The 121,529-nt window shown below is 43.8% G+C and overlaps 1 protein-coding gene and 1 long non-coding RNA gene across 3 annotated transcripts; one reads left to right on the forward strand and one right to left on the reverse strand.

Moving 5' to 3' along the window:
• Nucleotides 1-2,486: 2,486 nt before the first annotated feature.
• On the reverse strand, nucleotides 2,487-67,624 carry LOC141117614 (uncharacterized). Of its 2 annotated transcripts, none has more exons than XR_012237184.1 (5): nucleotides 67,158-67,624; nucleotides 28,479-28,550; nucleotides 16,331-16,648; nucleotides 7,962-8,339; nucleotides 2,487-2,587 (listed from the first exon to the last, which is right to left on the reverse strand). It is a non-coding gene; the product is annotated as an uncharacterized lncRNA (long non-coding RNA). The 2 variants fall into 2 exon arrangements; XR_012237185.1 differs by lacking the exon at nucleotides 67,158-67,624 and adding an exon at nucleotides 34,401-34,826.
• A 30,411-nt stretch (nucleotides 67,625-98,035) lies between these two features.
• Nucleotides 98,036-114,309, forward strand: LOC141117092 (uncharacterized). Its single transcript, XM_073609700.1, has 4 exons — nucleotides 98,036-98,216; nucleotides 100,664-100,981; nucleotides 104,305-104,625; nucleotides 113,987-114,309. The coding sequence occupies exons 1-4, from the start codon at nucleotides 98,168-98,170 to the stop codon at nucleotides 114,160-114,162; spliced, it is 864 nt and encodes a 287-aa protein (XP_073465801.1). The 5' UTR covers nucleotides 98,036-98,167; the 3' UTR covers nucleotides 114,163-114,309.
• Nucleotides 114,310-121,529: the final 7,220 nt, after the last annotated feature.

The following is a 121,529-nucleotide window of genomic DNA, read 5'->3' on the forward strand; positions in this document are numbered from 1 at the left end:
AAATAATGGTGGTCACACAAAATATTGACACTTTTGGCCCAATTTGGACATTTTCACTTAGGGGTGTACTCACTTTTGTTTCCAGCGGTTTAGACATTAATGGCTGTGTGTTGAGTTATTTTGAGGGGACAGCAAATTTACACTGTTATACAAGCTGTACACTCACTACTTTACATTGTAGACAAGTGTCATTTCTTCAGTGTTGTCACATGAAAAGATAGAATAAAATATTTACAAAAATGTGAGGGGTGTACCCACTTTTGTGAGATACTGTTTATATATATATATATATATATATATATATATATATATATATATATATATATATATATATATATATACACATATACATACATACATACACACACACACACACACACAAATACACATATACATATACACACACACACTGTTTGTTTATTTGTTATGTTTTTTACTTTATTTCAGAGCAGATATATATATATATATAAATTCTGCTTTGAATTAAAAAAAATTAACAAGTGTATATGCTGACATCTCACCAAAGCCCCCCCCCCCCCAAAAAAAAGTATAAAAAAAAAAAAATTGTAAAAAAATTTAAAATAAAATTTAAAAAGTGTAAAAAAAATAAAATAAAAAACTACTGACACCACTTTCCCCTGCCCTACCAACACTGTCCACTGCCCCAACCCCCTCCCCCAAAAAGCATTGTGAAAAAAAAATGAATTTAGTTAATTTTAATTAAAATTAAAATTAATTATAAAAAAAAACAAAAACTACTGACACCGTTCACTGCCACACCCTCTTCTTCAGAAGCACTGTGGAAAACTATTAAAAAGGTGATTTAAAAAATATTTTGCCGCGGGGGGGGGGGGGAGAGGGGGTTGGTGGTGATGGTGGTGGGGGGGGGGCTGGGGGGGATGTGGGCGCAAAGCGCCACCTCCCTGAAATGAGTTTTTGCAGATTGGGATGTCTGTACTTGCTTACTTCTTCTGAAAATGCTATCTGCCAGGCCTTTATATTGACACACTGACTTTAATGCTCTTTGAGTTGACAAATTACTATTCCAGTAAGGACTTTTGCCCAGCAATGGCAGCCCCCCTATTTCAAACATGAAAACATTACTTTAAGTCCAGGTAGAACCATTCAGAAACCTGATATTTGTGGGATCACAATCATATAGAAGTTGTAAGACAATACTGGCAAGACAGATAACAAATAATGTATCTCCGTATTGATAATTACTACACTCACTGGCCAATTTATTAGGTACACCTTGCCAGTACCGGGTTGGACCCCCCTTTTGCCTTCAGAACTGCCTTCATTCTTTGTGACATAGATTCAACAAGGAGATTTTGGTCCATAGTGACATGATAGCATCACGCAGTTGCTGCAGATTTGTCGGCTGCACATCCATGATGCCAATCTCCCGTTCCACCACATCCCAAAGGTGCTCTATTGGATTGAGATCTGGTGAGTGTGGAGGCCATTGGAGTACAGGGACCTCATTGTCCAGTGGTGAGATGATTGGAGCTTTGTGACATGGTGCATTATCCTGCTGGAAGGAGCCTTCAGAAGATGGGGACACTGTAGTCATAAAGGGATGGACATGGTCAGCAACAATACTCAGGTAGGCCGTGGTGTGTAAACGATGCTCAGTTGGTACTAAGGGGCCCAAAGTGTGCCAAGAAAGTATCCCCCACACCATTACACCACCACCACCAGCCTGAACCGTCAATACAAGGCGGGATGGATCCATACTTTCATGTTGTTTATGCCAAATTCTGACCCGACCATCTAAATGTCGCAGCTGAAATCGAGACTCATCAGACCAGGCAACATTTTTCCAATCTTCTATTGTTCAATTTTGGTGAGCCTGTGTGAATTGTAGCCTCAGTTTCCTGTTCTTAGCTGACAGGAGTGGTACCCGGTGTGGTCTTCTGCTGCTGTAGCCCATCTGCTTCAAGGTTCGATGTGTTGTGTGTTTAGAGATGGTATTCTGCATACCTTGGTTGTAACAAGTGGTTATTTGAGTCACTGTTGCCTTTCTATCATCTGGAGCCAGTCTGCCCATTCTCCTCTGACCTCTGACATCAACAAGGCATTTTCCTCCACACAACGTCCGCTCACTGGATATTTTCTCTTTTTCGGACCATTCTCTGTAAACGAGAGATGGTTGTGTGCGAAAATCTCAGTAGATCAGCAGTTTTTTTTAAATACTCAGACCAGCCCGTCTGGCACCAACAACCATGTCACATTCAAAGTCACTAAAATCCCCTTTCTTCCCCAACCTAATGCTCGGTTTGAACTTCAGCAAGTCATCTTTGCCACGTCTACATGCCTAAATGCATTGAGTTGTTGCCATGTGATTGGCTGATTAGCAATTTGTGTTACCAAGAAATTGAACAGGTGTACCTAATAAAGTGGCCGGTGAGTGTATGTTCATGGCTGAATCAGATATCCAGAAAATAAAAACATAACTGTGATTAGAAATAAAAAAAAAAACTTACTTTGCAGGTTAGAAAGTAGATTATCATCAGTATGACAATGACTAGGACTAAGGTTATGAAGAAAATAGCAATACCGTTGATGGTAACTAAAATGTAACCTATCATATAACAAAAAAAAACAGAATTAATATTTTTTAAAACACTCAAAAAATGTATATAGAAATTATTAAAAAAAATAAATAAATGAAATAATTTGCAGTTTTATTTCTAGATATACTTTTTTGGAACAAGTATGCAGAGCTGGAGTTCTTACATTACAAAGGCTTAGCTGGCTGCATTCTTGTGGCCTCCAATGTATTGAAGTCAGAGGGTCAGCTGCAGGCTTCAGTGAATACGTATGGTGCAATAATTAAAGACAAGTCAATCATTTTAGGCAATCTCATTATGACAATGTTTAAATTGTCTACAATGATTGTATTGCCTAATTATAGTTGAATGTAAGGTAAAGAGCAAAATACACATTTGAAATGCATAAATGGGGATCTAATATACCTGCCAATGGATTTATATGTCTGTTCTGCCACTTTGTCTGCAGTGGTTAAGTAATGCTTACAGGTCTTATCCCACCTCCAGCCTGTGACTGGACAGTGAAAGGAGAAGCAGTAGACCGATGAGCTCATCTCTCTGTCACATTACGCTCTCCTCCTATCAGCATGTTCTTGTTAGCACATGAACATTGCAATACACCATATTTGCAAAATGTCCATTTTTACATAGTTACGTTGATCCAGGTTTGACCAGTGTTAAGCCTCGTACACACGATCGGATTGTTCGCCAACAAAACCGTGGAATTTTGTCCGAAGGGCGTTGTCCCAAACTTGTCTTGAATACACACGGCCACACAATTGTTGGCCAACAATTACGAACGTAGTGACGTACTACGTGGTTTTTCAGCTCCTTAGCGCCACCCTTTGGGCTCCTTCTGATAATTTTGTGTTAGTAGAAGTTTGGTGAGTGTTGATTCGTGCTTTTCATTTCGCGCTTTTCATGTCGCACTCTTCAGTTATTTTGTGAACGGCCGTTCGTCGACCAGCCATGTTGCGGAATCGGAGGAGATAACGTGTTATTTATTATTGGCCTTGGAGTTTTTGCTTTTACATTATTTTTTAGGTTGAGTAATGATATGATTTGGTATATTTTCTATATTTTTGGATGCATAGAATGCACCTTTTGGTTAAGTTCTATTGGCAGATAGCATGTCTTTGTGTGTAATTGTTTTCTTTTTTTAATGCACAATAATAAAATTGTGGAGAATAATACTTGGCTATGTGTTTTACTTCAAATGATATTTTGGGAGTTGGCAGTTACATTTTAAAAAATACAATGTAAAATTGACAAGGGACACCAACATAGTTGTATCTTTGATATAAAAAACTACTGATAATGGTGTTGTGGTAACTTGACCAAAAAAAATTTATAAACATAATATTCTTGAAATCACTAGAAAAAAAAAAGCCTTTTTAAATGTGTTTGCAATAACTCCATCAGTATCACCAGCAAAGCAGCTTCATTATTATCCCATTAAAGAAGATAATTGTGCGCTGCATTTGGAGATTTCATAATGTGCCACGTCACGAATGTAAATTCACCATTACGAACGCTAGTTTACAAGACTGACCGCTTCCGGCTCGTCCTTGCTTCGGAAAATCCGACAACACACATTTGTCCGCGGAAAACTTGAAAACCTGCTAGCCAACATTTGTCCGCAGAAAATCCGACAACAATTGTCCGACAACAGCCTGTCATCGAACATTTCCCGTTGGAAAGTCCGATCGTGTGTACGAGGCTTAAGTATGTATGTGCAGAGATGCACTGGATGCCTTCAGCTGCCATTATGCTTTTGCTGGGTGTTCAGTTTGTCCCTATACCTTTAACTACTTGCTTATTGGGCACCTAAATCCCCCTCCTGCCCAGGCCAATTTTCAGCTTTCAGCACTGTCACACTTTGAATGACAATTGCTCGGTCATACAACACTGTACATTTTTTTCACACAAATAGAGCTTTCTTTTGGTGGTATTTAATCACCACTGGGGTTTTTTTTTTTTTTTGCTAAACAAAAAAAGATGGAAAATTTTGAAAAAAAAAATTCATATTTCATATGAATTTCATTGTTTGTTATAAAATTTTGCAAACAGGTAATTTTTCTCCTTCATTGATATGCACTGATGAGGCTGCACTGATGGGCACTGATAAGGCGGCAATGATAGGCACAGATAAGACAGCACTGATGGGCCCTGATAGGTGTAACTGATGGGTGGCACTGATAGGTGTCACTGACTGGTAGCACTGATAGATGGCGCTGATGGGCAATGGTAGGTGGCACTAAAAAGGGAGCACTGGTGATGAGGCACTGATCGATGACATTAATAGGTGGCACTGTGGGCACTGATAGGTGGCACTGTGGGCACTGATAGGTGGCGCTGTGGGCATTGGTAGGTGGCGCTGGTGGGCACTAGTAGGCAGCACTGTTGTGCACTGGTAGGTGGCACTGGTGGGCACAGATAGATGACTCCACGCTGCTCTCCTTGATCGGGACCAATTTCCCTCTGACAGATTATTAAGGGGTTGGGATCGACACCTTACTCCGATCTGTGATCAGCCGAGTCTCATAGACTCGCTGATCACAGAGCGCTCCGCTTGCACCCTGCAGGGGGCACGCAGGCCGCTCGAGCGCGAGAGGATGTCTATTGATGCCCTCCTGGCAAAGTAGACCTGCGCTGTAGCCGTCATTCAGCTATAACACGGACAGGAAGGGGTTAAGAAGGGATGGGCTCTCTCCAGGCATGCCTGCCCTTAATCTATCCATTTATATACACCAAAAGTACCAAAAGTATTGGGACACCTACCTTTACACGCACATGAACTTTAATTGCATCCCAGTCATATAGGGCGTACACACGGTCGGACTTTGTTCGGACATTCCGACAACAAAATCCTAGGATTTTTTCCGACGTATGTTGGCTCAAACTTGTCTTGCATACACACGGTCACACAAAGTTGTCGGAAAATCCGATCGTTCTGAACGCGGTGACGTAAAACACGTACGTCGGGGCAGTGGCCAATAGCTTTCATCTCTTTATTTATTCTGAGCATGCGTGGCACTTTGTCCGTCGGATTTGTGTACACACGATCGGAATTTCCGACAACGGATTTTGTTGTCGGAAAATTTTATCTCCTGCTCTCCAACTTTGTGTGTCGGAAAATCCGATGGAAAATGTCCGATGGAGCCCACACACGGTCGGAATTTCCGACAACACGCTCCGATCGGACATTTTCCATCGGAAAATCCGACCGTGTGTACGGGGCATTAGTCCGTAGGGTTCAATATTGAGTTGGCCCACCCTTTGCAGCTATAACAGCTTCAATTCTTCTGGGAAGGCTGTCCACAAGGTATAGGAGCGTGTCTATGGGAATGTTTGATCATTCTTTCAGAAGCGCATTTGTGAGGTCAGGCACTGTTGTTGGATGAGAAGGCCTGGCTTGCAGTCTACCCACTAATTCATCCCAAAGGTGTTCTATCGGGTTGAGGTCAGGACTCTGGGCAGGCCAGTCAAGTTCCTCCACCCCAAACTCGCTCATCCATGTCTTTATGGACCTTGTTTTCTGCACTGGTCCAAATCATTTGGTGGATGGGGGGATTATGGTGTGGGGGCTGTTTTTCAGGGGTCGGGCTTGGCCCCTTAGTTGCAGTGAAGGGAACTCTTAAGGCGTCAGCATACCAAGGTAATTTGGACAATATTATGCTTCCAGCTTTGTGGGAACAGTTTGGGGATGGCCCCTTCCTGACATGGCAGTACACCATGTCCATAGAGACATGGATGAGTGGGTTTGGGGTGGAGGAACTTGACTGACCTGCAAAGAGTCCTTACCTCAACCCGATAGAACACCTTTGGGGTGAGAGACTGTGGGCCAATCCTTCTTGTCTAACATCAGTGCCTTATAACACAAATGCGCTTCTGGAAGAATGGTCAAACATTCCCATAGACACACTCCTAAACCTTGTGGACAGCCTTCCCAGAAGAGTTGAAGCTGTTATAGCTGCAAAGGGTGGGCCAACTCAATATTGAACCCTACGGACTAAGACTGGGATGCCATTAAAGTTCATGAGCGTGTAAAGGCAGGCGTCCTAATACTGTTGGTAATATAGTGTATGCAGTATGTGCTCCAATTTGGGAGACTCTCAGAAATATAGAGTTAGGACTGCGGTACACTGGGGTGCCATGATGTGGCCACTGCGGCTTACAAATATGCTTGCAATTGTGTGCAACCAAACCCCTTGTTTTTTAACGTGAACTGTTAGACAGGACAATTTGGTTTGTTGCAGGCTAGTAAGTAAGCGTTTTTGTTTGTTTTTGACAAGTGTCACTCTTCCATGTGCTCCTTGCTGCAAAGGCCAGTTATAGGTTGGGATGGTGCCATTCGTTTGTAAGTATGTACAGTATGTGCCATACCTGTGAGATTCCCCCCTGGAAACTGGAAATCACTGTAGTATTTACCACTTCCCCAGTGATCTTCACTAGCATCTGGGTCCACTGTCTCATGGTAGTAGGCCACCAGCCCAACAAGCTGTGGGTGTGGAATTCCCTACCCTACAGCCTCACCTAACAAAAATTCTAGTGACATCATTGACCTACTATGGGCCCATTTTCTCAAATGTATTGTCCAAATATGATCATATGTGTGGCCATATTAGGTCAATGATGTCACCAGCATTTCTGCCCTTTTACCTCCTTAACTGTCACATGATGAGCAGGTCACGAGCCTAATAAGCAGTGGATGTAGAACGCCATTAATGTGGGCATATTAGGTCAATGATGTCAGCATATTCCACACCCCTTGGTTTTGTGTGGCTGTGGGAATCCCACTTCCATGGCTTAAATAGGTTGAGGCCTGCTATCGTGACAGCTAAGGGGGCACAGGGGAGGGGATGCTAGTGACATCACTGACCCAATATGGCCACATGGCCATATCTGGACAATGTCATTGACCAAATGTGGAGGTAGTAGGTCAAAGATGTCACCAGTATTCCGGACCTTCTTTATGTGTGACTGCGGATCTGGGATTCTGATGACATAATTGACCTAATATAGCTTCATTTGGCCAATGAAATTGTACAAATATGGCCATGTGGTCATATTAGGTCAATTATGTCACCATCATCCCTTTGCTCCCCCTTAGCTCATCCCAATTACACAGTTTTGGTAAATCTAAAAAGGTTTGTATTGATATTATACAATTGGATTGTAATGTGCATTCCAGCTTAAAAAATAAAAAATGTCTTGGCTGGAGATAGCCTCCCAGCTATGAACTCTCACCCCAAGCATAATGTGAGCATCTCCATGGGTCTCAGAAATAAAAAAAAATGCAAAGCCATCAAATGTGTTCATGTGGCTATTGGGGGAGGACAAAGATTTTTTTTTAACAGTCAGATTATTACATTTGTATTCAAGAGATTCCAAAAACATACTTACTGGAAGTTGTAACGATACAAGTATGATTACACTCTGGTGTACCCCATCGCTCTATCATCACAGTGTAATTTCCCTGGTCTTCCTTTGTTAAATGAGCTATTAATAGTGAACCATTATGAGACATGTTTAATTTGATGCCTGCGGAGTCTCTGTACCTAATTGAAGCAGAATCAGTTCTCTTGACACTTGTAGGCCCTTTTATATGTAAAAGCAAAGGTTGTCCTTCTGTTCCTTTAACATATGTTGTTTCCCCACAGAAACCTTCAGAGATGTTTAGTTGTATGTCCGAAGAGTTATCGTATGTGATTACCGCAATCTCAGTTCTGTTGTCTTTGCTCCACCCAATTTTTAAACCTTCTAAAATCACTGGTTCTTCTTCTGTTTTAGTATTTTCATTTTAGACATGAAAAAAATAAAAAAATAAATTAGTTTTGAAAGGGTAAGGGCAAACACTTCTAAAAAAATCGAGAAAATTTCTGCCATTTGTCTCTCTGCAGAGGGCCTAAACACCCCCTACTGAGTCAGAGCTAGAGTTCTCCAATTCACGAAGCTCATTCTCCCCGATGAAACGATTTACTAACAACAAAATCCAATGGACACTACTCTGTACTCCTACTTCTGGACCTTTCAGCTGCCTTTGATACGGTTGACCACCCTCCCTTTCCTCAAAACACCCCACTCCTTTGATCACCGTGGCTGTGCTCTTCATTGGCTCTTACCCTACCTATCCCACCACACCTTCAGTGTCACTCACAATTCTAATTCCTCCTCCCTGTCATGATCACTTATAGCCCCTGTTCCTTATTCCAGCATCCGGGTGTTGGCTGTTGCTTTTCCCCTGTCTGTGTTCACCTGCAAGATGATTGATCTGATCAGTCACCTGATATAAGCAAACCAAAACACTCTATCCCTCACTTGTGATAGAGACAGAGTACCCTACATTGTTCTGATCAAGCGTCCTGTTTCTTTGGCCTGCTTTGCTGTTAGACTTCCCTGTGTACGACTCGGATTGGATATTGGACTTTCCCCTGAACTCAGCCTGCCTTATTACTGGACCATCTTAGAACCACGCTATCTGTCTGCTAAACTGCAAGTAGTCTGTTGTTGGCTCTGTTCGCGTCTGCCCTAGTGTGGTGGCCAGGCACTATAGCATTGTGTATAAGTCCTGGGGGCAACCAAGTACCGGTAGGCCTGCTTACCTTAAGGGAAAGAGGGCTGCTATAGGTGAAGCACACAGTAGCCAGCTATAGTGTCTGACCACCTGCATTGTGGTAGACGTGACATTTCTGACACTCTCCTCTTCCTTTCTCCGTCAGGGTCCCCCAAGGTTCTGTTCTTGGACCTCTCCTATTCTCGATCTACACTACCTCCCTGGGTCAGCTGATAGCCTCCCTTGGCTTACAATATCATTTCTATGCTGACGACACCCAAATCTATCTCTCTACCCCTCAGCTCACAACATCACTCTCCTCACGCATCACTAATTTACTAACTGACAAATCAATCTGGATGTCACACCACTTCCTCAATCTCAATCTATCCAAAACTGAGCTCATAATATTTCCTCCCCATTGTGGCTCTTACCCTGACTTCTCTGTCAAGATCAAGGACACAACCATCAACCCATCCCTGCATGCCAGGGTCCTAGGTATAGTCCTGGACTCTGAACTCTCTTTTCAGCCCTACATTTAATCACTTTCCAAAGCTTGCCACCTCAATCTCCGCAGCATCACCAATATATGCCCCTTCCTAACCAATGATACCACAAAACTCCTAATCCACTCCCTGGTTATCTCTTGCCTCAACTACTGCAACTCCCTTCTCATTGGCTTACCTTTACATAGGTTATCCCCCCTTCAGTCCATCATGAATGCTGCTGCCGGACCCATCACCTTACAAACTGTTCAGTGTCTTCTACCCCTCTCTGTCAATCCCTCCATTGGCTCCCGATCACCCAAATAATTTGATTCAAAATACTAACAACAACTTACAAAGCCATCCACAGCCCTGCCCCCAACTACATCACTAACCTAGTCTCAAAATACCAACCTAATCGTTCTCTTCATTCCTCCCAAGACCTCCTGCTCTTTGGTTCCCTTGTCACCTCCTCCCATGCTCGCCTCCAGGACTTCTCCCGAGTCTCTCTCATCCTTTGGAATTCCATACCTCTATCCGACTATCTCCAACTCTATCCACTTTTAGGCGATTCCTGATAGACATGTGCAGGATGAAAAAATTTGTTTCGTTTCGTTTCGATTCGTTATTTAACTAAATTTGTTTAGTTAAATTTGTTGCATTCGTTACATTCGTTTTCGGAATTCGTTTCGTTTCGTATTCGAATTCAAAAAAATTGGACCGCATTCGAAAAAATTGGACTGCATTCGAACAAATTTGACCATATTCGAAAAAAACTATCAAATTCGAAAAAATTCTACCACATTCGAAAAAAACTGTCAAATTCGAAAAAAAAATTCTACCACATTCGAAAAAAACTATCAAATTTGAAAAAATTCTACCACATTCGAAAAAACTGTCAAATTCGAAAAAATTCTACCGCATTCGAAAAAAACTAACTGAATTTGAAAAAGTAAACTGTATATATAACCATTTTGCGAAATTTGAAATTCGTATAGAATGAAATCGAATTCCAATAGAAAAGATTAGGATAGAATAGAAAAAAATATAAAAGAATAGCATAGAAAAACAATAGAACAGAATAGAAAAAAAATATAATATATTCTATTCTAATCTATTCGCATTCATTCCGTACCAAATTCGGAAGATGGTTATATATATATATTATATTTTTTTTCTATTCTGTTCCATTGTTTTTCTATGCTATTCTTTTCTATTCTATTCTAAACTTTTCTATTCGAATTTGAATTAATTCTATGCGAAATTCGAATTTTGGAAGATGGCTTCTAAAATTAGAATTTCGTATAGAATGAATTCGAATTTGAATAGAAAAGATAAGAATAGAAAATAATAGAAATAGAATAGACTAGAAAAACAATAGAACAGAAGAGAATAAAATATAATATATATATTATATTTTTTTCTATTCTGTTTCATTGTTTTTCTAGGCTATTCTTTTTTTATTCTATTCTAAACTTTTCTATTCGAATTTGAATTCATTCTATACAAAATTCGAATTTCGGAAGATGGCTTCTGAAATTCGAATTTCGTATAGAATGAATTTGAATAGAAAATTATAGAAAAGAATAGACTAGAAAAACAATAGAACAGAATATAATATAATATATATATTATATATTATTCTATTCTGTTCTATTGTTTTTCTATTATATTCTAATCTTTTCTATTTGAATTCAAATTCATTCTATACAAAATTCGAATTTCGGAAAAAGGTTATATAGAAATAGAATGAAATCAAATTCTGATAGAAAAGAATATAATAGAAAAACAATAGAACAGTAGAACAGAATAGAAATAGAAAGAAGAAATATTATATACCGTATTTATCGGCGTATAACACGCACTTTTTTCCCCTTAAAATCAGGGGAAAGTCGTGGGTGCGTGTTATACGCCGATCCCCGCTAATTGTGAGCTATCAGCAGCGATCGCCGCCGACATTCACATAGCGAGTAGTTTTAAATATGGCGCCGCGGAGTTCGGAGGGACTCGGCGGAGCTGAACGACCGCCGCCGAAATTACAGAGCCGAGATACACATAGTCAAGTGTATTCGGCTCTTTCCGGCGCCGCTCACAGTCACGCCCAGTCCCGCCATTGGACCTGTGTTATGTCCATCATAGGGCGGGACTGGGCGGGACTGTGAGCGGCGCCGGAAAGAGCTGAATACACTCGACTATGTGTATCTTGGCACCGTTCGTTCAGTTCCGCCGGCGTCTAGTCCCTTCGAACTCCGCGGCGCCATATTTAAAACTACATGCATGTGTATGTTGGCGGCAGGCAGTAGGCATGGACACCGGGGACAAGGCTGCACTGGGGACAAGGCTGCACTGGGGACAAGGCTGCACTGGGGACAAGGCTGCACTGAGGCAAGGCTGCACTGGGGCAAAGCTGCACTGACAAGACTGCACTGACAAGGCTGCACTGACAAGGCTGCACTGGGGCAAGGCTGCACTGACAAGACTGCACTGGGGCAAAGCTGCACTAACAAGACTGCACTGACAAGGCTGCACTGGGGCAAAGCTGCACTGACAAGACTGCACTGACAAGGCTGCACTGGGGCAAGGCTGCACTGACAAGGCTGCACTGGGGCAAAGCTGCACTGACAAGGCTGCACTGGGGCAAAGCTGCACTGACAAGGCTGCACTGACAAGGCTGCACTGGGGGACAGCTGCACTGACAAGGCTGCACTGACACTGAAAAGGCTGCAATGACACTAACAAGGCTGCAGATGAACACTGATGAGGCTGCATTGATGGGCATTTTAATGTAAGTTTCTTTTCCTTAAACTTCCCTCCTAAAAGTTTTTTCCCTTAAAATTCTCTCCTAAACTTGGGGTGCGTGTTATACGCCGATAAATACGCTTTATTATTTTATATTCTATCTAATTGTTTTTTTTAGAAAAACGTTTTCTATTTTTTTCGAATTTGATTTGAATTTGTCTTCGAATTCGATTCGAATATGTTTTCAAATTCGTTTGTTTTTTTTCGGATTCGTTTAAATTCTTTACTTTTCTAATTCGGAAATTCGGATGCATCCGAATTTCCGAATAATGAAAAATTCGTCCGAATTTCGATTCGGAACGAAACGGAATGCACATGTCTAATCCCTAAAAACTTTTCTCTTTCGAGAAGCCTATCCTGCCTCCACCCAACAACTGTGCTTCTATTTTCTCCATCAGCTCACTCCCCACAGTTATTACCTTTTGTATCACTTGACCCTCCCTCCAAGATCCTAAGCTCTACCGAGCAGGGCCCTCTTATTCCTCTTGTATCGAATTGTATTGTAATTGTATTGTCTGCCCTCATGTTGTAAAGCGTTGTGCAAACTGTCAGCTCTATATAAATCCTGTATTACAATAATAATAATGATTGGAGCGTCCTGCTCTGACTCCGCGGGAGGCGTGTCAGAATTCTACAGAGCTACCACTGCTACCATACAGAGATCACAGGTCCTTCTATGCAGCATGTTGGATGGGGGCAAGTCCTTCTTTTCAGGCTATTACTTTCCAAAGAATAGGAAAAAAAAATCAGCTGCACTCGATAGTTGCTCTTCTTGCAGTGTTTTTAATAATCAGAGCGTTGACTGCATACAGTAATGTCTCAAACCCAAAACACCCTTCTTTGACGCATTTCACCACTCCTGGCTTGCTTACAAGAATAGGAGAAAGCAAGCTAGGAGTGGTGAAACGTGTTAAGGATTGGAGACATTACTGTATGCAATCAGCGCACTGATTATTAAAAGCAACGTAGGAAGAGCTAATTGGAGTGCGTCTGATTTTTTCCAATTTTCAATGAAAAGTGGAGACGGACTTTGATGGCCGACACCCAGGTTGTCCATGTACAGGAGAAACCAGTCTTGAGCAGAGCTATGAATCTGCCTGTGTCTGTGCTTTCTAAAGAAAACAAGCCACCATTTTGAATACCATTTCACAAACACAAGCCAGCGCTTCAGTATAGATCCTTGATATCCTTTATTACAGCAAATGGCTGAAATACAGCTCAACAGGTACTGATGCATTTCAGCCACTCCGGGCCTTACACATGGCTACAAGTAAGGCCTGAAGTGGCTGAAACATTTCAGAAAAGAACCTATTAAGCTGCATTTAGCCATTTGATGTACAGTGCCATGAATAAGTATTCACACCCCTTCAAAAATGTCCATATTTTGGCATTTTACAACTAAAAACGTAAATGTATTTTATTGGGATTTTATGTGATAGACCAACATAAAGTGGCACATAATTGTGAAGTGGAAGGGAAATGATAAATGGTTTTCAACATTTCTTAAAAATAAATATGAGAAAAGTGTGGGGTACATTTTTATTCAGCCCCCCTGAGTCAATCCTCTTTAGAACTACCTTTTTGCTGCAATTCTTTTGGGGGATGTCTCTACCAGCTTTGCACATCTAGAGAGGGACATTTCTGCCCATTCTTCTTTGTAAAATATCTCAAGCTCTGTCAGATTGGATGGAGAGCGTCTGTGAACAAAAATTTTCAAGATTGTCAATTGTCAATTTCACAGATTCTCAACCGGATTTAGGTCTGGACTTTGACTGGGCGTTTCTAACACATGAATATGCTTTGATCTAAACCATTCCATTGTAGCTCTGGCTGTATGTTTAGGGTCATTCTCCTGCTGGAAGGTGAACCTCCGCCCCAGTCTTAAGTCTTTTGCAGACTCTAATGCTGCGTACACACGATCGGGATTTTGGTCGGAAAAAGATATGATGGCTTTTCAGACGGGATTCTGCTCAAGCTTGCCTTGCATACACACGGTCACACAAAAGTTTGCTGAACTTTCGACCGTCAAGAACGCGGTGATGTACAACACTACGACGAGCTGAGAAAATTAAGTTCAATGCTTCCGAGCATGTGTCGAATTGTTTGCGAGCATGCATAGGAATTTTGCGCATCGGAATTGCTACAGACGATCGCATTTTGGGGTAGGAATTTTTTCCAACCGAAAAATTGAGAACATGCTCTCAATCTTTTGCTGGCTGGAATTCGGCCAGCAAAAGTCCGATAGAGCATACACACGGTTGCATTTTCCGACCAATAGCTCTCATTGGTCTTTTGTTGGCCGAATTTCCGATCGTGTGTACGCGGCATAACAGGTTTTCTTCTAAGATTGCCCTGTATTTGGCTCCATCCATCTTCCCATCAACTCTGACCAGCTTCCCTGTCCCTGCTGAAGAAAAGCATCTCGACCACATGATGCTGCCACCACCATGTTTCACGGTGGGGATGGTGTGTTCAGGGTGATGTGCAGTGTTAGTTTTCCGCCACACATAGCATTTTGATTTTACGCCAAAAAGTAAAAGTTTTGTCTCAGGTGACCTGAGCACCTTCTTCCACATGTTTGCTGTGTCCTCCACATGGCTTCTCTCAAACTACAAATGGGACTTGATATGGCTTTCTTTCAACAATGGCTTTCTTCTTGCCAGTCTTCCATAAAAGCCAGATTTGTGGAGTGCACGACTAATAGTTGTCCTGTCGACAGATTCTCCCACCTGAGCTGTGGATCTCTGCAGCTCCTCCAGAGTTACCATGGACCTCTTGGCTGCTTCTCATATTAATGCTCTCCTTGCCCGGCCTGTCAGTTTAGGTGGACGGCCATGACTTGGTAGGTTTTCAGTTGTGCCATACTCTTTCCATTTTCAGGTTGATAGATTGAACAGAGCTCCGTGAAATGTTCAAATCCTGCTCTAAACTTCTCCACAACTTTATCCCTGACCTGTCTGGTGTGTTCCTTGGCCTTCATGATGCTGTTTGTTCACTAAGGTTATCTAACAGACCTCTGAGGGCTTCACAGAACAGCTGCATTTATACTGAGATTAAATTACACACAGGTGGACTCTATTTACTAATTAGGTGACTTCTGAAGGGAATTGGTTCCACTAGATTTTAGTTAGGGGTATCAGAGTAAAGGGTCAGCCCCCTTTACTCTGCCCCCCACATTTTTCAGATATTTATTTGTAAAAAAAAAATTGAAAACCATTTATCATTTTCCTTCCACTTCACAATTATGTGCCACTTTGTGTTGGTCTATCAGATAGAATCCCCAAAAAATACATTTACGTTTTTGGTTGCAACATGACAAAATGTGGAAGATTTCAAGGAGTATGAATACTTTTTCAAGGCGCTGTAACTAATCAATCGGAAAAAACAAAACACATTTGTTTGTTCTGCACATGTCTAGTAAAGAGCTAAGAAGAGGAAGAGAAGTTGTAGTGAAGAGCTGTGAGGAGGATGGAAGGTTGTAGAGAGGACTGAGGAGCTAGTAAGGAAGGGTTGTAAAAGGTTTCTGGGAAGTATAAAGAGCGTAGGATAAAGTGCTGAGAAGAGGAAGAGAGGTTGTAGTGAAGAGTTGGGGAGAGAAGAGGAGGCTATAGTGAGGAACTGAGATGGCAGTCTTAGTTCCTCACTATGGCATCCTAGAAAAGAAGATTAGGTTAAAGATCTAGTGAGGACAGAGCCATATGTTAGTTTGAAGAGCAGTGAAGACAGAGGTTATAGTGAGAAGCTTATGGCCAGCAAAGGAAAGCAGAAAGTTAGTTTTTTCCTTCCACTATTCAAGGTGCCTTTAAATGATGAGAAGGTAAAGGTAATACATAATGGCCATGTTGTGTATATTCATGCCTAACAAACTCCAAAGTATATGAATTATCTTGATTACAATTACACACTTCATTTAATCTTCTAAAAGCATTACTTACCAGCAAGCGTTTTAACATAAAACGCTACGGTTTTATATTTGCCAGAATGCTGTAGACTTGCTGTGTATATTCCCACCTTTTCACTGGTTGCGTTACATATCGTGATTGAAGTAACATTGTGGGCACAAATTATCAATATAAACGTTTTGTTTAAAAAAATGCTATTGCTGTTAATAGAGGTTTCCAAAAAAGTTACGCCTTCTTTTGCCCATAGCACTTTGTCAACATTATCCTCTGCTTGCACAGTCAAAGTAATATTTTCTCCAATCCTAAATGATGTTTCATTCCTTTCTTTCCAATGTTTGTTACAACGCACACCTAATACACAAAATAAATGTCAGAATATTACCATTTGAAGACCTTTTATGGCTTTTTTTTTCATTTACAAGTTTAAATCAGTATTTTTGCTAGAAAATTACTTAAAACCCCAAAACATTATATATATTTTTTTAGCAGAGATGCTAGGGAATAAAATAGCGCTTGCAACTGTTTATGTCACACAGTATTTACACAGTGGTTTCTCAAACACAATTTTTTGGGGAAATAATACACTTGAATGAATTAAAAACTGGACTATTTACGAATAAATATTCCAGTTTGATGGAAGGTACTTTTGTCAAGTCCAAGGTATGGCAAGGGATACTAAATGCTATTATATATTTGGGTGATTGCGAGTCCTGATTGTGACTAGGGATGAGCCGAACACCCCCCGGTTCAGAAGTATACAGGCGGTCCCTGGGTTACAAACAAGACAGGGACTGTAGGTTTGTTGTTAAGCTGAATCTGTTTGTAATTTGGAACAGGTACATTTTTTAAGTGTAGCTCCAGCCCAAAAATCTATTTTTAAGCTTTTTGGAAAACATAGGGAAGGGTTATCACCCCTGTAACATTTGTTTTGCTGCCTGTGCCCCTCTTCAGAAGATTTCACCTCACTTTCTGTCCCAATGACAATTGGATTTTGAAAATTTTGGGTTATTAGGGAAACAAGGATTGGTGATAAAGCATCAGTGGCGACACCTTTTTCCCATATTAACTCTTACAGGAGAGAATTTCCCTTCCTAGGGGTAGATTTCATCTCACTTCCTGTTGTCTCCTTCCGTTTGTAAGTAGGAGTCGTTTGTAAGTCGGATGTTTGAAAATAGGGGACCGCCTGTATGTACTATATGGCCTGCTCTATACACTCTGTGGAAAATTGGGCCTTAGTTGTTAGTGGTACCAGAACACTGTAAGCCCTCACAGTTACTCTTGGATGGTGCTGGAATAGGCCCTGCTGTGAAATATTATATCAAGAATTGTAATTACATGTCCCTGTTAAACAGGGGGCATAAAAATTGGGCCTTAGGCGGTGGTGGTGGTGGTGGCACAACACTGTAAAGCCTCACAGATACTTTTGTTGAGCGCAGGAACAGGCCCTGCTGTGAAATATTAGAACAAAAATTGTAATTACGCACCCCTGTCAAACAGGGGCAGAAAAATTGGGCCTTAGGTGGTGGTGGTCATGCCACAACACTTTAAAGCCTCACAGATACTTTTGTTGAGCGCAGGAACAGGCCCTGCTGTGAAATATTAGATCAAAAAATCTAGGGGTGCACGGTACTGTGTACACCAACAGAAGTTTAACAACAACTATGGGTGCAGTGTATGTATTGTGTACACCACCAGGAAAGTAGTAGCAACTAGTAGCCAGTATGAGCAACTGCACTATGGGTGCAGAGCACTGTATACTGTGTACACCGCCTGAAGTATATTAGAAACAGTACACCAGGAACGGCCTGCAGTCAGATATAGCTAAACTGGATACAGTGGAGATATAGATATAGATATAGATATATAGATATATATATGATATATATATCTATATATATAATTAAATACACTGCAGCTAACTGAATAATCTCTCCGTCCACGCCAACCACACACTACACGAGACCAACGTGCAGGCAGCCTTATATATTGTGGGGCGTGGACTTAGTCCCCTTGAGCCATGATTGGCAAAAGGCAACCTGCCTTTGGCCAATTATGACTCTTAGCTGAGGGCGCTGTATAAAGGTCGACCGATATATCGGCCGGCCGATATATCAGCCGATATTTGGTGTTTTCTACTTAATCGGCATTGGCCGATTGTGCTGATAAAAAAAGGCCGATATAACTTCAGCGCGACTTGCAAAAGACTTCTGTAATAGAAGTTAATGCAAGTTGCCTGTATTCCTCTGTGAAGCGACTTCTCCCCCCTCTCTGGGCAGCCCGCCAAATCTGATAAAAAGAACCTGAATTGATACAATGTTTACACTTAGAGCCGGTTCACACGGGGGCGACTTGTCAGGCGACCTAGCCGCCTGACAAGTCGCCTCCCGTTCTGTACAATGGAACCGTTCTAATCGGAGCGACGCAAGTCGCTCCGACTTAGAAGAAAGGTTCCTGTACTACTTTGGGGGCGACTTGCATAGACTTCTATACAGAAGTCGTCTTGCAAGTCGCCCCGGCAGTCGTGTGCAGGTCGCCTCTACTACCTAGCCGCCTGACAAGGCATTGGAGGAGGTGATGAGGGAGCTAGAGAGCAGGTAGTCTTGAGAGGAATGAAGTGAATGAGTAGGTTGGTATTTACAGGCGCTATTTTTAGCCCAAAAGCGCCTGAAAATGCCCCAGTGTGAAAGGGGTCTAACTGTTAAATTTTATGAGATGAAGGAAAAAAAAAAAAAAGAAAAAAAAAATCGGCCTAATATATCGGCCCAAAAAAATCGGCATCACATATCGGCCATCGGCCACCGCGATTTCTAAAAATCGACATCGGCCAGAGAAAAACCCATATCGGTCGACCTCTAGCGCTGTAATTGGCCAAAGCATGCAGGTCATGGTGCATGCTCTGGCCAATAATCATACAGCAATGCACTGTGCTCCCGCAGTGCATTATGGGCCGTTATGCACCATTCGAATTTGGCGCGAATGGCCCATAATGTCCGGTTTTTCGACGAACGGGCAAACAGCCAATGTTCGAGTCGAACTCATGTTTGACCCGAACAGAAAGCTCATCCCTAATTGTGAGTTCTGGTTGTTTGACAGGGGAGCATTGCCAGAGCACCTCTCCAGGACTATTTCTTGGTATAGGTACATTGATGACGTCCTTATTTTTTGAACAGGCACCCAAAAGGAGGCCTCCATCTTTGTTATAAGTCTGGCATGCAATCATTATAAATAAAATTCATTAATAAATGCCATCCATATAACGTTACTTTTTTGGACTTGATAATCCACTTGTGGGAAGACCGTACTGTGAAAATACAATTGTTCTGGAATCCAAAAGCCACTAGTAGTGTACAGCTTTCATCCAAAGACATTAATTTATAATATTCCCACAGGTCAATATCTGAGTGCCCATTGTAACTGCTCAGATTATTATTATTATACAGGATTTGTATAGCGCCAACCGTTTGTGCAGCGCTCTACAACATGGGGGCAGACAGTACACTTACAATACAAATCAATACAGGAGGGATCAGAGGGCCCTGCTCGTTATCGCTTACAATCTAGAAGGGAGGGTCAAGTGGAAACAAAAAGGTAATAACTGTGGGGGATGAGCTGATGGAGAAAATGAAAATACAGTTGTTAGGTGTGGGTAGTATAGGCTTCTCTGAAGAGAAGGGTTTTCAGAGATCGTCTAAAAGCTAATAGAGTAGGAGATAAATGGACAGATTGGGGTAAGGCATTCCATAGGATTGAAGAGGCTTTGGAAAAGTCCTGGAGGCGAGCATTGGAGGAGGTGATGAGGGAGCTAGAGAGCAGGAAGTCTTGAGAGGAATGAAGTGAATGAGTAGGTTGGTATTTAGAGACTAGGCTAGTGATGTAGCTGGGGCTAAATTGTGGATGGCTTTGTAAGTATTTCTTAGTATTTTGAATTTAATTTGTTGGGTGAGCGGAAGCCAGTGGAGGGATTGGCAGAGAGGAGAAGCAGACACAGAGCAATTGGTAAGGTGGATGAAAGAGATTTCGAACAGAAATCCAGACTTCTCAGGGGTAGAGTCTTAAAGAGGAGTTCCCACTAAAAAAAAAAAAAAAAAAATTAAAAGTCAGCAGCTACAAAATACTAGAGCTGTTGACTTTTAATAATCGGACACTTACCTGTCCCAGGGTCCAGCGATGTGGGGGATCGGAAGCCCCGCTCGTCTCCCCCTCCATTCGGCGGCGCTGGCAATGCAACTGAGGGCGCTCGGCTGTGGCTTCACAGCAGGGAACCCACTGCGCATGCGCGAGCGGCGCCGCGCGCCATGATTAGCTGCGCAATCATATGGGGCCTGTCACGTGTCCCATATGATTGACAAAAGGGAGGGGGCAGAGCTGAGCCCTTCCTGCGCCGAGGGGAAGTGATGTCACCAGCCCAGGCACTGAAGGAGGCAGACTACAAGGGACGCCCTAGCAACAGGCATTTAGAGGTGAGTAAAAAAAACTATTTTTTTCCAAAAAATTTTATTTATTTATTTATTTTTTTAGGCACATTTATGCTTTTTTTTTTTTTTTTTTTTTTTTTAGGGTGGAACACGTGGTTACAAGAAAAGTTGGCCTTGTGCAGCCTATCAGAGAGCAAGACATAGTGATCGGGGTACCCTAATCTTCAACCTGTGTAAACATGACTCAGATACTCAACAGACCACTAGACTAGTCATCAGTATACTGACTTGGTTAGAAGTGTAAATAAGATTTCTACCAAACATTGGCATCTATTGGTGAATGACCGAGTCAGTAAGTAACTTTGTATCTCCGAGTCAGAACCCAGGCTGAGGCAGCCATTCACTTTCCTACATGGCCTGGGTCTGCTTTTTGATGTGCGGCTTACAGATCCTCTTCCCAAATTTGTATTTCCAAGGCCATATTTTATTTTTAGAAAAACATGCTCCTTTGGAGATCTTTTAAAACATACTACATAACTTAGAAACCCAGTAGGTTTGTGACAATCAAGGAATGAGCAGTGGATGCTGTGCATGCTGCCCGTTTATGGTAGAAGGAGATGTTTTGAGGTTGCCAACAGGGAGAACCCTCAGGTGCAGACAGAGAACCAATTGTGGCACTAGTGGCGTTGTGTATACTATGAATTGCACCTGTGGGTCTTCTTTGTTGGCAAGATGATCAGAACTATAGGAAGACATTTCCAAGATCACATTTATGACATCTTCACCTACCATTTGGGATATTTAGAATTGAGTTTTTACTTTGTATTATTGCCAGATAAGCCACTCAATTGTATTGTTATCATTTTTCTTATTTTCTTCTTTTCACCATTATTTTTGTGTCATTGTGTGGGGTAATATTCCCTGTTTCTGGTTATGCTTTATGAATTAAGATTGCGCCAAGGGAGTTTGCATTGGCATGCTGATGATCATACTTGTGTGTAACCGCATTGCACATATATGCAATGGCATGCATGTGTCGTGATGTTTATATGTTCATAAATGACTCCCATGCCGGAGGTCATGGTGGCCATTTTGAAAAGCTTCTAAGCGTATGGTTGGCTATAGGTAAGTTTCAGCCTCTGATGCAGTGGGTTTTAACTGGTGAAACTGGTCCGGCTTCTTTTCTTTAATTGGCACATGGACCATCTGGACAAGCACTGCTACAGCGAGTATATATATATATACCGTATATACTCGAGTATAAGTCAAATTTTTCAGCACATTTTTTTTGTGCTGAAAGTGCCCCCCTCGACTTATACTCGAATCAAGCACTTTTCTGCAGCAAAAAAATTCATTTTCCGAACAGACTTTGGGGCCCCGTATCTCAGGGCCACTTGGTGCTAGGAACCCCAGATTTGGTGTGCAAACCCAGTGGAACTGGTACCACAACATATCCCAAGCTGCAATTCCTAGCACTAAGTGGCCCCGAGATACGGGGCCCCAAAATCGGTTCGGAAAATGTCATTCTCTGCTGCAGAAAAGTGCTTGACATTTTCTGAACCGACTTTGGGGCCCCATATCTCAGGGCCACTTGGTGCTAGGAGGCCCAAATTTGGCGTGCAAACCCAGTCGAACTGGTACCACAACATATCCAAAGCTGGGGTTCCTAGCACCAAGTGGCCCCGAGATACGGGGCCCCAAACCCGGTTCGGAAAATGTAATTCTCTGCTGCAGAAAAGTGCTTGACATTTTCTGAACTGATATTTGGGGCCCTGTATCTCGGGGCCACTTGGTGCTAGAAACCCTAGCTTTGGAAATTTTATGGTGCTAGTTCCACTGGGTTTGCACACCAAATTTGGGGTTCTTAGCACTAAGTGGCCCCGAGATACGGGGCCCCAAATTCGGTCAACTGTGTCCATCTGCAGCAATGTCATTTCGGGACCCTTTGGGTTCAGAGACACCAAATTTTGGCTGCAGCTAGGGGGCACCTAGGAACCCCTAACTACTGAGTTTGAAGTTCAGGGGACCTACGGCTGCAAATGGGCACAGTGAGGCATGCAAATGGGCACAGTGATGCTGCAAATGGGCATTGTTGACCCTCTTTTCCACTTACAGTAGCTGTGCATTTCTCACCCTCGTCTTATACTCGGGTCAATAAGTTTTTCCCATTTTTTTTGTGGTAAATTAGAGCCTCGACTTATACTCGGAACGACTTATACTCGGAACGACTTATACTCGAGTATATACGGTATATATATTATGTTTACTGTTGGGGCTTTGGTGCCCCCTGAACAAGTGTTGGGACTTTTAGCCTTTTGTCAGACAGTTTTTTATTGCAATGGACTTATCTATCTTCCATTTATGGGAGTCTTTCTTACATGTGGGTTCTGTGTTGGAAGCATATATGATAGTGTGAGGGAGGTTTGAGTGGCAACTGGAAAAGTGTACCTTTACATGTTTTACCTTGGAGGAATTTTGATATACAGTATCTCATAAAAGAATTGAAGAAATGACACTTTGCTACAATGTAAAGTAGTGAGTGTACAGCTTGTATAACAGTGTAAATTTGCTGTCCCCTCAAAATAACTCAACACACAGCCATTAATGTCTAAACCACTGGCAACAAAAGTGATTACACCCCTAAGTGAAAATGTCCAAATTGGGCCAATTAGCCATTTTCTCTCCCCGGTGTCATGTGACTCATTAGTGTTACAAGGTCTCAGGTGTGAATGGGGAGCAGGTGTGTTAAGTTTGGTGTTATCATTCTCACTCTCTTATACTGGTCACTGGAAGTTCAACATGGCACCTCATGGCAAGAACTCTCTGAGGATCTGAAAAAAAGAATTGTTGCTCTACATAAAGATGGACTAGGCTATAAGAAGATCGCCAAGACCCTGAAACTGAGCTGCAGCATGGTGGCCAAGACCATACAGCGGTTTAACAGGACAGGTTCCACTGAGAACAGGCCTTGCCATGGTCGACCAAAGAAGTTGAGTGCACTTGCTCAGCGTCATATCCAGAGGTTGTCTTTGGGAAATAGATGTATGAGTGCTGCCAGCATTGCTGCAGAAGATGAAGGGGTGGGGGGTCAGCCTGTCAGTGCTCAGACCATACACCGCACACTGCATCAAATTGGTCTGCATGGCTGTTGTCCCAGAAGGAAGCCTCTTCTAAAGATGATACAAGAAAGCCTGCAGTTTGCTAAAGACAAGCAGACTAAGGACATGGATTACTGGAACCATGTCCCGTGGTCTGATGAGACCAAGATAAACTTATTTGGTTCAGATGGTGTCAAGCGTGTGTGGCAGCAACCAAGTGAGGAGTGTCATAGTCTGGGGCTGCATGAGTGCTGCCGGCACTGGGGAGCTACAGTTCATTGAGGGAACCATAAATGCCAACATGTACTGTGACATAGTGAAGCAGAGCATGATCCCCTTCCCTTCAGAGACTGGGCCGCAGGGCAGTATTCCAACATGATAATGACCCCAAACACACCTCCAAGATGACCACTGCCTTGCTAAAGAAGCTGAGGGTAAAGGTGATGGACTGGCCAAGCACGTCTCCAGACCTAAACCCTATTGAGCATCTGTGGGGCATCCTCAAAACAGAAGGTGGAGGAGCGCAAGGTCTCCAACATCCACCAGCTCCGTGATGTCGTCATGGAGGAGTGGAAGAGGACACCAGTGACAACCTGTGAAGTTCTGGTGAACTCCATGCCCAAGAGGGTTAAGGCAGTGCTGGAAAATAATGGTGGCCACACAAAATATTGACACTTTGGGCCCAATTTGGACATTTTCGCTTAGGGGTGCACTCACTTTTGTTGCCAGTGGTTAAGACATTAATGGCTGTGTGTTGAGTTATTTTGAGGGGACAGCAAATTTACACTGTTATACAAGCTGTACACTCACTACTTTACATTGTAGACAAGTGTAATTTCTTCAGTGTTGTCACATGAAAAGATAGAATAAAATATTTACAAAAATGTGAGGGGTGTACTCACTTTTGTGAGATACTGTGTGTCTATATATGTATGCGAGATTTGATGGTAGTGTAACTCATCCTCCTCTTGCCACATATATCTATTCAGACATCTGATAGCCATGTGAGAGTCCATTTGATTACAAGCTATAGTCAATTCCCGTGGATGTTTTTTTTTTGATGTGTTCAAGTACAGGGGCAGCACCAGCACTATTGATTTTATATGACAAGTTGGATATTTTCATCCTTGCTCCATATATATTGTCTGGTTTGAATTTGATGTGAAGGTCCATTGTTTCAGGATTTTTTCATAAAATATTTATATACATGCATGGTTGATACAATATGAAAACATAACCCAGAGTGTGGTGGTGGTGGTGGTGGTGGTGGGGGGGGGGGGGGGGGGGGGGCGGGTATGGTTGGGTTATTTAATGTGTTACTTGGTTTTGGCCGAACCATTTTACATATGGTTTTATATTACATTAGTTTTTCTGGTATGGTGTAACCTTTGGCTAATTACTTTGAACAGACACTTTGGAGTGGAGTCTCAAATCATGTTCTTATTACAGAGGGTGTACCTAAGACATCTGCAGTGGGTGCCTTTATATCCATCCATTTCTCATATTCATATCCAGTTTATCCTCCATTCATGCACCAGTGTCAGGGCTTGTGTACATATAAATGTTCTTCTAAGCTAGGTTTAAAACAGTAATAGACTTTTCTTTTGTTCAAATATGGCATGGATCTTAAAGTGGACCTATTGCAAACAATTTTTGGGCAGAATGGGAGTAAAACTAAGACATATTGCAGGCCATTATAGTTGTGTCCCCATTGGAAAGATTCCTCTGCCTGCCCCATTGACACAGCAGGAAGCGGGGGGGGGTAAATACAATGAAGGCACAGACAGCTTCTCTCACTTCACCATTCCAAACAAAACTAAAGAAATAAAATAGCTGGTTAGATTTCCCACTTAACCACTTGCCTACTCCCCCTTTTTGACCAGTGCTATCGCACTTTGAATGACAATTACACGGTCATGTAGCACTGTACCCATATGAAATTTTTATCATTTTTTTTAGACAGAGTTTTCTTTTGGTGGTATTTAATATAATATAAAATTTTTATTTTTTTGCTAAACAAATGAAAAATGACCGACATTTTTGAAAAAAAACTTTTCTTTAGTTTCTGTTATAAAATGTTGATAAGAAGTAATTTTTCTTCTTCACTGACATGTGTTGATGAGGCTGCACTGATGGGCACTGATGAGGCTGTACTAATGGGCATTGATAGGCGGCATTGATGGGTATTGATAGGCGGCACTGATATACTGCACTGATGGACACCGATTGGCACTGATGGGGCAGCACTGATAATCTGGTTACTGATGATCAGTGCCCTGACCCTTAGTGTAAATGTGTGCTGTCAAAGGATAGCCAGTTATTGGCTTTCTATTCCTTACATAGCGAGAGTGCCTAGGAACAGAAATGCCGATAACCGTCATTTGTTTACATGTGATGAGCTGTGATTGGACACAGCTGATCACATGGTAAAGGGCCACTGTTATTGGCCCTTTACCTCGATCTGTGATCAGCTGTATCTGAAGGACACTCCAAAGTAGGTTATTGGTTCCTGTCTAAATTGGCCCTAGCTTGCTGTATTTACCTCTCACAGTTTGATTGTGTTCCCCTATTCCTAATAATTGTGCCCTTATTGATCATATTACTCTTCTAGGGGGAAAGATCCTCTACGAGCAATGTTTCAGTGCACTGTATTTACTATTCTGAGAATGGCTTTCATGTACTTTTTACTTTAAACATTTTATCGTCTTTGTAATCCATTGAAATTTGTTAAAAAAAAAATATATTCAACCATAAATAGGCCCTAGCTGGTGCATGTACAGTATGTGATTGAGATAGGAACATTACATTTTAGGCTCTTTGAGTGCAGGTATTGATGTGAATGTAAAGTATGTAACGGGATGCATACATTGTTGGCTCTATAAAAATGCCTGTGATAAAGCCATTCTCAACCAGGGTTCCATGAAATTCTAGGGTTCCGCCAGAGCTTGCTAGGAGTTCCTTGAGCTGTAGCCGATTGACCTCCTGTTTGATGGAGCCTCTGTAGATTCAGGGTTGTCATCACTAGACAGAAGCATGACACCATTGATCTTTATAGCTATCTGTAAGACCCAGTTCACACAGGGGCGACTTGTCAGGCGACTTAGCTGCCTGACAAGTCGTGTTCTGTTCTGTACTATGGAACCGTTCTAATAGGAACGACTCAAGTCGTTCCGACTTAGAAAAAGGTTCCTGTACTACTTGGGGATGACTTCAGGGCGACTTTCATTGACTTCTATACAGAAGTCATTTTGCAAGCTGCCGCTGAAGTCGTGTGCAGGTCGCCTTACAGAGTCGCGCTGCAAGTCGTGCTGCCCCTGTGTGAACCGGCTCTAAGAGGCATTCTGAAAACAACTGTAACGGGGGGGTGCATTCTTCCCATTGACCACCAAAGTAAAGAGCATTTGTTTGCACTGTGGCCCCCAATGTAAGGAGCATTCTATCCACTGACCACCAATTTAAAGAACATTCTTTCTGCTGTGACCACCAATGTAAGGGACATTTGTCCTGCTGACCACCAATGTAAGGAGCATTCTTCCCACTGACCACCAATTTAAAGAACACTCTTCTCACTGATCTCTAATGTAAGGGGCGTTCTTCCCACTGACCACCAATGTAAGGGGCATTCTTCCCACTGACCACCAATGTAAGGAGCATTCTTCCCACTGACCACCAATTTAAAGAACACTCTTCTCACTGATCTCTAATGTAAGGGGCGTTCTTCCCACTGACCACCAATGTAAGGGGCATTCTTCCCACTGACCACCAATGTAAGGGGCATTTTCCCATTGACCACCAATGTAAGGAGTATTGTTCCCACTGACCACCAATGTAAGGAACATTCTTCCCACTGATCACCAATGTAAGGAACATTCTTCTCACTGACCACCAATGTAAGGAACATTCTTCTCACTGATCACCAATGTAAGGAGCATTCTTCTCACTGACCACCAATGTAAGGAACATTCTTCCCACTGATCACCAATGTAAGGAACATTCTTCTCACTGACCACCAATGTAAGGAACATTCTTCTCATTGATCACCAACATAAGAGGAGTTCTTCCCATTGACCATCAATGTAAAGAACATTATTCCTTTTAATTAACAGGCTTTAGCAAGGGTTCCCCGAGATCTGAAAGTAATTTCAAGGGTTCCTCTAGGATAAAAAAAAAAAGTTGAAAAAAGGTTGCTATAATAAATAAAATTTCCATATTCTTGCCAACTGCCGCAGCCACAGTCATGGAGTGACACCCCCATTACTGGTTTGAGGACAGGGCTGGAGGCCCAAAAGTACATAAATAGCCACCGGGCAATTGGAAATGTTGCAATGCTGTAATAAGGCAGTTGAATAATCTAATATTATCATAAAGTATAGTAACACTAAGTAAGGATGCATCCCATTGCCCACAATAGATAGCTGGTCTGTTACCAGTATTTATAATGAACCCGTACACTATATGGATAGTGTTGGCCATGCAGTGAGATGTTTGGACATATGTAACTGGGATCTGTATTTGTATTTCAACATTTGATGGGGGAAGATGTTGTAAGTAACAAATTTACTCTTTAAGCCTGGAATGGGCAAAAATATAAACTGCATTTGAAGTCACAGATGCAAATTTTATCAATGATGAGAGAGATACACAGGAATGAATAGAATATTAACTTACAGTTTAGACAGCTTAGAAAACACATCAGGGCAAGCAAATCATTCTTCATTGTACTCCTTTGGTATCAGAGCTCTAAAGAAGAGAAAGTAACAATATATATTTACATATTACATTGATCAAGTAAAACTACTTAGAGATCTATTTATCAATGGGTTAGAAAAAGGATAATTAAAAAACGAAAATTTGGGACTTTAAATGAGGTAAAACAGGGCCGTTCAAGTCCCCTCCTCCATCCTGGGTAATTATATTTAATGAAGAGAAGGATTGGCGGGACTTTTCATGAAGCACACGGGAGCAACAAAAAAATTGTTTGAATAAAAAGTAGGTTTTAATTGGTTCAAATTATCATAAAATTTTCATATCAAAATACTTAATGCATTTTGCTATATATAAATATTTGTATTTTTTATTACAATTCATTAGAACCAAGTATTGCACATAAATGAACATTCCAACAAGGAGTTGGTACAAATTGTAGGATACATGAATAGAGTAAGACATGATTATATGGATGAGAATAAATAATTATACAAACTTATAACAACAATCAAAATATCGCTAAAATGTGGTTGGGAAAAGGAACAAATGAAAAGGAACGGCCATACAAAATTTGCATAAATGTATACACATCGGTTGTTGTTAGCTCTACGCCTTTCAATGCCTTATAGCCTATCATCAGGAGCAAAACCTTGGTAATTGCCGCACCGCCATTGCGTGGACCTACATGTAAGTTCCTTAGGCTAATTTAGTTCATGGGGGGTTCTTTCATGTCCTGGGTTGGCCCTTTTGATTTCTTTTAGAATATTTAAACATTTTTGTTTCCTTTATCCATAGACAATTACCAAGGTTTTGCTCCTGATGATAGGCTATAAGGCCTTGAAACGCGTAGAGCTAACAGATGTGTATACATTTATGCAAATTTTGTATGGCCATTCCTTTTCATTTGTTCCTTTTCCCAACCTCATTTTAGCTATATTTTGATTGTTATGAGTTTGTATAATTATTTATTCTCATCCATATAATCATGTCTTATTCATTTCATGTATCCTACAATTTGTACCAACTCCTTGTTGGAATGTTCATTTATGTGCAATACTTGGTTCTAATGAATTGTAATAAAAAATACAAATATTTATATATAGCAAAATGCATTAAATATTTTGATATGAAAATTTTATGATAATTTGAACCAATTTAAAAGCTACTTTTAATTCAAACAATTTTTTGTTGCTCCCGTGTGCTTCATGAAAAGTCCCGCTAATCTATTTATCAATGTTTTTACAACTTTAAACTGGGGATGGGTGAATCTGTCCAGGTTCGATACTAAATTCTGGCTGTTTCAAGTTAATGATCAAGCTATTTTTAAAAAAGGACATGGGGAGTTGGGCACTGCCATGGGGACATTTAACAAAGCAAATATATATATATATATATATATATATATATATATATATATATATATATATCTATCTATCTATCTCCAAAAAGTATTGGGACGCCCGCCTTTACACGCACATGAACTTTAATGGCATCCCAGTCTTAGTCCGTAGGGTTGAATATTGAGTTGGCCCACCCTTTGCAGCTATAACAGCTTCAACTCTTCTGGGAAGGCTGTCCACAAGGTTTAAGAGTGTGTCTATGGGAATGTTTGACCATTCTTCCAGATGCGCATTTGTGAGGTCAGGCACTGATGTTGGACGAGAAGGCCTGGATCACAGTCTCCGCCCTAATTTATCCCAAAGGTGTTCTATTGGGTTGAGGTGAGTCATTATTACTATATGGAGAGTGATGGATGAAGGGCGCGTGATCAATAGCTCACATCAAAACATAAAATGTATTCAAAGGAAATTAGAAGCAAATAAAAGCAATTGAATAATACCAATACTACGTATCATGCAAACAGGTAACAAAATATAAAAGGCATGGAAAATTAAAAATGGGTTAAAAATATCATGAGCCCATGTTGAGGCGGGTGTTTAGAGTTGGCTGACGCGTTTCGAGGATAACCTCTTCATCAGAGCCTTTTGAGAACCAGGGCGCAGTCTCTATATGCCAGTAGGCCAAAATATGTACATCAACATAATGGCTAGTTGGAAAAAACGGCCTGAAATGGGAAATACGATTTTCTGTGTTCCATACCAGTCCACGTTCAAGCGTTCCAGGTGGAACAGAGATCAGAAAAGAAATTTATATATATATGTGTGTATATAAAATATAAACATGTGTGCACTTATGTACACATGCACAAGCACACACGTATGCACAAATAATATAAAATATATATATATATATATATATATATATATATATATATATATATATATATATATAGAGAGAGAGAGAGACAGAATTTCAGCTAGAAATACAGTATGGAGCACATGGCAAGAATATGCAACATAAAAAAAAAACAACAAAAAAAAACGCATGATGGGTAAAAATGCATAAAACAATAAGTGAATGTAAGTACATGGATCGATGAATGAATATGATAGACGGGAAACACATATGTGTACAGAGAATTGGTAAAGGAACAGTATCTATCGGAATTTGATAGGGTATTTAGTGTCTAAAAATAACATAGATGAGTGATCAAAGATAGACCTTGAAGTAACAAACAAGAAAGTGATATCATAAATACATGTGAAAACACACCTACCTATGTGATAGTTGATGGTGTGTGTGTTCTCCTTTAAATTTGTAGAGAAGGGATTGTGGGGTGGTGTGGACCTGAAGGAGGGGGGGGGGGAGAGAGGAAGCATGTTAAAGGAGTGACTACAATCCTGGTTTCCTTTAACACCATGCTTCCTCTCCCCCCCCCCCTCCTTCAGGTCCACACCACCCCACAATCCCTTCTCTACAAATTTAAAGGAGAACACACACACCATCAACTATCACATAGGTAGGTGTGTTTTCACATGACAAATCACCAGTTCGTCATCTCCCTACTTACCTTTCACACTTACCAACATATATATGTCTTTCAAACTAAAATAACAATTTTTCAAATAAACACCTTTGGGTCATACATGTATGTGTATGTATGTATATGTATATTTATATGTATGTATGTGTATATATATATATGTATTTATGATATCACTTTCTTGTTTGTTACTTCAAGGTCTATCTTTGACCACTCATCTATGTTATTTTTAGACACTAAATACCCTATCAAATTCCGATAGATACTGTTCCTTTACCAATTCTCTGTACACATATGTGTTTCCCGTCTATCATATTCATTCATCGATCCATGTACTTACATTCACTTATTGTTTTATGCATTTTTACCCATCATGCGGTTTTTTTTTTTGTTTTTTTTTATGTTGCATATTCTTGCCATGTGCTCCATACTGTATTTCTAGCTGAAATTCTGTCTCTATATATATATATACACATATATATTTTTTTTTATATTATTTGTGCATACGTGTGTGCTTGTGCATGTGTACATAAGTGCACACATGTTTATATTTTATATATATATATATATATATATATATATATATATATATATATATATATAATATATATATTTCTTTTCTGATCTCTGTTCCACCTAGAGCGCTTGAACGTGGACTGGTATGGAACACAGAAAATCGTATTTCCCATTTCAGGCAGTTTTTTCCAACTAGCCATTATGTTGATGTACATATTTTGGCCTACTGGCATATAGAGACTGCGCCCTGGTTCTCAAAAGGCTCTGATGAAGAGGTTATCCTCGAAACGCGTCAACCAACTCTAAACACCCGCCTCAACATGGGCTCATGATATTTTTAACCCATTTTTAATTTTCCATGCCTTTTATATTTTGTTACCTGTTTGCATGATACGTAGTATTGGTATTATTCAATTGCTTTTATTTGTTTCTAATTTCCTTTGAATAAATTTTATATGTTTTGATGTGAGCACTTGATCACGCGCCCTTCATCCATCACTCTCCATATAGCCTTACCTGACCACCCCGGGGTCAATTTCTGGGCAGCGGGACATGCAACACCATCTCTTTTAGCTTTGCTACAGTTCACAATACTACTCTTCTCAAACCCAAACAGACCCTCACAAGCGCAGGAGTAATCTTTCCTTCAGTCATTATTACTACCCTTGGCTCTTTGGGTTTTTCACTCCATATGACAGACCTTACCTTGGGCCTGCATTATCCCAAACAATCACTGGATATTTTATTGATATTTACACCAACACTAGCATATGATCCTTAATGCAACTTTCTTGTTCAATTCCATGCGGTTTACTTCCTGTGGGTTGGCTGTCTGTGTCTTTAGCCGGATGCTACGAAGTGCTTAGGGTGCCCTCCCCTCCATCCTTGATTAGGCATGGGGGATCGGTCGGGTGATACCTGCTGCCCATTGCCACTTCACGTGGCATCTCTTAATGACGTCATGGCGCCGTCACACTTTTTTCCATCTCTTTGGCTTACTGATGGGGGAGGATGTTGGCACCATTGATGGACTGCGCACGATCCTGGACCTATAGCAAAGCACACTTGGACCATGCTTGTATATGGGAACACAAGGTAACGCCTGTTTATCAACAGGGTTTTCTCAGTCACATCATTTTCTTCATGTCGCTCATTTTTGTGTCTTTTTTTGGGGGTGGGAATTGCATGGTGGGTTCAATGCTACTGTTCCACCTTTTATCTTTGTTTCTTTTCATACACTTGTCTACTTCATACATTTTTTTTCTATGTACATTTTTATTTTTATTTTTTTATAGTCACCTAGGATCATCACCAAATCTATTTCTGCTAGGAGTTTTATTATAATATATACATATATATATATATATATATATATATATATCATACACACTGTATTAATTTTATAGACACCCTGGATGCTATTGCTATGCACTGCCAATTATTCTAGCATGGAGACTCTCATCCTTCTGGGGCAATAGTGTGTGCCCCAAGATGTCCCTTGGGTCCACATCCACACAGCTTCCAGTATGAGCGCTTTTGACAACCCTCAGCTTGCAGTAATACATGTTTACTGAGCCAATATGTATCATAGGGATTGATTTTTTTTGTTTTCCTCCCGTTCTCCCTTTTTTTTTCTTTCCCCTATCCATTTAAACAATTATGGAAGAGCCCTGGGGCCATCATAAAAAAAAAAAATACAGAATCTCAGAATTCTGACTTTGAATCGCAGAATTCTGACTTTGAATCGCAGAATTCTGACAGAATTCTGTAGAATTTTTTTTTTTAACTTACATTTCTGAATTTCAATCTCAAAATTCTGAGTTTCAAAGTCAGAATTCTGTTTTTTTTTTTATGATGACCCCAGGGCTCTTCCATAATGTATCTGCTCCTGATGAAGTGGAATGAATAAATAAAACCCGTCAAGCTTTTTTAGATGCATATATGATTTGAAGATACATTGAAATTTTTGATCTTTTCCATACAACAATCCTCCAACATGGAGCAGTATTGGCTCATATTGATGTACAATATATATTGCTCAGTGTCAGAATGATATCCATGTATATAGATGAATTTTAATGTGTCATTGGTATGTATATAAATAAAATAAAAATATATTTTGACTTATGTATGTAAAAATCGCTATATGCTCTGACATTTGTACATGCTGAATAAATATGTCATTATGTTTACAAATGCATCCAGCGTTTACTACATGCCTCCTAAAAATCCCAAAAACCTTCCTCAGTAACTGACTGAGAGTCTTCAGGATCCTGGCATTGCTGCTGATCACAGATGCAATGCTTTACAGGCTCCAGTGTCAAAAAAATAATACATGCCTATAGTAAAGTAAAGTATAGTATATAGTAAGGTTCGGGGAACCAGCTAGATCGCAGGACACAGGCTTTTCAGTCAAAACGGAGGTTTATTAAACTTAAATAGCTTCACAGCAGCAAAACAAAAGAAAGAGATTTCAGTCTCACCGACTTGCAGAGTCCAGAACTGCTATCGCAGTTAAACAGTCCTTAGGTCTTGTTGCAGGTAACTTCCCTGCCAGGAGGCTCCCAAGCAGCACACGTACACTTTTGTCGCTGCACACAAAACCACCATCCACCATCCACAGTGTCCTCTACACTCCTCCACTCTCACGTACAACTTCCTGCCTGTCTTGTTTTAAAACCACTTGTTCTGACAAGTGAGTTAAAACTTTTTGTTCCCTTAACTTCTTGCTTACTGGGCACTTAAACCCCCCTCCTGCCCAGACCAATTTTCAGCTTTCAGCGCTGTCACATTTTGAATGACAATTGCGCGGTCATACAACACTGTACCCAAATGAAATTTTTATCATTTTTTTTCCCACAAATAGAGCTTTCTTTTGGTGGTATTTGACCACATCTGGGATTTTTATTTTTTTCTAAACAAACAAAAAAAAAAGGAAAATTTTGAAAAAAAAAAAAATCATGTTTCATAGTGGTTATAAAATTTTGCAAACAGGTAATTTTTCTCCTTCATTGATATGCGCTGATGAGGTGGCACTGATGGCACTGATAGGCACAGTTAAGGCGGCACTGATAGGCACAGTTAAGGCGGTACTGATAGGCACAGTTAAGGCGGCACTGATAGGCACAGTTAAGGCGGTACTGATAGGCACAGTTAAGGCGGCACTGATAGGCACAGTTAAGGCGGCACTGATAGGCACAGTTAAGGCGGCACTGATAGGCACAGTTAAGGCGGTACTGATAGGCACAGTTAAGGCGGCACTGATAGGCACAGTTAAGGCGGTACTGATAGGCACAGTTAAGGCAGTACTGATGGGCACAGATAAGGCAGCACTGATGGCCACTGATGGGTGGCACTGATGGGTGGCATGGATGGATGGCACTGATAGGTACCACTGATGGACGGCACTGATGGGGGGCACTGATAGGTTGCACTGATGTGCAGCACTGTTGTTGCACTGATGTGGGCGCTGATGGGTGGCACTGTGGGCACTGATGGATTGCACTGATGGATGGCACTGATGGGTGATGCTGGTGGGCACTGGTAGGCGCAATAGGCACTGCTGCCTATTGCTGTGTCACTGGCAGGGGGCAGATGATCGCCGTGATCGGGACTGATGTCCCTCTCACGGCCGCCGGTGATCGGGTTTTTTTTCCTCCTCACGCTGTCAGCGATTACCGGCTCTGTTTACATCACATGATCAGCTGTCATTGGCTGACAACTGATCATGTGGTAAGGGGTCGGGACTGACCCCTTACTCTGGTCTGTGATCAGGCGAGTCTCATAGACTCGCTGATCACCGGGGGCGCGCAGGCCGCTCGTGCACGGGACGACGTCAATAGACGTAGTTCCGGCAATGTAGATCCGCGCTGTTGCCGTCATTTGGCAATAGCGCGGATCTGAAGAGGTTAAAGTGCCTTGCAAAAGTATTCTCCCCCCTTGCCATTTTTCGTGATTTGTTGCCTCACAACCTGGAATTAACATGGATTGTTAGAGGATTTGCATCATTTAATTTACAGAACATGGCCACAACTTTGAAGATTTTTATTTTTTATTTTTGTGAAGCAAACAAATAGGGAAAAATAACAGAAAAAGTCAATGTGCATAACTTTTCACCCCCCTAAAGTCAATACTTTGTAGAGCCACCTTTTGCGGCTCTCACAGCTTCAAGCAGGGGAGGGCTGGCAGCCTTAGGCCTGGGGGGCAAGTCCAGTCAAGTGGCCCATAGAACCGGTGGTGGCAAAGTGATGGATCAGGAAAACAATCTAAGGTTTTCCATGATCACAAAGGGGGGGGGGGCGGGGGAGGACAATGTTGCCCTCCAGGGCCTGTGGGGGACTTGTACCTCCATGGCCTCCAGGAACTAAAGTGCAAACAAATCCCAGTATGAATCCCTCAGAGCTGAGGACCCCCTGAGATCTAAGGATGTGACCCCCCCAACTAGTGACAGACTACAAGTCCCAGCATGAACCCCTGAGATCTAAGGATGTGGCCCCTTAGATCCCACGGGTTCATGCTGTGCCCTGTAGTCCTTCACTAGTTGGGGGGTGACACATCCTCAGCTCTGAGGGGTTCATGCTGTGACCTGTAGTCCTTCACTAGTTGAAGGGCTGGGGGGACACAGCAATTTAGAAATTGGATGAAAGGTTTAGCACTCGGAAACACTTTTTGAAAGAAAAAAGTGCATTTTATATACAACTATATAGATCAGACCAAATCAGGGACAGTCCCTCGAAATCAGGGACAGTTGGGGGCTATGCATAGGACCAGGTACCATACTGTGCTGAAAGAAACCTCCTTAGCTGCAGAGAGAGGGGGAGAGGAATTTGGGAGAGAGCAGGAAGGGAGAGAGGGGGGAGAGGCCGCTCACAGCTCACTGACTTGGAAGAAGGACCCAGCAGGAAGCTCAGTCATTAGCTTCCAGAGCGTCCCATACAGAAAACCGTCTGCTCTCAGTTTAAACGTTCACGCCCACACGTCCTGTTCAGACACAGCACACGGGCTGCACAGAGTGTGGGAGGGCACAGTCAGAGGGGGAGCTGGAGGAGGCAGAGCGAATCCACCCTCTTTCATTCGGCCATGCTCTGAATGGAATGGACACAGACTGTCAGCTCAGAAGCATGGGACAGCACTGTGACAAGACAGATGTCTGTTCATAGCGCAAACATTCCTGCCAGTCTACCTCCAGGGTCACCCGAGCAGTAACAATCGGCCAACTGCGGAACTGCACATGCGCAGTTCCCAGCTGGCAGCCCATCGGCCTTTCTACGGGGAATCAGAGCGGCCTGGGGGGCAATTGCATCCCTGCCCCCCCGGCCCAGCCCACCCTTGGCTTTAAGTCGCTTTTTTTCATAAGTCTCTATGAGCTTGCCACATCTTACCAGTGGGATTTTTGCCCATTCCTCCTGGCAAAACTGCTCCAGCTCTTTTAAGTTGAATGGTTTGCACTTGTGAACAGCAATCTTTAAGTCTGACCACAGATTTTCTATTGGATTGAGGTCTGGGCTTTGACTAGGCCGTTCCAACACACTTGTGTAAACACAGAGCTCCCGGTTCTCTGAGGGGAGACGTGACAGATCGTCTGTTCATACAAAGTATGAACAGCCATCTGTGATCTCCCCTGCACAGTCCCCTCCCCCCTTCATTTAGAACACACACTAGGGAACACATTAACCCCTTCACTGCCAGTGACATTTTTACAGTAATCAATGCATTTTTAATCACACTGATCGCTGTATTAATGCCAATGGTCCAAAAAACGTGTCAAAATTGACCGATGTGTCCGACATATTGTCGCAGTCACAATAAAAACCGCAGATCACCGCCATTACTAGTAAAAAAAAAAAATAATAATAAAAATGCTATAAATCTATCCCCTATTTTGTAGATGCCTTAACTTTTGTGCAAACCAATCAATATAAGCTTATTGCAATTTTTTTTACCAAAAATACATATCGGCCTAAACTGAGAAAAAAAATTTTTTGTTTTTAAAAAAAATGGGGATATTTATTATAGCAAAAAGTACAAAATATTGTGTTTTTTCTTTTCAAAATTGACACTTTTTTTTTGTTTGTAGCGCAAAAACCAAAAACCGCAGAGGCGATCAAATACCACCAAAAGAAAGATCTATTTGTGGGAAAAAAAAGGACGTCAATTTTGTTTGGGTGCAACATTGCACAATTGTCAGGGGGGAAGGGTGGGGGGGGGGGCACTCGAAACCTGATTAAAGCTTTCGGTGGAAGGGACGAAACTTCCCAGTTCACAGAGTCAGAACAAGAAGTCAGGGGGGTGAGCTGGGTGCGCATTACGCAAAGATGATAACATTAGCTTTTTTGACATATAATGTGCAAGGGCTTAATACACCTACAAAAAGATTCAATATACTTAGAGAAATAAAACAACTTAAAGCGGGGGTCCACCTAAACCGCCAAAAAAAAAAAATATTAAAAGCCAGCAGCTACAAATACTGCAGCTGCTGACTTTTAATACATGGCCACTTACCTGTCCCAGGGTCCAGCGATGTCGGCAGGCGACGCGGAGAACCCGCTCGGTTCTCGGCAGCTGCCGCCGCCATCCTAGGTGAGGGAATCAGGAAGTGAAGCGTTGCGGCTTCACTTCCCGGTTCCCTACTGCGCATATGCGAGTCGCGCTGCTCATCGTAACTGGTCCCCGCTATCTCCTGGGAGCTGTGTGTTTCCCAGGAGACAGCGCGGAGGGACAGGAAGAGGCATAGACTCCCATGGGAGTCTATGCCGTAAGTGGGTGCAAATACCTGTCTTAGACAGGTATCTGCACCCCCCTCCCCCCTGAAAGGTGCCAAATGTGACACCGGAGGGGGGGAGGGTTCCGAAAAGCGGAAGTTCCATTTTTGTGTGGAACTCCGCTTTAAAGCAGGAGTAGTCTTCTTGCAGGAGACACATTTTTCACATGAAACAAACATCAAAATAACATCAAATGATTTCTCGGTATGGTACTACGCTGACTCTATAACTAATCGAGCAAAGGGGGTCGCAATAGGATTCGGCAGAGGAGTTAGGTTTTCCCTGGAGGAGAGTCTGGCGAACCCAGAAGGGCGCTTTCTGTTCCTGAAGGGAAAAATCAGGGAGGGAGAATACACCTTGGCGAATATCTATTGCCCCAATAAAAACCCAATGTAATACTTAAAAGGAATTATAGACAGACTAATGGAGTTTAAGGAAGGTGGTGTGATCACGGCTGGAGACTTTAAATTTCTGCATGGAATCTAGGATAGACAGTACATCCCATGTGCAGCGGACTGGAAATGGTCAGTGGAAGATGTTAAAAAAGAAGTTACATCAAAACCAACTGATGGACGTATAGAGAACACAGCATGTTAAAATAAGAGACTATACATTCTACTCCTCTGTACATGGGACATACTTAAGAATTGATTACTTCTTGATGGAACACAGGCTGTTAGGCTCACTAGAGTAGGACGAACATAGGAATAACAACCTTCTCAGATCACGTCCCTGTGATAATGAAAATGAAGATAGAGGGGTTTCAAAATAGAATCAACATATGGAGATTAAACAAAGAATTAATCCAAGACAAGGTAGCGGAAGACAGGATAAAAAAAGAGCTAGAGCAGTATTTTACAATAAATGACACCGAAGAAATATCAGAAGCTACTCTTTGGGAGTGTCAGGTCACCTGAATCCAGGTGTCAGATGCACCCCATTGGGGTCTGGAGTGCACCGCAGTAGTGGACCCTACGGCTGACTGCTGCGGATGGAGCTCTAGGATATACAGGGAAGCAGGTACTCTGTAGTACCTACACGGATGACACTGAGAGCTAGAGCATGAGATTTCCCAGGGCGCGGAGTCTAAGAGCCAGCGGGTGTTCACCAGAAGCCCCTAGTGGTGGGGATGGATTTAGCTGCAGTCTGGCTCCAGGTCACGACCCCTAGGGCCTCCCAGCTCACGCTCACGGTAGACTACAGGGAGGTAGAGAGGAAGTAGCAGACTGCGACAACAAAGGATAGTCAGGAGATAGCCAAAGGTCGGGGCAACAAGCAGGTAAGGATAGTCAGGAACAAAGCCAAGATCGGTAACTGGAATCAGGCGTAGAAGACACAGCAAGCCGCACACGAAAGCTAAACACACAATACTGATCAGCAGGCTTGCAGTGCACAGGTTAATATAGAGTTCCCTGATAGGAGCTGGGGTGGAGCCATGCTTGAGAAGAGATTACTTAAGCAGCCAAGTGAGAGTGGCTGGCCTCTTAATCTGAACACATGGAGAGGTAAGCTGACAGACAAACATTACTGCATAACCATGACATTACCCCTATTCTTACGAGACCCCCCCCCCCCTCCCTCGCCTGGACCCAGGACCAAACCCTTTCCAAGGCACGAGGTACTGAAGAATGCCTCTACAGAGTCGGGATCCCAGAATTTGACTAACCTCGTACTCCTGATTATCCTCAGAGACCTGGGCCACGGTAGGGATTGGGCGAGAGAACTTATTGAGGACTAAAGGCTTCGGAAGGGCAACATGGAAGGAGTTAGCGATTTTGAGGCTTTTAGTAATCTGTAGTTTGAAGCAAACTGGATTCAATTTAGAGGTTATAGTGTACGGACCAATGAATTTGCTGGGGCCAAACTTCAGAGAAGGACTTCGGAGCTTGATGCTCCTAGTGGAGAGCCAAACTTTGTCCCCTGGCTGAAGAGAAGCAGTTTACGCCTGCGGCGGTCGGCAAAGCCTTTGAATTTGTCAGCAGCTGCCCGGTGTGACGGTATGCGAGGTGATATAGTGGATAATCGCTACATTTCACCTCAAATTCATTCTGTTGTAAGAGATTGAACCGGAATCCGACCTAGGTTTTTCCAGCCTCTGTGGCAGGCTAGGTTCCAGTCCAGATGTTCTGGTCCACTTAAGCCCACACTCAGGTGAACTTTAAATAACCAGGAAGAGATCTCAACAGAGCTCTGGTTTTGAGACTCAGGAAGGAACCTGAGTGAGAGGAGCTCTGGCTATTGGACTAAAAGGTTTGCTTTACCGCATGTTTTGTGGGTGACGGGGACCAGCCCCGCACTGTCTAGAGAGGAGACTGTTTGTTTAGTTAGCACCGGACGGCAAGGATTTACTTTACTGTTTTGTTTATTTTTATTTTGCAAACCTCCTGTAAATAAACCTGGCATGCGCCAGATTTTTAAGAAAGTGCTCGTTTGCTGACTGTCCTTCAGAAAAGGTGATCCCCATGAGCTAATCCTTCCCACACCAGAGAGAATCATGAACGTCACCCCAAATAGAATTGAAAGACTCCTGAGCCGTAGCCAAAGCTGGAATATCTGGAGAAGAGGTCATGGGAAGAGGGAGTTGAGGGTGTTTTCCATAAACTGTGAAAAAGGGTGTCTTCTGTGAACTGGTATTTACATGACTGTTGTGAGAGAATTCTGCCCACAGGAGTAGAGGACCAATCGTCACGATGAGCAGAGACTAAGGTGCGAAGAAAGACCTCTAACCCCTGATTAACCCTCTCAGTCTGTCCATTGGATTGAGGGTGGTAAGAAGAAGAAAAATCCAAGACAATATTGAGGGATTTGCAAAAGGCTCTCCAAATATTTGACATATTTGAACTCCCCTGTCGGAAACAATATGAGAAGGAACCCCATGGAGACGGAAAATTTCTCAAACAAAAATGGGAACCAAGGCAGGAGCAGAAGGAAGACCAGAAAGAGGAACAAAATGAGCCATCTTGGAGAACCGATCGATTACCACCCAAATGACCGTATTATTCTCTGACAGTGGGAGATCAGTGATAAAATCCATGGCAATGTGAGACCAGGGTTACTTAGGAATGGGCAAGGGCATGAGAAAACCAGCAGGGGCTTGTGTGGAGGATTTAGACTGAGCACAGACTTGACAAGCCTTAACGTAGTCTTTGACATCTGAGCGGAGATTAGGCCACCAGTAGTGATGACTGATGAGCAGGAAGGATCGGAGGAACCCAGCATGACCTGACACCTTGGAATCATGTCCCCAACTAAGGATCTTAGCTCTTAGCTTAGTGGGGACGAAGGTATTGCCAGGAGGAATTTTCGATTCCAGGGTGATAGAATGGGCAACAATGCATGAGGTCGGGACAATCGGCTCAGGTTCAGGGGTGGACTCCTCGTCCAAAGCGTCAAATGACCTAGAGAGTGCATCAGCCCGACCACTGCAGGAACCAGGTTTATACGTAATCGTGCAATTAAAACGGGAAAAGAAAATACTCCACCTGGCCTGTCTGGGATTCAGACGTTTAGCATTCTGTAGATACTGTAGATTCTTGTGACCTGTAAAAATTGTTGTGGAGTGAGGGGAACCCTCCAATAGATGACGCCACTCCAACGCTAATTTAATTGCGAGAAGTTCCTGATCACCAATGGCATAATTTATTTCCGCCTGAGAAAATTTTTTGGAGAAGAAAGCACATGGTTGACGTCTCTTCTCAAAGAATTAAAGAAGCACAGCTCCCACCCCCATTGAAGAAGCGTCCACTTCAATAAAAAAAATGGGTCCCCAGGATTTGGTCTCCTCAAGAAAGGTCCAGAAACAAAGGCCTTTTTCAGGTTGTGAAATGCAGCGACAGCTTCAGGAGGCCAGTCCTTGGTATTCACACTCTTCTTGGTCAAAGCGATAATAGGCACAGCAATGGAAGAGTAATTCCTAATGAACTGCCTATAATAATTTGTGAAGCCAAGAAAGCGCTATGTGGCCTTGAGGCTAGCAGGAAGAGACCAGTCGGTAATGGCCAAGACCTTTCCAGGATCCATACGAAGACCCAAACTTGAGACAAAGCATCCCAGAAACAGGACCTCAAACATTCAGGGAACATTTCTCCAGCTTGGCATACAGATTGGTCATGACGTCACTTCCCGTTTACTCGACAGCCAATGGCGCCGGTTTTAAAAAAATACACAGTATTCAGAATCGTCGAAAATGACGATCTGAATACTTTGAAGTGCAAAGGTGGGATCAGGGGTCTTTTAGAGCCCCGATCCCTCCATAAAGAGTACCTGTCACCACCTATTACTGTCACAAGGGATGATTACATTCCTTGTGACAGAAATAAAAATCAATTTATTTATTTTTTTTAAAAACACAATTTAAAAATATAAAAATAAATAAAATAAATAAGAAAAAAAAATTTTTTAAAGCGCCCCCGTCCCCGCAAGCTCGCGCAGCAAAGAACACGCATGCGGAAGTCGTACCCGCATATGTAAACGGTGTTCAAATCACACATGTGAGGTATCGCCGCGATCGTCAGAGCGAGAGCAATAATTCTAGCACTAGACCTCCTCTGTAACTCTAAGCTAGTAACTGTTAAAAAAATTTAAAGCGCCGCCTATGGAAATTCTTAGGTACCGTAGTTTGTCGCCATTCCACAAGTGCGTACAATTATAAAGCGTGACATGTTTGGTATCTATTTACTCGACGTAACATCATCTTTCACATTATACAAAAAAATTGGGGTAACTTTACTGTTTGGTTTTTTTTAAATTCATGAAAGTGTCCCTTTTCCCAAAAAATTTGCGTTTAAAACAGCGCTGCACAAATACCGTGTGATATAAAATATTGCAACAATCTCCATTTTATTCTCTAGATTCGCTGCTAAAAAAAAATATATTATCTTTGGGGGTTCTAAGTAATTTTCTAGCAAAAAATACGGATTTTTAAACACCAAATTTCAAAAATAGGCTTAGTCATGAAAGGGTTGACCAGAGGCAAAACGGTTTAATAGTACAATTTGTGGGATTTCTTTTTTGTAGTAGTACATTGTTAAAACCACAGCCCCATATTCCCATCCCCATTCTTTCCTAAGATATTCAAAATATAGGAATAAAAAAAAATGAGGCAGGTTTTATTCAAAAATAACAATTAAGCCGGGTACACACGATCGGATTTCCGACAACAAATGTTCAATGTGAGCCTTTTGTCAGAAATTCTGATCGTGTGTAGGCTCCATCGGACATTTGCTGTCGGAAATTTCCGACAACAGATGTTTGAGAGCTGGATCTCATATTTTTCGACAACGAAATCCGTTGTCGGAAATTCCGAGCGTGTGTACACAATACCGACGCACAAAGTTCCACGCATGCTCGGAATCAAGCAGAAGAGCCGCACTGGCTATTGAACTTCATTTTTCTCGGCTCGTCGTCGTACGTGTTGTACGTCAACGCGTTCTTGATGTTTGGAATTTCCGACAACATTTGTGTATGCAAGACAAGTTTGAGCCAACATCCGTGGATTTATGCTGCAGCAAACATTAGAAATTTGGCAGGTGAGGCAAAATGTACTATGAAGAATATGCAGCCCCTGTCCACGCTTAATGAAACACGTTTTCGTGGTCATGTGTACACTGCTGCTGACAGCATGGTCCAGCAACAGATGCATAATATTTCACAAGCTGGTTGAGGGCAAGGATGGCCTTTTGGGCAAAATAATTGTGGGTCAGTACCTACCATTGTGGTGAAGTATTGGACATAAACTCGCGGAATGGGGGGCAATTCAATGAGCTGCAATGGGAGCAGCTGCAAAGCCAACAGTTAGCATTAAGATGTTGGATAGGGGAGTGATTTGGAGAAATGTTTTCTTTTGCTCCAGCAGCTGGAGAATGGTGCTGTTGGAGACAGTACGGTAGGGGAGAAGAAATCTGCAGAGGTTCAAGCCTTCACTTGACTCTCCTCAGCTTGGTCCCATGGCCCTCTTCCATGCTTGACTAATGCCGCGTACACACGAGCGGAATGTCCGACAGGAAAAGTCCAACGGAATTGTTTAATCATATAATTCGCTCGTGTGTATGCTTCATCGGACCTTTTTTTTTCAAAAATTCTGACGGACCTAGAAATAGAACATGTTCTCAATCTTTCTGGGAAACCCGCTCGTCTGTATGCTGTTCCGACGGACCAAAAACGATGCATGCTCTGAAGCAAGTACGAGACGGAAGCTTGACTACTGGCTATTGAACGTCCTTTTTCTAGTCCTGACGTACGTGTTGTACGTCACCGCGTTCTGGACGGTCGGACTTTGGATTGACCGTGTGTAGGCAAGACCGCTGGAATGGAATTCCGTCGGAGTTCCGTCGGAGAAACCTTCAGAGTTTATTCTGATGGGAAAACCGGTTGAGTGTACGCGGCATAAGACCCCTTTCACACTGGGGCCACGGCCGTGTTCACTGGGTTCACTAGCAGGAGAATGTGACTGGCTCTCTATGGACTGACTGGCTCACATATTTCCCGATGTGGCTCCGGTGTGAATTTGCACAGGAGCCCTGTGCATCTTTTGGTCCATTTCAGGTGCGAATTCAGCCCAAAATTCAGGCTGAAATTGGACCTAAAACAGCGAACCAGGACACACAGGACCCCTGCTGTAAACCACATCGGCATCCAATGCGAACCACGATGTACCGCTGTTTAAGACCCCCACTGGGGCGATTTTCAGGCGCTTTAGCGCTGGAAATAGCCTCTGCTAAGCGACTGAAAACCGCCACCATTCAATCAAGTGTGACCTTTAGCACTGGGGGGCGGTGCGCTTGCGGGACGTTCCAAAGAATCCTGCAAGCAGCATCTTTGGGGCGGTTTTGGATCGCTGTATTTAGCGCTCCCAAAACACCCCTGCCCATTGGAATGAATGGGCAGTGCTTCTGAAGCACCTGAAAAGCACTTCAGAAGTGCAGCAACATGGGAGTTTTAACCCCTTCTTTGATGTTAAAAGCGCCCCGCTATCGGCCAAAAAGTGGTGCTTAAACAGCAATAAAGCGCCGCTAAAATGAGCAATGCTTTACCGCGAACGCGGCCACGGCCCCAGTGTGAAAGGGGTTTTAGCGGCACTTTTTCGCCCGCTAGCGGGGCGCTTTTAACACCATAGAGTTGTAAAGTCCGGTGTTGTGGCGCTTCTGAATCGCTTTTCAGGTGCTTTGGGAAGTGCTGCCCATTTATTCCAATGAGCAGGGCATTTTGGGAGTGCTAAATCCAGCGCTCCCAACTCACCCCAAAGATGCTGCTTGCAGGACTTTTTGGAACCTTCCGCAAGCGCACCGCCCCAATGTGAAAATTCACACTTGAATGAATGGGAGGTGGTTTTCAGGCGCTTAGAGGCTGAAAAGAAGGGGGGGAATAAGTGTGCAAAACCAAAGTGAAAAAAAGAAAATAAATTAAGGATGAGAGAAGCCGCCAAACATATAAAAAGTGTTCCCACACAAAAAAGCAATACAAATAAAATAAATATGTGGTGCTAACTAAACTGTGAATATAAATCAAATATCACAAAAATAATGTGACTGAAATGTGTAGCTAATGACAATTCTTCAATGTGACATCAAGTGGCTAACAGGATAATGAGTGAAAATACATTCAATAAATCCAATACAACTCATAAAGTGCATAAAAGTACAAAAAATAAAAAAATAGAAAAAAAATTGCATATAGTGAAAAAAAAAAGTCGCATGAATAAAAAAAATAAAAATCACATAAATAAGTCCAAAAATGTAAAAATACAGTCAGTGGATCCAATAAAACTCATAAAGCACATAAAAATGAGGAAAATCACATAGCATGAAAAATAAATAAATAAATAAATCGCATAAAGTGAAAAAAGTCGCTTAAATTGAAAAAAATTGCACACAGGGCAGAAAAGTGCAAGAAAGCCGCCTAATTAAATGAGTTAAAGTGCATAGTCCAACAAGTGCAAGCTTCATATAACAGTTCATGCAGAGAAAACAAAAGTGCATGTGCAGAAAATGATTGGTTTCAAATTCCTCCAATCATCGTCAATCTGTGGTGCGCCACATGATTCTCCCAGCCTCTCACCTCTATTAACCACTTCAATAACAGGCACTTAGACACCTTCCTACCCAGGCCAATTTTCAGCTTTCAGCGCTGTCGCAATTTGAATGACAATTGTGCGGTCATGCTACACTGTACCCAAACAAATTTTTTATCATTTTGTTTCCACAAATAGAGCTTTCTTTTTTGCACAACAAATAAAAAAAGGCCAAAAATTTTGAAAAAAAACAAGTTTTTCTTTGTTTCTGTTACTTTTTTTGTAAATAAGTACGTTTTCTTCTTCAATTTGTGGGCACTGATTGGCATATTTTGGGCATATTTTTTACATGTGGATAGCCATGGGGGATATACCTGGCCATCCACATGCTGGGGGCTTCCCTGGTGGTCTAGTGTGGGCATCTGAGGGGGGGCTGCACTGATAAACAATCAGCTCAGACCCCCCCCCTGTCAGGAGAGCCGCCGATCGTCTCTCCTCTACTTGCGTCTGTCAGACGCGAGTGAGGAAAAGCTGATCAACGGCTCTTCCTGTCAACATCGAGAACATCGGAGGCTCTTTACAGAGATCGGTGTGTCAGACTGACATAACGCACCACCGATCGCCGCAATGCACGCCTCCACGGGGGGCGCTATGTAGTGCAAGGGCCTGCTTCACTGGATAGTTTAGCCATACCTTCCAATTTCCTCACTCTGCCTCTTACTAAATAACATGGAATCCGTGGTCAGGTCTGTCTGCCGATGGAGCACCAGCCGCCACTGCATGTTATAAGCAGTTAAACAGGTTTTTCTTTTTGGATACCTGGACAGCTCAGCCAGACACATCCTGGGTGATGAAGCAGCTGCTGGAGCCGATAAATTTGAGACTTGTTTTGAACCTCTCCCTCACACCACACCAGCTCCCGCAGAGGCTATTTCCAGCACTAAAGCGCCTGAAAACAGCCCCAGTGTAAAAGGAAAGAAATCCTAAAAATTATTGTTGGGCATCTTAACTGTGAATTTGTACACCTCAGATATCCCCCCCAGCACTCTGACCCCTCTACACCCCAGATATTCCCCCAGGACTCTGATCCCTCTACACCCTAGATATCCCCCCAGCACTCTGACCCCTCTACACCCCAGATATCCCCCCAGCACTCTGACCCCTCTACACCCTAAATATCCCCCCAGCACTCTGACCCCTCTACACCCCAGATATTCCCCAGCACTCAGACCCCTCTACCCCAGATATTCCCCCAGGACTCTGACCCCTCTACACCCCAGATATCCCCCCAGCACTCTGATCCCTCTACACCCCAGATATCCCCCCAGCACTCTCTGACCCCTCTACACCCTAGATATCCCCACAGCACTCTGACCCCTCTACACCCTAAATATCCCCCCAGCACTCTGACCCCTCTACACCACAGATATCCCCCAGCACTCTGACCCCTCTACACCCCAGATATCCCCCCAGCACTCTGACCCCTCTACACCCCAGATATCCCCCCAGCACTCTGACCCCTCTACACCCTAAATATCCCCCCAGCACTCTGACCCCTCTACACCCTAAATATCCCCCCAGCACTCTGATCCCTCTACACCCCAGATATCCCCCCAGCACTCTCTGACCCCTCTACACCCTAGCTATCCCCACAGCACTCTGACCCCTCTACACCCTAAATATCCCCCCAGCACTCTGACCCCTCTACACCCTAAATATCCCCCCAGCACTCTGACCCCTCTACACCACAGATATCCCCCAGCACTCTGACCCCTCTACACCCCAGATATCCCCCCAGCACTCTGACCCCTCTACACCCTAGATATCCCCCCAGCACTCTGACCCCTCTACACCCCAGATATCCCCCCAGCACTCTGACCCCTCTACACCCCAGATATCCCCCCAGCACTCTGACCCCTCTACACCCCAGATATCCCCCCAGCACTCTGACCCCTCTACACCACAGATATCCCCCAGCACTCTGACCCCTCTACACCCCAGATATCCCCCCAGCACTCTGACCCCTCTACACCCTAGATATCCCCCCAGCACTCTGACCCCTCTACACCCCAGATATCCCCCCAGCACTCTGACCCCTCTACACCCCAAATATCCCCCCAGCACTCTGACCCCTCTACACCCTAAATATCCCCCCAGCACTCTTACCCCTCTACACCCCAGATATCCCCCCAGCACTCTGACCCCTCTACACCCCAGATATTCCCCCAGGACTCTGACCCCTCTACACCCCAGATATCCCCCCAGCACTCTGACCCCTCTACACCCCAGATATCCCCCCCAGCACTCTGACCCCTTCTACACCCCAGATATCCCCCCAGCACTCTGACCCCTCTACACCCCAGATATCCCCCCCAGCACTCTGACCCCTCTACACCCCAGATATCCCCCCCCAGCACTCTGACCCCTCTACACCCAAGATATCCCCCCCCAGCACTCTGATCCCTCTACACCCCAGATATCCCCCCAACACTGACCCATCTACACCTCAAAAAAAACCCCAGCACTCTGACCCCTCTAAACCCAAGATATCCCCCCCCAGCACTCTGACCCCTCTACACCCCAGATATCCCCCCAGCACTCTCTGACCCCTCTACACCCTAGATATCCCCACAGCACTCTGACCCCTCTACACCCCAGATATCCCCCCAGCACTCTGACCCCTCTACACCCCAGATATCCCCCCAGCACTCTGACCCCTCTACACCCCAGATATCCCCCCAGCACTCTGACCCCTCTACACCCCAGATATCCCCCCCCAGCACTCTGACCCCTCTACACCCCAGATATCCCCCCAGCACTCTGATCCCTCTACACTCTAGATATCCCCCCAGCACTCTGATCCCTCTACACCCCAGATATCCCCCCAGCACTCTCTGACCCCTCTACACCCTAGATATCCCCACAGCACTCTGACCCCTCTACACCCTAAATATCCCCCCAGCACTCTGACCCCTCTACACCCTAAATATCCCCCCAGCACTCTGACCCCTCTACACCCCAGATATCACCCCCAGCACTCTGACCCCTCTACACCCTAGATATCCCCACAGCACTCTGACCCCTCTACACCCCAGATATCCCCCCAGCACTCTGACCCCTCTACACCCCAGATATCCCCCCAGCACTCTGATCCCTCTACACTCTAGATATCCCCCCAGCACTCTGATCCCTCTACACCCCAGATATCCCCCCAGCACTCTCTGACCCCTCTACACCCTAGATATCCCCACAGCACTCTGACCCCTCTACACCCTAAATATTCCCCCAGCACTCTCTGACCCCTCTACACCCTAGATATCCCCACAGCACTCTGACCCCTCTACACCCCAGATATCCCCCCAGCACTCTGACCCCTCAACACCCCAGATATCCCCCCAGCACTCTGACCCCTCTACACCCCAGATATCCCCCCCGGCACTTTGACCCCTCTACACCCCAGATATCCCCCCAGCACTCTGATCCCTCTACACTCTAGATATCCCCCCACCACTCTGATTACTCTACACCCCAGATATCTCGACAGCACTCTCTGACCCCTCTGCACCCTAGATATCCCCACAGCACTCTGACCCCTCTACACCCTAAATATTCCCCCAGCACTCTGACCCCTCAACACCCCAGATATCCCCCCAGCACTCTGACCCCTCTACACCCTAGATATCCCCCCAGCACTCTGACCCCTCTACACCCCAGATATCCCCCCAGCACTCTGACCCCTCTACACTCTAGATATCCCCCCAGCACCCTGACCTCTCTACACCCCAGATATCCCCCCAGCACTCTGATCCCTCTAGACCCCAGATATCCCCCCAGCACTCTGATCCCTCTACACCCCAGATATCCCCCCAGCACTCAGACCCCTCTACACCCCAGATATCCCCCAATACTCTGACTCCCCAATACCCCAGATATCCCCCCCCCCCAGCACTCTGACCGCTCAACACCCTAGATATCCCCTCAGCACTCTGACCCCTCTACACCTCTGACCTTCTCTTTGTAGTTCTTTAGCCCACTGAGCTCCCGGTCTCTCACTAGACCCTCCGATTCACTAACTCTGAATCCCTTGAGCTCCTCCAATCTTTACAATGGTATCTACCCTAAGCGTCACCCCCACCTCTCTGCTGGGTCCCTAGCTTGGCACTCCAGATACTTCTCAAGCGTCACCCCTGCTGACCGGCTCAGTCCTTGGCTTGACACACAAAGGCTGCTCTGCAAGCGTCTCCTCTGCAGGTTGGGTCCCTGACTTGATTACCGCCTGAAGTTTCCCAATTCTCCACTGTGCCCGTTCGGTGAGAATAATGAACTGGTACTTGCTTCAGTTGCTCACTGTGGTCCCTGGTAAAGGTGGTTGGTCCCTTAGTAGTGACAGCTTCCCCTCTACCTCAGACCATGACAGGTTCTCCGGCCGGCAGAACCGTCACTTCTGGTTGGACTTCAAGCCGCAATCCTAACCTTGCTCTGCTCTCCTGCTTCTGAATAGGCCCTCACACATCCTAGCAGCCAGACGGCCCCGGGATAGGCCCAATCTCCGGCCTAGCAGCCCGGAGCTCACGACACACGTCCACCCAGACAGCCGTCCGGGTGGCACAGAACATAGATCAACTGACTCCATCCAAATATATATAGGTTCTACCAGCAGGCCAAGGGATTCAAGAAAACCCTTGCCCATTGGCGGAGATACCCACATATCCATAACCTGACCTTGGGTTGTCCTTCTCATATCTAGTACCACCAAGTGCTCGGCCACCTAGTGCTAGAAGAGAAAAGTACAGCAAGGCCAAACTTAGGGAGAAATCATTAGATCCCTAACAATCCAGGATAACTACTCCTGGCAAGTAAATTTGTGAGTATAAAAGGGGAGATTTGGGACTTTAGATGAGGCGAATAAATGTATGTGCCTTCATCCCGGGTTCAGGTAAATAAAAAGGGAGAAATTGGGACTATGAATGAGGCTAATGACTGGTTGTGGTTTAAAAGATATGTGAACATGTTTATTAACATATAAATGTAAATATGTTACAGTGGTACATGTCATATAAAAGGGTAGTGTCATATGAAAAACCATGTATGAATGGCATGGACAGCATGAATATGCATTAATATATACATATAACAACACACGATAATGCAGACATAGTAATACTGTAAAAATGCATGCATAAACACATATAAAACACATATTGGCAACAAATGGTAATATTGGATAAACAGGAGTGTAGATTGTGTTAGTAGAAATGAAAGGTTGTGGTTCTAGATGATTGCTGTTGAAGCATGATGATACATCCTGAAAGACTGACACGTTTCATGTTAAAACACTTCCTCTAGGATGGATGCTACATAGTATCTACAAAAAATGAAATATAGTAAAGTCTAATATTGGATGGGCGCAACAGGAGAGAACAGAATTGTCAATCCCGGGTACTTACATACAGCAGACCACAGCGGCATATGGTAAGTAAGGGGCCAGGGCCCAGGGGTGTCTGTCCCGGGAGGTGAGGTGTTCTGAAGCCCCTTAATGGCTGGGCACACAGGCAGCACCCCCAAAGCACAGTTTGCCAATCTCCATATTGTATCGAAGTGGTGAGCAGGAGTGATAGCAGCCAGTGGGGTCTACAGTGGATAAATAAGATATCCATTAGAGATCAAAAGGCTTATGTAGAGACCCAGAAAAAAGTGGCATACTAAGCAACAATATATGGAGTCGCTGGGTAGTTACCTTAGGTGTATGCATGTAGGCAAAGTACAGCTACAGATTGCAGCGTCTACATGTGCGCAGCTAAAGGAACTGTGTTCAGGGACATGCCTTATATACGCCCCACCTGCACGGGGGTTCCCACCAACATCACACATGCACAGCAAATGCGGGGTGGGGCCCCAGCCCATAACTGATGCCAGCATCCCCAGCTGAGTCGGCCAGGGATGGAAAACGCGCTCTCCCGCCATGACGCCCAATTGGGCGCCACGCATGGAGCACAGTGCGTAACGCCGATTGGCTGAGGGCAGCCGCCCAATCCCCCTGCCCCAGCCAGGGTGGAAGGAGAGGGAAAAGGGCAGGCACACAGAGCGCATCACAGCTCCCGGGTGACAGACAAGGAACATCCCAGATGACAACCTTGCTCTGCTCTCCTGCTTCTGAATAGGCCCTCACACATCCTAGCAGCCAGACGACCCCGGGAAAGGCCCAATCTCTGGCCTAGCAGCCCGGGGCACACGACACATGTCCACCCAGACAGCCATCCGGGTGGCACAGAACATAGATCAGCTGACTCCCCCAAATATATAGGCTCTCCCAGCAGGCCAAGGGATTCAAGAAAACCCCTGTCCATTGGCTGAGATACCCCATATACCCATAACCTGACCTTGGGTTGTCCTTCTCATATCTAGTACCACCAAGTTCCCAGCCAGCTAGTGGTAGTAAAGAAAAGTACAACAAGGCCAAACTTAGGGAGAAATCAATGGATCCCTAACAATCAACCAGTATAACTACTCCTGGCAAGTAAATTTGTGAGGAGCATCCCTGCCTAAACTACAGGGTGCTACAAAAGTGCACCCCTCATCCACCTATAGTGAGGGTCATGTTTCCCGGTGTCCAATACTAACAACTTTACGCTAAGCATGACATAACTGACATTGTTCAGGATACTGTTTCAACATGCAGATTCCTCCTGTCTTTGTTGTGAGAATGTCTCTCCTTAGGCATGCAGTAAAAAAGATGAGCATTCATAGTCCATGATTTAGCCCAATCCAATCAAAGTGATTAAAGATTAACTGTCCACTCATCATTGTAGAAATTTTTTCCTTCCTAGAGTAAAACTTTCTCCCTCGCCTATGCCTGCTTCTTCAACAGTGTTTTCCTAGTTCGTTTCAGTGATTTCACAGCCAAAAGGGAAACTAAACTCTCGCAATCAACATTAACTATTTGTTATCCTTATGCTGCTAGCGTTAGTGAGTAAATAGCAAAGTACACTATAATTACTATTTTAACCTTTTTTTTAAATATATTTTACCAAACAGCTCCTGGTTTCTGGCCTAGGCCAAAATAAAATAATAATATATCACAGGAGTCTTCAGAAGGGGAAGAGGGGCTTTTTCAGCTACACCTTCCTGCATGCCTGTGTCCCGTCAGATTAGGCGACCCGTCAGATTTCTTAATGGAAGTGACGTTCCGTCACGGCCATCTTGGTACACCCCGCACTCGGCCACACTAAGCCCACAGTCTGAAGTCGCCACAAACAAAAATGTCAATAAGCGTATATTTATTGGTTTGCGCAAAAGTTATAGCGTCTACAAACTAGGGTACATTTTCTGGAATTTACACAGCTTTTAGTTTATGACTGCCTATGTCATTTCTTGAGGTGCTAAAATGGCAGGGCAGTACAAAACCCACCCAAATGACCCCATTTTGGAAAGTAGACATGTAGCATGTTGAACCCATTGAATATTTATTTTTTTTGTCCCAAGTGATTGAATAATGACAAAAAAAAATACAAAAAGTTGTTACTAAATGATATATTGCTCACACATGCCATGGTTATATGTGGAATTACACCCCAAAATACATTTAGCTGCTTCTCCTGAGTATGGGGATACCACATGTGTGGGACTTTTTAGGAGCCTAGCCGCGTACGGGCCCCCGAAAACCAATCACCGCCTTCAGGATTTCTAAGGGCGTAGATCTTTGATTTCACTCCTCACTACCTATCACAGTTTTGAAGGCCATAAAATGCGAAGATGGCACAAAACCCCCCCAAATGACCCCATTTTGGAAAGTAGACACCCCCAAGCTATTTGCTGAGAGGCATGGTGAGTTCATGGAATATTTTATATTTTGCCACAAGTTGCGGGAAAATGACAAACTTTTTTTTTTATGGTGAGTATTTTGCAGCTCTCATTTGTTTTTGAAAATGAAGAAAGAAAAGAAAAATATATTTTTTTTTTCTTTTTTCAAATTTCAAAACTTTGTGACAAAAAGCAAAATCTGCAAAATACTCACTATACCTCTCAGCAAATAGCTTGGGGTGTCTACTTTCCAAAATGGGGTCATTTGGGGGGGTTTTGTGCCACCTGGGCATTCCATGGCCTCCGAAATTGTGATAGGCAGTGAAGAGTGAAATCAAAAATTTACACCCTTAGAAAGCCTGAAGCCTTAAAAAAGCCAGATATTACATTTCACGCAACTATGTTTGATCAAGTCGGTGGTCAAGCTCAATGGTGGGGTCATCTGGTTCAAATCTAACAACATATGGGTCAAATTCCAATTCTACTTTGGCTAACTGCAACGTTAGAGGTATATTGGATTGGATCATGGGCTCATTAGGGGTATATAAATGGTCTATGAAGCATAGCAAGCAATTACAAGTTTCTAAAATATTTTTTTAGTGTTTTTTTCATCATTTGCTATCATTTTTAAGTTTTGTAATGTAAAAAAAAATAGGGCACCTTTAAAAACACTTCTAAACAAAAACGCGGCTAAACACTGGTACCGCTTTTAGCCGCATTTAGACACATTTGGCGTCTGAACCGTCAAAACTTTGTCGTCTGAACTAATTGTTTTTGCCTCTAAACGCAACTGCCTAAAAACGACATTAAAGTGGAGTTCCACCCACTTTTACAACTCTTCAGCATCCCTCACTAAACTGTGCACTGTAAACGAATTGGATATTTAAATTTTTTTTTTCTCAGCACCTACTGTATATCTGCTGTATTCATTTTTCACTTCCTCCTCCCTGGCTGTGGCCCATCACATCATTTCCTGTTTGCAATGCCTTCTGGGAAGGGGCGGCAACTTCCTCTGACACTGCCATTGCTATGGAAACCTGACCTGAAACCTATTACACTGCTTGTGCTGCACTGAGCATGTGCGAGATCTGCAAGGATGAGATCCAGGAAGAAATACAGTCTGGCTTCAGATGCCCACACTTAAGATGGCCACGGCCTGCTGTAAGTTTATAAAATAACAAACTACTGCTATAAACTAACAAAACAGACCTTAGTTTACAGACTAACTTTACTAGAATACATTAAGCTTGTGTATTATTGGGGTATTTTTATTTAAAAAGTATAATTTCGGCCAGAACACCACTTTAAACGAACCTATGTACATGTACACATAGGATAACATTGGATAAGTTCAGGGGCAGCTGAAAAAAGCATCCAACTGCCTCCGAACGTCCGTTTACCAGCAGCAGTGTACATGAGGCCTAATAGAAAAAAAATAGTGATACTACTTAGTTTTTCATCATTATACTGTACATCACTATTCGAGATTCATCTGACGGGGCAAAAGCTATGCAGTGCATTGATGGATTGCAAATGCCCAGTGATAAATACGGAATTTGACCAAACCATGAACTTGTGAGCAGGCCGGGACAAGGGGTGGACAGAAGGGATGGCTGCCCTGGGCGCAGCATGTATTGTAGAGATGGGGGTGCCGCAAGTTCCTTCTACTATAGGGTTGACAGGAGTAGTGACATTGGCTTCACTAGTTCTGTCAGTCCACGAGGTGCGGGCTGTGCTCTCTTCTCATGAGCTTGCACATTATGGGGGGGGCGCAATTTGCCATCTTTGCCCTGGGCACTGGATGATCTTGCCCCAGCACTGCTTGTGAGATCTGTCTCAAACCAAGTGTGGCAGTTATACTGTATCCATAGGTGTGCGCAGCCTATTGCATCAGGGTTTGCACCCAAAAGCTCAAACACACGTGTGTGTGTGTTCCTATATCTATAGACACACACACACACACACACACATACAGTCAGGTCCATAAATATTGGGACATCGGCACAATTCTAATCTTTTTGGCTCTATACACCACCACAATGGACTTGAAATGAAACAAACAAGATGTGCTTTAACTGCAGACTTCCAACTTTAATTTGAGGGTATTTACATCCAAATCAGAAGAACAGTGTAGGAATTACAACAGTTTCTATATGTGCCTCCCACTTTTTAAGGGACCAAAAGTAATGGGACAATTGGCTGCTCAGCTGTTCCATGACCAGGTGTGTGTTATTCCCTCATTATCCCATTTATATCCCAGATAAAAGGTCCAGAGTCCATTTCAAGTGTGCTATTTGCATTTGGAATCTGTTGCTGTCAACTCTCAATATGAGATCCAAAGAGCTGTCACTATCAGTGAAGCAAGCCATCATTAGGCTGAAAAAAACAAAACAAACCCATCAGAGAGATAGCAAAAACATTAGGTGTGGCCAAATCAACTGTTTGGAACATCCTTAAAAAGAAAGAACGCACCGGTGAGTTCAGCAACACCAAAAGACCCAGAATGACACTACCACCACCATGCTTCACTGATGAGGTGGTATGCTTTGGATCATGAGCAGTTCCTTTCCTTCTCCATACTCTTCTCTTCCCATCACTCTGGTACAAGTTGATCTTGGTCTCATCTGTTCATAGGATGTTGTTCCAGAACTGTGAATGCTTTTTTAGATGTTGTTTGGCAAACTCTAATCTGGCCTTCCTGTTTTTGAGGCTCACCAATGGTTTACATCTTGTGGTGAACCCTCTGTATTCACTCTGGTGAAGTCTTCTCTTGATTGTTGACTTTGACACACATACACCTACCTCCTGGAGAGTGTTCTTGATCTGGCCAACTGTTGTGAAGGGTGTTTTCTTCACCAGGGAAATAATTCTTTGGTCATCCACCACAGTTGTTTTCTGTGTTCTTCCGGGTCTTTTGGTGTTGCTGAGCTCACCGGTGCGTTCTTTCGTTTTAAGGATGTTCCAAACAGTTGATTTGGCCACACCTAATGTTTTTGCCATCTCTCTGATGGGTTTGTTTTGTTTTTTTCAGCCTAATGATGGCTTGCTTCACTGATAGTGACAGCTCTTCGGATCTCATATTAAGAGTTGACAGCAGCAGAATCCAAATGCAAATAGCACACTTGAAATGAACTCTGGACCTTTTATCTGCTCCTTGTAAATGGGATAATGAGGGAATAACACACACCTGGCCATGGAACAGCTGAGAGGCCAATTGTCCCATTACTTTTGGTCCCTTAAAAAGTGGGAGACACATATATAAATTGTTGTAATTCCTACACCGTTCACCTGATTTGGATGTAAATACCCTCAAATTAAAGCTGAAAGTCTGCAGTTAAAGCACATCTTGTTTGTTTCATTTCAAATCCATTGTGGTGGTGTATAGAGCCAAAAAGATTAGAATAGTGTCAATGTCCTAATATTTATGGACCTGACTGTGCACACTATATTGTCAAAAGTATTGGTACGCCTGCCTTTACATGAACTTTAATGACATCCCAGTCTTAGTCTGTAGGGTTCAATATTGACTTGGCCCACCCTTTGCAGACATAACAGCTTCAACTCTTCTGGAAAGGCTGTCCACAAGGTTTAGGAGTGTGTCTATGGGAATGTTTGACCATTCTTTCAGAGGCACATTTGTGAGGTCAGGCACTGATGTTGGACGAGAAGGCCTGGCTCACAGTCTCCGCTCTAATTCACCCCAAAGGTGTTCTATCGGGTTGAGGTCAGGACTCTGTGCAGGCCAGTCAAGTTCCTCCACCCCAAACTCGCTCATCCATGTCTATGGACCTTTCTTTGTACACTGGTCCAAATCATTTGGTGGAGGGGGGATTATGGTGTGGGGTTGTTTTTCAGGGGTTGGGCTCAGCCCCTTAGTTCCAGTGAAGGGAACTCTTAAGGCGTCAGCATACCAAGACATTTTGAACAATTTCATGCTCCCAGAAAGTAAGATAAAGGTATGGACTTTGTAGGCGCATGTGTAAATTTGTAAAAAATTTGAGTTTTTAATTGGATAAAGTTAAAACCATTGTATACAAACACAAAATAAAAAACATATTTGAGTGACCTCACAGACTCTTGTATCTCCTCTAATACATAAATACCACATAGAAAATGTGCAATAATTGTAGTAATAACAATATACATCCAGTGGTTACTAGATACGTGGAGTGGTTGAGTCGTAGTAAGAGGTCTCTCAGAAAAATTGCTCTACAACCCTATACAATACAGGGCAGGAAATAGGGATTAATCAACATATGAGTAAAATGAAACGCATGTCTCTGTGACAGTTCTCCCCGCCCAGCTCAGTGCGTGGGGGGGGGGGGAATCTGCAGATCTGTGACAGCTCTCTGTGTGAGGATGATTTTACACAGAGAGCTGTTATAGATCACCCCACAAATAGTACACCAAGCACCACTGTCACCCCTGTCCCCATACACATGTCTGTGTCCCCATAAAACATCTGTCTGTCCCCCATCACTGCCAACACCAAATAAACACTGATTTGGGTTATTTTTACCAAAGAAATGTAGCAGCATCATTTTTGGTCAAAATTTATCAAAAGAAAATACTTCTTTGCAAAATTTTATAACAGAAACTAAGAAAAATGCTTTTTTTTTGGAAAATTTTCGGTCTTTTTTTATTTGTAGCGTAAAAAATAAAAATCCCAGCGGTGATTAAATACCACCAAAGAAAAGCTCTATTTGTGTGAAAAAAATGATAAAAATGTAATTTGAGTACAGTGTTGCATGACCGCACAATTGTCATTCAAAATGTGACAGCGCTGAAAGCTAAAAATTGGTCTGGGAAGGAGGGGGGTAAGAGTGCCCAGTATTGAAGTGGTTAAAAGGTGGGTACCAAGTGCAGCCTCATCAGTGCCCATCAAAGCAGCCTCATCGGTGCCCATCAAAGCAGCCTCGTCGGTGCCCAGCAATGCAGCCTCATCGGTGCCCAGCAATGCAGCCTCATCGGTGCCCAGCAATGCAGCCTCATCGGTGCCCAGCAATGCAGCCTCATCTGTGCCCATCAAAGCAGCCTCGTCAGTGCCCATCAATGCAGCCTCGTCAGTGCCCATCAATGCAGCCTCATCAGTGCTCATCAATGCAGCCTCGTCAGTGCCCATCAAAGTAGCCTCGTCAGTGCCCATCAATGATGCTGCCTCATCAATGCCCATCAAAGCTGCCTCGTCAGTGCCAATCAAAGCAGCCTCGTCAGTGCCAATCAAAGCAGCCTCGTCAGTGCCCATCAATGCAGCCTCGTCAGTGCCCATCAATGCAGCCTCGTCATTGCTCATCAATGCAGCCTCGTCAGTGCCCATCAAAGCAGCCTCGTCAGTGCCCATCAAAGCAGCCTCGTCAGTGCCCATCAAAGCAGCCTCGTCAGTGCCCATCAATGCTGCCTCATCAGTGCCCATCAAAGCTGCCTCGTCAGTGCCCATCAAAGCAGCCTCGTCAGTGCTCATCAAAGCAGCCTCATTAGTGCTCATCAGTGCAGCCTCGTCAGTGCCCATCAATGCAGCCTCATCAGTGCCCATCAAAGCAGCCTCATCAGTGCCCATTAAAGCAGCCTCATTAGTGCTCATCAGTGCAGCCTCGTCAGTGCCCATCAATGCAGCCTCATCAGTGACCATCAATGCAGCCTCATCAGTGCCCATCAATGCAGCCTCGTCAGTGCCCATCAATGCAGCCTCGTCAGTGCCCATCAATGCAGCCTCATCAGTGCCCATCAAAGCCAGTGTGAACTGAGCCTAAGCCTAGGTTCACATTGGAGCAACTTGTCATGCGATTTGAGAGATCAAATCGCATGAAAAGTTGCAGGCTATTGGAAGCAATGGCACTGTTTCAATCGGTGCGACACTGATTTTGCAGCATCGCACCGATTTGCAAAAGTAGTTTCTGTACTACTTTTGCCGATTTCAGGTGCGATTTCAATAGACCTCTGTGAATGAAGCCACACAAACGTCTATCAAGTATCACCTAAAATCGCGCTGACCTTGCTACTTTGAAATCAAGCTACTTCAAATGAAATAATGTGATTTCAAAGTAGCATCGATGTGAACCAGGGCTTAGAGATACAATGGGCTATGAAAGGTTAACCACATATACAGCAGACACTAAGGTGTTAAATGCCATTGATTCCAGAAGCACCAGACTGCAGATATTGAGCTGTAAAGAGTTAACCATATATGTAAGCAGCAGTGTACATGTGTCCATTAGAGCAGAGTAGTAAAGCACAGCAAGGACACAAAGGGTTAATTATCAGAGAGTCTGTATTTCAGATAACAGGGAGATGATAGGAGAAACAAAGTCTGAGCACAGATAAATCCTGTGTGAGGTTTTCAAGGAGAGACAGTGAAGAGGATGGGGATTTTATTCTCACCCTCCAGGATATGCAGACTGTAGCTGAGTCTGTCCACTGAACACACAATCTGAGCGATCAATGCTGACAAGTTCTCTCTCTCCTGTCTGTGCAGATGGGAAGGGGAGGGGGAGGGGGGAACTGTGAGCACACGCTGTGTGTGCTCCATGCGAGAGACGCTCGGCCAGCAACTTCGCAACTTCCTGCAGTGAATAGGCTGACTCGGGAGGCAGAGGGGGGCCAAAATACAGCACTGTGTACTATTCGGGCAACGGCAAGATGAGTCAGCATCTAGATTTAGATCTTTCTTTATCATAAATTTGACACATCCTCTGTCTCTTTCTTTGTTCTGGCCGTTGTCCCCAAAAACCCAAGAGGCAGAGAGTGGGACAAACTCATTCTCCAGCAAGAAACCCTCTGGATTGAGTGCTTATCCTCCAGGATTGAATGAAACTCAATCCTATAAACCCTTCCTTTACACCAGGGATATGCATAGTTGCCAATATTGTAAAAAAAAAATGTGGGACACTTTTGTGGATGTAGGTGGAGCCATACAATAGTTAAGGGGCGGGGCATTAATTTGTAGGAGTGGCTTAGGAAAATATACAAGTGCGGCGCGGCGAAAAATGGACGTGGTTTACGCGACATAGTGGGCGTGGCTTAAATGGGCGTGGCTCGATAGGGTGTGGTTAGAGTCTGAGATGAATGAGGGATGGAGAGGGGGAGACGGAAAGGGGGAGAAGGGGAGAGGGAAATGACGGGACAGCAGCCCCAGACTACAACACCCACTACACCACCGACTACACTGATTACTACAGCACCCACTACACTATACCACCCACTACACTACACTGATTACTACAACACCCACTACACTACACCACCCACTACGCTGATTACTACAACACCCACTACACCACCGACTACACTGATTACTACAGCACCCACTACACTATACCACCCACTACACTACATTGATTACTACAACACCCACTACCCTACGAACACCCACTACACTATGCTGATTACTACAACACCCACTACACTACGCTGATTACTACAACACCCACTACACCACCCACTACACTGATTACTACAACACCCACTATGCTACACTGATTACCACCACCCACTACACTAAACTGATTACTACAACACCCACTACCCTATGAACACCCACTACACTACGCCGATTACTACAACACCCGCTACACTACACCACCCACTACACTACGCTGATTACTACAACACCCACTACACCACCGACTACACTGATTACTACAACACCCACCACACTACACCACCCACTACACTACACTGATTACTACAACACCCACTACCCTACGAACACCCACTACACTACGCTACCCAGTAACTGATCACTACAACACCCACTACACTATGCTGATTACTACAACACCCACTACACTGATTACTACAACATCCACTACACTACCCACTACACTGATTACTACAACACCCACTATACTACACTGTCCACTACACCACCCACTACACCGATTACCACTACACTACACTGATTACTACAAAAACCAACTACACTACAACACCCACTACACTACGCTAATTACTACAACACCCACTATACTACGAACACCCACTACCCCACCCACTACACTACACTGATTACTACAACACCCACTACACCACCCACTACACTGATTACTACAACACCCACTATGCTACACTGATTACCACCACCCACTACACTAAACTGATTACTACAACACCCACTACCCTATGAACACCCACTACACTACGCCGATTACTACAACACCCGCTACACTACACCACCCACTACACTACGCTGATTACTACAACACCCACTACACCACCGACTACACTGATTACTACAACACCCACCACACTACACCACCCACTACACTACACTGATTACTACAACACCCACTACCCTACGAACACCCACTACACTACGCTACCCAGTAACTGATCACTACAACACCCACTACACTATGCTGATTACTACAACACCCACTACACTGATTACTACAACACCCACTACACTACCCACTACACTGATTACTACAACACCCACTATACTACACTGTCCACTACACCACCCACTACACCGATTACCACTACACTACACTGATTACTACAAAAACCAACTACACTACAACACCCACTACACTACGCTAATTACTACAACACCCACTATACTACGAACACCCACTACCCCACCCACTACACTACACTGATTACTACAACACCCACTACACTACACTACACTACACTGATTACCAAAACACCCACTATACTACACTACCCACTACACTACGAACACCCGCTACACTGATTACTACAACACCCACTATACTACACTGTCCACTACACTGATTACTACAACACCCACTACACTAATTACTACAATATCCACTACACTAACCACTGCCTGGTGGAACATGGAAGGGCACCAGCGACATGCTGGGGAGGATGGAAACCCAGTCTGGAGGTCACATGTAGCAGCCGTGTCCAGAAGATCTTCCCGGGACAAAAGCAAAATCCGGAAAAAATAAATCGGAACAAGCTTAAATCGTGACGAAGGTTCGAAAATCAGGATTGTCCCGTCAAAATCAGGACTGTTGGGAAGTATGAAAATGGTTGCAGCCAGACTCAGTGGAGGGAGATTTTTGCAGCATATTTGGCAAGTACAGAATCACAGTATATATAAAATAATATGTAAAGTGGTTGGAGGGAAGCTTCAGAATGGCAAAGATATTTTTATTACAAATTATGTGAGCAGACCGCAGTTCCTCTTTAAGCTACATAGCATACCTCCAAACATTGTGAGATGGGAATGAGGGACACCTACTAGAAAACGTATGTAGGCATAGGACTGATCTGTAGAACTACAAGAGCCAGCATGCCTGGTTTGCTACATAATGGCATTGCATCATCCAGCATGGTCTGGGGTCCCTGATACTAGTAACACCAGGAGAGACATTGTCTGTAGAACTACAAGAGCCAGCATTCACTAGGGTTCTTGGTAAACGCTGCAACACTTACAGATATCTAGTCTATAGAACTACAATAACCAGCATGATCTAGGGTTCTTGGCATAAGAGACAGCATCCAAAGAAAACTAGTCTATACAACTACAAGAGCCAGAATGCATTAGGGAACTTGGTATAATTATAGCCTTTACAGATAACTAGGTTGAAGAACTACAAGAGCCAGCTTGCCTTGTTTGCTATATAATGGCATTGCATCACTCAGCATGGTCTGGGGTCCCTGATACTAGTGACACCAGGAGATTAGTGGTCTGTAGAACTACAAGATCCAGCATGCACTGGAGTACTTGGTACAAACTAGTGTGAAGAACTACAAGAGCCAGCATGCCTTGTTTGCTATATAATGACATTGCATTACCCAGCATGGTCTATGGTCCCTGGTACAGGTGACAGCAGGAGATAAATGGGATAAAGAACTGCAAGAGCCAGCATGCACTGGGGGGGGGGGGGGGGGGGGGAGTGGTGGCATGTGATAAACAATCAACAGAATAAGAAGAACCATCAATCACTGGGGTACCTAATGCAAGTTACAGCATGTACAGATACGTTGGCTATAGAACTACAAGAGCCAGCCGGCCCTGCTTGCTATACACTAACATTGCATCCAACAACGTGGTCTCGGGTCCTTGGTAAGTGACAGCAGAAGATAAGTGGTCTGTAGAAATACAAGAGGCAGCATGCTGTGGGGTACGACCATGCTGGGTGATGCAATGGCATTATGTAGCAAACAAGGCATGCTGGCTCTTGTAGTTCTACAGATCACATATGCTGAATGGTGCATTGTCTTTATATAGCAAACAACCCATCCTGGCTCTTGTAGTTCTTCAGCCTTGTTATCTGTAAATGCTGCAATCATACCAACATACCAAGTACCCCGGTGAATGCTGGCTCTTGTAGTTCTACAGACTACATATCTGTAAATGTGGCAACGTTTACCAAGGACCCCGGTGAATGCTGGCTCTTGTAGTTCTACAGAAAACGTGTCTCCTGGTGTTACTAGTATCAGGGACCCCAGGCCATGCTGGATGATGCAATGTCATTACGCAGCAAACAAGGCATGCTGGCTCTTGTAGTTCCTCAGCCTAGTTATCTGTAAATGCTATAATCGTACCAAGTACCCTAGTGCATGCTGGCTCTTGTAGTTCCTCAGCCTAGTTATCTGTAAATGCTATAATCGTACCAAGTACCCTAGTGCATGCTGGCTCTTGTAGTTCTAGAGACCAGACCATGCTGGGTGATGCAATGTCATTATATAGCAAACAAGTCAGGCTGGTTCTTGTAGTTCTACAAACCACTTACTGTACCTAATGGTGTCCATGCTGGATAAGATGCCTGCCTAAACTCCAGGGTGCTACATCTACAACTAAGTGTTGCCGATCTCCGACAGCCTCTTCCTGGCTACATGCTTGCGGCAGCATGCTGTGGGGCATGCAATGGCATTATGTAGCAAACAAGGCATGTTGGCTCTTGTAGTTCTACAGATCACATGTGCTGAATGGTGCAATGTCTTTATATAGCAAACAACCCATCCTGGCTCTTGTAGTTCTTCAGCCTTGTTATCTGTAAATGCTGCAATCATACCAACATACCAAGTACCCCGGTGAATGCTGGCTCTTGTAGTTCTACAGACTACATATCTGTAAATGTGGCAACGTTGACCAAGTACCCCGGTGAATGCTGGCTCTTGTAGTTCTACAGAAAACATGTCTCCTGGTGTTACTAGTATCAGGGACCCCAGGCCATGCTGGATGATGCAATGTCATTACGCAGCAAACAAGGCATGCTGGCTCTTGTAGTTCCTCAGCCTAGTTATCTGTAAATGCTATAATCATACCAAGTACCCTAGTGTATGCTGGCTCTTGTAGTTCTAGAGACCAGACCATGTTGGGTGATGCAATGTCATTATATAGCAAACAAGTCAGGCTGGTTCTTGTAGTTCTACAAACCACTTACTGTACCTAATGGTGTCCATGCTGGATGAGATGCCTGCCTAAACTCCAGGGTGCTACATCTACAACTACGTGTTGCTGATCTCCGACAGCCTCTTCCTGGCTACATGCTTGCATACTGTGTGTTGAAACAGCCACAAGTATTTTCCATCAGCAGCCGGTGTGACAGGATGACAATGCAGGAGCCGTGGACAAAGCATTGTCAAGTTTTTGACAAGTCATTATATATACTTTGACAAATGTGTGTGTGTGTATATATATATATATATATATATATATATATATATATATATATATATACACAGGGGCGGACTGACAACTCATGGGGCCCCCAAGCAACAGGAGATTATGGGGCCCCTGGGCAATAGAAGAAGATTATGGGGCCCCGAGGCAATAGATTATGGGGCCACACAGTATACACACACACACATACAGTATACACACACGGACACACAATATACACACACAGTATACACATACACACACTAAAAAGGTACTGGAGAGGTGGTGCAGCTATAATCTTGGGATTTTTTTAAAAAACACAGATTTTTACATATTGTCCCTGGTTTTATTGAGGCTGGCAACCCTGATGGGGCCCCTTGGGCAGTGCCCGAATGGTCAGTCCGCCCATGTATATATACATATATACACACACACACCGGCCACTTTATTAGGTACGCCTGTTCAATTAGATTGTGGGATAATCCTTTTGTGCTACCAAGTGAACAAATAACTAAATCAATTATGTGACAAAACTACGTGAAAAATGCTGCTAAGCCTAAAGTGTACACAGTGCTCACAAAATGGATATAGATAAATAGTGGTCAGTGCAACTTCCTACACTACAAATTATTGTGAAAAATCAACTGTGATAAATCAAGTGCTAAATAACTTTTCAACAGGTGTGTCCAGGGGCGGACTGACAACTCATGGGGCCCCCGGGCAATCATGGGACCCCCGGGCAATTATGGGGCCAAACAGTATACACACACACACAGTGTACAATCACACAGTATACACATACATGTACACACAGTATACACAGAAAAAAAAACCACAGATTTTTACATACTGTCCCTGTTTTTACTGAGGCTGGCAACCCTGATGGGACCCCCTAGTGGCCCAGGGCCCTCGGGCAGTGCCCGAGTGGCTCAATGGTCAGTCTGCCCCTGGGTGTGTCAAAATTATACAACAAAAATCCTGTGACACCAATTCTTATAATAAAACATCCTAATAAATTCTTGTGTTCTGTGATTCTTCTGTGCAAAATCTTCGTCATTTTTAGTGAACTTAGGACTCCCAGAGCTTTTACCTCAATGAGGAGTATAAACCGCCTTAACGATCTCTTAGGGATAGATCGAATCTCCACCTTTAAATACTGCTTGATGACTCCAGTTATCGGTGGCCATTTGTTTCTCTCATTGCTGGAAGAAGCAGACCGATGCTGGAAATGTTCACTGTACAACTTTAAGAGCTTTAAGTGGACCTTTCAGTAACTCACAAGAACTTCCAGCACACAATCCAGTGGAGGAATCCAGCCATCAGTTCCAGAGACGTGCTTGACTTCCTGCCAGTAGGTGTGTGCCTATGTCAGATGCGTGCTCCTGTACACAGTGTTTTAGCACAGGCAGCACTCTATTCTACGTGCTAAAAAGCACAACCCCGTCCACGTGCAGACCGAGACGCCGTATTTAGTGATGTCCAATTCAGGAAGGAATCGTTCTTTTGAATCGATCCTTTTCAGTGAACTGATTGAATCGATTGATCCGAGTGAACTGATCCGTTTGAAACAGTTCACTATGCACTGAATACTAAGCATAGCAGAGGAGGCCTTGTAATATGATCCTAGAGTGAGAGAGCTCGGCCCCTCCCTGCAACCAATCAGCCAAGACCAACCAAGGCACAGCGACACTCAGGACCTGGATACAAACTTAAAGGGGGATTCCGGCCGCAATATTTATTTTTTTTAACCACTTTAAGGACCAGCCTCGTTTTGGATTTTAGGTGTTTACATGTTTAAAACAGGTTTTTTTGCTAGAAAATTACTTAGAACCCCCAAACATGATATATGTTTTTCTTCCAGCACCCTAGAGAATAAAATGGCAGTCGTTGCAATACTTTTTTTTGCACCGTATTTGCGCAGCGGTCTTAAAAGCGCACTTTTTTTGGAAAAAATTCACTTTTTTTGAATAAAAAAATAAGACAACAGTAAAGTTAGCCCGATTTTTTTTTTTTATATTGTGAAAGATAATGTTACGCCAAGTAAATTTTTACCCAACATGTCACGCTTCAAAATTGCGCCCGCTCGTGGAATGGCGTCAAACTTTTCCCCTCAAAAATCTCCATAGCTGACGTTTAAAAAGTTCTACAGGTTGCATGTTTTGCGGTACAGAGGAGGTCTAGGGCTAGAATTATTGCTCTCGCTCTACCGGTCGTGGCGATACCTCACATGTGTGGTTTGCCCACTCTTTTCATATGCTGGAGCTACTCGCGTATGCGTTCGCTTCTCGTCGGGAAGGGGGGGGGGGTTTAAAAAAAAAATTATTATTTTTATTATTTATTTTACATTATTTTATTTATTTTTACACAGTTTAAAAAAAAAAATTGTGTCACTTTTATTCCTATTACAAGGAAATTAAACATCCCTTGTAATAGAAAAAAGCATGACAGGACCTCTTAAATATGAGATCTGGGGTCAAAAAGACCTCAGATCCCATATTTACACTAAAATGCAATTAAAAAAAAAAAAAAATGTAGTTTAAAAAAATGACATTTGAAAAAAATGTGCCTTTTAAGAGGCGTGGACGGAAGTGACGTTTTGACGTCGCTTCCGCCCAGCAGTGTCATGGAGACGAGTGGGCGCCATCTTAGCCTCACTCATCTCCAGGCACAGCACGGAGAAGGATGCAATCGGCGTCGGTAGAGGGGTGGCCCTCTCCCGTCACCGATAAAAGTGATCTTGCGGCGAATCCGCCGCAGGGATCACTTTTATCTGAAAGCCGGCCGCCGCACAAAAACGGGGATACCGGGGTTATGGCAGCTAGCTGCTGCCATAACAACGATATACCCCTTCAAAGTTTGGACGTACATCGTCATGCGGCGGTCGGCAAGTGGTTAAAGTCAGCAGCTACAAACACTGTAGCTGCTGACTTTTAATAAGGACACTTACCTGTCCAGCGAGCCTGCGATGTCGCCCCCCGAGGCCGGCGCCTCCATCTTAACGAAGGGAAACAGGCAGTGGAGCCTTGCGGCTTCACTGCCCGTTTCTTACTGCGCATGCGTGAGTCGCGCGGCGCTTTGTGAATGGCCCCGTGGTTTTCTGGGACGCACACAGTTCCCAGAAGGCAACGGGGCCGCTCACCGAAGAGGAGGAAGCGCCGCGGAATAGGAAGAGGCAGATTAGGAAGACTGCCTAGCAACAAGGGTTTTAGGTAAGTTAAAAAAACATTTTTTTTTTCAAATGTTTTTTATTTTATTTTTTTAAGATTTTTGATGCAATTTTTTTTTTTTTGGATGGCCCTCCACTTTACAACAAGAGTACACAGTACACTGTGTTAAAGAATCGCATGAGTTGTTAGAACACAGTACACTGAAAGAATCGTGAGTCACCACCAGTAGAACAATACACTAAATCAAGGATCAGGTAGCAGCAGTACACTATTGTGAACTGCGTTCTGATGGGCCGACTTCACAGTTAAGATTGCTAGCCTTCAGATTTGTCCATAGTCTTTACAGTGCATAATAAGGGCCCTTTCACACTTGTGTGACTTGTCCTGCGACTTGGGGAAATACTGTACAGTACTTAGATCTCCGTCTGACTGGTTAGATGTTGAATTTTAAAAACAGCGAACTTATGTCAGATAAGCAAACCTATGAGATGAGCAGGCTTGCCGCTGCTTTTAAAATTCAACATCTAATCAGTCAGACGGAGTTCTAAGTACTGTATTTCACTATATAGACTCACTTTACTGTTAAAAATAAGTGTAAAATGCAAAACTCTGGTGGGTGTAACAAGATGTCCGCTTTTCCCTTCTCACCGTATCCTTACTAGGGATGAGCTTCGTGTTCGAGTGGAACCCATGTTCGACTCGAACATCGGCTGTTCGATCGTTCGTCGAATTGCGAACGATATGGGCCGTTCGCGCCAAATTCGTGTGGCGTGTCACGGCCCATAATTCACTGCGGCATCGCAGTGCATTGCTGGCTGATGATTGGCCAAGCATGCACTATGACCCGCATGCTTGGCCAATCACAGCGCCGCCTGAACAGAGAGCCATAATTGGCCAAAGCCAAGGAGGCTTTGGCCAATTATGGCTCAGGGGATTTAGTACACGCCCCACACTATATAAGGCCGCCTGCACGGCGGCCCTGTGTAGTGTGTGTTCCGGCGTTCATTGAGAGAGAGAGAGAGAAACAGACAGTGACATTTGATTTGAGTTAGATATATTAGGCAGAACAGTCAGTGAGTTAGCTGCACTTACAGTGTATTGTGTATATATATGCATCCCAGGTGTTGCATATATATATATACACTGTATTCAGTTTAGCTAGATCCGTTCTTGTTATCTTCCTACTGACAAGCAGGCTTGTCTTGTTACAGTATTTACAGCTACCTGAAGAAAATGACTGGTGTTCCTTTGATCCTATTAGTACCACAGTCAGGCAGCTAGACTATTTACAGTTAGTGCAGTGCGTCCTGCTCACAGTGTTCAGCTAAACCTACAAAAGTTAGTGGGGTGCGTCCTGCTCAGTGTTCAGCTAAACCTTCAAGTTAGTGCGGTGCGTCCTGCTCACAGTGTTCAGCTAAACCTACAAGTTAGTGCAGTGCGTCCTGCTCACAGTGTTCAGCTAGATCCGTTCCTGTTATCTTCTTACTGACAGGCAGGCTTGTCTTGTTACAGTATATACAGCTACCTGAAGAAAATTACTGGTGTTCTTTTGATCCTATTAGTACCACAGTCAGGCAGCTAGACTATTTACAGTTAGTGCAGTGCGTCCTGCTCACAGTGTTCAGCTAAACCTACAAGTTAGTGGGGTGCGTCCTGCTCACAGTGTTCAGCTAAACCTACAAGTTAGTGTGGTGCGTCCACCTCACAGTGTTCAGCTAAACCTACAAGTTAGTGCAGTGCGTCCTGCTCACAGTGTTCAGCTAGATCCGTTCCTGTTATCTTCCTACTGACAGGCAGGCTTGTCTTGTTACAGTATATACAGCTACCTGAAGAAAATTACTGGTGTTCTTTTGATCCTATTAGTACCACAGTCAGGCAGCTAGACTATTTACAGTTAGTGCAGTGCGTCCTGCTCACAGTGTTCAGCTAAACCTACAAGTTAGTGGGGTGCGTCCTGCTCACAGTGTTCAGCTAAACCTACAAGTTAGTGGGGTGCGACCTGCTCACAGTGTTCAGCTAAACCTACAAGTTAGTGTGGTGTGTCCACCTCACAGTGTTCAGCTAAACCTACAAGTTAGTGCAGTGCGTCCTGCTCACAGTGTTCAGCTAGATCTGTTCCTGTTATCTTCTTACTGACAGGCAGGCTTGTCTTGTTACAGTATATACAGCTACCTGAAGAAAATTAATGGTGTTCTTTTGATCCTACTAGTACCACAGTCAGGCAGCTAGACTATTTACAGTTAGTGCAGTGCGTCCTGCTCACAGTGTTCAGCTAAACCTACAAGTTAGTGGGGTGCGTCCTGCTCACAGTGTTCAGCTAAACCTACAAGTTAGTGTGGTGCGTCCACCTCACAGTGTTCAGCTAAACCTACAAGTTAGTGTGGTGCGTCCACCTCACAGTGTTCAGCTAAACCTACAAGTTAGTGGGGTGCGTCCTGCTCAAAGTGTTCAGCTAAACCTACACGTTAGTGGGGTGCGTCCACCTCACAGTGTTCAGCTAAAGCTACCTGTAGAAGGTTGGTGGTGTTCTCATACTACAGGCAGGCAGTTGATTTTGCTAGCTGCAGTATCAGTACATATATATATATATATATATATATATATAGCTTAGTGCAGCTACAGGCCATTAGTATGTCTGGAAGGCCAAGAAGGAGAGGCAGACAGTCACAAGCCAATAAGAGAGGGCAAGCAGGCTCTGTGTCTAGTGCTGGTCATGGAGACGGTGCATCCTCATCAGCATGTGGCCGTGGGACACGCTTGGGCTTTTTTTCGGCAGCTGGCCGTGTTGAGCCACAACATGCGGAAGACTTGGTCGAGTGGATGACCAAGCCGTCCTCATCCTCCTCATCCTCTCTCACCCATGCCCAGGGTACTTTGTCTGGCAAAGCAGCGGCCTCTTCCCTCGGCTCAATGTCATCAGTGGCTCCTTCCCTAGTCCCACCATGTCCTCCTGAGGAGTCCCTCGAACTGTTTGACCACAGTGTTGGGCACATGCTCCAGGAGGATGCCCAGCGTTTGGAAGGCTCTGATGATGATACTGAACTCGATGAAGGCAGTAACATGAGCGCAGACAGAGGGGGTGCCCAAGAAGGACAGCAATCTGGCAGTCATGCTCCCCCTGCTGCAGCATACTGCCAGGTTTGCTCCAGTGATGAGGAGGGAGGGGATGATGAGGTCACTGACTCAACGTGGGTGCCTGATAGGAGAGAGGAGGAGGAGGAGGAGGCACATCACCAACGAGGCAGGATGCCCTCCAGGGGCCAGCCTAAGGGCAGCACATTGACTGCATCACACCCCAAAGCTCCACATGTGCAGGGCGCTGCAGTCTCTGCGCGTTATTCAAAAAGTTCTTTGGTGTGGGCCTTTTTTGAGACGAGTGCATCAGATCGCACCGCTGCTATTTGCAACATATGTCTCAAGCGTATCTCGCGTGGCCAAAACATCTCCCGCTTGGGTACCACATGCTTGACCAGACATATGTTGACCTGCCATGCAGTTCGTTGGCAAGCGTATCTAAAAGACCCACACCAAAGAACAAAGAGGACCTCTCCTTGCTCCTCATCAGCTGAGATCTCCAACCCCACTATACCTTCAGTCCTCTCTGAGACCTGCACTGAGAGGAATGAAGGTGTAGAATTAGGTGTGTCACAGCCAAGTACTTGTGGGCAATCTGCTTTTGGTACACCGACGTCAGATTGTACCAGGCAAATTTCCCTGCCCCAGCTGCTGCACCGCCGAAAGAAGTTTGCTCCCAGCCATCCACATGCGCAGCGGTTGAATGCTAGCTTGGCAAAATTGCTAGCACTTCATCTTCTGCCTTTTCAGACTCTGCCCCCTTCCGTGAGTTTGTGGAATGTGCGGTTCCTCAGTACCTAAACGCCACTTTTTCTCACGGAAGGCGATTCCGGCTCTCTACCGGCATGTGGAAGGCAATGTCCATGCCTCGCTGGACAGGGCGGTCAGCGGTAAGGTGCATATTACCGCTGACTCATGGTCTAGCAGGCATGGACAGGGACGTTACTTAAGTTTCACGGCGCATTGGGTGACTCTGCTGGCAGCTGGGAAGGATGCAGGACAAGGTGCAGTAGTGTTGGAGGTTGTTCCGCCACCACGCCTCCAAAATGCTAATGATTGTGACACACCTCTCTCCTCCACCCCCTCCTCTTCTTCTTCCTCCATGGCCTCTTCCTGTGCTTTGTCCTCGGAACCAGCAGTGCTCCGTAGCCATTCAAGGGGCTACGCAAGTACGCAGGCCAAAAGATGCCATGTGGTGCTTGAGCTGGTGTGCTTGGGGGACAGGAGCCACACTGGGGCAGAGGTTCTGTCAGCTCTGCAGGGGCAGGTTCAGAGGTGGTTGACGCCATGCCAACTTAAGGCAGGAATGGTGGTTTGCGACAATGGCACCAACCTCCTCTCTGCCCTCCGACAGGGACAAATGACCCATGTGCCCTGTTTGGCTCACGTCCTTAACTTGGTGGTGCAGCGGTTCTTGGGCAGGTACCCGGGCTTACAGGATGTCCTGAGGCAGGCCAGGAAAGTCTGTGTGCATTTCCGCTGGTCATATAATGCCAGTGCTCGGCTGACGGACCTCCAAAAGGAGTTTAACCTGCCCAAGAACCGCCTAATCTGTGACATGCCCACCAGGTGGAACTCAACGTTGGCCATGCTGCAGCGGCTGCACACGCAGCAGAGGGCCATCAATGAGTACCTGTGCGACTATGGCACCAGGACAGGGTCAGGGGAGCTTGGTTTTTTTTCCCCACGCCAGAGGGCCATGATCAGGGATGCATGCACTGTCCTGTCACCATTTGAGGAGGCCACGAGGATGGTGAGCAGTGACAGTGCATGCATCAGTGACACTGTCCCCCTTGTCCACCTGTTGGAGCACACGCTGCGTGGAATAATGGACAGGGCACTTGAGGCAGAACAGAGGCAGGAAGAGGAGGACTTCCTTAGCTCTCAAGGCCCCCTTTATCCAGACAGTGTTTCTGCATGCCCGCCAATCACACAGGAAGAGGACGAGGAGGAGGAAGATTGTGTCAGTATGGAGGTGGAGCCTGGCACTCAGCATCAGCAGCAGTCTTTAAGGGATCAGTCCCAAGAAACACATGGACTTGTACGTGGCTGGGAGGAGGTGGTTGCGGACCATGTCGTCCTTAGTGGCCCAGAGGACTCTGGACCGAATGCCTCAGCAAACCTACGCTGCATGGCCTCCCTGATCCTGCAAAGCCTGCGTAAGGATCCTCGTATTCGTGGTATCAAGGAGAAGGACCAATACTGGCTGGCAACCCTCCTTGATCCACGTTACAAGGGTAAGGTTGCGGACCTTATCTTGCCATCGCAGAGGGAGCAGAGGATGAAACATCTTCGGGAGGCCTTGCAGAAAGGTCTGTGCAACGCGTTCCCAGAGACTGGGAGGTTACAAACTCCTGTTTCTGGACAACGTGTTGCTGAGGCTTCGGTCAGTCAAAGAAGGAGCGGTGGAGAAGGTGGCCGTCTGACCGATGCGTTCAGACAATTTTTTGGTCCGCAGCCCCAAGGTATGATCAGTTCCAGCAACCATCGCCAGCGTCTGTTTTACATGGTGCAGGAATACCTAGGGGCAAGATCAGACTTGGACACCTTTCCCACCGAAAATCCTCTGGGTTACTGGGTCTTGAGGATGGATCACTGGCCAGAGCTTGCACAGTATGCAATTGAGCTACTGGCCTGTCCTGCATCCAGCGTTCTTTCGGAACGCACATTCAGTGCTGCTGGAGGCTTTGTAACCGATCACAGGGTGCGTCTGTCCACCGACTCGGTCGATCGACTGACCTTCATAAAAATGAATCAGTCTTGGATCACCACCAGCTACCAAGCATCTGATGCTAATGTAACCGAATAATTTTTTTTTAAATCTCAGATCCCTTCAAAGACTGCCTATGCTGATGCTGAGTGACTATCCCTGAGTAATTATCCTCTTCCTCCTCAATCATCACACTGATAGCTTGAAAGAACATTTTTGGTTCTGGGCGCCACCACCAATGCCTAAGGCACAATTTTTCAGCCCCTGTTTAACAGGGGCGTGTGATTACAATTTTTGATGCAATACTTTGCAGCAGGGCTCGTTCCTGCGTTCCAACTAGAGTGTCTGTGAGGGGTTGCAGTGTTGTGGCACCAGCACCAGTACCTAAGGCCCAATTTTTCTGCCCCTGTTTAACAGGGGCGTGTAATTACAATTTTTGATGCAATATTTTGCAGCAGGGCTCGTTCCTGCGTTCCAACTAGAGTGTCTGTGAGGGGTTGCAGTGTTGTAGCACCAGCACCAGTGCCTAAGGCCCAATTTTTCAGCCCCTGTTTAACAGGGGCGTGTAATTACAATTTTTGATGCAATACTTTGCAGCAGGGCTCGTTCCTGCGTTCCAACTAGAGTGTCTGTGAGGGGTTGCAGTGTTGTAGCACCAGCACCAGTGCCTAAGGCCCAATTTTTCTGCCCCTGTTTAACAGGGGCGTGTAATTACAATTTTTGATGCAATACTTTGCAGCAGGGCTCGTTCCTGCGTTCCAACTAGAGTGTCTGTGAGGGGTTGCAGTGTTGTGGCACCAGCACCACCACCACCACCACCACCACCAAAGGCCCAATTTTTCTGCCCCTGTTCAACAGGGGCATGTAATTACAATTCTTGATCTAATATTTCACAGCAGGGCCCATTTCTGCACCCACCAAGAGCGAGTGAGGACTTACAGTGTTGTGGCACCAGCACCACCACCACCACCACCAAAGGCCCAGTTTTTCTGCCCCTGTTCAACAGGGGCATGTAATTACAATTCTTGATCTAATATTTCACAGCAGGGCCCTGTGAGGGCTTACGTTGTTGTGGCTACAACAACACCTAAGGGCCAAATTTATGCTGAGTATATAGGGCAGGCCCCTACTTTCAAACATCTAACTTACAAACGACTCCTACTTGCAAACGGAAGGAGACAACAGGAAGTGAGATGAAATCTACCCCTAGGAAGGGAAATTCTCTCCTGTAAGAGTTAATATGGGAAAAACATTTCTCCTTTCCACTGATGCTTTCCAATCCTTGTTCCACAAAAAACCCAAATTTTCAAAAAACATTTGTCATTGGGACAAAAAGTGAGGTGAAATCTTCTAAAGAGGAGGAAAGACAGCAAAACAAATGTCACAGGGGTGATAACCCTTCCCTATGTTTTCCAAAAAGCTTAAAAAAGATTTTTTTGGCTGGAGCTAAACACGTTAAAAATGTACCCGTTCAAAATGACAAACAGATTCTACTTAACAACAAACCTACAGTCCCTGTCTTGTTTGCACCGCCTGTATACTGCTGTTCAGAGTATATAGAGCCTTGTGGCCCCACACCTTTCCTTATTTTAATTTGGGTGTGGGGTTCCCCTTAATATCCATACAAGACCCAAAGGGCCTGGTAATGGACTGGGGGGTACCCATGCCATTTGTCTCACTGATTTTCATCCATATTGCCAGGACCCGACATTACATTAAACCCGCAAGCATTTTTAAATGAGATTTTTTCCTTTAAAAATGACTTTTGGTGCAGGGACTGTTCTAAACACGGTAAAAACGCGCCACTTTACAGGCATACTATAGACACCCCCCAGGTACGATATTTAAAGGAATATTTCACTTTTTTTTTACTTTAACCATCATTAAAATCACTGCTCCCGAAAAAACGACCGTTTTTAAAAGTTTTTTTTGCATTGATACATGTCCCCTGGGGTAGGACCCGGGTCCCCAAATCCTTTTTAGGACAATACCATGCAAATTAGCCTTTAAAATGAGCACTTTTAATTTCGAACGTTCGAGTCCCATAGACGTCAATGAGGTTCTAAAGTTTGTGCGAATTTTCGGTCCGTTCGCAGGTTCTGGTGCGAACCGAACCGGGGGGTGTTCGGCTCATCCCTAATCCTTACTGTGGAGGAGTTCGAGGTGTAGCAAGATGGCGGTGACAGAACGTCACTTCCATTACACATTCTGACGGGTCCCCGAATCTGACGAAACACCGGCTCTCAGGTCCTAGTGCTGGTGTAGCGTGACATATGGCGACCCATCACATTTGGCTACCTGCTGGAGTGCGCGTGCGCGACGCCGCTATATGCGCTTCAACACTTGTACGACAAAACACAGTTATTATGTGGCTCCACCCCTAAGTCTAGGTTCAAGCCCCACCATCCAAGTGGACATAGAGTTAGAATATAATTATGCCGAGTGAAGTGTGGAGAGCCCGTGAGGGGCCCTGTTGCACTATCTGACGGTTTTAGTGTGGTGTTTTGTCGTAAAAGTGTTGGAACGCATATGGCGTCGTCGTGCATGCGCACTCCAGCCATATGTGATGGGTCGCAATATGTGACGCTACACCACTAGGTTAGCCAATGCTCATTGCATCTGACGTAGGCACGCAACTACTGGCAGGAAGTCAAGCATGTCTCTGGAACTGATGGCTGGATTCCTCCACTGGATTGTGTGCTGGGAGTGCTGTGACTAATGAAACTTGACTTGCAGAGTAACTGAAAGGTCCACTTAAAGTTGTACAGTGAACATTTCCAGCATTGGTCTGCTTCTTCCAGCGATGAGAGAAACAAATGACCACTAGTAATTGGAGTGATCGAGCAGTATTTAAAGCGGAGGTCCACCCTAAAAAAAAAAAATTACATAAAAATGCTCCTAAAAATTGGGGGGGAAAAAAATAAACATTTTTTTTTTTACTTACCAGAAATGGCTGTTGCTAGGCAGATCGTCCTAATCTGCCACTACCTACTCCGTGGTGATCTTCATCCTCCTCACGTTGTCTTCTGGGGAATGGGGCACTCTGTGTTCTGGTCACTGTGTGTGTCCCAGAACACAGCCGGACATTCACAAAGCGCCGAGCAACTCGCGCATGCGCAGTAGGAAATGGGCAGTGAAGCCGCAAGGCTCCACTGCCTGTTTCCCTTAGTTCGAATGGCAGCGCCGGGACCCGATCCGATGAACCGGTCGGCCTCGGGCGGCCGACATCGCGGGCACCCAGGACAGGTAAGTGTGCTTATTAAAAGTCAGCAACTACAGTGTGTGTAGCTGCTGACTTTTAAAAAAAATGTTTTGAGCTGGACCTCCTCTTTAAAGGTGGAGATTCGATCTATCCCTAAGAGATCGTTAGGGATAACGGTATGTTAGGTCGTTCCCCAGTGCAAAATCTATACGGGACAATGCAGAATGCGTCAGTGAGTGACAGGAGTACTGGGCCTGCAGGAGAAATTTACACCTCCACGGGTCCACCAGCCCGACCTCACCCAGAAACCTGGCTAAAAGAGTACATACCCTAGGGCCCTGAGGACAGTATTTTCTATGTATGTCAAGGGAGGTATCCAATGCACTATTAAAGTCACCTAGGACATATACCGGGAGTTGAGGGTGTTTAGCTAAAAATCTAGCCAAACATTGTATTACCGACAATGTAAAGGGTGGAGGCACATATATATTAGCAATAACACAAGCTTGAGATTCCCACACACCCATAAGAAAAATAAATCTGCCTTCAGGGTCTATTTGTGCATCCTTTTTAGTGAATCCAGCAGTCCTGGCAAACAGAATACTGACACCTCTGGAGTATTTGGTATGCACTGACTGGTATTGCACAAGGGTATTTGGACAAGTAAGTGGGTAGAGTCACTGGTAAGGTGGGAGTCTTGCAAACATATAATAGTGGGATCCTGCTGTGAAATAAAAGTAAATAAAGCAGTCCTCTTTGTAGGGTCACGTAATCCCCTAATATTCCAGGATAGAATTGTGTCCATCCGCTTACCCATTAGGATGTGAGGGATGTAGAGATTGGCGCTCACGCCAAGGAGGATCCGGTTCCCAAGGAGTGAACCACTGTGCCCACTCCCCAGGGTTACCTGAGCAAGTAGGATATAGACAGTGTTGGTCGACTGCAATCTCAGGCAATTCAATCCGGGTAATAGAGATGTAGCACAAAGTTACATAGTATAGGAACCTGCAAAGATACAGCCCACCCAAACAGGGCTGAGAAACAAAAAAAACATTAAAAAAAAGTAAAAAACAGTCTGTTTATGACAACGATAAATTTAGCAATCATAAACTTAGATAGTCCCACAATTAAACTTCCGTGGGTGCCCCGCAGGGCTATTGGAGGGGTAATAACGAGGGCCGGGACCCAGTGACTTTAAAGTCAAATCACACGGTTTAGTGATAGGTGTTGAGGGGTAACAATGTAAGTCATTTGTGTCTCTTTAAGAGCTCCTTAACTAGTGAGGTGAGCAATAGGATTCATGTAGTGCCGGTTGCGTTGCATTTTCAGTTCGTTGCATGTCCTCAATCAGCTCCTCGCAGTTGTCTTTCATGACGGTCGAGCCAGTTGGCAGCCATGTTTGGGGTTTCAAAGAAATGTACTGATCCGTCCGCTACCACGCATAATTTAGCCAGGTACTGCATGGAGTAGATTAGTGGGATAGCACGCATTCTCTTTTTCACTTCTGTGAATTTTGCCCTCCGTTTTTGGACAGCAGCCGAAAAATATGGATATATTGAGACTTTGGAACCTTGTATGTCCATATCAGCTTTCTGCCTGGCGCAATATAACGTCTCTATCTTTATAACCCAGAAGCTTTAGTATGAATGGTCTGTGATTGCCCCCTGGTGGCGGTGGCCGGGAAGGCACCCTGTGTGCCCTTTCTACTGAGAAAAATGGAGTTAGATTATTCTTTCCAAAGGTGTCTGCCAGCCATATTTCAATAAATTCAGCAGGGTGTTTCCCTTTGGTTGCATGTCTTGTGGAGGCTTCACAGGGGGTCCGTTTTTGGCTGCTTTAGCTGTGTAGGATGGCAAAGTTTGCTGCACAGACTTGGGGCCGCTCATCTCATGGGCATATTGGCCGAGTTTAGGCGTAGGAACATCTCCCTGCACGCTGCTGGAGCGGGGGTCCGCCATGATGGGCCGCTCCGTCGGCGAGGAGACTCCTGTCCTTCTTGGGCATTCCTGCCTTGGTAATGTGGCGACCAGGTGTCGCTGTAGTGGTGGCTCCACACCGGGAGCGAAGTATCCGGTCTATTTCTGCAATGTATAGGGCTCACAACAGGATTCTTTAGATCAGGATGCAGGAGCTAGTGTGAGACATGTCCTCTTACATGAACATCCAAGCCATGCCCCAAGAAAAGGGATTTAAGTGACTTTGAACGTGGCATGGTTGTTGGTGCCACACGAGCTGGTCTGGGTATTTCAAAAACTGCTGATCTACAGGAATTTTCACACACAACCATCTCTCGGGTTTATAGAGAATGGTCCGAAAAAGAGAAAATATCCAGTGAGCGGCAGTTGTGTGGAGGACAATGCCTTGTTTATGTCAGAGGTCAGAGGAGAATGGGCAGACTGGTTGGAGATGATAGAAAGGCAACAGTAACTCAAATAACCACTCGTTACAACCAAGGTATGCAGAATACTATCTCTGAACGCACAACACAGCAAACCTTGAAGCAGATGGGCTACAGCAGCAGAAAACCACACCGTGTGCCACTCCTGTCAGGTAAGAACAGGAAACTGAGGACAATTCACACAGCAAAACTGGACAGATAAAAAGAATAGTCCACAAAATAGTATTATAAACTCATAGATCACTAACCGAATCAGGTGTTGTCACCGTAACCAATTCAGACAATACAAAAAAAAACCCTGGTAAGAAACACCGGGAAGGCAAAGTGGTTACTGTTGGTAATAAAAGGCTCATATTAGAGTGTTATCTAAAAAATACAGTATAATTTATTGATCTCAAACAGATAAAAAAGCAGAGTACAATGCTGCTAACCAGAATTGTTTCACAGCTTCATGGAAACGCCGGTTTCCACATCAACACCACGTGGAGGTGCATTAGGTGTGGACACCAAACAAAAACAAACATAAAACATGACATGACACAAATCAAACTGGACATCTGGACGCCATGCAGCAAGCAATACACAGATGTGATGTCATGCGAAAAATATCAAATAATTTGTACTTAGCTCTTTTGTAAATTCTGATTGTATCAGCATGTCCTCCAGATTTTTTTTGCCCGTCGAGCCACAATCTTGAGAACCGGTCCCACTATGGCAGCTAGACAGAGACTATTGGTCAGGATGCCCCAATGTCTTTCCATTACCTTGCACACTGTATTCCATTGGGCTCCATATGCTGTTATCAGTCTCACTGGACTTGGTTTTAACTGTTCTTTACTTTTCCTGCTGTTCTCGATAGAGAGAAGGCTCTCTCTACTACAACCTACTACTTTCCATTTTATCTTTTGAATATGTCCGTGGGAGTATCAACGTTCTCGGAATCTCCCATATAGGTCAACTTCCTCTTTCCTAAATGCACTTGATTTTAGTTTTTACAATTCACACAGGCTCACCAAAATTGGACAATACAAGACTGGAAAAAAGTTGCCTGAGTCCTCACGACCACCACAGCCCCCCAAAGCCTATGCAGCATTCCAGAAAAAAAACTATTTTCTTTGGTATGCCTGATGGAAAGGAGCCAACCTGGGCCAATACTATCGATACTTCACCAGGCCCAGGCCAAGAACTTGCTTACCCTTGAAAAACTGAAGCCAGGCAAGGTTTTCTGTAGTAATGGCACAAGCCTACTGTCTGCCTCTCGCCTGCAGAAGCTTACACACCTTGGGTGGTCCATGTCCTAAACCCCATAATGCAGTGCTTCCCGAAAAAACACTGTATTATATGAGATGCTTTGCCATGCCACAAAGGTTTGCTCACACTTTTGGTGCTCCTATCTGGCCATGGCTTGATTGGCAAAAATAAAGCCTCACCAAAATTCAAAATTTATGTGACACCCTCAAATGCTTTAATTCCACGCTAGATAAGCTGCAGTGTCTACATTAGCAGTGGATAGTGATCACCCAGTACGCCTGTGTCACCCAGGCAGCTCATCAAGATTGTCTGCATCATTTGGGGATGTGACTAAAACTGTGAGCAGCAATCAGGTGGGGATAAGTGACACCATCCCTTAGTGTTGCTCCCTAAACACAAGATGTATGGTCTTGAGGCACAGCACCCAAGCAAAGAGGAGGATACTATCCCAGGACACCCAAAAATCACTGTCCACTGCTTTCATCCCAAAGGCACAAGGGGCAGCAGGAGGCTGAGTCAGAAAGGAAGACTGTCATCGGGCATCAGGAAGATAAAAATACTTTTTACCCTTTTCACATTACGGTCACTTTACGTGGGTGCATGAGCTTTTGAAGGACAATGTTGTCCTGAATGACTATGAGGGCTTTGGTTCTTCAGGTCTGGGCATTTTGGCAGATGGAGTCTTTTATGCTCCAATGCCTACACAGGGACCAAAGCATTTAAGTGATCAAGGAAAGGGGTCCCTATTGGGTGTCCACCCTATTGAATCCCCGGTACAAGGCCAACATGACCAATTTTCTGCCAACATCCCAAAGAGAGCAAAAAATGTGGCACTCTGAAGAAAGTGCTCCAACAGTGCCTTTTTATCACCTTCCCCATCCCTCAGAAAAGCCTCTCCCCTCTCCAGCATGCTGCAAAGTGGTACCTCGGATCTCTTGTGGGGAAGCAGTGGTCCTTCTGAAGAGGTCTGACACATTCCTTAATGAGTCAGATCTCTGCAATCAGAAAAGGTCATGATCCTGCTCATTAGCTCTGACTCATTGGCTCTGACTCATCAGCTGACATGGTGGGCCCCTGCAGAGTTACCACTTCTACACAGAGAGAAAGGATCCTTCTCTACAGCAAGCTGACTGGGGATAGGCTTCTTTACTTAGAATGTGGCTGATTTTTAAAGAAAAAAATAATTTCACATAGGCTGGACTTGATAGACTTGTGGTTTTTTGTTCAACCTCACCTACTATGTAACTATATAACTTTAGTGTATTTTACTGAAATTGTGAGTTTAATAAACCATTGCTCTAATATTGTGTTGCAAAAATTGGCTCTACCACCATTTTATTCTCCAGGGTCTTTGCTTTCAGAAAATATGTAACATTTAAAGGAATCTTCAGGCCTAAAATAGTTTTTAAACATATGTGCAAAAAATGCAAAATCAGCTCTGGCAGCAAAATGATTACATTTTGCTCTTTCTAAAGCCATGTATTTAAAGCAGGTAGATATTGGAGAAGCTAACTTGCCTCTGTTGGATAAATTACAGATGTTTAGATCACAAAGGAGAAGTGTAGTTTTAGAGCTAGTCTGTTGGAAAGACTCAATTTAGGCGCCACATCCCTTATTGCAAAGATAACATAGAAAAGGAGAAAATGGGACTTTTAAAGCGCACACATAAACAAAATTTAGAAAAATAGAAAATATTTTTTGAATTAAAAATACATATGTGAAAAAAGATAAAACCACAGTACATCAGTAACAAATATCAACATTTGGACATAAAAAAAGGGGGAGAAGATTGCATAAGCATACTCCCTAATCAATAGGAGCTCCTATTGATTAGGGAGTATGCTTATGCAATCTTCTCCCCCCCTTTTTTTTTATGTCCAAATGTTCAAATATCTAATTATACTAATTTTTCTGCATTTTTACCTTCAATTCAGATGGACTTTTTGTTCTTCCCAGTCTATTACCCTTCTCTGTGATGCTCCCAAATGGCCTTGCTTGCCTTCTCTCAACTGTTGATGATTGTATTTTTGAAATTCTGAAGGTTGGTGCTGTGGTTAGAACATGCTTACTGTTCACTGTTTATCAGTCTATGATACTAAAATCTCTAGGATTGTTGTTTGCTGTTTTGTATTGTATGTTCTTTTTTCCAAATTGTGTTTTCTGATTTGTATATTTCTCTATTATAGTGATCAGTCTATACACACAGAGTTTATGGTAATGCCCTGTACACACGATCGGACATTGATCGGAAATTCTGACAACAAAATCTATGGATTTTTCCGACGGATGTTGGCTCAAACTTGTCTTGCATACACACCGTCACACAAAGTTGTCGGAAAATCCGATCGTTCTGAACCCGGTGACTTAAAACACGTACGTCGGGACTATAAATGGGGCAGTAGCCAATAGCTTTCGTCTCTTAATTTATTCTGAGCATGCGTGGCACTTTGTGTGTCGGATTTGTGTACACACGATCGGAATTTCCGACAACGGATTTTGTTGTCGGAAAATTTTATAGCCTGCTCTCAAACTTTGTGTGTCGGAAAATCCGATGGAAAATGTGTGATGGAGCCCACACAACAAGCTCTGATCGCATATTTTCCATCGGAAAATCCTATCGTGTGTACAGGGCATAGCAGAATCTCCTGAAGAAACATGTAGAGATACAATTTACTTCTGTTGATATTTGTTACTGATGTACTGTGGTTTTATATTTTTTTCACATATGTATTTTTAATTCAATAAATATTTTCTATTTTTCTAAATTTTGTTTATGTTTGCGCTTTAAAAGTCCCAATTTCTCCTTTTGTATGTTATCTTTACAGATGTTTAGAATTAAAGGGGTTGTAAAGTCAGAAGGTTTTTTTTATCTTAATGCAGTCTATGCATTAAGATAAAAAGCCTTCTGTGTGCAGCAGCCTCCCCAGCATCCCCCCACTAATAGGGCGTACACACGGTCGGACTTTGTTCGGACATTCCGACAACAAAATCCTAGGATTTTTTCAGACGGATGTTGGCTCAAACATGTTTTGTCTACACACGGTCGCACAAAGTTGTCGGAATTTCCGATCGCCAACCACGCGGTCACGTACACCACGTACGACGAGACTAGAAAAGGCCGGTTCAGAACCAAGCGCGGCACCCTTTGGGCTCCTTTTGCTAATCTCGTGTTAGTAAAAGTTTGGTAAGAGACGATTCGCGCTTTTTCAGACTCGTGGCTTTCAGATCGTTTTCTGCCATTCAGTTTGTGCTTGTGGGTTTGTATCAGCTCTTCAGTGCGTGCAGCAAGTTCCGCGTGACTTTAATTAGTCATTGTATTCTTGTTCGTTACTGTTTTTCAGGTCGCTCTTCACAGGCCTTGCTGTTCTTCAGTGCGTTCTGTTACTTCGTTCTGAGCAGCCGACCGTTTTCTAGCCATGTTGCGTATACGTACTCCTCGTAGAGTTCGTGCTGTGCGGGGGCTTGGTGTTGGGGTCCTTACCTTGACACAAGTCCAGTCCATGAACAGGGTGGGCAGGAGTTCATGGACCAAGAATTGGTTGCTTCAGCGTGACCAGTTCTCTCATATGCCTTTGCTCCGTGAGATCCGTGAGAATAATCCTGATGATTTCAGGAACTTTCTCAGGATGACGGACCCCGTATTTCACCGTTTGTTGGCTTCGCTGACCCCCTATATCAGCAGGAAGGATACCTGCATGAGGCAAGTCATCACTCCGGAGCAGAGGCTGGTCGCTACCCTGCGGTATTTGGCGACAGGGAGAAGCCTGCAGGACTTGAAGTTCTCGACAGGCATCTCCCCCCAGGCTCTGGGGATCATTATCCCAGAGACCTGTTCTGCCATCATCCAGGTCCTGCAAAAGGAGTATATGAAGGTAAGATTTATCCTTTAATATCACATTTTATTGTATTGAATGTTTGGTAATATATTGTATTTCTTTCCTCATTCCCTAATTACCATGATTGTAATATGCTGCGAATGTCCCCTTTGTCCTCATGCATGCTTGATTTTTCTGTAATTATTATTTTATGTCCTTCATACATATTTGCCCTTCAATAACCTCCCCAGCATGGTGTCTCCTGGCCCTATATTCACCTCATGTAGTCACTTAACAATGTATTTTTTCTGCTCCATAGTAGTGCTTTACCCCAAACACCCCCTAAAATGTTTGGAAATGTTATTTTTGCTTTAAATTCTGGCAGAGTGCCAGAGGCTTTTTTTTGTAGTGTCCCCAAATAATTTTTAGTAACCCTCCCTCCCCCCAACTGCTAAGTCAGCTGATCCCAATTCTCTATCTATCCTCAATCATCTATCTGTTGACTTTGCCAATCCCATACACACTATACCCACCTCTTTTGTGCTCAGATGTATGGATGAATTCCCCAAAGCATGTAGTGCAAGGGCCTGCCTGTATACTTTCAAATGGTACTGTTTAAAGTTTGGTTATCCTATTATTATCTTGATAGGTAATAGCAGAATGTCCAAATGTCCTCAAATGTGTACAGTGTGTATTTCTATCTTTGTATTATGACACTTCTTACCTGTCCAGTGGGCTGCCAATAGTGTAACTAAGGGGGGGCTGTTCCAAGTAATACCCATTATTTAGGCATTCATCTCTCAATGAAGTGAAGAGGGTTACCTGTCCAAGATTTCCACACACCCCCTATAATGTTAGAAATGGCCCATGAGAGGGGGGAGGGGGAATAAGATAGGTGTACCTTATACTTTGGCGTTGTTAAATTCCCCTTAATAAATGCTAGCTGGAGGTAGACCCAGAATGTTTGTGTCTAATCTGCTTGCCATGTTTCTGAGAAAAAATAGTAATGTTTATTGTTTTTGCCTCAACAGTTTCCTTCCACGCCACAGGAATGGCAGACTGTGGCCTCCCACTTTGCCCAGCGGTGGGACTTTCCTAACTGCGGAGGGGCAATTGATGGGAAACACGTCCACATCATCCCACCACCCAACTCGGGGTCGTACTATTATAATTACAAGGGGTTCAATAGTATTGTGATGTTGGCGGTGGTGTCGGCTAATTACGACTTCCTGTATGTGGACATGGGGAAGAATGGCCGGATGTCCGATGGTGGAGTCATCGCCCAGACTGAGTTTTACAGGCGTCTCCAGAATGGCAGCTTGGACTTGCCAGCTCCAGAGGACAATGTTGAAGGACTCCCATTTGTGTTCGTTGCTGATAAAGCGTTTGCGCTGGGGGACCACCTGATGCGGCCATTCCCAATGAGGACCCTCACCCCAGAACAGAGGGTTTTTAATTACCGGCTGGCCAGAGCCCGAAGAGTGGTGGAGAACACATTTGGAATCCTGGCCAGCCGGTTCCGCCTATTTATGACACCCATCCATATGGCGGAGTATAAACTGAACCATATTATACTTGCGTGCTGTGTTCTCCATAACTTTTTAAGAAAACATTCGGCCAACTATGCTGGCTCAGTTGGGCCTGAGGCCGGAATGATACATCAAACCACACTGACGACGCTTGAAAGCGGCCGTCCTGGCTTGCCCTTCCTGAGTGCCCGTGATGTACGGTTATGCTACCTGGAGTTCTTTGCGGGTAGGGGGGCTATCAATATGCCAGCAAAAATGTGAAGCCTTTTTATAATAAAACAAAAAAAGAAATTCTTTGTGGACATTTACTGCTTGTGTTTGTTTTAGCTGACCCTGACAGAAATGTGTTGAGTCCTGAAAATGTTGTGATTGTGTAACCTTATTATACAAAGCACTGTTGGCTGTTATTTACTAAAATGCAAAAACACATTTCACTACAAGTGCAGTTGCAACTGCACTGAAACTGCACTTGTAGTGCCAAGAGGATTTGCCCTTAGAAAATAACCCCCATTTTCTCACAAAACAACAATGACATCACCCCAAAAGTGTTGTAGTGTTGACACAATAATCCACACATTCTTGATTAACAATCTTTTTAATACCTCCACAATCACATGTGCATTTACCAAAGGTTTTTCAAACAAACCAACCTGTTTGTTGTATAACAATTTTTGGGGTGGCATTATCAAAACTCAAAATGTCAATTTTAGATAAAACAGGTCTGTGTAAAACCAACAAGAAAGACACAAATCTTGAACTTACAAACGTCACATTTTGTAGAATTTGAAGGCAATATCAGACATGATTATTTAGGAACTGTGTTTGATATTGCGTTCAGATGGGGTGAAGTCACCCCAGGAAAAGCCAAATTTGGAAGATGCACACGAATTTAACAATGTCAACATGTGCTAGCTGCTATCACGGGGGATCAAGGGACGTGTTTTGGGGGAGCAAGTCCTTCCTCACCACTAGAAAATAATAAAGAATTACTGCGCTTCCCTACACCTCCAAGCTGCAGTTCTAATTCTCAGGTAAAGAATTAAATAGATAGACAATACTTTCGCGCCCGTGATAATAAATATGGAAAAATTAATAAATAAATATGGTAAGTGTGAATAACACACAAAAAAAAAAAAAAAAAAACACAAAAAGTTACAAATACAAGCTGCTCCCCTAATTTGAATAAAACAATCAAATAAGTAATGGTGTACAGTAGGGGGCGCTAGAGACCTGAAAACATATGTATCTGCCAATAGATACACGCACTAACTATATCAACCACAGTGGATTAAATAGTGCTGTTTGTGCTAAACTGAAATTATATCAAATACATAGTTTATAATAAAAATAAATATAAAGAATGAAGTGAAAAGTGATATTAAAATCAACAAAATTCTTAGTGCAAGTGTGATAAATGAAATCGTGATGTTTGATTGTCCCAATCCATTGAAAAGATCAGAGCAAACACTTGAAACCAACATCAAAGCAGACACATGGATCCTCAAAGATGCAACAATTCTTGCGATGATATAAAGATTCCGTCACCCAAGAGGAAAAAACACCTGAAGATAATAGATATCTGCTTACCAGATACCAATGACTTCTTTAACTAAAAAGAAAGTCATTAGTGCTTGTACAGGATTGTGCCTGTTCACATGAAGGCTGGAAGGCTGGATGGCAGGGAGCTCATCACCTTGCTACAATCCGTGGTAGTCACTGACCAAACTTTACTAGTGACAATAGACATCGAGTCACTGTATACCAACCTACGGCAGACAGATGTGTTGGAAGCAGTGAGGTGGGCCTTCACAAATAAGTCCACCTTAAAACAATCGCAAATTAAATTCTTATTGGAAGGACTATCTATGGCTATGGGGAATAACTATTTTTGGGCGCTGAATGAGTACTACAACCAAATAGGTGGAGTTGCCATGGGAGCCCGTTATGCGCCAAGTGTGGCGAATATCACATTAAATAAGTGGGAGTCAGAAACCATTTTTAATAACAGACCCAAATCACTTTTGTTGTACAAAAGGTACATAGATGATGTCATCATTTTGTGGGAGGGAACTAAGGAAAGTTTCGGGGAATTTATGGATGGTATGAATCATAATGAATACAATCTTAGATTCACAGCAGATCTTCACCTAACAACAGTAAACTATTTGGATTTAACACTTTTCAAACAGGGTTCCACTATAAGCACAAAAACATTTTTTAAGGAAACCGACCGCAACGCCTATGTCCCCACACACAGTTGCCACCACCCGCAATGGATTGGGGCTGTACCCAAAGGGCAATACATGCGCATACGGCGCAACTGTAAAAATGATAAAGATTTTTTTGTACAAGCAGATACCCTTACCGCCAGATTTCTGGAAAAGGGCTACCCAGCCCATGTTTTGGAGAAACTGGTAATTCAGGTGTCAAATATGGACAGACAAACTTTGTTGGTTTCTAAACCAAAAAAAGAATACAAAGATGAATGCGCATTCCTGTCAGGCTTCCATCGACAATATAGAACAGTGGAGGGTATTTTCAAGAAATTCTGGCCAATTCTGTTAAAAGATAAAGATTTACAGTCCTTTTTGCCAAAGAAACCAAAATTCATATACCGTAGGGCCCCTACTCTCAGGTATCGACTAGCCCCCAATGTACCGGACCCACCCAGGAAACCATCTACGTTTTTGGATGGATCTGGTTTCCACTACTGCACTAGGTGCAATGCATGCAAAATAACAAGGAAACCGGGCTCCAAGAAAAAGAAATCCCAATTCAATTCTGTGGTTACCCAGCAACAGTTTAATATCAAACCATTAATTACGTGTGATTCTGACCACGTAACTTACGTATTGGAATGTCCATGTTCCTTACAGTACGTGGGCAGAACCACACGTCAACTCAAAGTAAGAATTAGTGAACATCTTGCTAATATAAAAAATGGCTACCCCAATCATAGTGTCTCCAGACACTTTAAAATGTACCACAACAGTGATCCATCACTATGTACGTTTTATGGGATTGATAAAGTAACAAGGGACTGGAGGGGCACTCATATGAAAAGGACAGTGTCCAAAAATGAAACATATTGGCTTTATAAGCTACAGAGTATGCAACCGTATGGGATGAACATAGACATAGACCTCAATTGTTTTTTAACCAATGATTAATCACAATCTTATCATTATGCATTTTTGAACCCTGATGTTAATGGTTATGTGGTTATCATTTTTTTACAATAAAGTATAGTTTAAGATCTTTAACACATTAAATTAAAATTAAAATAATTTAATATTGTGGTTACAATGGAGAATGTTTAAATGTGCTTATCACTTACCAGCCATTGTGAAACCGAGACTGAGACTGCTCTGAATGACGGGATTATTTTTAGTCCTTTCCAATTAATTATGACAATTATCATTAATAATGAGATTGTTTATGTAGTATATTTATTAATTTATCATCTCCAACTGTTTTTCTGCCATTTTATTGATTGACAATTATGGTATGTAATACTAAGAAATTTTCTCTTTATCTGGAGCACTATGACATATAACCACCAGGGGGAGTTTTCATCCCCTGGTTGGTTTGTGCACAGTGTTCAGCAAATAAACTTTATCGACACAAAGGCGGAGTATTCTTACCAAGCCAATTTACCCGCCCTCATTCCCCATATAAACCAGTCGCCTAGTGACCAATGTACGCTTCCCTGAAGACGTTCACAAACGAAACGTACGTCGGAGCGGTACGTGGTCACATGTCCAGAATCGTCCCACCTACTTCCGGATCATCTGGTTAGCTAGACGCACGGGGTGGAACGCACGCCGCATGTGCGATGTGATGCGAAGGGTTCCTGACTCCATTCACCCTGACATGCGAGCAGTCCCAGTGCCGGGTAGGCACCGATCAATGTAAGAGGCCAATTGGCTATTTTATTGTTCTCTATTTTTATACATTAAACGGTTTTACGCTATGGAGATTCCCTTTTGTTTCTCATATTTCCTATCCTGAATGAATGGGACGGGAGGGATCTATGCCTAAAGTACCATCCAGCCTTCCAGCCTTCATGTGAACAGGCACAATCCTGTACAAGCACTAATGACTTTCTTTTTAGTTAAAGAAGTCATTGGTATCTGGTAAGCAGATATCTATTATCTTCAGGTGTTTTTTCCTCTTGGGTGACGGAATCTTTATATCATCGCAAGAATTGTTGCATCTTTGAGGATCCATGTGTCTGCTTTGATGTTGGTTTCAAGTGTTTGCTCTGATCTTTTCAATGGATTGGGACAATCAAACATCACGATTTCATTTATCACACTTGCACTAAGAATTTTGTTGATTTTAATATCACTTTTCACTTCATTCTTTATATTTATTTTTATTATAAACTATGTATTTGATATAATTTCAGTTTAGCACAAACAGCACTATTTAATCCACTGTGGTTGATATAGTTAGTGCGTGTATCTATTGGCAGATACATATGTTTTCAGGTCTCTAGCGCCCCCTACTGTACACCAAAGAATTAAATAGATACAATATATAAAAGAACCGCGCTAAATACAGACCATTATTGAATAATTCAAAAATATAAAATGATCAAAATAGAAAATTATAAACTCAAATATCAACACAATGTGAAAAATCAAAAGAATGTGTTATGAACCACATAAAAAATAAAATATAAAAAAACCAAAAAATCAAAAAACAAAGTCCGTGATAAAAAAGTGACTTCTGTTATCAACAGTCCTTATTGCAATATATTCCACCCATAGTGACTGAAGACTTTAGTGAATAAAGACATCTTGTGAGAAAAATCCACCACCTATGAAGATATATGATTACCAGAGGTAAGCTGTAATGAAGCTTATGCCAGAAATCCACTCAATGGGGACACCACCATCTGTCTCAGCATGGAGGAAGGATCACCCGGGACTCATCGATAATAATTAGCTCAGCAATGGAAACCCAGGGAGATACAAAATACATCCACCATAGTGTGAATCCGTTTGACCAATTTATTGTATAAGTAAAGTAGCGCACTTACCAAAAAAACAAATAAAACAGCATGTATAAAATCAGCCGGCCGGCCTGCATACACCCGTTCGCTGTGGAGTAGAAACGATGACGTCAGCGCGTCTGCCTTCCGACGTACGTTTCGTCCTATTGGACGTTGTCATAGGAACGGGCGACGCACTGACTCATCGCTCCTTGAATACACTTGTAAATCCATACCTCGTTCTGACGCTCTGGTGGCCACATCCTGTTGAGGAAGCAGGAAGTGCTTAGGACAAACCAAGCCTCCCTATGATACCAGGAAATGACGCTCATCAGCCTATCTAATGTTAACAGGAAACTGCTGGACACAGGATGAACCCTTGCCCAGGCATTTGAAAGGGAAATCTCTCGATCATCAAAAAGGCAAAACAAACATAGACCCATAGACACACTAGCTGAGCCTCGCAGTATAATCCCATTAGGGAAATAGACATCTAGCAAGGATAACTAACTTAGAGTCGTCCTATCAGGATCTATCTATAAAAAGTTAGAAAAACGCCATCTAGTGGAGATCATTCAATTAACCATATTCTAAAAAACATACATATTACGTTTACAAAAGTGGGTTTTTTTACTATGACAATCACAGGGTCATGTAGCAATCTGTAGAGAATACAGATCATATCATTCCTCCGCTATTGCATTGAAAAAAACAAGTTTCTTATATATAGAAACCTAAAACACAAAAACATAAAAAACATAAAAACTAAATAATTATAAAATTGTACCCGTGCCTAAAAGAGTACCTAGGCTCCTATATATCTACTCGGCCACCCTTTAAAGGAAATTAAAATATTCAAAAAAGGAAAGAAAAAACCTTTACCAAGGATAGGGCATACCAGATACTTAATGGACCTATGTAGGTGTCCTAACCGGTAATATCAATAAAATATTTGGCACTCATTACAAAAACCCAGGCTCCTATATAACTACTCAGCCGCCCTATAGAGGAAATTAGAATATTCATAAAAAGGAAACCTTTACCAGGGATGGGGCATATCAGATATTTATTGGACCTATGCAGGTGTTCTAACCGGTAATATCAGTAAAATATATGGCACTCATTACAAAGACCATAGACAATATAAAGTATTGAAACATATGTGCCCCCACCATAGGGCCGTGCAACACCCCAAGATAATGGTACTGTTAGAGCCAACAAAAACACATGGCCAAAAAGGGGGACAAAACCAGCAGCGGCCGATGGGCAATAACTAATTGACATTAAAGTAAGGCCACCAAAGGGTCAAAACGGGTTTACATTGGGCAGTAAAAACAGAAATAGAAATCATAATTAATCAATAATCATAAACCCTCACAGTCAATGAATTCATTTTCACATGTATATAACCCCCACAGCCCTAAAATTGTGTTGTAAAAAATGTAAATTCATGAATTATCAAGAAAGGCGTTGATTTTTATTGAGGAAGGTGTTGCACCCCCAAAACGCGTCCATTGATCTCCCGTGATGGCAGATAGCACATGATGGCACACTGTGTGCATCCTCCAAATTTTGCTTTGGTAAAAATCCCAAAAACATTTAGCACATTGTAGCACACAAAAGAAGAAAGTGATTTGGAGGGGCTTTAAACTCGCCCCAAAACATCAATGATGTTTTTATTTTTTGGAATAACATCATTGATGTTTTTCTTGATGATTTCCAATTGTAAATTACACCCCATGATCTCCCCGATCAGGATCTGGGCACTTTCAGATGTGAAAGGATCTGGATCCACAACCTCACGATCACCTAAAAAGCGAGGAACCCCAAAATAAATTAGGTCTAAAAAAAATGCCGCCATCCATCTCTTATCTGAGCCTGTGGTTGCAGACACTCATCTGTTGTGGTGACTAGTTCCACCACGTCTTCTTCCTCCTGCTCAGATTGTGTTGGTGGTATTTCACCTTCTTCCAGAGGGGGGGGGGGGGCTCTGGTCTCCTCGGATGAGGGGTGTCCTGGACACTGGAGCACCTGTGTGCCCCCCTAATAAAAAGGGTGTTCTTGTGTCCCACACTAGTGCTCCAGTGTCCAGATGTGAAAACAGCTGCTCAGTGTCCTCTCGTTACACAGAATCTAGTTTGCATTTCATTCTAGTAACAAAGCCATCTACACAACCCAATTTTTTTAAGACAAGTATAGGGCGTCAAAATGGTGGCCAAATGCATATGGCCTAAAGAATGGTATTTTAGGGTCCGAAAGCAAAATGTTTGATCCGAACGAATAATGTGCCCATGAACATGAAAGTTGCCATTTTAAACTGTACAACCATTCCTAAAAGCACATGGAGCAGCACGAACGTAATAAACATAAAGAATAGGAACACAGGACAACTACTTACTTTTTTGCAGCACTCTCCGGATCTTTCTGTACTGCTCATGTTCTCGTAATTTGAGGTCCGACCACCGGTTCCTGAGCTGATCTTTCGATCGTCGTACCCCGAAATTCCGGTGCAGACTCCTGACCACTTTCGCCATGATCTTGGCCTTTCTGACATTGAGGTTGGGGTAAGGCCCATACTTTCCATCATAGTCGGCCTTCTTCAGGATGTCCACCATCTCCAACATCTCCCCAAAGGACATATTTGAGTCCTTAAATCTCCTTCTGGATCGGGACGTGTTCCGGATCCGGCCTTCCCTCCTCCTCCTCCTCCTCCTCGTTGCTACAATTAGCACGCACCTGCTGTGTATCCGCCATGTGCTCTTCCCCCACTGCGCCGAACGAAAAGGGGTGGGGAATAGACTAGAAAGAACGTCAGGGACGGGCGGAGTTACACGCATGCGCAGTGTGTATAAAGCATAACACGCGTGCGTCTTACGTACGATCTGTGAGCGGAAGAAGGCGCCGATCGTGATAACGAAGGTAGGATCTAAACTTGGGCCTATACTGCTTCGAAATGGAAGCCTATATTGTAACAAGATTAGGGGAGTTTGGCCTGACATTAGGGTTTGTCTTGTGTTGTGTCTTGCAGAGAAAATGGATGGGTTCAAGGACCACAATTTCCTCCCCCTGTTCATTGACAAATACAGGGAGCTGTCCTGTCTGTGGCAGGTGAGACACCCCCACTATAACCATAAACAAAAGAGGCAGGCAGCGCTGGAGAAACTGCTGGAGTTGGTGAAGCCGGTGGTCCCCACAGCAACCATCCCCTATTTAAAAGCCAAAATTGATGGCCTGAGGAGCACTTATCTGAGGGAGCGCAAGAAAGTCACAGATTCCCAGAGGTCCGGAGCTGCAGCAAATTATGTTTATGTCCCCAGGCTGTGGTACTATGAGAGACTGCGATTTCTGTCAGACCACACTGAAGTCAGGGAATCCCTCTCCACTCTTCCTTCCATGCTTCCTTCCATACCAGCTGAGGCTTCCGATGTCCAACCTGGCCCTTCCAGCCAGGAAGAAGTGGAGGAGCCCAGCTGGAGTCAGGTATAGCATTCTTCTACAGATTTCTGGGCAAGAAAGAAATGTTTACTAGATGTTAGTATTGATCACTAATTGCTGCTTGAAAGTGTTTTACATATCAATAGACAGTAGTGGGCACCCAAAATTGGGACAAGAATGAAAAATGCTGGGCTCAGAAGGATAGTCTGTTATATTTGTTAACATTCAATTTGCAGCAGTCAGGAGGTGAAAATTGTGTGTGATTGATGAAAAAAATACTAAAACTATGTCCCTTTTTCATACACAGGAAGACCTCAGCCAGGAGGAGGCTGTGGAATGTGGCAGTCAGGAGGAGGCGGTGATTAGTGGCAGCCAGGAGGAGGCGGGGCTAAGTGGCAGCCAGGAGAAGCCAGGGACCAGTCACAGCCTGACTGAGTCTCAGGTTCCTCCCCTCTGCCTTCCATATAAAAGAGCCAGGAAGACGACTCCCAGTCCCGTGCAGGATTCTGCGTTCAGGCTCATCCAGGAGGCTTCTGCGTCCCTACGAGCCTTACCCACTCCTGAAGAGGCCTTTGCCTGCATGGCTGCCACTAAACTGCAGGTCATGCAAGAGGGTCAACACAGGCTCTGTGAGGACCTGCTTTATAAAGTGCTACGTAAGGAGGTGAGTGGGGAACTAACACCCAAGACCGACGTGGTTGAGTTGGACCATCCTCCTCCTCCTCCTGCTGCCACAACTCCACCACCACAGCCACCGCGTGTAAGGAAGCGTGGAAGGAAGACCTGAGAGTGATGGCCCTGGGTTCAGTCTGGTTTGACAGAAGATGCAGTCTCTTGTATGACCACAGCCTGGGGACACAGATGTCATCTGCTGCTTTCCGGATCTCTGGGACTTCTGGACCAGACTGCCCTCCCTTAGATAAGGACTCCTCAGGCCACCAATTTTGCTTAAAAATAATTGATGTGTGCCCTGGGGGTACAAGGCTTCACCCACTTCTGCAGTTTCTCCAACGTTGCCTCCCTCTTTGTTTAGTTGTGAGCCCTTAATAAAAATTTTTGGGGGAAATTCTACTCTCCTGTGTGTGTTTTCATCCAAAAAGGACAGTTTGTTGGTGACGATTCAGGTACATTTCTAACATAAAATGTGAAATTTACAAGGGACAACAACACCAAACAATCTCCTACAGATTAAATAGAACAACATATCAATGGTGTTGTGGGAACTTGTCACAAAAAACACACACAAACATTTTCGGGAGTACAAATCAAAATCCCAAAATAAAAAAAACCCTTCAAAAAAATACAAACACAAAAAAAGAATCTACATTAAAGCCAAAAAAAATATAAAAAATATACAAAAATATGTTGTCAGATGTGAGAAATCAAAATATATTGAGAGAATCCAGATAAATAGTAACGAAATAAGTTTGTGAGAAGTGTGTGTGAATATGAGCAGCAAAACTAATATATTCTTGTCACATTATAAAGAAGAAGAGAGTGTGCTGTATTAAACCATTTTTAACATTGCAGCGTGACGAAAGTGCTGTATCCATTGCGAACGCTAAGTTTACCAGAACGAGCTGTTCCGTCTTGGAATTTCTTCTGAGCATGCGTGGCACTTTGTGCGTCGGAACAGGCCACACACGGTTGGAATTGACGCGATCGGATTTTGTTGTCGGAAAATTTTATCTCCTGCTCTCCAATTTTGTGTGTCGGAAAATCCGATGGAAAATGTCCGATGGAGCCCACACACGGTCGGAATTTCCGACAACACGCTCCGATCGGATATTTTCCATCGGAAAATCCGACCGTGTGTACGGGGCATAATACTTACCTGAGCCCCATCTCTATCCAGCTATGTCCATGAGTCCCTCAGCCGTCCGGGACTCTCCCTCCTGATTGGTTGAGACACAGCAGTGGTGCCATTGGCTCCCGCTTCTGTCAATCAAAGTCATTAAGCCAATCAGGAGAGAGGGGGTGGGGCTGAACTGCAGCTCCGTATCTGAATGGACACACAAAGCTGCAGCTCGACTCGGGTGCCCCCATAGCAAGCTGCTTGCTGTGGGGGCACTCAACAGGAGGGAGGGGCCAGAAGAAGCAAAGAGGGACCCGAGAAGAGGATCCAGGCTGCTCTGTGCAAATCCACTGCAACAGAGCAGGTAAGTATAACATGTTTGTTATTTCTTTTTTTTTTTTTTTTTAAAACAAGATTTTACAATCACTTTAATCAAAAAATATAGAAGAGCAATTATGGACAAATTGCATCAAAAATTAATATAAAGCAAATAAAATTATAATAACTCATAAAATATTAAATAAAAATACTATCCCTTTATTAAAACGTATGAAGCCTTAGTTACAAGCTTAGTCATTTCCTTCCTGCTTTTGAAACTTGAGGTCTCACCTTGGTTACCGAATGGCTTTAAGTGGAAAGATGTGGTTGCAGATGGACAGTAAATCTGCAAAACTTTGTAGGAGGACATTCTAAAAGCGAAGCGCAAGTGTACAACAAGGACAAAATGGAGACGTTTATCTTACCTGTTATAATAATCCTTTTCTCTCATAATGGTGAGTCTTGCCACATGGCATCCATTACTTTTTAATGTTCTGTGAAGCACAAATAACAAGCTGGTTTATATATAGGAATGTACTGTATCGTTAGATGAACATTATTTTCTGATTTGATTCAACGCATTGGTAACTAGTCTGCAAATGTACACATTTTTTTTTTTATGTTTTTTTATTTTTAATACAGGACTTGTCAAAAACTGGGGATGTGTTTTCGTTAAGTTTGACTTTTTTATTGGTGAATGAGTAGGCATATTATGTACCCCATACTCATTCACATAGGAATGGATGTGGGATCTTGGGGCGCCCTTATTAAAGGGGGCTTCCAGATTCAAGATAATTCCCCCCCACACCCCAAGCCAGAAATGCGGGGAAGAGGCCCTTGTCCCCATCAACATAGAGACAAAGTGCTTGGGGATAGGGGGGGCTCCCATGTTGAGGGCATATGGCTTGGTATGGTTTGGGGGGGGGGGTGCTTTTCCTGGCCTTCTGGGCTGCATGCTCAGAAGGGCCTGGTATAGATTGGGGGGGAACCCCAGGCTGTATTTTTTTCTGATTCTTTTACTTGCCGGCAGTTCCGTTCACATTCAGCTGTCAGTGGGGAAGCCCAGTCATCGGTGGCCAGCCCGCTCCTTAACAACCAGTTATTTTTCACATAGAATTCGAATTGGTCGATCATTTTTCGATCAATCCGAATTTGAATTGTCCTGAAAATTTGGAATTCATTAGAGAATTAATAAATAACATGAAACTAAACTAATTCCAAAACGAATAAACAAAACTAAATTCGTAACATAATGAATCTATCCAAAACTAAACGGAATGCATTTTTCCTTTCTGCACATGTCTAATTCTATCTATTCAAAGTGCATTCGATTGTGGCATACCCAGAATATTTGATACCCAGGGTGAATAATTTTTGCACACCTCCCACTTGCCAAAACAAAATTATAATATAACACAGACTGCGAATATTGTATTTTTCTCGTATTATTGTGGCCCATATAGTGTCCCATACATTGATGGTGAAGTGGAAAATTGCTTCCTTATAATAGTGTTCAGTGTAGGCAGGAGCTCAATCCACCAATGCTTATTGCTCAAGAAACCCCTAACAACCTTGTGTGGAACCCTTGGATTCCATGGAATCCTGGTTGATAAAGGGTGTAATAGGGAGACCACTTGTGGCAGAGTTACTACAAGGATACCTTTTGTGTTGGTAGAATTTTTAGTAGGATGTGTAAAGATTCCCAGAAGAAGTCATATTTAGATCCAACACTACCCTACAAAAGAGTAAAAGGTGTCACATCATGGCAACAATGAGAGAGTCAGCACTGGCTGAGTGGTTGTTAAGCTCTGTAAACAAGATACTTTTTTCGACAAAGAAAGATAGAAAGGTAAACATGTGGAATAGCGTTTCACCTGCAAGCTGAACAGGAAAAGGCAAAATATTTACCATATCTACTCGAGTATAAGTCGAGTTTTTCAGCACATTTTTTTGTGCTGAAAATGCCCCCCTCGGCTTATACTCGAGTCCTCCTCTGCAGCCTAATCCCCCGGCGCTGTGATACATTCAGTCTAATCGGTGGCCGTGCAGTGTAACCAAGCACCGTCAGTGTTCAGCCTATCACGGACAGTGTTCTGATGAGAAAGGTCCCCCCATCGGATAGTGTCCGCTCTGTACTGCGCAGGTGCAGCATGGAGGACATAGGAGACACCGAAACCTGCGCACTTAATACCGCATTCTGTCACATGCTCACGCACGCCTCCAATATACCTCATGATCAGCTGTTCTTCTTCGGAGACTTTCGGCGTCTCCTTTGTCCTCCGTACTGCGCAAGCTCTGCACCTGCGCAGTACAGGGCGGACACTATCTGATGGGGGGACCTTTCTCATCAGAACACTGTCCATGATAGGCTGAACACTGACGGCGCTTGGCTACACTACATGGCCAGCGATTAGACTGAATGTATCACAGCGCCTGGGGATAAGACTGCAGATGGGCACAGCGCCAGGAGATAACGCATTCACAACGCCGATCAAGGTACTTGAGGTTGAGGCATGAGGCTCAGGCATGAGGCTTGAGGCTTGGGGCATGAGGCTGAGGCATGAGGCATGCAGATGGACACAGTGCTGCTGCAGATGGGCATTCTTGACCCTCTTTTCCACTTACAGTAGCTGCAGCATTCTCACCCTCGGCTTATACTCGAGTCAATAAGTTTTCAAATTTTTTTGTGGTAAAAGTAGGTGCCTCAGCTTATATTCGGGTCGACTTATACTCGAGTATATACGGTAATTTACATATTTTTGAACTTGAATAAAAAGGAGATTGTTTTTATCTTTTTTTTTTAGTCATGACAAAACATACTATACATTCCTTTTTAAAACAGGTTTTATTTGTTTTTGACTGCAGTTGTCTTTAAACTCTTTAACTGTTTTTTTTTTATTAGGGCTGCTTGATGAGTCAATCTGTGGGGGGTCAAAATTCCTAACAAGTACTATTGAAGGGCGGGTGACTTTATCAATTGACAAAACCGAGTTCAGTTTCATCTACTGGTTTACAACTGATGGGAAGTTCCTTGCTAAGACATCCCCGGGAGAACCTGCTGAGATAAGACAAGCTGAGTATGAAGGAAAACTAAAAGCCACAGCTGATGGATCTTTAATTATAATGAACCTGACCAGAGAAGACAAAAACCAATACATAGCGAATGTGCAGACAATCACATCAGGTCAATGTCTTCAGAGGTTTCATCTCCAAGTGTTCGGTAAGTCATTATCACTCTTTGGTGAAGGTGAATTTAACTGTTGATCCATGTATCCTAGTCATGGGATGTACTGTACATCATATAACATTCTTGCAGTCCAGTTTGAGGCTTTATACAGATTGAAAACATTAACGATGAGTTTGAAATTTTCTCAAACTTAAGTGAGCAAAATTAAAAAATGCTGGGGTTTTGCATCAGATGACATTTTTGCAAAATCGTCTTGTAATTTTGTCTTGCGTCACTGCAAGATATTAGAGAGGAACATCTTAGTAAACTAAAGCTTTCCATTATAAGCGGGAACCTTTATAAAAAAAAAACCTGATCATTCCCTGTGCTACACTTATTTAGGCTAGGCACCCTCTCTCACATTAACTAAATGAAACAGCATTATCCAATTTAGTTATAATGTAATTCTGTGTAAAGAACAGCTGGTTGTTAAGGCCGCCACATCCTTCACAACCGAGGACTCATCAGCTATCAGCGGACTTCCCTACTGACAGCTGTATATAAACAGAACTACCAGCAAATAAAAAATCAGAGAAAAAAAAATGGCGATGAGCACTGATAAGTACTGATGGGCACTGTTGTAGCACTGATGGCACTTATGTGCACTGTAATGGAACTGTAGGGCACTGATGAACACTGTAGTGCCACTGATGGAACTGCAGGGGCACTGTAGTGGAATTGATTATTATTATTATTATTATAAGTGATTTATATAGCGCCAACAGTTTACGCAGCACTTTACAATGTATAGGGGGGGAACAACACAATTACAGTACAGTTCAATACAAAAGGTACAGGAGGGCCCTGCTTGTAGAGGTTACATTCTAAAGGGAGGGGGTGGTGGTACAAAAGGTAATAGCTGCAGAGAATGATTTGATGGGGGTGGCTCGGGGACAGTTGTTAGGTGGGTGTGGGATAGGCTTTCCTGAATAAATGAGTTTTCAGGGATCTCCTAAAGGTGGACAGGGTAGGGGCTGATTGGACATACTGGGGCAGGGAGTTCCAGAGTATGGGAGAGGCTCTGGAGAAGTCCTGAAGGCGAGCATGGGAGGAGGTAACAAGGGAGCTAGAGAGCAGGAGGTCCTGGGAGGAGCGGAGGGGACGATTTGGGCGATATCTATAGATGAGGTTGGTGATGTAGATGGGGGCATTTTTTATGATGGCCTTGTATGTTGTGGTTAGCATTTTGAATTTTACACGGTGGGGTAGGGGAAGCCAGTGAAGAGATTGGCAGAGAGGGGCGGCAGTCACAGATCGATTAGTGAAGTGTATTAGTCTAGCAGCAGCATTTATAATAGACTGAAGGGGGATAGCCTGCTTAAGGGTAGGCCATTAAGGAGAGAGTTGCAGTAGTCAAGGAGGGGAATAATCAAGGAGTGAATAAGTTGCTTTGTGGTGTCATTAGTCAGGAAGGGTTGAATTCTGGAGATGTTGCGGAGGTTAAGGCGACAGGATTTAGCCAGTGATTGGATATGGGGGCTGAAGGAGAGGTCAGAATCAAGGATTACACCCAGGACCCTGGCATGTGTAGCGCTGGTAGATTTACGATCTACCATCTGATAGGTAAATTTAGTAAATTGCTCGTTAAGGGCAGTAAGATTTGCCTCTGTTCCAGCTTGACTGACGTTGCGTGTGTTTTCATACTGAGCCAGTGGGTGTCGTTGTTACTATCGGCTAGTGTTGGAAAGGCAACGTGTCAAAGCGTATGGGTGCTCTTCTGTCCGGGAGACAACTCGGTGGAGGTGGTCCTCCGAGTGGGATTCTGGGAGAGGGTATTTATGGGACAGACGCCATGTTTTAGGGTCATTTTACAGCCACCTGCTGGCCCTCCTGGCCGACAGGTATGCGTTAGAGTGCTACCTCGTGGTCCTCCGTTCCGGAGGCCCGCGTCACTGTGGCACATGGGTGGGCCCAGAAGCTTGTCTGGGGCCTACCACAGCAGCCGAGGAATGGTCCTGAGCTGTCTATCCAGAGTGAAGAAGCTGGACAACCGAGGAGATCCCAGGGGAGGACCCGTCATGGAAGGATCATGCAGAGAGCTGGTCTGGAGAGGGGCCTGGTGACTCGGTTGGAGGACGTATCCTAAAGTAACTTTACAGCATAGTGTTGCCGGGTTTGGCTTAAAGGTGCAAGCACTTCACCACAAAACCAATACATTCTGTGGCAGAGGATCATACGGGTTCATCCCAAGCAAGTCTGTGGCAGAGACTTTTGTTCGTGCTATGTGCTGGCTGCTAGGCAAGTGAGAGAGGCCTATCCAGACGAGCAAAAAGTGTGTCCCACAAGGGGAGCGCATTCTACTGTAATATTCATCTCTAAAGGACATTTGTCAAGAATCCTACAGAAAGGTATTTGAGCTTCCCTGCAGTTTCCCTTCTGCCTCTTTCCTGCTACTTCCTTCGTTAATTGTTCAATAAAGCATTGAAAGGGTACTCAAGTGTTGGTGCTTGTATCGTCCGGAGGTAAGCTCAACGGAATCCTAGACCCGGTGCCGGTGAAACAGAGGGAAGGAGAGTGAAGGTAACAAGCCCGCTTAAATCAGCAGCTCCACCGAGAGTTATTGCTACACATGTATGGAGGGACCAATGGTTGTGTTGTTGATATTAATGGTGAAGTCACGGGGATGGGACCGTGAAGGAGGAAATATAACAAGCTCAGTTTTAGAAAGATTAAGTTTGAGGAAGTGGTGTGACATCCATACCGATATGTCATTCAGTAAGTTTGAGATCCGTGAGCAGATTGAGTAGGTGAGTTGAGGAGTGGAGAGATAGACCTGTGTATCATCGGCATAGAGGTGGTATTGGAAGCCATGGGAGGTTACCAACTGGCCCAGGGAAGAAGTATAGAGCGAGAATAGGGGGGCCCAAGGACGGAGCCTTGGGGTACCCCAACAGAGAGAGGAAGGGGAGCGGAGGAGATGGAGTTGTAAGTGACACTGAAAGTGCACTGAGATAGGTAGGAGGAGCACCAGGATAATGCAGAATCACGGAGGCCAAGGGAGTGTAATTTGCTGAGGAGGAGAAGGTGATGAACTATGTCAAAGGCAGCAGAGAGGTCTAAAAGTATGACTGATGGCATTGTAGGGGCACTGTGATGGCACTGTAGTGGCCACCCATGTGAAACAGCCCTTAAACAAAGTTCCATCAGTCTTTGGAACCTAAGAATTACAGGTGGAGCCCAGGAGGTGAAGTATGTGAGACATTTTTTTTTAAATAGTTTTTTTGCCAATCCCTACCACTACTGACATTGTAATATAAAGGATTTTCCTAGGATATGTTTTGTTTTTCTGATCAAATGCTGTTCTGATCACTTACCAGATGCACTGAGTGTGGAGTCCTGTGCAGTACAGACCAATATATCTTCTGAAGAGGGAACGGAGGTCACCCTACCTGGTAACCAGACCAGCTTCGAATCCATCACTTGGGTGACTCTCTGGGATTTGGTGCATTTTGCTGTAACCAAGCCAAGACAACCTGTTGTAATTCAGGATGATCGATACCAAGGACGTCTGAATGCCACCGCTAATGGCTTCTTAATTATCACCGGACTAACCAGAGAAGACCAAGGAACATATGGAGCTTATTTGGTGACACCGACATCACAGCAATGTGCCCAGCTCTACAATCTCAGAGTCACAGGTAAGTTATTGTAATGCACTGATATATAATGGATGTCCATGAAGAAGACATAAAAATGTGGTTAAAGCCCAACTTCAGGCCAAATTTAGTTTTTGAATATTTGTGCAATATTCATCTATTCATCTTCCTTTCGGCCCTGTCTCCCACATTCCCTGCTCTCTGCCACTAGAAGTCCTAACATCCAGCATTACTCAACCTGGAAGAATATAATTTTATCATGAAGGCTCCATTCGATGGGTGCAACTTGGATATGACTTTGGCTTTGACCAGTGATAATGGACAACTGTTGAACACAAGTGGCATTGTATAACATTCAGGCAGGGCCGACCCTGGGAGGGTGCGCAGGGTGCACCGCACCCAGGCGCCTCAGAGGTGGGGGCGCCGAAGTGCCAGAGTTCTCCCCTCCCTCCTCCTCTCCTTGTGTGTGTCTAGAACACACCAGTGCGAGCATAGGGCAGCCCGTCCAGCCTGGCAGTGCTCGGGGGGAGGGACCGCTCCTCTTCCTGACATGAGGTTTCTTCTAGTTATGTTTTCAGTGGCTGCTGATGTGCAGGAATGAATTTCTCACACTGGAACCCTGCACTGTCTTTGCCAACTCCAGCTGGAATGCCTCCCCCTCCCATCTCTATCTCAGACTGCACAGAAAGAAAGCCAAGGTGAGTCACAATGTTCAGTGGGCTGTGTGCTGGAGGATGGCATCCCCAGCATCCCTTTACATGTGCTCTGGGCTGTCCCTGCTCTTGGAGATGTTTTATTGCCTGATAGATTGTGTGTGTGTGTGTATATTACACAGCCCCTGTCCCTTCATGTGCCTCTGTAGTCCATCTACAGATGTGATGTATAATGAGATGTACTAATGGGCCCCTTTCACATGAGCAGACTCCAGCTCAAATCTACCTGCTCAGTGGGGAATCTCTCCATTGATCCCTATTGAGCATGCCGATAACAGGTCTATGTCTGTTCCGCTATGCAGAGCAGACACAGATAGCACTCACTCTCCTCTATCAGCAATTGGGTGTAAACAGACCTCCTGTACATTTACATCAAACTGTCACCAGATCCAATCCACTAGACAGATAGGGAATGTTTTCAGCAGATCAAAATCAGATGCAGGCAGGTGTTTATGGACACATGTCCATTTACATCCGGTACTCCATAGAGGAGAATAGATGGTCCAATCATATCTGCCTGAAAAACAGACAGGCGGATTCCTTTCATATGTGTGAAAGGAGCCTTAAGGCTGGGATCACAGTATTTAAATTGGATGTGGGATCTTAACATCCAATTCGCATAGGATGAGATTGTGCCTGGCTCTCTATGGAGCCAGTTCATGCATCTCCGCAGCGGCTCCGGTGCAAATTTACACAGGATCCCTGTGCGTCTTTTGGTACATTTCAGGTCTAAATTCTGCCCAAAATTCGGCCTGAAATCGGACCTGAAATGGTGAACTATGACGCACAGGACCCCTGCTGTGAGCCACATCGGCATGCAGTGTGAACCCAGCCTAAAGCAGTAGAAAACCACAGCACTTAAAAATAAAAAATAAACACCTGTAAGGGAATGGCATAATGGGCTAGTATGCATTGCATTGCATTATGAAAAATGTACCTTAGAACAAAGCCCTCCAGTGCTGTGCTGTCACCATTGACAGGGCTTCCATCTTCCCCCAGTCTCTCTTCTGGGTTAGCGGCCCTTGGCTGTATGAGCAGCGGGAGCTGCGATGATGTTGTCCCGCACATGCGCATAGGAGCCCTTGGCTATAGCACAAAGCTCTGTAGGTCCGGTACGATATGCTGGACCTTCGAAGCACATGCACTAGTGACATCACAGGCTGTACCCTGGGTAAAACAGTACATCTTTAGGAGATAGTCATTCTACCTACAGGTAACCCTTATAGACTTTGTTATTTTTACCTACTGGTAAGCCTATAATAAAACCAGCTTTACTACCGCTTTTAAGGTAAACCTTGTACAATGTGTACAACACAGTATCATACTACACATCAATCAGAACACTTTTGGGGTTTTAAAGTAGAACTAATGGCAAAAAATGAATGAGTTTTATAACTCCTGTCAGCTTTTTTAAAAACATTTTTTGCTGTTTGTGGTGGAAGGGGGGGATTTGGGATAATCAGGGGATTTTTGCCTAACCTTCGCCTGTGTAGGCAAAAATCCTTGCACCAGCTCTGTGTGTGTCACACACACCGCACAAGATTTGGTCTAAAATGCCCAGCGGCGCACCTCCTGTTCCGTCTATCTCACAAGAGCCGCACCTCCTAGACGGCTCTTGTGAGATAGACGGAACACTGATCCAAAGCGTGTATCATAGGAGCCGCAAGCCGGTCTAGAAGGTGGGACTTTTCTACAGTGGTCACCCAGAAGATTAAAATCCAAGCTCCGTGAGAGTAGGAGATCGCCGCTGTTCTGTGTGAAGGCTGCAATTGGTGGGCACTGATAAGGCTGCATTTGATGCATTGATCTCTTGTATAATTTCCGCAGTCTCTGATCATCTCCTGTATTATGTCTGCAGTCTCTGATCATCTCCTGTATTATGTCTGCAGTCTCTGATCATCTCCTGTACTATGTCTGCAGTCTCTGATCATCTCCTGTACTATGTCTGCAGTCTCTGATCATCTCCTATACTATGTCTGCAATCTCTGATCATCTCCTGTACTATGTCTGCAGTCTCTGATCATCTCCTGTCGTATGTCTGCAGTCTCTGATCATCTCCTGTATTATGTCTGCAGTCTCTGATCATCTCCTGTATCATGTCTGCAGTCTCTGATCATCTCCTGTCGTATGTCTGCAGTCTCTGATCGTCTCCTGTACTATGTCTGCAGTCTCTGATCATCTCCTGTACTATGTCTGCAGTCTCTGATCATCTCCTGTAGTATGTCTGCAGTCTCTGACCATCTACTGTACTATGTCTGCAGTCTCTGACCATCTCCTGTACTGTGTCTGCAGTCTTTGACCATCTCCTGTAGTATGTCTGCAGTCTCTGACCATCTCATGTAGTATGTCTGCAGTCTCTGATCGTCTCCTGTACTGTGTCTGCAGTCTCTGACCATCTCCTGTAGTATGTCTGCAGTCTCTGACCATCTCCTGTACTATGTCTGCAGTCTTTGATCATCTCCTGTACTATGTCTGCAGTCTCTGATCATCTCCTGTACTATGTCTGCAGTCTCTGATCATCTCCTGTACTATGTCTGCAGTCTCTGATCATCTCCTGTAGTATGTCTGCAGTCTCTGACCATCTCCTGTACTATGTCTGCAGTCTTTGATCATCTCCTGTAGTATGTCTGCAGTCTCTGATCATCTCCTGTACTATGTCTGCAGTCTCTGACCATCTCCTGTACTATGTCTGCAGTCTCTGATCATCTCCTGTAGTATGTCTGCAGTCTCTGACCATCTCCTGTACTATGTCTGCAGTCTCTGATCATCTCCTGTACTATGTCTGCAGTCTCTGACCATCTCCTGTACTGTGTCTGCAGTCTTTGACCATCTCCTGTAGTATGTCTGCAGTCTCTGACCATCTCATGTAGTATGTCTGCAGTCTCTGATCGTCTCCTGTACTGTGTCTGCAGTCTCTGACCATCTCCTGTAGTATGTCTGCAGTCTCTGACCATCTCCTGTACTATGTCTGCAGTCTTTGATCATCTCCTGTACTATGTCTGCAGTCTCTGATCATCTCCTGTACTATGTCTGCAGTCTCTGATCATCTCCTGTACTATGTCTGCAGTCTCTGATCATCTCCTGTAGTATGTCTGCAGTCTCTGACCATCTCCTGTACTATGTCTGCAGTCTTTGATCATCTCCTGTAGTATGTCTGCAGTCTCTGATCATCTCCTGTACTATGTCTGCAGTCTCTGACCATCTCCTGTACTATGTCTGCAGTCTCTGACCATCTCCTGTACTATGTCTGCAGTCTCTGATCATCTCCTGTAGTATGTCTGCAGTCTCTGATCATCTCCTGTACTATGTCTGCAGTCTCTGACCATCTCCTGTACTATGTCTGCAGTCTTTGACCATCTTCTGTAGTATGTCTGCAGTCTCTGACCATCTCATGTAGTATGTCTGCAGTCTCTGATCGTCTCCTGTACTGTGTCTGCAGTCTATGACCGTCTCCTGTAGTATGTCTGCAGTCTCTGACCGTCTCCTGTAGTATGTCTGCAGTCTCTGACCATCTCCTGTACTATGTCTGCAGTCTCTGACCATCTCCTGTACTATGTCTGCAGTCTCTGACCATCTCCTGTAGTATGTCTGCAGTCTCTGACCGTCTCCTGTACTATGTCTGCAGTCTCTGATCATCTCCTGTCATATGTCTGCAGTCTCTGATCATCTCCTGTACTATGTCTGCAGTCTCTGATCATCTCCTGTACTATGCCTGCAGTCTCTGATCATCTCCTGTACTAGGTCTGCAGTCTCTGATCATCTCCTGTACTATGTCTGCAGTCTCTGATCATCTCCTGTACTATGTCTGCAGTATGTCTGGGGGCTCATTCTAACATAACCCTCTCTCTGTCCATCAGAGTGCCCCCCCTCCAGGTCCCAATAGAGTACTCTGCTTCTCTTCATGCATTTTGTTTATTGTTAAGAGATCATGTGAGGATCCCAGGGTAATGAAGACTCCTTAGGGAAGCATCTCTGTGTTTGAGTTGTTGCCATAGAAACATTTGTAAAGGGGAGGAGTTAGTAAGATGACCACGCCCACGTGGGGGCACCAGAAATATTTCTGCACCCAGGCGTCTGCAACCCTAGGATCGGCCCTGCATTCAGGTACGGCTTTCATGCAACTTCTGAGAGTTAACTTTGAAGTCTTTGGCCCTGAAGTTGCATGAAAGTCAGACCATAGTAGTGCATGAACTACTTTGAGGTTGCTGCAACTTTAAGTCACACATATATGAATGGTTTTCATTGGAAAACATGGGGGACAACTTGTCATGCAACTTTGCTGTCCAAAGTTGTATGACAAGTCGCACAAGTGTGAATGGAGCCTAAATGACCATTCATGAGCTCCAGTCAGGGACTTTGCCTAGGGCTGAGATGATGCCATCAATCCTGCTGCAGGAAGAAAATAGCATTTTCTCAGTGTCCTCTCCTCAGTGATCGCTCAGACTGTACACTGTAACTTCGTAGCAAGTCAAAAGTAGAAGCTGCAGAAGGGGCTGACTTTCTATTTAGCAAGCTGAATTTAACATAAAAAAAATGATATTCGATGATAGCTCCGCTTTAAGTTTAATTATTCCTTGCATGTAACCAATTCACAGCACAGATGGTTTGGCCTTTTTTGGAACTTTTTGGCTTTTTTGTTGTTTCAAAAGCTCATATATAAAATATAAACGTTCTGATGCATTTATTTTTTTAATTAACCGAAGATGAAGTTATTTTACATATTTTAAAATAATTTTTGCCTATGGCATTTGATTTTTTTTTTTAACCCACCCCGATGTAGATGTAGAATGTAGAGTTCATGGCTTAAAATCAAAGTCATGATCCAAACTCGAAGAACTCGTACCACCACGTGTCCGGTTACACTTTCGTTTCTTATAAAAAGGGTTGCATGGACCAGGATGAAGCTCTGGCGCCCCTCACCTGTCACAATGCAAAGTGCACAAAATTCCCTGTAGGTCTCTGAGTTGTCCATAGTTATGGTCCTTTTTTTATTGTTGGAAATCTATATTCCACCATCACTGGTCTCACTTGCCTAGCCTTGGGCTCTGGCAACCCACTGCTTTGTCAGAAACAAGAATGGGACGGTAGTGCTGCAGAATGCCGCAGGGCCGTATGATCTGGCATTCTACAGAAAATTTAAAAATTGAATAGAAACATTTCCTGTCAACCATTCCCCCTCAAAAACACTTCAGATGATTTAGTAAGGCAATGAAAAAAATATGGACAAGTGTGGTAACCCATAGGAACCATTTTATTTGGTGTAGGGATAACAGTATAAGATGACTAATAATTGGTTCCTATGGTATAGAAAATGTTGCACCATAGGTGTGCACACAGGGTGTGCCAGATGTGCCTGGGCACACCCTAATCACCCTGTGCGCCAGGGCTGCTAATAAGGCAGTACAGCCAGCCCTCCTGTACCAGGCCCGGCCCCTAGCAGTTAAAAAGGGGGGCCTGGGCCTTATTGCAGACACTGATCCTCTTGTTCCTCTCCCTGCAGCACAGCCAGTTTCTCCTTCTCTCCCTTCCTCCGGCTACGACGCAGGGGGATCAGTTCTAGCATTGGCCCCCCCCCCCATCCACCTACTGTTCAGGCCACCCGTGTGCTCCTTTCCCTTGCAGCGCTGCCAGCTTTCCTTCTCTCCTCTCCCACTGGTAGCTGCTATGGCCACACATGGGGATGTTTCAGGAAGGAGAGCCTCTTCCTTTTCAGAATGAACACAGTGAGTGATCGGTACTGATTGCTACAGTGTCCAATCATCTCTGAAGCATAGTAAACTGTGCTTACTATGCTTCAGTTTGTGAATGAGTAGCAGGTCTGCTAGCGCTTCCTATTCATTCATCTGGGCAGCTGAGGCTGCAAAAGAAAGGGATTCATGAATCTATGTTCTTAGTCCCTTTTCTGTATCTTAAATTGTGTTCTGTTTTTAAAAAAATATCTGTTTTTTAAAAATCTGTGTAGACCCCTGACATTTCACCACAGCCCCCCATTTTTAAGGTCAGTTACAAATGTAAATGAATAAATAAACAAATATCTAAAAAACAACAAAAAAACTGTAAAAAGAATTAAAATTTTAAAAAATTATTCGAAAAAATGTATCTCTGTGTATAAACTTTTATTTTGTTCCTGTTAATAAAAATGGGCTGCCATGCCCTCAAACCTGATAACTGACTGCAGTGGACTCACTACGTGAAGATGCATCTACCACTGAGCTAAACACCCCAATATCACAATATATATATATATTAGGGCTGTGGAAATTAACTATTAATTCCTCGATTAATCGATTCATTTTTTTGATCGATCAAAATTCTTTTGATCGGTACTCACCTCTCCCGCTGGCTTCTGGGTCTTCAGGGAGTTCCGTCGGAGATCTGGTGACGTCACGGACATCGACGTTGCGTTGCATTCCATCGACATCATTTCCGGCCGATGCCTCATCATGGAGGTTTGTCCTTCTGTGATTGACGTCATTTGCTATCTAGCCATTAGGAAGTGTTAGGCGATGAGGCGCAGGCGCTGTGCGTGTTGCGCTCCACCGACCTCGCTTCCTGTTGACACACCGCCCAGGGGGTTCGGTCTTCCTGGACTGCTGAGACCTGGGGAGCTAAAACAGCGGTGTACCAGTGGAGGAGTACTCAGTCATAAAAACTGCATTATTCATCAGGTTCAATTAATTACAAGTACTGCAGGAAAATGATTGAAATTTAAAATAAGTTCTCCTTCAGATGGACAATATGCGCAAATACATCCTATTCTCATTCTATGCCATACTGGACAAAACTAATTTTTTACATAGATTTATCCAGGATCTGTATGTGCATTATAATTGATCGAAATTAGTCGATTAATCGATTAAAAAAAATAGATTAATCGAACATGAAATTTTTAATCAGTAACTGCCCTAAAATATATATATATATATAATTCAAGTTAAAGTGCAACATTACCTAAACCATGGCAACCGATCAGCAGTCATCTTATATTACTGTGCTTGCACCAAATAAAATGGTTCCTATTGGTCACCACACTCATCCTTATTTTTCATGCAATATGTCAAAATAGTACCAGTGGTTGCCATGAATTAGGGAATGTTTCACATAAACCTATATTATATATATATATATATATATATATATATATATATATATATATATATATATATATATATATATATATATCCTATAATACCAAAAGTATTGGGACGTCTGCCTTTACACACACATGAACTTTAATGGTGAGTTGGCCCAACCTTTGCAACTATAACAGGTTCAACTCTTCTGGGAAGGCTGTCCACAAGGTTTAGGAGTGTGTCTATGGGAATGTTTGACCATTCTTCCTGAAGCACATTTGTGAGGTCAGGCACTGATGTTGGAGGAGAAGGCCTGGCTCGCAGTCTCTGCTCTAATTCATCCCAAAGGTGTTCTGTTGGGTTGAGGTCAGGACTCTGTGCAGGCCTATCAAGTTCTTTCTCGCTCATCCATGTCTTTATGGACCTTGCTTTGTGCACTGGTGCGTAGTCATGTTGGAACAGGAAGGGGCCATCCCCAAACTGTTCCCACAAAGTTGGGAGCATGAAATTGTCCAAAACATCTTGGTATGCTGACGCCTTAAGAGTTCCCTTCACTGGAACTAAGGGGCCAAACCCAACCCCTGAAAAACAACCCCACACCATAATCCTCCATAATCCCCCTCCACCAAACGATTTGGACCAGTGCACAAAGCAAGGTCCATAAATACATGGATGAGCGAGTTTGGGGTGGAGGAACTTGACTGGCCTGCACAGAGTTCAGACCTCAACCCCATAGAACACCTTTGGGATAAATTCGAGCAGAGAATGCAGAAGTGCCTGACCTCACAAATGCTCTTCTGGAAGAATGGTCAAACATTCCCATAGACACACTCCTAAACCTTGTGGACAGCCTTCCCAGAAGAGTTGAAACTGTTATAGCTCAAAATTGAACCCTACGGACTAAGACTGGGATGCCATTAAAGCTCATGTGTGTGTAAAGCCAAGCATCTCAATTCTTTGGGTAATATACATGACATGCCCCAAAGCTGAGTGACTAAAAAGCTGGCCAAACACAGGTAAAATGTTGTTCGAAAATTTCCAGTTTTTTCTTTTTTTTTTAGGATGTTTTGAGAAGGTTTTTTTTATTTTCTAATCGTTTTGAAATTGGTGGAGCAAACATTCCAAGGCTCCGGTTGCAAAATGTTTCTTGCTTCTTATGTGAGCAAACACAATTCCAACAGAGAATGTGGTTTTGCATCTTGAAAAATGTATTGTACTGTAGTGTGCCATAGCAAGATATCCCTTATTGAAATTGAATGTTAAAATGTTAAATTTTGGCACTGAACAAAAAAATTCCTACAAAATGTATCAAGTCCGTAATAGTACCATTGAATGTCTGACATTGAATTTTGTACCAACATTCAAATGTGATTCTATTATTGTATGGCCAGCTTTATTCCCTGGGCCCACAGGAAGTCAATTAAATCACATAGAGCATCCTTTAGCCCAGAAGATGACTGACGCTGGACCATGGTACTATAAGTATGCAGGGGAGAGTGTTGGGCATAAGGTGAGTACTACAGTGAACTTATTTTGTTTTAACAGGGCCTGGGCTATGTACCAAAAAAAAAAAAAAAAAAATGGAATTGGGCTTTATGTGTGTTTTTTTTTTTTCAGGATTCTATCAGGAGAAAACTCGTATGGATTACACAACAGAGAATACAATACGACTGGCGATATCTGGCTGTGTATTATTAATCACTTGCTTTGTGCTTAGCCATCACATGAAGACCGAAGTGATGAGTCCTTCTACCGACACACATGAACACCGGAGATGTTCTAAAGTCCTCTAAGAATTTTCTGTATTCAGTCCTTACAACTGCTGATATCTGGCTGTGTGTTATTAATCGCTTTGTTCCTATCCATCACATAAGGACTTAACTAAGGAGTCCTTACCCATCACATGAAGACCGATATGAGGAGTCCTTACCCATTACATGAAAACCGAAGTGAGGAGTCTTTACCCATCACATTAAGACTGAAGTGAGGAGTCCTTACCCATTACATAAAGACTGAAGTGAGGAGTCCTTACCCATCACATGAAAACCGAAGCGAGGAGTCCTTACCCATCACATGAAGACCGAAGTGATGAGTCCTTACCCATCACATGAAGACTGAAGTGAGGAGTGCTTACTCATCACATGAAGACTGAATTTAGGAGTCCATGGGAACTCCGTGGTATGCAGTTTCGGCACCTCCAGCACTGAGTGCATGTGTTGACAAGGGGTGCTGTAAAGTCTACAGATGCTAGCTATTGTCTCTAAGTGGGTGTAGTGTTGCCGGGGGAAATTTACTGTTGTGGTGGAGGATCTAATGTTGGGGGCAGGGGTATGTTGGCTGTTAGGGAGTCCATTCATGCTAGCTGCTGGGGGATCTGTTGTTGCTGGTGGATCTATTATTGCTGGCTGGGGATTTATTGTTGCTGGGAAATGTATTGTTACTGGCTGAGGATCTGTTGTTGCTTGGTGCAGGGGAACTATTTGTACTGCCTTTCTTTTTATCATTAACACATTCCATACAAAATATTTAGCACCACAAAATGATACTTGGTTCTATATTCTCTAAACTCAGAGGTACTAAGAGGTGGGTAAGGGGCAGAGGAAAGGGATTATCTTCAGGCAGAGTAGAGGACGGAGACAAGGGGTGATTCTGGGGAGGAGGAAATACCTGTCCTATTATCTGATAAAAAAGAAAAGCCCTGGTTCTTTACCCATCACATGAAGACCAAAGTGATGAGTCCTTACCAATCACATTAAGACTGAAGGGAGGAGCCCTTTTACTATTACACCAAGACACCGGAAATGTACTGGAGTCTTCTAGACCAGGGGGCTCCAAACTTTCTAAACAAAGGGCCAGTTTATGTGACCAGTGTGGTCACAAATGCTTTGGGGTCAATGGGAGTATCCAATGCTTCATCATTGGTGTTAGTGGGAGGAATAGTGCCAATTGTTGGTATCAGGGGAAGGACTTGAAATGCCTTAAGTTAATGGTTGAATGACCACAGAACTAGGTGTATTCTCTTATCCTAAATTTGCATACCATGGAGATACTAATATCTGATAGATGAGGTCAGGGTTCTCGTTATTTTCTTTCCCTATATTCTCTTCTATATTAGTACATCATGTCTGATGTTTTATGCTTGATGTCTAAAGCTGGTCTTACACTAGTAGAATTTCATTCAAATTTTTCAAGAATGTTCGTTCCATTTTTTAATCTGTAGTGGGGTCAAATTGGCATTTGTTTTCCACCATAGTGATGAGAACATTCAGAAGATCAGGATTAGGGATGAGCTTCGAGTTCGAGTCGAACTCATGTTCGACTCGAACATTGGCTGTTCGCAAGTTCACCGAACAGCGAACAATTTGGGGTGTTCGCGGCAAATTCGAATGCCGCGGAACACCCTTTAAAAGTCTATGGGAGAAATCAAAAGTGCTAATTTTAAAGGCTAATATGCAAGTTATTGTCATAAAAAGTGTTTGGGGACCTGGGTCCTGCCCCAGGGGACATGGATCAATGCAAAAAAAAGTTTTAAAAACGGCCGTTTTTTCAGGAGCAGTGATTTTAATAATGCTTAAAGTCAATCAATAAAAGTGTAATATCCCTTTAAATTTCGTACCTGGGGGGTGTCTATAGTGTGCCTGTAAAGGGGCGCATGTTTCCTGTGTTTAGAACAGTCTGACAGCAAAATGACATTTTGAAGGAAAAAACTCATTTAAAACTACCCGCGGCTATTGCATTGCCGACAATACACATAGAAGTTCATTGATAAAAACGGCATGGGAATTCCCCAAAGGGGAACCCCGAACCAAAATTTAAAAAAAAAAATGACGTGGGAGTCCCCCTAAATTCCATACCAGGCCCTTCAGGTCTGGTATGGATATTAAGGGGAACCCCGGCCAAAATTTTAAAAAAAAAATGACGTGGGGTTCCCCCTAAATTCCATACCAGACCCTTCAGGTCTGGTATGGATTTTAAGGGGAACCCCGCGCCAAAAAAAAAAAAAAAAAAAAAGGCGTGGGGTCCCCCCAAAAATCCATACCAGACCCTTATCCGAGCACGCAACCTGGCAGGCCGCAGGAAAAGAGGGGGGGACGAGAGTGCGGCCCCCCCTCCCTCCTGAACCGTACCAGGCCACATGCCCTCAACATTGGGAGGGTGCTTTGGGGTAGCCCCCCAAAACACCTTGTCCCCATGTTGATGAGGACAAGGGCCTCATCCCCACAACCCTGGCCGGTGGTTGTGGGGGTCTGCGGGCGGGGGGCTTATCAGAATCTGGAAGCCCCCTTTAACAAGGCGACCCCCAGATCCCGGCCCCCCCCCTGTGTGAAATGCATTTCACGAAAAAAGTGTCAAAAATGTTAAAAATGACAAGAGACAGTTTTTGACAATTCCTTTATTTAAATGCTTCTTCTTTCTTCTATCTTCCTTTATCTTCTGGTTCTTCTGGTTCTTCTGGCTCTTCTGGTTCTTCCTCCGGCGTTCTCGTCCAGCATCTCCTCCGCGGCATCTTGTATCTTCTTCTCCTCGGGCCGCTCCGCACCCATGGCATGGGGGGGAGGCTCCCGCTCTTCTCTTCTTCTTTTCTTCTCTTCTTCTCTACTTCTTTTCTTCTCCGGGCCGCTCCGCAATCCATGCTGGCATGGAGGGAGGCTCCCGCTGTGTGACGGCGCTCCTCGTCTGACAGTTCTTAAATAACGGGGGGGGGGGCCACCCGGTGACCCCGCCCCCCTGATGCACGGTGACTTGACGGGACTTCCCTGTGACGTCACGGGGAATGCCACAGGGAAGTCCCGTCAAGTCACCGTGCGTCAGAGGGGGCGGGGTCACCGGGTGGCCCCCCCCCCCCCCCCGTTATTTAAGAACTGTCAGACGAGGAGCGCCGTCACACAGCGGGAGCCTCCCTCCATGCCAGCATGGATTGCGGAGCGGCCCGGAGAAGAAAATGAAGAAGAGAAGAAGAGAAGAAGAGAAGAAGAGAAGAAGAGAAGAAGAGAAGAAAAGAAGAAGAGAAGAGCGGGAGCCTCCCCCCCATGCCATGGGTGCGGAGCGGCCCGAGGAGAAGAAGACAGAAGACGCCGCGGAGGAGATGCTGGACGAGAACGCCGGAGGAAGAACCAGAAGAGCCAGAAGAACCAGAAGAACCAGAAGATGAAGGAAGATAGAAGAAAAAAGAAGCATTTAAATAAAGGAATTGTCAAAAACTGTCTCTTGTCATTTTTAACATTTTTGACACTTTCTTCGTGAAATGGTAGGGGTACTTATGTACCCCCTTACCATTTCACACAGGGGGGGGGCCGGGATCTGGGGGTCACCTTGTTAAAGGGGGCTTCCAGATTCCGATAAGCCCCCCGCCCGCAGACCCCCACAACCACCGGCCAGGGTTGTGGGGATGAGGCCCTTGTCCTCATCAACATGGGGACAAGGTGTTTTGGGGGGCTACCCCAAAGCACCCTCCCAATGTTGAGGGCATGTGGCCTGGTACGGTTCAGGAGGGAGGGGGGCCGCACTCTCGTCCCCCCCTCTTTTCCTGCGGCCTGCCAGGTTGTGTGCTCGGATAAGGGTCTGGTATGGATTTTTGGGGGGACCCCACGCCGTTTTTTTTTTTTTTTTGGCGCGGGGTTCCCCTTAAAATCCATACCAGACCTGAAGGGTCTGGTATGGAATTTAGGGGGAACCCCACGTCATTTTTTTTTTTTAATTTTGGCCGGGGTTCCCCTTAATATCCATACCAGACCTGAAGGGCCTGGTATGGAATTTAGGAGGACTCCCACGTCATTTTTTTTTTAAATTTTGGTTCGGGGTTCCCCTTTGGAGAATTCCCATGCCGTTTTTATCAATGAACTTCTATGTGTATTGTCGGCAATGCAATAGCCGCGGGTAGTTTTAAATGAGTTTTTTCCTTCAAAATGTCATTTTGCTGTCAGACTGTTCTAAACACAGGAAACATGCGCCCCTTTACAGGCATACTATAGACACCCCCCAGGTACGAAATTTAAAGGGATATTACACTTTTATTGTTTGACTTTAAGCATTATTAAAATCACTGCTCCTGAAAAAACGGCCGTTTTTAAAACTTTTTTTTGCATTGATCCATGTCCCCTGGGGCAGGACCCAGGTCCCCAAACACTTTTTATGACAATAACTTTCATATAAGCCTTTAAAATTAGCACTTTTGATTATTCATGTTCGTGTCCCATAGACTTTAACGGTGTTCGCATGTTCGAACGAACTTTTTTCCTGTTCGCATGTTCTGGTGCGAACCGAACAGGGGGGTGTTCGGCTCATCCCTAATCAAGATGTAAAATTTTTTCTAGAATGTACAGAATGTTATTTTAAACCCTTCACGTCAACGTAACACAAATATGCGGCCCCACTAGACTGGGCTTTTTTTCCGTAGGGCCGCATAATTGCGTATCTCCCTTTGTGCTGGGCGTGCTCCACGCAGCGCTCTTCCAGCACAGAGACTGGTTTACACCGTGAGCCTCGTGCCCTGTACTAATGAACTCATGATTCCGGGTCACCTAAGCGCTGTGATAGCCTCTGATTGGATTTCACAATGATTAGTCCCTGAGGAGCCTGCCCCTGTGTTTTCTTTCTCTGTGAAATGAAAAAGAATGTGTATTTTTTTAATATTACTATTATTATTATCATCATTTAATTTTTTTTTTTTATTGTTTACACACACTTTTTTTTTCTCTGCAAGGAGAGAGAGAGATACAATGTATTTCTCTCTCTTCTTGTAGAGAGAAAAAAGTGTGTGTAAAAAAAATAAATTAAATAATAATAATAGAAAAATAAAACAAAGAAATACCTAGATCAAGGTTTGATCTAGGTCAGTGCCAGGGTTAGTTTTTGGGTCAAGGTCAGGGTAAAAAGTCAGGATCAGTATATTTTTTGGACAGAATTTTTTTTTTTTTTTTTTTTATTAGTGTCAGTGTCAGCATGTTTTACTTAAAAAAAAAATCAAAATGCGCTCTATTGTTTCTGGGCTGTACTATGGGTACATACAACAACTAGCATACACATATGTGGTATCGCTGAGATCGTCAGCAGCAGGAGAATTTAATTTGGGTTGTTCTTTGGTGGAAGACTATAGTAGTACCAAGAAAAATACAGCTAAATTTAAAATAATATTTTTATTTTTACTATTTTGGACCAGTTTTCCTTTGATAATAATAAAAAAAAAAAAAAAAGGAGATATCCATTACCATTTACCACCAAATGAAAGCCCAATTTGTCCTGCAAAAAAAACAAGGTATAATTCACCTGGATGCACAAGGTAGTTGTGATGATATGTATGGTTTTACTAACACTGGTCTAAGTTGCAAAATTGTGCTTAGGCATTTAGATTTGTTTTACATTTAGGCGCAAAGGGGTTAAGTAGCAGAACTATAATGCTTGGTATTGCATGGGAATAGCAAATGAATAATTGTTTGTGACCATCTTGTCAAATGTATTTTTTTTCTTTTTCTTTTAATAAAATTGAAAGGAATAAAAAAGAAAAATGTTATGCATTGAGGTTCAGAAAAGAAAATATATTATGTCCCAAAAAAAAAAACACAGACACCACATCTGATACAATATTATTTATTGTGAGCACCTTAAAATATAGAACTTTTTAATGATTTTTTTCTTAACTTTAAAATGCAGTACAAATAAGAAAATACAAGGGGTTGGGTTCAGGGGAATCAACACCCCCCCCCCCTTTTTCTTTCTTTATATTCTCTTCTACGGTACACTGGTATATCATGTTTTGTGCTTGATGTCTAAAGCCAAACACTAATAGAATTTTGTTCAACCCCTTCCCGCCCTTTACAAGCTTCTAAATGCCAGAAGGCGGAGGCGAGCATTTGGCTGTCACAGCAGTCACAAAATCAGAAAGCTCCAGATCACATGCGCCTGCGAGTACTTTCGGTTTGTTCTCAGCCGGAAGTATGGTTTGGCGCATGCACGGGAACGTGGGTGGCGCCTTTGTGTTACTTTCTTGTTACTAAGGAGGCTAATTGGAGATGCCCTACGGCTTAAGAACATTGTCTGCTTCTTTCACCTGACACATATAGTAATTAAGACGCCGTTTTGGCTCCAACCACTGGCTATATTAGGTAAAGGGTTTTGGGAGCCTGGTCTCCAGATAGGGCTTACCATGTTGAAGAAGAGCAAATGGTCTATCTCGGTAGTGAGCTCAGCCCGCGAAACTAGTCGAAACACTGTCCATGACCAAATCACTTATGTTAACTCACTACTGACGTCTTGTATTATGTATCAATAAACTTTTTTTAAATTTTACATGAATATATATATATATATATATATAAAGAAACAATAGGACCGATGCTTGATGCAAATATTTCTTTTACTTGAAAATTTTCAAGTAAAAGAAATATTTGCATCAAGCATCGGTCCTATTGTTTCTTCATATTGATTTATGGTGGAAGATTGGGAGTCCACCCTGACGGTGCTGTGATCTAAGGACTAAGAAAAGAAGGTAACCCACCTGAATTTTGAATATATATATATATATATATATATATATATAATCTCAATTGTATCCCTCTTTACATTGTACCGAGATAGTCCATTTGCTCTTCCTCTCCTTGGTAAGCCCTGGCTGGGAACCAAGCTCCCAAAACCCTTTATCTCATTAAGTCTTGGATGATGGTACAACCCTTGTTTTAACACTTATACCCATTGATATCGCTTTCAGAGGCCATCCATTTTTTCTATTCTTCACTGGCTATATTAGATCAGTCTGTGGATGGAAGGATTGGTAGACGGTGCTGTGCTATGTAGTGGGAGCTAATCCAGGTGAGTGTAATGGATATTTGGTTATGCTAATACTGATACTACTTATGCTGTTTGGAGGGGTCAATTCCAATTTATTGGCTGTATTATTATATATCTTATAGACTCTCTGGCTGCATATACTGAATAGGATATGAAGAGGGATGCTTGTTATTTAGGGATATCAGCCGGGTATAGAGTTTTTTTGCCACAAGTTAGACGGTAAGTGTGCACACTGTTGCATTGTTTCAAGAGAACTTTTTTCTCACTTGAATGCACATGCATATCTAGGGAATGGGATCAATCTGTTCATACCATACTATTTTGGGTTGTTTGTAGATTTAATTTGATTAGAGGTCAAACTGATTGGAGCCATTTC

Source organism: Aquarana catesbeiana, linkage group LG13, assembly GCF_042186555.1.
Source record: "Aquarana catesbeiana isolate 2022-GZ linkage group LG13, ASM4218655v1, whole genome shotgun sequence".
Classification (NCBI taxonomy): Eukaryota; Metazoa; Chordata; class Amphibia; order Anura; family Ranidae; genus Aquarana; species Aquarana catesbeiana.

What these genes read in the sequence shown, in the direction of transcription:
- LOC141117092 (XM_073609700.1), top strand. Translation starts at nt 98,168, where the DNA reads ATGGAGACGTTTATCTTACCTGTTATAATAATCCTTTTCTCTCATAAT. An exon ending in AATCCTTTTCTCTCATAATG is followed by an intron (nt 98,217 to 100,663) that starts GTGAGTCTTGCC and finishes TTTTTTTATTAG; the next exon opens with GGCTGCTTGATGAGTCAATC. An exon ending in GTTTCATCTCCAAGTGTTCG is followed by an intron (nt 100,982 to 104,304) that starts GTAAGTCATTAT and finishes ATCACTTACCAG; the next exon opens with ATGCACTGAGTGTGGAGTCC.